Source organism: Cyprinus carpio, chromosome B16 (genome assembly GCF_018340385.1).
Source record: "Cyprinus carpio isolate SPL01 chromosome B16, ASM1834038v1, whole genome shotgun sequence".
Taxonomy (NCBI): Eukaryota; Metazoa; Chordata; class Actinopteri; order Cypriniformes; family Cyprinidae; genus Cyprinus; species Cyprinus carpio.
This window is the reverse complement of record NC_056612.1, coordinates 13002767-13146945: the sequence shown is the minus strand read 5'-3', so window position 1 is coordinate 13146945 and position 144179 is coordinate 13002767. Positions and strand designations below refer to the sequence as shown.

At 36.4% G+C, this 144179-nt stretch overlaps 9 protein-coding genes and 2 long non-coding RNA genes across 16 annotated transcripts; 4 read left to right on the top strand and 7 right to left on the bottom strand.

Moving 5' to 3' along the window:
• Positions 1-439: 439 nt before the first annotated feature.
• LOC122140076 lies at positions 440-1136 on the bottom strand. Its single transcript, XR_006156799.1, has 3 exons — positions 1084-1136; positions 922-951; positions 440-652 (listed from the first exon to the last, which is right to left on the bottom strand). It is a non-coding gene; the product is annotated as an uncharacterized LOC122140076 (long non-coding RNA).
• Positions 1137-6822: 5686 nt separating this feature from the next.
• On the top strand, positions 6823-25355 carry LOC109105429 (dual 3',5'-cyclic-AMP and -GMP phosphodiesterase 11A-like). The gene is made up of 20 exons (XM_042740841.1): positions 6823-8200; positions 11172-11330; positions 12765-12854; positions 13071-13211; positions 13673-13737; positions 13870-13990; positions 14916-14991; positions 15075-15142; positions 15287-15379; positions 15554-15604; positions 17049-17195; positions 17406-17513; positions 18702-18811; positions 19876-19966; positions 21819-21919; positions 22226-22303; positions 22379-22442; positions 22769-22843; positions 22950-23033; positions 23115-25355. Exons 1-20 carry the CDS (start codon positions 7349-7351, stop codon positions 23382-23384), a joined length of 2844 nt encoding a protein of 947 aa, XP_042596775.1. The 5' UTR covers positions 6823-7348; the 3' UTR covers positions 23385-25355.
• Positions 25356-59254: 33899 nt separating this feature from the next.
• Positions 59255-63096, top strand: LOC109049867 (chromobox protein homolog 3-like). The gene is made up of 5 exons (XM_019067536.2): positions 59255-59482; positions 60018-60163; positions 60247-60412; positions 60882-61039; positions 62241-63096. The coding sequence occupies exons 2-5, from the start codon at positions 60024-60026 to the stop codon at positions 62356-62358; spliced, it is 582 nt and encodes a 193-aa protein (XP_018923081.1). The 5' UTR covers positions 59255-59482; positions 60018-60023; the 3' UTR covers positions 62359-63096.
• A 901-nt stretch (positions 63097-63997) lies between these two features.
• LOC109049869 (sorting nexin-10B-like) lies at positions 63998-65963 on the top strand. Its single transcript, XM_042740840.1, has 4 exons — positions 63998-64351; positions 64440-64540; positions 65262-65363; positions 65538-65963. Exons 1-4 carry the CDS (start codon positions 64259-64261, stop codon positions 65752-65754), a joined length of 513 nt encoding a protein of 170 aa, XP_042596774.1. The 5' UTR covers positions 63998-64258; the 3' UTR covers positions 65755-65963.
• A 23257-nt stretch (positions 65964-89220) lies between these two features.
• LOC109049854 (src kinase-associated phosphoprotein 2) lies at positions 89221-106083 on the bottom strand. Its single transcript, XM_019067523.2, has 13 exons — positions 105944-106083; positions 105088-105193; positions 104969-104994; positions 103603-103701; positions 101226-101306; positions 101060-101143; positions 100841-100965; positions 100700-100763; positions 100483-100596; positions 100081-100158; positions 97669-97784; positions 89807-89909; positions 89221-89475 (listed from the first exon to the last, which is right to left on the bottom strand). The coding sequence occupies exons 1-12, from the start codon at positions 105981-105983 to the stop codon at positions 89817-89819; spliced, it is 1026 nt and encodes a 341-aa protein (XP_018923068.1). The 5' UTR covers positions 105984-106083; the 3' UTR covers positions 89221-89475; positions 89807-89816.
• On the top strand, positions 105193-109423 carry LOC109049890. Of its 3 annotated transcripts, none has more exons than XR_006156690.1 (4): positions 105193-105558; positions 106287-106410; positions 107044-107211; positions 107444-109423. It is a non-coding gene; the product is annotated as an uncharacterized LOC109049890 (long non-coding RNA). The 3 variants fall into 3 exon arrangements; XR_006156689.1 differs by lacking the exon at positions 105193-105558 and having other exon boundaries at positions 106278-106410; positions 107444-107576; positions 108676-109423; XR_002011148.2 differs by lacking the exon at positions 105193-105558 and having other exon boundaries at positions 106278-106410.
• Positions 109424-111637: 2214 nt separating this feature from the next.
• On the bottom strand, positions 111638-124859 carry LOC109049855 (homeobox protein Hox-A2b). 3 transcript variants are annotated; one of them, XM_042740837.1, is made up of 3 exons: positions 124721-124859; positions 113209-113410; positions 111638-112622 (listed from the first exon to the last, which is right to left on the bottom strand). In XM_042740837.1, the coding sequence occupies exons 2-3, from the start codon at positions 113297-113299 to the stop codon at positions 111892-111894; spliced, it is 822 nt and encodes a 273-aa protein (XP_042596771.1). In that variant the 5' UTR covers positions 113300-113410; positions 124721-124859; the 3' UTR covers positions 111638-111891. The 3 variants fall into 3 exon arrangements, with proteins under 3 accessions (XP_042596771.1, XP_042596772.1, XP_018923069.2); XM_042740838.1 differs by lacking the exon at positions 124721-124859 and adding an exon at positions 113925-114410; XM_019067524.2 differs by lacking the exon at positions 124721-124859 and having other exon boundaries at positions 113209-113911.
• LOC109049865 (homeobox protein Hox-A9b) lies at positions 124707-125249 on the bottom strand. The gene has a single exon (XM_019067534.2). The coding sequence runs from the start codon at positions 125247-125249 to the stop codon at positions 124707-124709; it is 543 nt and encodes a 180-aa protein (XP_018923079.2).
• A 1036-nt stretch (positions 125250-126285) lies between these two features.
• On the bottom strand, positions 126286-131563 carry LOC109049853 (homeobox protein Hox-A10b-like). Of its 2 annotated transcripts, none has more exons than XM_019067522.2 (2): positions 129745-131563; positions 126286-128569 (listed from the first exon to the last, which is right to left on the bottom strand). In XM_019067522.2, the coding sequence occupies exons 1-2, from the start codon at positions 130499-130501 to the stop codon at positions 128295-128297; spliced, it is 1032 nt and encodes a 343-aa protein (XP_018923067.1). In that variant the 5' UTR covers positions 130502-131563; the 3' UTR covers positions 126286-128294. The 2 variants fall into 2 exon arrangements, with proteins under 2 accessions (XP_018923067.1, XP_018923066.1); XM_019067521.2 differs by having other exon boundaries at positions 126292-128572; positions 129745-131560.
• On the bottom strand, positions 129769-136588 carry hoxa11b (homeobox A11b). Its single transcript, XM_019067528.2, has 3 exons — positions 135707-136588; positions 132849-134951; positions 129769-129891 (listed from the first exon to the last, which is right to left on the bottom strand). Exons 1-2 carry the CDS (start codon positions 136329-136331, stop codon positions 134719-134721), a joined length of 858 nt encoding a protein of 285 aa, XP_018923073.1. The 5' UTR covers positions 136332-136588; the 3' UTR covers positions 129769-129891; positions 132849-134718.
• A 5247-nt stretch (positions 136589-141835) lies between these two features.
• hoxa13b (homeobox A13b) lies at positions 141836-143785 on the bottom strand. Its single transcript, XM_019067527.2, has 2 exons — positions 143087-143785; positions 141836-142759 (listed from the first exon to the last, which is right to left on the bottom strand). The coding sequence occupies exons 1-2, from the start codon at positions 143712-143714 to the stop codon at positions 142518-142520; spliced, it is 870 nt and encodes a 289-aa protein (XP_018923072.2). The 5' UTR covers positions 143715-143785; the 3' UTR covers positions 141836-142517.
• Between the last annotated feature and the right edge of the window lie 394 nt (positions 143786-144179).

Genomic DNA, 144179 nt, shown 5'->3' with positions numbered 1-144179 from the left:
CTTTATAAACCTTCAACAATGGCTAAAAAACAGATTGCAGTCATTCTTCAGCATTCTGTATGCAGAGGTGGCACAGATGCTAGGAGAATGAAAGAATGTGTGTTTGCAAATGCTCAAGGACACATTGCTGCTGAGAGACATGCTTTTCACTTGTTTGAAAGATGTTCAGAAGCAGAAATAAAAAGAAAGCCATTCTCAGTGAAGCTAAGGTCATTCAGGCACCTTTTAAATAGAAAATGAAAGGAAAGACTCAGAAATCTGTGAGCTATCTGCACCAACAGAGCTACAGATAAATGTTTTTATTCATAAATATACTGACGTTTATATTTAGGGGACAAAGGCGCACCTATATTTTAGAGGGGGCACCACTGGCAGTTCTTTGCTCAGTCTTTCAAAGAGATGTATTTGTTTTGTTTGTGAATGGAGTTGTCTGGATACCAAAATGCACAAAAAGCATTTTTATTTAATTTTGTTATTCAGCATTTATTTTGTTTATATTTTTGTTCTTTGATGATGCCGCCACACGAGAACAGGAGCAGAAGCACTGGAGGGCTGTACTGGGGATCGGTATGATGGAAATATTGCGGGATACCGGGAGATATGGGAGCTGTAGGGATGCTCTCTTGGAATATCGACTTTAATCATCTTCTTACTGTAAGAACACACACAGATACAGTTACAGATTGTAAGTCTCAGGATTTTTACAGTAAAAAAAAATATATTTTTCTCTGTCCTTGACCCAACCCTGCCTGACTGAAAAATCAGTTATCCAACAGTATGAAAGGCAGAGGATGAGAAGAGAAGAAATGTACTGTACGTATCCACACTAAATATCCACACACACACACACACACAAAAAAAATAATACATGTAGCATGCAAGGGTTTAGCCAACAAAAGAGGGACATATTTTAAATTTTACCTCATGTCAATGTCTGTTGGTTTGGGGACCCTTGAAACAAAATAATAATAATACTAATAATAATGATAATAACAAAATAGTAGCTAAAGAAAGAAAAAAAAGAAACATTAACCAAATGTTTAATTCGAGTGTGAAATCAACCTTGTAAAATGTTTAACTTACAGTTGGTCATTCAGTCGGATATTACTCCTCTTGGTTTGGGTGAGGTCATAATATTGCTGAACGATTACAGACCTGAAGGTAGGAACATTAAAATCTTACATTTTTTTAAGGCATTTAGCTGACATGATCAGCTTTTTTCACAGCTGATTGTTTAATAAAACAAATTAAATGTTAATAATGTAAAAACTAACTTACAGTACAAATATATGAATAAAGATAAATAAAACATGAAATGTATTAAAATTAATTAACATTTTAAATATTTATAATTGTCATTTTTAAAAAGAATATAATTATGATGTAATTATATACATATATATTTCTGTCATGACAACTCTCAAAGGGATTGGCATGGTAATGTACATGGCAATGTTAATGTATTTGGTCTGGGCAGAATAGATCTGCTACGCTGGTTCTGTAAGAAATACTGCTTCTGCAAATATAACATATATGAAATAACTCCCCATATATAACAAACATGACATTACCCCATAGCAGATCTATACAGGTGGAGCTGGGGAAGGTGGAGGGTTTAATTAAATTAACAAATAATGAGTATATATATATATAAATTAAAATATGTGTGTGTGTGTGTGTGTGTGTGTGTGTGTGTGTGTATATATACATACATATATATATACACACATATGTGTGTGTGTATGTGTTATTTAATACATGTCAGATATGTTTTAAAATTTTTCAATGCTTACTCAGGTAATACTGATCCTCCAAAGCCAAAGTGTCGATGTCCCTTAATAACTGCAGGGATATATTCGTTCTGGGAACTTAAAGTCATCTTTCCATAAGCCTGCTGGCTTAGCTCTTCATGATTGCTCTTTGGGTAGACCCTGTTGTCCTGTGTAAAATTGAAAATCAATAAGAGTTTAGGTCACATCACATAATTTCTTTATGCTTCATGCACTTAAACATGACAACAAAAGGAAAGGAATATAGGACTACATTTTAAATGCAGTGTACTATAATATTCTCACCTTGGAATATAGAGTCCAGTGATGCTTAACGGTTGCCTCAAGATCGGAGGGAGTCGGAGTGGAGAAGGGCAGTTTTCTTCTTTCATGCTTTCCAGTGCTGTAGTTGAAGCTGAAGGATTTGAGCCCGGTTCTGGTGGATCAAAGGAGTGCGAGTGCTGGGCAGGTGGACACCACCATGCAAATCGCGTCTGCTACCATAGGCTTGGATCCCTACACTGTTCATAGTATTGAATCTACAAACAGCCACATGAAACCACAGAGTGACACCTTATCCAAGTCCGAACACCATCACTATGGAAGCTCAGCTTTGGCCTTTGTTGTGTTTAAGGGATTTGGTGATGCGAGATGCTCATTAGACCCACCTTGCTGACAGAGCGCACTTAATCCTACTGCTAAGCCCTTAAACTTACTTATAAATTCCAAATATAATGCAAAAGTCGTCTTTGAAAAAAATTAGGCTGGTGTCAGTTCCCGTCGGCAGGTTTTAACTGTTACATTCAAAGCTAATCATGTAAATTCAAAAGTAAATGTATTCCTAATGAATAATGCAAGAAATCAATAGCCCCCAGAGAGCAATCAAAGCTCCGAATGTAAAGTCTGCTGTGGCTGGGCCTCTGAGTGAAGAATGTTCAGTGCTTGAATTCAATAGATAGGCTGAAACCAGAGCAGGATATCAGAGAAACAAAGATCTAGGCTACTGCAGTGAGTGTAAAACCATCTCTGGTTTCAGCAGTTAACTCTGGATACATGCTATGGAAAAGTCCAGTAGTTTACACATATAGGAATGTTTAGAAAAGTAGTGAAATATTTCATCATTTACTCATTCTTATGTCATTCCAAACTGAAAGTCGTCCAATCATCTTTGGAACATGAATCCATTTGAAATATTTTCTCATTATTTTTGTTCATCCACATCCTCGCAACAAAAATTTTCAAGCTTCAAAAAATTCATAAAGACATAAATAATTAACTCAAATGAAACCAGCTGTCCAATTCAAATCTTCTGAAAAGATAGAGTGATTTATATGATTTAATTTAGGCTTGTATTTACAAATATTGATGATGAATATTGAAAATGTAAATGAGTTTGTTTCTTCATCAGAACAGATTTGGAGAAATGGAGTACTGCATCACTTGCTCACCAATGTATCCTCTACAGTGAATGGGTGCCGTCAGAATGAGAGTCCAAACAGCTGATAAAACATCACTATAATCCAAATGACTTCAGTCCATCAATCTTGTCTTGTCAAGTGAAAAGCTGTATGTTCATAAACATACTATTTCTCTCCTGTTTTAGACAAGATGACTTTTTCACTGGAGAAAGCAATATTATGAATAGATGACTTGTAGTTTAGCAGGAAGCAAATGTTGTAATTGTGGATTTGTTTATTTACATGCAACTTTTTGCCTCACAAGGTGTTAATTGTGGATTATTGTGATGTTTTTTTTTTTTTTTTCAGATATCAAGACTCTCATTCCGACGGCACCCATTCACTGCAAAGGATCCATTGATGAGCAAGTGCTGTAATGCTACATTTCTCCAAATCTGTTCTCATGAAGAAAACACTTAGATCTTGAATAGCTCACGGGTGAGTAAAATTTCAGCAACTTTTTGGCAGCAACTTTTTTTTTGGCAACTATTGCTTTAAGATTCCAGCAATAACATTTTAAATTTTTTTATGTAATTATTTTTAAGCATATTCAAACACAAAGTATATTTCTTTACAGAGACTTAATAAACTGAAGGAATGGATGCAGCTCTGCTTACTATAGCTACATTTGCCTGTACTCAAGACACTCAAATATTCTTCTAGTACAAAAAGCATTGCCTTGCTCTCTCCTTAATTTTCCATCCATTGTAAAATCAGCAGAAATAAGAAAGAATCTTATCCTTACTCTTGAAAAACTGTCAGCTTAATTCATTTTTGCGTTTCAGGTGATTAAAAAAGAATGCAGACCTGTGCACAATAGTCACATATTGCATTTTGACATCGTAATGAAAAGCAGATGCTCCATTGTTTATTCAGTTAGCTTTAAATATTTTTAAAGGTTTCTAAATTTAATCTCACCTAGTGAATAACTCATCATTAAAGTTTAAAACAGCAGGAGAGCTGTCCATGGTTCTGAAACTCTTCGCTTCCACAATTCAATCTTATATGAACATCATCTCATTACATCCCTTATCACACATTACATTAAACATACATTTAATGTTGTTTTTGAAAATGTACAGATCTCATGAAAAACTCCCACTCACTGTCTTTGCATGAATATTTGCCCTATGGTGTTCAATCAAAATGTGAACACACCGATCAATAGACAAGACCCTGTCCAGATGCACCACCAACTGCTTGCCAAGCACTTACACTGACCAGCATTATTTATAAGGCTATGCTGAGCAATGTATTCAGTATTACACCTTTAATTGGGATCCTCCAGGGACCTTGTCAAAGGTTTTGAGAAAAGCAGGGATTTAGCACACATGCCAAACTTAAGTTCAGTGACCAATTACCGCCCTTTCTTTTCAGAGGAGTTGCTGTATTACATCCCCTACTGTTGTATTATAAATGCAGTGAGCTCGCTCCCTTGGTTGCTTGTTAATACTCAACTTTGGAGAACAGGTTTCATTAGCCTGTGTCAGAATATACTGCTGCAGGCCATTAGAGGCTGCTTTAAACACCAAGGCTGCAGCAGTGCCTTATCTAACTAATGAACATCAACAGGTATAGGCTAAAATGCACACCAGCAACCATTTAAATGCACTTAAGTGATTAACCTATCAAGCTCAGAGGAACAAACGCCTCCTGGCTAATGTGTTGCATTTGTACGCTACAATCCCAGAATCTGATGAAATTGTTTATTGAAGACCTGTCTGCATTACACAGGATGAAAGATTAAAATGTTAATTAAAACATATACCCCTCTCTGGACAGATCCCCAAAATTGCTAGAGTTAAAGCTGAGGAGACATATTATCTTAAAGCAGAACCAGTTCACAGATGCATTCTTTGTCAGAAAGAAATGTTTTTAACATTTAAAAAAAAGAAGCTGAACAAGCAATGCCTTATTCAGGAGAAGTGAAGGTCTATGTGCGTCAGTGAGTGAGTGAAATGACTAGAGAAGACATGCAATGGGGAACTGTTAACCAAAACAGATGAGAAAATAACATAAACCTCATATACTCATTTACATATGCAAAGAGGATCTTTGTCATCTTGAAATATTTTTTCTTTTACATCATCATTGAAAACAATAAAAAATCAATTAAACCAATTATGATGGTTTTAAAATGCTGATTGCATACAAACAAATTAGAATACTTCATAAGACCAGAAAAAAAAAACATTTTTAGTGAATTGTTGGCCTTCTGGAAAGTATGTTCATTTACTGTACATGCACTCAATATATGGTAGGGGCTCCTTTTGCTTTAATTACTGCCTCAATTCGGCATGGCATAGAGGTGATCAGTTTGTGGCACTGCTGAGGTGGTAGGGAAGCCCAGGTTTCTTTGACAGTGGCCTTCAGCTTATCTGCATTTTTTGGTCTCTTGTTTCTCATTTTCCTCTTGACAATACCCCATAGATTCTCTCTGGGGTTCAGGTCTGGTGAGTTTGCTGGCCAGTCAAGCACACCAACACCATGGTCATTTAACCAACTTTTGGTCCTTTTGGCAGTGTGGGCAGGTGCCAAATCCTGCTGGGAAATGAAATCAGCATCTTCAAAAAGCTGGTCAGCAGAAGGAAGCATGAAGTGCTCCAAAATATCTTGGTAAACGGGGGCAGTGACTTTGGTTTTTAAAAAACACAATGGACCAACACCAGCAGATGACATTGCACCCCAAATCATCACAGACTGTGGAAACTTAACACTGGACTTCAAGTAACTTGGGCTATGAGCTTCTCCACCCTTCCTCCAGACTCAAGGACCTTGGTTTCCAAATGAAATACAAAACTTGCTCTCAGCAGAAAAGAGGACTTTGGACCACTGGGCAAGAGTCCAGTTCTTCTTCTCCTTAGCCCAGGTAAGACGCCTCTGACGTTGTCTGTGGTTCAGGAATGGCTTAACAAGAGGAATACGACAACTGTAGCCAAATTCCTTGAGACGTCTGTGTGTGGTGGCTCTTAATGCCTTCACCCCAGCCTCAGTCCATTCCTTGTGAAGTTCACAAATTCTTGAATTGATTTTGCTTGGCAATCCTCATAAGGCTGTGGTTCTCTCGGTTGGTTGTGCATCTTTTTCTTCCACACTTTTTCCTTCCACTCAACTTTCTGTTAACATGCTTGGATACAGCACTCTGTGAACAGCCAGCTGCTTTGGCAATGAATGTTTGTGGCTTACCGTCCTTGTGAAGCGTGTCAATGATTGTCTTCTGGACAACTGTCAGATCAGCAGTCTTCCCCATGATTGTGTAGCCTAGTGAACCAAACTGAGAGACCATTTTGAAGGCTCAGGAAACCTTTGCAGGTGTTTTGAGTTGATTAGCTGATTGGCACGTCACCATATTCTAATTTGTTGAGATAGTGAATTGGTGCGTTTTTGTTAAATGTGAGCCAAAATCATCACAATTAAAAGAACCAAAGACTTAAACTACTTTAGTCTGTGTGCACTGAATTTATTTAATACACGAGTTTCACAATTTGAGTTGAATTACTGAAATAAATGAACTTTTCCACAACATTCTAATTTATTGACAAATTTCCCTTTAGCGACAATAAAGCAATACAAATTTAAATTCACACGGGTTTTGTAATATTAAATTCATAATGACTGTGCAAACAGAAATAATGGGCTATTCATCCTGTTGGAATATACATATTATGGATAAACTTTTAATGACAAATGATAGCACCCATTATTTTCAGGCAGGGGCTACTTCAAAAGTGTTTAATAGAGGAAGGTATTAGAACATATTTCTGTCTATCTCTCTCTTTCTCTATTTATCTGTCACACACACACACACACATGCGTCGCTATAAAAAGACCTTCACGAAACAAAAACAGATTCATTAAACTTCCACTGGACACACAAAAAGAAACATCCATTTGTCACAGACAGACTGAACAGACAGCTAGCTATTCGTTTGCTCTCGTGTTTATTTAGGTCCCTCCCAGAAGAAATCTGCGTCTTACCTGCCAACTGCTTGAACAAAATTGCTTATTATTCTTCAACGTCATCGCGCATCAGTCATATTTAATTATTTATTTAACTGTTCATCTCCACGTGCCCCATAAAAGACTGTGTGAGGAGGAAGGCTGGAGAACGGTGATATGTGAATGGCAGAAGGACGTGTGAAGTGTGTGCAGCAGTACACTGTAACGACTCCACAACAGTTTGGCTGTGGCTGTGCCGACATGACAACTTTTGATTTTTCCGACGTGGAGGCATTTTTGGATTGCCATCCGGAGCTTTTCGAGGAATATCTCGCCAGGAAGGGAAAATGTGACACCCTGAGCAGGTGGCTCAAAGAGCATCAGCCGTCCAAAACCTCTCCGGCGGAGGAGAAACGCGGGGTCGCGAGGGATCCCTTCTGGCCCACGAACCCCGACGGACTGAAGCGCAGATCGTCCCACATGGAGCTCCGCAGGAACTTCGCCCGCTCCAAAGCGATGACTGCGCACCGGACCTACGACGAGCACGTCAGTCTCACGGCGCACGAGTCCCAGTCGAGTATGCGACGGCGCGCGCTGCTGCGGAAAGCCAGTTCGTTACCGCCGACCACGGCGCACATCTTGAGCGCGCTGCTCGAGTCCCGGGTGAACGTGCCTCAGTATGCATCCAGCGCCATTGACTACAAATACAGACTCAAAGAGTCCAACGAGAGGGAGTTCTTCCTCGAGCTGGTTAAGGACATTTCTAACGAACTTGACATGACGAACCTCAGCTACAAGATTCTTATCAATGTGTGCATCATGGTGAACGCAGACAGGTGTTCGCTTTTCCTAGTGGAGGGACCGTCTCATAAGAGGACGCTGGTGTCCAAGTTTTTTGATGTGCACTCGGGTACGACTGTGCGACCCTCTTCAAGCACTCTGGACTCAAACGAGGTGCAGGTTCCGTGGGGAAAAGGCATCATAGGTTATGTAGCAGAACACGGAGAAACCGTCAACATCCCGAACGCTTACGAGGTAGAACTGCACCTAATAATACTGACAATTAAACTGTCATTGGTTGCGAATTATTATAAGGGGTTTGATGGTTTAACCCAAAGGAAGTTGAAGTGTTGAGAGTTAATTTTTTTTCAACAGGGGTTTTGAACTTTATGGAATTATACAAGTTACATTACAAGTTAGTAGTGCTTATTTTTACCTGTTGCCAAATAACTTTGCTTTCGCCAGAGGTAACCATAACAGCAGCTGTGCGGTCAGTTTCGATCGGTAAAAAAAAAGCTGGACTAAAACTGCCATTTGGCACGAATATTATGAATTTACATCACAAATTACCAAAACCTAAGTGTATTTTATTTTTCATTTGCATAACTGACGTTTGGCTAACTCTAGTTTTAATTTACGTCGATCAAGACAGAAACTGACAGCTTGCGCCAGGGACTTACATGCAGTGTACAATACATAAAAATAAAGTTATTGGGGAGCCCGGGGCTAGTTGTCATAATTTTTACTCCAGTGAATATCTCTCAGGTGTAGGTTTATTTTAGCAAATAATGAAATAATATAAGCGTATACGGTAGGTCGTGGCTACAAAAAAATAAATAAAAAATCAAATCTATTTAACATTTTCCCCGTTATTTCACAAGACATAAGAAACAATTCAATCAACGTTGACCTGCCATTAGGGGGAGTATGTTGTCACACTATATTGGTGTAAGTTGTCACAATGGAACCTGCCATTAAACAGTCTATTATAGACTTTTATCTACAATTCAAAAAAATATAATAATTATGAAACAAAACTATTCATGAAAAAGCAACATTTTAAGAGTTGACGCAAAAACCTAACATCACTGTTTTGGCCAAAAGACACATTGCCCCCAAGTTCAGTATTTCAAGTAAAATCTACCTACAGCTTAGCTTGCTCTCTAGTTTTCCAAACAGCTATGGCAAAAATATGAACCTTTAGTGTGGAGGATAGAATAGATGTGCCTTTAAAGATTTGTGATTTCTACAGTTTCTGCAGCCAAGGCTTTGAGTCACTGTCTGATTATTTTGATTATGTCAAAAAGTTCAAGAACTTAACATTCCCCATGTGAAGATATCTCGATTACAGTGTTGGCTGTTTCCCCATTTTCAAATACACACTACCAGTCGTCCGTACACATCATTATATCATGGCCACAGGCAAGCCTTTCCTGGTACACTGTGGTCAGAAGAGATCCACTGATGCAGTGCAATGAATTTGTCACTATCCTATCATTTAGTTGGAATTTTATGCTTTTGGTGGCAATGAATGCAGTTTGTCCCCAAACAAAGTTATAATAATAATAATTCATTACATTTATATAGGGCTTTTTCTGCTTTTCTAAGTGCTTTACATTGTGAGGGGGTATCTCCTCGTCCACCACCAGTGTGCAGCATCCACCTGGATGATGCGACGGCAGCCATGGTGTGCCAGAACGCTCACCACACGCCAGCTTACTGGTGGAGAGGAGACAGAGTGAAGCCAATCAGTAGATATGTGGACCGTTAGGAAGTCATGATGGTCAGATGTCAATGGACGAATTTGGCCAGGATGCCGAGGTCACATCACTACTCTTTCGAAAGACATCCTGGGATTTTTAATGAGTCAGGACCTCGGTTTAAAGTCTCATCCGAAGGACGATGCTTTTTGACAGTATAGTGTCCCTGTCACTATACTGGGGCGTTAGGACCCACACAGACCACAGGGTGAGCATCCCCTGCTGGCCACACTAACACCTCTTCCAGCAGCAAACTAGCTGTTTCCCAGGAGGTCTCCCATCCAGGCACTGACCAGGCTCAACCCTGCTTAGCTTCAGAGGGCAACCAGTCTTGAGCTGCAGGGCGATATGGCTGCTGGCTAAAAAGTGATGTAATATGCTTAGATTAATCTGAGAATACAACAAGATACAAAAGATTAATCTGAAATACAACAACTACACATTATTTTTCGTGTAGTTTTCCCCATTCCACATTGTGAAGTTGGAGTAATTAGTATTTTTTGGTTACACTTTTAAGGTGTCTTTGATACAGTGTAATTACGTAATGAGTAATATTAAATAACAACGTGTACTTAATATGTGACCCTGGACCACAAAACTAGTCATAAGTGTAATTTTTGTTTGAGATTATTAATTTTATTAATGAGATTTATACGTCATCTGAAAGCTGAATAAATATTTCTATTGATGTATGGTTTGTTAGGATCGAACAATATTTGGCCGAGATACAACTATTTTAAAATCTGGAATTAGAGGGTGCAAAAAAAACAAAATACTGAGAAAATCGCCTTTAAAGTTGTCCAAATGAAGTTCTTAGCAATGCATATTACTAATCAACAATTAGGTTTTGATATATTTACAGTAGGAAATTTACAATATCTTCATGGAACATGATCTTTACTTAATATCCTAATGATTTTTGGCATAAAAGAAAAATCATTAATTTTGACCCAAACAATGTTTTTTTGGCTATTGCTTAAAATATACCCCAGCGACAAGACTGTTTTTGTGGTCCAGGGTCACATAAAGGTTTGAAATTAGATGTAGTTTAGGGTTAGTGGCATGTACAGTATTTAGGCAAAATTTACTGTGATTACTATAAGTACAGCTAACTTGTAACAAGGGCACTGTAAAACAAAGCGTTACCACGGTTTTTTATTTTCTTCCAAATCATCTTGAGTTAGATTTAAATGAGGTAAAGTACATAAGTGGATTTGGGATTGATGCACAATATAAAAGAAAAATGTTCAAGTTTTCAAAAGTAGTCTTTTTATAATAACATAAATCAAAAATAAATCAAAACATCCCAATTATCAACCGATTTTCTTTTACAAGTATTATCTACTGTATTACATTATCTAATTATTATCTCTAACAATTATTTTCTATAACAATACAGTAACTTGTCATAATGAATGCATGTTCATTTTTGCATCTAGCCACAATGTTGTGCCTCCTTTGTGTAGGACCATCGGTTCAGTGATGAAATCGACAAGCTGACGGGCTATAAGACTCAGTCCATTCTGTGCATGGCCATCCGCAACAGTGTTGGTGAAGTCATCGGTGTGGTGCAGGCCATCAACAAGAACCCCAACGGAACTCCATTCACAGAGGACGATGAGAAGGTACATAAGCTTTGTTCTCCTTTTTTCTTGGCTTCATGCTGATATTATATTCTAAAGCATCTGCTCCAGCTAGTGGATTTATAGCCTGTTACATTCTCCAGATGCCTATTACTATATTGCCCAAACTTTAACTGGTAATGAAACTCTAGAGTGTGAATGTAATTGCTGTGCTAAATCAAAAGAAATCGATGAATTAGCGCCTTGGCGAATATCCTGCTATGCTGGAGTACAAGTAGTTCTAGATTTAGAAAATCAGTTATTCATATTTGAAGATTAATTCTTTATTCATAACCTTTTGAATAACCAGTTGAATCCCTGTGGTCATTTTGCACCTTTATTGAGTCACTGCATATATCACATCTAGAACTGATATTGGGAAAATTCCATCTGGAAGAGAGAATCCCTATGCCCTGCCCACTCCAAAGGGCAGAACCCTTGAAGTGGCATTAAAGAGCTAGATCTACATGATCTTACCCTTAAATTTAGTTTTGTTGGTGAAACCTACTTTGTTTAGGTTGATTCAGTAATGTTAAATAAAATCAATTAATTTAGATGTTTCCACATGAAGCCCATTTTTTTTTTAGGTTACTATTTTTTGTAATGCAGCGTCCATTAGCGTCTATTAGCTGTTCTTACCCAGAAAAAATTGGAACCTAAAAACAGAAATATCTAAATTAACTGATTTTAAGACTGGAATATTATTTAACATTGATGAATCAACCTAAATACAGTAATTTATACTAACAAAACTACATTTTATGGGTGAAATCAGGTAGATATAGCCCTTGAAGGTATCAATTGTGGGTCATCACAGTATACACCAGAAATTTCATATTATTGCTGTTAATATAATCGATGTAAATGAATCTACATTTTATAATGACTTTTTAAAATGTTTTATATATGTTGTGTGTTCCCTCTTTAATTTATAAAAATATAAAAGACCCTAAATGAAGTCACATTTACCTAATGAATCTACTATTAAACACATTTCTTAAACATATGTAAACTTCATATGAAATGCATGATGAAAATATATGTAATGTATGGCAACAAAATAAAACAACTAAATCAGCACATGTGAATGCCATACCTCAGAATCTTACATTTCAGTGCAGCAGATCCAGTACTGCAGTGTCTGGGCACAAGTCAGTCTGTACCCGCACATCTCAGCCCTTCACTTTCATCGCTGCTTCAAAACAGCTCTCTATAGATAGCAATTAATAGCACAGAATTTCTCTTTAGAATTATTTATGCCAAGCAGCACTGAAAGCAGATATACAGGCTGTGCTGTTATAAATGCCCTAGAAATAAACTGATGAACTGATGTGATGCCTCCAGTTCTTCTGCTGTTGTTGTTTTTTTCCTCTCAATATCTCACCGTCATGCATCAATCAGACTAAAGCTTTGAAAGCATCACACTTCTTTCTACAGGTGCTTCAAATGTATCTACCGTTCTGTGGAATATCGATCTCCAACGCCAAACTCTTCTCTGAATCCCGCAAGGAGTATGAGAGGAGCAGGGTGAGTCAAGACCTGCAGAAATGTTGCTGAATAAAATTCAGTTTTTCAGACTGATTTAAAATCTGCCTCTAGACTTCTAGATGTCTCAGACAGTCTGTTGCTTCATTTTGTAAGCTTGTTTACAATCCTCAGGTCTCAAGGTTTAAAATATTTAATAATCTGCTTGAAGGCCTGTGTTATCTGAATACATTTCGAGCTGTTGCTGTTGTTCCTCAAGCCCTGCTGGAGGTGGTGAATGATCTGTTTGAGGAGCAGACGGACCTGGAGAAGATTGTGAGAAAGATCATGCAGCGTGCGCTGACATTGCTGCAGTGTGAGCGCTGCTCGGTGCTTCTGCTAGAAGACATCCACTCTCCTGTGAGATCGCCTTTTTAGTCCCCCTTTTCTCTTTTCTGGCACGATTTTGGTCCATCCTTATTTTGTGTGTTTTCTTATCTTTTTCCATCCTTTCCACCTTCCACCATTCTTAAAGGGATAGTTCACCCAAAATTAAAATTCTGTAATTAATTACTCACCCTCATGTCGTTCCAAACCCGTAAGACCTTCGTTCATTTTCAGAACACAAAGTAAGATATTTTTGATGGAATCTGAGAGCTCTCTGACCCTCTATAGACAGCAAGGATGCTTTTTCTTTGCAGGTGACTTGTATTATGTGCATAGTTGTCACTGACTATGTATACCATTCATCCAGTAGAGGGCAATGTGAACACCTTAAAATGACCCTAGCATTGCTTTACAGCAAGTGTTAGTTACAGCAAACACTACTCAGAGTTTCTTCAGAAAATATCAAAACCTAGTTGTTCTCATTTTGTTCATAGGTAGTAAAGTTCTCCCAGACATTTGAGCTCATGTCTCCACTATGCAGCGCTGATCATGACATCAGGTGAGAATAATAGGACTATTAATATGACAAACTGTATTTTTTAGCATATGTAACGTAAGCGGAATGTCAGCTAATGTATACCATGCTCAGTATGTATGTTTGTGTGTATATGTGTGCATTTGACAAAGTCAGCATGGAGAAGGTGTCTTGCTCGGACTGGCTCATCAATAACAGCATTGCTGAGTTGGTAGCATCAACCGGGCTGCCTGTTAACATCAGTGACGTCTGTCAGGATCCCCGCTTTGATGCTGAGGTGAGCAGAACACACCATCACAGACCAGTTTCATGTTCATTTTGATCACTTGGCCCAAACCAAAGTATGATTCCAAGCCCGTGTCTCTCTCATGGTGCCAGTTAGTCTAAATGAGCATACTAGCAGCAGTCATCTACGTAGTATGCCCTTGTGAAAAAGAAGTACACTTAAACATACTTAAAAAGTACTTATTATGGAAAAATATGCTTTAAAATTATATACTTCAGTGTAGACTGACTGTAATGTTTTGCATACACTTAAATGAACATGTCCTATAGTATACAATTAATATTAAATACAATTAGTTGAACTTAAGAGTGCTTTTTTACCCACTCAAGTACATATTACGTAATTTCATAATTACTTTAATTGTCAAATTGATTAGTCTACTGCCAAATGTACTAGCAAGTGTTTATGGCAAAGAAAAACGTAAATGCATGTCTATTGAAACTTTTTAAATATATCGTCTATTTATATATATCAAATAGTTTACATGTGCATAAGTATGTTAGTCAGTGCATCAAAATAACTGTACTTCTCTGAAGAATGACAAAAGATTTTTAAAACAATGATGTGAAATGTATTTTAAAGTAAAGCTTGTAATTTGGCATTATTACAAATTGCTCTTTTATGTGTTAAGCAATGTGTTAGGAATAAAAGTGTACTTTAAGAACACTTCAGTGACATTTTTTTAAAAATTAGAATTATTTTATCTGCAAGTACAGTTTTTTTTAAAAAAGAGTTTAAAAAAGAGAAACATTGAGAAATAAAGAGAAAAAATTATAATTAAGTGCACTTCTTTTACACAAGTGTAAGCACCTTTAAGCATGCATATTAACCAAAGTGTACTCAAACACACACACACACACACACACACACACATACATACACACGTATCATTTCAAGCATTGTGTTTCCTACTCAGGCGGACCAAGCTTCTGGTTTTCATATCAGATCAGTTTTATGCGTCCCCATCTGGAATCGGACACATCAGATTATTGGTGAGTTTCCCCACACAAGTGCTTAACTGCTTATAAACAACCCTACAAAAACAACAACTAAAATAATGTCTTACTTTCATTAGGCGTTGCCCAGATTCTGAATCGCTTGGACAGGAAGACATTTAATGATGCAGATCAAAGGTTATTTGAGGTGTGACTTTATTCAAATATTTGATGTTAAAATAAAATTGCCAATCAATATTTTATAAGTGAATTAGAGCCTTACATACTTACATTACTGATGCTGTCATAAATCATACGCATGAGTAATTTTCATTTCCGTTGTTCCTCACAGGCTTTTGTTATTTTCTGTGGTCTGGGCATTAACAACACAATGATGTATAACCAGGTTAAAAAGACTTGGGCCAAGCAGTCTGTGGCTCTAGATGTGAGTAATATCTCTTATTGGTGTTTCTTTTTATGTTTTAAACTGCTCATTAACATAACAGCTACATTTTTTTGACTGCATATAAATCTGTCTGAGCAGTAGAGAGAATATATTGTGCATGCATGGTACGGTTACATAGTGTGCATAGTGTATTATTATTTCTGTCTTTTCCAGATGCTGTCTTATCATGCTACATGCTCCAAGGCAGAGGTTGATCGACTGAAGGTAAGATTAAAATATGGAATTTAAGTCCATACAAACTAGATTCCTCAGCACTGAAAATATACTAATGCTTTAAATTCATTATTTATATGTGAAGTTTTAGATGTTGAAACATTATTGACCACTGATCTATTTACTATACCATTCAAAAATGATGTGTCAGAACAGTTTTTTTGTATTATTCAGAAATGATGCAAAATTATCAAAAGTGACAGTAAACACATTTTTATAATGTAACAAAAAAATTATATTTCAAATAAATGCTGTTCTTTTGAATTATCTGTAAATTAAAGAATCTTTAAAAAAAAATCACAGATTCCATAAAAATATTAAGCACAAGTGTTTTAAACATTGATAATAATCAGAAATGTTTCTTGAGAACCAAATCAGCATATTACAAGAATTTCTAAAGTATCGTGTGACACTGAAGACTGGAGTAATGATGCTAAAAAATCAGCTTTGCCATCACAGAAATAAATGATATTTTAAGATATATTAAAAAGGAACATTTTAAAATGTAATAATATTTCACAATATTATTTACTGTATCATTTTATGTTATTTAACTGTATATTTTCAAATAAATGCAACTTTGGTGAACATAAGACACTTGAACGGTATACTGTATTTCAAGTAAATGAAAAAAATCAAAATGTGTCACAGGAACAACAAAAAATATTGATTTTATTGATTATTTCTTTAATTATATACATATATATATATATATATATATATATATATATATATATATATATATATATCTATATATATATATATATATATATATATAATATGTTAATTTAAAAAAGATTTGTCACATGGTATTTCATGTATTATGAGTCCTGTTGCATAGCAATAAAGCTGTTTAAATAAAATGTAACTATAGCAAAAAGTAAACCTGTCTTTATTTCCTATTTTATAATTTATAATTTTATAAATTATTCATTCGGTATCTGATTTGTTGTAAATATTACAAATTCTTTGGCAATACGCTGTAATGCCTGTCATGCAATAAAGCACATTTGAATTTAATATCAACAGCATTACAACTTACTGTATATGACCAGTGCATTATTATCTTTACAGCATGGTAGAGCTAGATTCTGTAGTGTTGCAAAATGTGATACAGCACATCCATAAAAGGCTGGTATAAGATCCCCAGATCAGTAGCACATAACAAACCTTTTCTCCAGAGAGACGTGATGAAAACTTCAAATTAAACTCATACATTAGAGAGATAGAAGTGTAAAAAACATCTCAGCCCCCAACGTTTCCTAGAAATTTATAGATGGTGGGTCCCAGACTTGAGAGAGTTGAAGTATTAATAATTGAAATGGCAGAGTGTCATATACTCTTTCTGTTTGAGCCCTCAGTGGATCAGGCTCTGCTCTGGTGTTTAATTGCCTTGCTACTGGAGTTGCTGAAATTGTCCCCTCTCCTCTCTCAGGCTGCTAAGATTCCCCTAAGCAGTGAGCTCGGGATCGATGAGTTCCACTTTAATGACTTTTCTCTGGACAACGACGCCATGATCACTGCCTCCCTGCGGATGTTTTTGGAGCTCGGTGTCATGCAGAAATTCAAAATTGATTATGAGGTGAGGCAATCACCATCAAAGCGGGGGCCAAATGCCAACCCTATCCTGACTGGAAGAGTGAAATACTGCTTACATATGTATGCTGTGTGAGGCAGGGAGTGCTGGGTTATGGATTGGGGAGAGACTGTGCTGCAGGCTGGTTTTAGGAACACAGGGAGGGTCTGGAGCTGCAGTGTGAATACTACAGCGTGCCTTTCTTTACCTGCTCAGGTGCTGTGCCGCTGGCTGCTTACCGTGAGGAAGAACTACCGCACCGTAGCCTATCACAACTGGAGGCATGCCTTCAACGTCTCGCAGTGCATGTTTGTTATGATCACCGTAAGTCACAGATGATGATCGAAGTGGCCTGAAATGTGATTTGATAGTACACTCATAAATGAAAAGGCATTATTTATTCACCCTTAGTGTTTTAATCAAAACCTTCTCCTTCTGTGCAACAGAAAAATAGTTAAATGTTTAATGCAGTACAATGAAAGTAAATGGTCAAATAAGACTTTCAACCCTTATGAAAAAGGAGTGTGCTTAAGTATATTGACTGTGAGCTTATTTACTTCAAATCTTAAAAGTATTTAAAAAAAAAACAGTACTTGAAGATGATATAATAAGTGATTTGTGCTATTTAAAGCATCATCTCTTGATAATCTTTTGACATGCTTTAAAAGAAGTACACTTATTTTGATGTAACTGAAAAGTAGTTCATTATCATTTTAACTGTGGTGTGTTATTCAATATTACATTTAAAAATTAATCTATTTTAAATGTACTAAATTTCAACTTAATCATTACAAATGTGTAATAATTACTAATATATTTAAATGCATGACATGCAAGTTTCAATAGAAATGACATTAAAGCATATTTTAGTTTATCACAAACCCTTGTCAGTACATTTAGCAGTATACTATAATAACCATATTTTAAAACCATAGAAATCATTATGAAATTGCATATTAAGATGTACTTAAGTCCTAGTTAAGTGCCTTCAAAGAACTCTACATTTCAGGTGATTGCATTAATGAATACATTTAAACAGTAATGCATTTTCATTTAATTGCAATTAACATGTAAGCGCCCAGAAATTTTACAATTAGTTCACTTTTGATGTATATTATTTCAATAAAAGTATGCTAAAGTGTACTTTATTTTCACAAGGGAAGGTAATGTATTCAGTGAATATCGGCTTTAATTCTGTTCATTATTGTTTGAATTTTTTATTGCGCACTAGTCATATAGATTACTTCTATGATGCTTTATGATGTTTTTTGCCTTTTTAGAGGTTTACATTACCTGTCCCAATCCACATTCTTTGTATGGCAGAGAAAAGAGAGATAAGAGATTATAGCAACATGAGTGTCAGTAAATGTCTTTCATTTTTGGGTGAACTATCCCTCTAATGATATTCTCAGGTAGAAGCTGTAAATGCACAATCAATAATGATCTTTTAAGCCATAATTGAATCACTGTATTGGAGGATTTGCAGTAGTAGGTTTCTCTGTTGTTGTCCAGACTGCTGCGTTCCAGGAGGTGCTGACAGACACCGAGACTCTTGCGCTTATGGTTGGGTGTTTCTGCCATGACCTGGACCATCGTGGCACAAACAACGCCTTTCAGGCAAAGTGAGTCAAAAGTCTGTCAATGTAAATTACGTCAGTGGCTCCAGTTTTTACATTGCACATCAAATACAGTACCAACATAGCCCTAAAATTGTCATGTAAAAGTAAAGTTGTTCATGGATGAACCTGTCAGTGTTGGCATCTGTCTAATATGAATAACTTCTTCTGACTGACCGATTTGTGCTAATTCTCTGGAGTGTCTGTTTGGCTGCACAGCCTTAAACGCCAACATGGGAGGTGTTTTCTCCTCCCTTTTTAAAGTTAAAGTCTTTTTTTATTTTGGTATCCTAATTCTGCATGTTTACATGGCTACTTGCATTTTCTTATTTGCGTTTACTTTTGTTTTTCCCCCAGTTAAAATGTCTAAATATTTTTAAAGCAAGAAACATTTACCACCATTTTAAAGTTTGGGGTCGCTAAGATTTTTTAAAATGTGGCAGAATTTATTTATTTATTTATTACACCAAGGCAGAATTGATTGATTTATTTATATACAGAATTTATTTGTATAAAAATACAGCAACAACAGTAATATTGTGAAATATTATTAGCATTCAAAATAACTGTTTTCTATTTTGATATATTTTAAAATTTATTTTATTCCTGTGATGCAAAGCTGAATTTTCAGCAGCCATTACTCCAGTCTTTAGTATCACCTTTCAGAAAACATTTGAATGTGTTGATTTGGTGCTTATCAATGTTAAAAAAACAGTTGTGCTGCTTAACATTTTGTGGATATCCAATGCTATCTCACGACCAATTCGTACGTATTTTACAAGTAGGCTAATTCATATGAATTCGTACGAACTCAGTCATACGATTTGTCTAGACCCCAGTGACAGGTATGTTTAGGGGCAGGGTTAGGTCATTTGTTCGAATTCATACGAATTGGGGAACTCTTAAAATATGCATACGATTCAGCAAAAATCATATGGATTTGAATGAGTAAGGTCGTACAAATTCATACGAATTAGCCACCTCGTAAAATATGTATGAATTGCCATGAGATCGGGTTGGGATATAATGTGCTTATTGTTCTGGATCTGATCTGTGTTGTGCTCCCAAAGGTCTGGGTCAGCACTAGCGCTGCTGTACGGAACGTCTGCCACACTTGAGCATCATCATTTCAACCACGCCGTCATGATCCTGCAGAGTGAGGTGAGCATGTCTGTCAGGTCAGGTCTCAGTACTGAGCTGTACAGAATAAAAGTTTAAATTTCGATTTCAGTTGGTACTCTTATTTGCAATGAACTGTATTTTCATTCATTATACAGTACATGGTATATCCACTACTTAGTTGAAGCAAATGAAACAAATATTCAGTAAAGCAAATAAAACAAATAATAAGTAATTATAAAATGAATGTTAGTTTTTCAGTTTGACTTTTCAATGAAAAAAACACTTTTGGACTCACACTGTGTGTGAAAACAATGATCTGCAGAACACAATGAATATTGTCAAGCAATGGACTAATAACCAGTCTCTCTCACACTTATCTTGTAATGGATTTGCAGAAATGACCCATTTTACCCTCGTCCACATTTGCATGTCTCAGTGGATGGAATGAATGCAAATAGATGTCAGCGTTTGATTAAGTGGCTGATTTAGCTCTGAGCTGTTTAATCATGACTAAGCTCTGTATCGATTTCCTGTAGACGTCCATTGAGCTTTTTCAACCAACACCAATTAACTGTGCTAAGGAGATTCCCCTCTTGGGTCAGCTGCACTGAAGCAAGGAGAGAAAGAAATTGCTTTCTATCCCAGAGACTGAACATGCATAGAGAACTTTGGAGACACACTCTTTATGAATGATACTCAGGGGTATGAAGAGATTGCTGGTTTCATGATTGGCTTTATTTCAGCAGAAAAGACAGGGCTTTATAGGAGTACTAGAACTTGGATTGAGAGTTGTGCTTTCCCCCAACAAAACGCTAGACTTTAGGAGAGTGGGGTAAGCTGTGCCACATTTTACTTAACCCTACAGCACCTATTGTATCATACTGTATTTAATATGCTACTTTCTAAGGCCTCTAAATGATAAACATGACCTTTTATGTACCTTTTGTCATTTAATTGACAGTTTATACTTTTTTAGTAAGTAAAAGGCCTTTTCATAAAATTGTTTTAAAAAAATCCAATGGTTGTGGAAAGCATGCATTTTGCTATGAATTTTTTACTAAATCCGTATAGAGTAAACATGAGAATAAATGTTATATTGCTAGTAATATTTCAAGATGACACTTACTGGACTGAAGCTACATATTGTAGGTTTTCTTGATTATCCATACATCATTTTAAGAAAAATCAAGTACAAATCAGGCTTTTGAGGAACATTTATTTGTACATCTTCCACAATAAATACTACGGTGCTTTGATCATAAAACCAATCATTTTAATATAACCTTACTAAGACATATTATTGATATTTGTATTGCTATGGAGACTATATTTATACACATTTAATGCAAGTAGTCTGCTATACTGATGTAAAGATCTCATTGATTTACATACTGTAACATGCTATCAGAATTGAACATGTACCTTTTGGCCATGAAAGTATCAGCAGCTGCACCAAATTGCATATTTTTGCTCAGTTTGGGCCTCTGAAGAAAGCCTGATGTATCAAATATAATGCTTAAAACATTTTTTGGATTATTTTGGAACATTTTTTTATTATTCCATACAGTACGTCAGGCTTTACTGGGTTAAGCTGTTCGATAAAGCTCAAATTAATAGATCTAATTATGTTGCCTGCTATCAGCTAAAATTAAAGGAAAGCACAGGGCCACAGAAATATGACTTCTTCCCCGCTGAGATTTTAAAAAGGTAAGTTGACTCACGTTTACATTCCAGGGAAATAAGAAATGTTACTCTTTCCTAAAATTGATAGATTAAGTTAGTGAACCAGTTTGCCAATTTAGACATCTTGTCCCACTGTTCCCTTACTATTGGATATAACATTTGTCTAACATCTTTTTCTCTTTTTTTTTTTTTTTTTTTTTTTTGACAGGGTCACAACATTTTTGCTAATCTGTCCTCCAAAGAGTACAGCGACATGATGCAGCTACTGAAACAGGCCATTCTGTCCACAGATCTCACCTTGTACTTCAAGTTAGTAGTAGTATCAAACAGCATATTTTTCAATAGTAACCCACAGCTTCGAATCGCTTTAAATATTCAACCAGGTGCATGTAATTCACGTTTAGGCCACAGAGTGGCGCCCTTTGAATAGAGGCAGAAGAGGCGATATTAAACCCCTTTTGTGGCTTTTGTTCAGATCCTGAAAGCCTGGTGAAGATCTGAAAAATGCCTTAAGGAACATTAAATAACCTTAAATGGTCAAATTTGCAATTAAGAAAAATTAATTATTGGATCTTTTTTTTCTGTATTATCTTCATAATCCATTGGATATAAAAGAAGAAGAACCAAGTTCTTTGAGTGTGTTTTGTCAGGACAGTTCAGTTGGAGTAATGAAGAACATAGAGACATGTTCAGGTGAGTGTGTGCAACTTTTAAAAGTGATAACAGAAATGCCAGGATCTGCTGTTAAAATACTATAAATATTACCAGGTCTATGCTGATGACTGCGTGTGACTTGGGTGCAGTGACTCGTCCGTGGGAGATCTCAAAACAGGTTAGACAGACCCACATTGTTCTATTTTTGTCTTGTTTTCCAGTATAAATATCGTATTTGAGAGGGAAAATTGAAGAATTAAAAGAGAATAAATATATATCAACATATATTAGTTATATTCATCATCATATATAAGTCAAATATATTAAGCTTTTTTTTTCCTTTGGAAAATATATACAAATTTGTCAGATTTATAAAGAAAAATTCTCAACAGGGTAAGAAAATGATTGTACTGTATATTCTCTGAAACCACTGCAGAGCATGTTGGGGTCATATCTTAGTGGACATTAAAATATAATGTCATAAATCTATATTTCTAATTCCAGGTGGCTGAACTGGTGACCAGTGAATTCTTTGAACAAGGTGACAGGGAAAGATCAGAGCTGAAGTTGACACCGGCTGTATGTATTCTCTTACCAACAGATATCTCTGTGTTTTAAAATTAAATTTACTGGTTTGTCAATCAACTCAGTCAAAATCAATTCAGTTTTGCTCTCTCCTATCCAGGCCATTTTTGATCGTAATCGTAAAGATGAGCTTCCTGTGCTTCAGTTAGAATGGATTGATGGAATTTGCAAGCCATTATATAAGGTAAAACAGTTAAATAGAGAAAGCAAATGAATTAACTCCAGCTAATTAACTTTTATACAGTGATGATAATCTATTTTATAGGCTCTTGTGAAGTTGAATAGGAAGCTTCAGCCGATGGTAGATGGAATTGATGCCAACCGAAAGAAGTGGGAGGAGCTTTGTCGGTCCTATCAGCAAACACGGAGAGCCTCCGAGTGCATCTCCAGTCTGGAGGCAGGAGAGACAGAATCGCCTCAGAGTTCAGACTCCACCCATGAGCCAGAATCTAGTCAGAGTGAGGTGACCAATCAGAGCGAAGACTCCACCCACTGTGTGGAGCCAAATCAAGCCACGGTAGCCAATTACAAATAAGAGGCGTGATGTGGCGATTAGAGGACGGCCCACTCAGTCAGGGGTTCCTAAACTACTTTTTCCTAAACCTCTTATACGCTGAGATTTTAAGTGAATATTTTAATATTCTAACAACAGATTTGCATATTCACAATTATCTGATGTTGGTTAATGGTCAAATGACTTTAACAAAACAAAAACAAAACAACGTTAACAAAAAAGATAAAATATTTAACCTTTTTTCAATAAACGTTTTATTTTAAAATTATTTATATACAGGGGCTGCGCAACTTGTCCAAAAAATATTATATTGCATATTATACTGCATTAATTTGTCATCTATGACAATTTTAAGGGTGATATCTCATATGAAAATATCTTATATTGCTGCTGATGAAACCATCTAAGACCTCTTTCAGGGTCTTTATTATTACTATTATTTTTATTATTATATGTGTTAACACAAATTACAAAAATGAAGTCATAAATGACTGATAATTATAAAAATCATTTTATTTCAATTTTACAAGTCTTAATTAAATTGCAGCCTTGGATAATCCCACTAAGATATATCATGATTTCTATTTAATTTTGAAGAAGTATGCAGCCCCATTTATTTATTTATTTATTTATTTTAATTTTAGATTTGATTTAATTAATTATTAGCTTCAACTCATGAACCCCCAGGGTTTGTAAAACCCACATTTGAGAAACCCTGCACCGAGAAATGACGACTGACAGCATTCCTATGTTTATATCTGAAAAAAAAAAAAAAAATGTGTTGCTAACCAAACTTTTTATGTGGGCTGCTTTGAGATTGACAGTATTTCTATTGAAATTACTTCAAGCATTTACAGCACAATTTAAAAGCATTATAAAATGACTATCACTGGTTTTAAAAACAAAATATTTATTAAGAACCCATATTTTTGAGATTTTATCTCTGATATAAAAAATATATGTATATAATGTAATATGTGAATACGTGCAGGAAGTTCAGGTGCACAAATATTGAATGTGAGAAACAGCAGTAAAGTGTTTCAAAAGCTCAGATGTTGTTCAGTGAGTCTGTGCTGCTATATTGCAAGTTACAAGTTTGCTTTCACAAAGCCTGGCATTACATAAATATAAAACAGAGTTGCTGACAGGATTCCTATGCTTCAGATGCGGAAACTGAGCACTGATTTGATGAATGTATAAATTGATATCACTGTGATCACTGTTATAACTGCTGGTTGTGCTATAATTTTATATTGAACATTATACATACGCATTGTTTAATGTTTATGTATGAATCTGTGGTCTCTTGTACCTGTCAATCAGGTCCTCGTAAAACTGTATAGGCCACATTTTTACACAAGATCGCATATCAACTGTTCGAGTGTCAAACAGAAGATTATCCAGAACGAATGTGAAGTCATCTGTCTTAAACCAGCTTTTAGGGATTCGTCCTTGATAGCTGATTCCTAAGATGAACCAAAGTCAATTCTCACAATACTAAAAATCTGAAGTTGTTGCATGCAAAACTGAAACATGTTGTTGGCATGTGAGTTTTAGTGTTACATGTTACAATTTAGTATGTGAACTTTGTGTTTTTGAAAGCATTACAAATGCCATGAAATGCATGCTGCAGAGCTTTGACAACAGCAGCTTTCTGCTTTAAACGGGAGTTAAACTCTCAGGTTGTGTTGCAGTCGTGTTATTTATGTCAGGCTGTCTGCCTTATTTAAATGAAATGTAATTATTTTTGCATTTATTATGAATTCACATTTTGAAAAGAAAAGAAAACCATTTATATTCATACACTAAAAAAGAAGGCCACAAATAGCTTTATATTTTATTAGCTGATATAAAATCCTCATATATCCATGGAAGCTTGTTTCCAACCACATAAAAAAGGTAACACTTTATTTTTATTTTTTTTACATGTTACATGTACTTACTATTATAATAACAGTTAATTATGGATAATTACATGCAAGTAACCCTAATCCTAACCCTAACCATATAGTAAGTACATGTAGTTAATTAATATTACTCATTACTTGTATGAATAATTACACTGTAACAAGGACACCTTAAAATAAAGTGTAACCAAATATTCAATATTAAATAATATTTAATTTAAAAAAAAGGGGGGGGGGGGGTAATTGCGACTTTTTCTTTCACAGTTTGGACTTTTTTCCTCACAATGCTGAGCTTGTATATCAAAAAATCACAAAAATCAAAATGGCAAGATATAAACTTGCATTTGTTAGGAAAAAAGTCATAATTGTAAGATAAAAAGTAGCAATTAACCTTTTTTTGTCTGTGACAAAAATAAAAATTGCAAGATATAAACCACAGAATTATGAAATGTAAACCTTGACTTGTGAGAAAAATAGTCAGAATTCTGCATTTATACAGTATTTTGCAATTCTGAATTTATATCTCACAATTCAGATTTTTGTTTACACCACAGAATGCAAAATAAAATTAACTGCAACTTTTTATTTTTTCTCAGAATTGCAAAAAAATTTCAGAATTGAGCAAAAGTTACCTTTTTTTATAATTTTTTTTTTTTTTTTTTTTTTTACATGGTGACAAAACAAGCTTCCATATTTTTCATACTTGGTGCCTCAATCTGTCTCTTTTAAAAAGATTCTCATCCTGTATTTCAGTGGATCATATATCTATCAAATGCCACATAAATGACTATGATATACTGTGCAGTTTGTAAGGGGTACACAGGGTCTTTTCTTGCCAGACTGATTGCTGGTCATATTCCTCAGGCTGTTTTGTAAATAAAGAACACTGTGATGCGAGCGAGTGTGGCGATCTGTGATTGGATGCATGCAGATGGTTTTGAAACACCCCTTAAATAATTAAACTTCTTATGTAAATGTCCCGCATGACAAATACTGTGGTCACATTATCATTCAGAAACATGCTATGTGCAAATGACTGATATTAGTTCATAACTCATTTCCCAGCCTAACCTTTCATGCATATAAGTTTTGCATAATAGATATGCTGCAATTTGTAACAAGCCAAGCACATAAACAGTAAAGCATAGCTTATGTAAATCAGCATATGCATAAATATTTGGCCTGGGTGAAAGTGTGAGGACTGATGAAAGCGAGTGTTTGAAGTTGTAGCTGCAGAGAGAGAGAGAGAGGGGCTTTGTGCCGGACAAGCCGACTGATACAAAAGCAGCGTGGCCGGCTGCATCCAGCTTTGCTCTTTATAATCTATTATTCAACAGGGACTCAGCTGCCTTCCAGAGGCTTACAAGCAAAAGAGAACAGGAATGAGGCAGAATAGCTTCAGTTCTGTGTGTACTGTGCCTTACCAACATATTCACAACCAGTTCTCTCATTTACCAGCTAACAATTCCCATTTTGTATCATATATAAAAGAACCAAGGCTCAGGATTATATACATTTTACAAAGTTCAACAGCAGAAATGTTATTTAACATTTAATTACACACCATAATAGCTTAAACAGGCCTCTTGTTTCATTCATCACAGTTAATTTACATTCTTATAACTTCTGGTAACACAGAAAACAGAATATCATAATCCAGGCAATAATTAAAATAGATTAGGTGGCCACCTGAATATAACATCTAACAGCTAATAGTATAGCAATGCACTCTTAAAAAAGCAAAACTGTTTTGCAGTAATACACTAATGAGAATACAATCTTGTTGAGTAATTGCATGGGGCTTCATCACAGATGAAAATTATAATGTTATATGGCTATTTACATAATAATAACAGTAGTGGAATAACAAGTACATTCACCAGAAATTTAGGAAAGCTCCAATTTATTTTGATACTGGATCAATTTGAAGAAATGAAACACTCTAAACTAGAGGCAGTATCAAATAGGCTATTAACATTAATGTATGCATAGAAACTTGACAATGACAAGTTAATTTTGCATCGAAACTGTTCATTTCTGTGTCTGCCATAATAGCTTTGGGCTTTGCTAAACACATAAGAAAGAATCATTTCATTATTAATTATTCATTTTGTTGCTGCAGTGCAACAGTTAATAGGAAGGTTGGTATTCACAAATAAATCTTGTTGAAAAGCATATGCAGTCTGCTCATGCCTTTAGTATTCTTAAAATAATAATGTAATGGATACAGGTCATAAATCTGGATTTGAAAACAAGTATTCACAGCAGTTACGAAATGTATAAATCAAAATATAGTTTGAGAAAAGTGGAAAAGACTATATTTAAGGAAGCATCCAGATTAGTTTAATTTTTTTTTCATCCTTTGTTCTATTAAAAGTCAAAGGGCTTAAACCTAACATTTAAGGTGAAAGGTCAAAACTGATGACATAACTTTAGATCTAGAGGTTTACATTTTTATTACATTTTCTTTTACAGTTTTTAGTTCAACATTTTGCCATAAGTGATTCAAAATGTAACATTAAAACAATGCCTCTCCGAGCGCATGGGCCTCTAAAAGTCATTTTTATGTGCATCTTCAAACCCCTGTGGTTTGAAAAAACACAGTACATCAAACAAAAACAAGTTCTATGTTTCACGGTACAAGCTGAGATTTATAACCGCACATATGAAAGTCAGAAAGCACGCTCTAGAATTCCCAGTAAAGTTCAGCTGGCCTTTTCCGCAGGATGCTACGGCTTCAGCTTGAGTGCTGACAGTAGAGTGCATCCAACTCTGTGTGTTCTTAACCTTTTTGACAGATAACTCTATATTAATTTGGCCCAAACTGCCAATGTCAGGTTCGAGTTCAATGATTATTTATACTGAAAAAATACAGACAGATCCTTCTGCTGTAGCTTATACAAGTATGTTGCTCATGTGCTCTTCCCTTGAGAATGAAAACTTGCTTTCAACCCAATTCCCTGCCTCTTACACCAGCTTCTACGGCTCAATAGCCTTTGTGTTATTGGCCAAAACTACTGTAGAACTTTTAGGAAGATGCTCCAGTCCACAAATTAGTTACGGGTGGGAAAAGCGTGCCTATCTCCCCTTGCCATTCTTCATCTCTGTCTGCATGCCTCCCACAATCAAACAGATCTCAGTGCTTTGACTTGTTGGTGAAAAATTCATGTGAGAGGAGTATTCAGGGGAAAGACTCAGGGAAAAATGGCATTATAGGGACCGGAAACTATATTTCTCTCCTCTATCTCCCTCTCTCTTTTTTAATGTTATTCTTCATATCAAAAAAGGTTTAGCTCAATGTTGCATCAGACTTCAGAGGAGAGTATAGAAATGATAAACCTTTGAGTTATTTTTGGATGAAACGCACTGCAATGTCTTTAGAACTTCACTGCAGACTCCATTAAAAGACTTTTGCACAGTTTTCTATTTATAATTGCCTTGTTCTTTTTAGCAGATCAGTTGATCCACAAATAAATGGTATGTGATAATGAAATTTGAAAAGAATGCTTGAGTGAGTAACCTACATAAAAAGTGCGCTTTGTTCTTTGCCTAAAATAATTATTTATATTTTGAGCCGATGGGTCGGTTTGGCGGGAAATTTCAGTCACTAATCACTTGAGTGAGTACATAAAAAGTAGTGCTGTCAAACGATTAATCGCGATTAATCGGATCCAAAATAAAAGTTTTTGTTTACATAATATACGTATGTGTACTGTATTTATTATGTATATATAAATACAAACACATGCACGTATATATTTCAGAAAAATGTTATTTTTATATATTAAATATATTTATTTATAATATTAATTATATCAATATAGCCTAAATATAGACATGTAAATAAATGTAAATATTTTTAAATTATATACTGTATGTGTGTATATATATATATATATATATATATATATATACTATGTATATATATATATATATATATATACATGATAAATATACACAGAACACACACATATATTACGCAAACAAAAACTTTTATTATGGATGCGATTTATAGCGATTAATCGTTTGACAGCACTAATAAAAAGTGTTCAAAACTCGTCAGAAAGAAAAGAAAACACCGGTTTCTGTGTTGTCAGAAATAGCCTAATTGCTTGCTTAAATGACACATTTTCACAGGTATATACCGTGTGGGACTTTTTTTATTTTTTTTAGTTGGTGAATAGAATTACAAATCCGCACTGATATGATGATCTCAAGCAACTATGCTATTAGATTGATCTGCGTAAGCACAACTGACCTAAAAACAATTTAGCAAGTAACATGTAATTTTATGTTTAAACCACAGATGGCGATAGAGATGCCAAAGTTTTATGCCACCTTTTATGCCACCTTTTATTTAAGCAGTTTAGAGATGCAGTTTAGATTTCTAAACTACTTTAATTTGAAACAGATCATTATTGAGTTAAAGACTACAAATACTTCCAACTTTCCAATAAAGGTTTTTGACAGAACAATCTGTTTTAGTGTGGAAAGTTTCTTGACATTTCACACAAACAACAAACTGAACATTGTTTTATTTCTTATGTGTTATTTTTATATCACCAGCAGTAAGGAGAGTATGCTTCTGCTATACAGGGAGGTTAATTTCGTGGTCGTGGTGTACATAGCTGGAGAGCGTAACAAAGTATTAGGACAATATCCTTTGCATTATTTATGCCTTGTTCTATTCAGAAAACAATGTGAGAATGAATGTACAAGGCTTTCACAAATTGTGCTGTCATCTTCTCATGGATGATGACACCTGAACCATTTTCAATAGAGGAGTATGAAATGACAAACCAGATGAAAGAAGCACTTAGCTTTAGTTGAGCTTTGTAGTGATAATATAAACATGATTCAGTTCCAAACCCTGACCCCAAAGCACCTGCAAAATTAGAGCACTGCCCTCATTATGATGGAAATTGTATTATTATTATTATTTCCATCTGTATGATTCAGAGCAAGCCTCAGAAGAGCTCTTCTTAAGTTGCTGATGAAACTGCGAGTGTAAGTCTTTTTTGTCATCCAATAATGAACAACATCAGACAGATTCACTGCTGCTCTGGGGTAATGTTTTTCTCCTAAAATAAAGAAACAAATAATTCTCTTTGAAAGAGGAAATGCATGCACTGTATATTAAATTCTGAATCATAAAGTTCACAGATTTTGCTGAATAAGTCAGGTCCTCTAAATATCATATGAAACATGAGCAGTTTTTTAACAATTTATTGTTAAACGGCAATGTTTATATATATATATGTATTGCTACATTAAAAAAAAAAAACTCAAAAAAGCATTAAAGGTGTTTTTAGGTGCAGTAACCAAAAATAAGCTTAATAAAAATGTAATTTACAACATCAATAGGATCTTACTCTTATCATGCATGCAAATAGTGTTCAAAACACCATTTTATTCTGTAATAATAAATCAATTTCATTTGCTGTACAGTAGTGTCCTCCAGTGGTAAAAATGGAAAATTGACAACATAACTTCTGATTTATAGTCTCATTTCTGTTCCTCCTGTACAGTTGTCCTTGAGGAAGAGGAATAGGAATAAAATGAAGAAGGAGGAGGACGACCAAATGAAGCAGAACCCTTTTCTAAAGAACTAACGCCTTCCTTTTTAACATCTAGATATGAGCAGCGCAAGAGTTACTCTGGGTTTCAAAGTGATCTACTCACAGGATCTTGGAGTTTTCTCTTTCAGGATAATTTAGCACTGCAGGGCCGTGTCACCATGACAGCTGACCCCGCCTCTCTGTCCTGACAGGCTAGTTTTGGATTCTTTCAATAAAAGCCCTTTGATTGTGCACTGGGGCACCTCAGGGTTCCCTGAATGGCTGTCAGAGCTGTCAGAGTGATAGACGGGTGGGTATTTTACCTCAGAAAGTAACAAGCGAGGCGTTAACTCTACAAGTGTAAGACCTCTGCCATTCAAATGGTAACCTCTCTCAGGCAGATATATTCACTGCTGAAAACCAGACAGCTGAACAAAAGTGGATTGAGATGTACCCATCTATAGTATCTCTCTAAAACTCCACATAAATGAAAGATTCTTTTTTTTAGGCATACTCAAAATATTTAAATTCATGTTGGGTAATCTGGTTAAGCTGATGTATGAGTGGTAGAGGAAAATAAGGCATTAGCAGTCAGACAGAAACCATGTTGTTGTATCATTTAAAACTATATGACTTTTCAGCTGAAATTTGTTTAAAACTATATGGCTTTTTAGCTGAAATTTGTTTCAAAACTGATGAACTGATGTTATTTTTCTTGTTTATTTTTTCTGTTGTTCACCCAAAAATTAAATTTCGGTCTTTATATACTCACAATCTTTCTGTTGAACAAATCAAACAGTAGACTGTAGCCACTAACTTCTACTTTTTAATTCAATGGCAACTGTTGTTTCCAAACATTCCTCAAAATATCATCTTTTGTATTTAACAGAAGAAACTCATACAGGTTTGGAACAACTTAAGGGTGAGTGAATGATGACAAAATGTTAAAAAAAAATCATCAAATGTGCAACAAATTCAGTTTCAGCTGTAAAACAGTTAGGATAAAGCAAAAAACAATAGCATCATTACCCTGTTGGAAAAACAGCATATGCTAGTTAGGTATGTTTCGAATTATGGCAGCTGGCTAACATACTGTACCTTTTTTTTTTTTTTTTTTTTTTTTTTTAGCAGGGTATTCAGCTCATTTTTAATGTTGTTTCAATTCAGTTCGATTACTGTGTCGATATTGCAAAGCTACCAGTATCCTTTGACTTCCATAGCATGGAAAAATACTGTGGAAGTGGAAGTGTTTGGTTTGTTCAACAGAAGAAAGGGTGAGTAAATGATAACAGAATTTTAATTGTTGGTTGAACTATCCCTTTAATATGAAGCTAATTTGAAACAATATCTGTATTAAAACACTATATAAATAAATGTGACTTGACTAAAGTGTTGCTTATCCTTTAAGACACCCCAGGTAAAAAGGGTAAAAAAACAAAAAATAGATATCATCATACTTCCCTTTTGACTGATCACATAAAGAATTGCAAAATGTTATGTTTAAATATGCAACCTATGCATTATCTTATTAAATATGCACTAATTTGTATATATTTCGAAAACAGAAATCTGAACATTAGATAAAAGCCAGGTTCAAAATTCTTGTTTCATTTTGTAAGCATATTAGAGTTTAAGTTTTTACAGTGGGGTTTTTACACATATCTTTTTACTACTCCATAAATTACCATGAACAGTACCATAAATAAGTTTTCACCTGTTTTTAGGATTAAAATGTTGTACAGCACTACTGAAGACATTTCTGCATGAGAAAAAACAAACAAACAAAAAAAAAAACTAATTTTGAGAAAACAGCCATTAAAGACACATATTGTAATTGAAATCTACAGATGCAAATAGATAAAGTGTAATAAATAAACACTTTCTTTCCACTAGTCTGAAATAACACTTTATGAAAAGCCAAATAGCCTAAATATCAGAAACAATGTTTTTACAAATAGTGTCTTGCCTTCATCAGAATAAACAAGCCATTTGGAGGAAAAAAGACAAAGGGAAAGTAAAGGGCATAAAAGCCAAGGAGTCTGTTAGTCTGCAGATGTCTAGTGGGTCGTGTTAGATGCTCAGATATATGGACAGTGATTGGCCAGATATAGATCCGGGGTCCGGTAAAGGTCTGTTTCCTGTCGTCTGTAGAAGATAATCTTTCTTCTGTATATGAATATTTCAACAAGGTCAGAAAGACTAAGGGCACTTAATGACCCTAATGCATTTTACTTATTGATCTACATACTGCACAGACAAACATAAGCTAAGCGCTATATTCATCACATGCATAATAAGTGATTTGTGAAGAGAGAACATTTTGACATAGCCTGATACTGTGGAAGCTATAAAGAAAAATTAACATAAAGTTTGAAACATAAACTCCAAATAACATACATATACGCCAGTGAACGCGTCAGCGGCCAGCTTTATTTCTACATTGTCCCCACATTAATGCCTTCAGTGGAGGTGAAAAGCACCATTTGAATTAGGGTGAGCCCACCACAAAAGAGCGAGCTGTTGTGTTTGATTTCCGCCATGCAGCTGCTGTACTGTTTTCAACGCAAGGCATGTCTGTTTTGTGTTTCACACAGAGTCGCAGTTCAAGGTAACATGAAGCGGCCCTCGGCTCCCTGCAGCCTCATTAGTTCTCTAATGCTGTAATCTGTGTGGTTTGTGAGACTGGCCACTCAATAGGGCTGATTTATCTGGGTCTAACATATGGCTGTCCCTGTGCTAACATTTGGACAGAGAAAAGACAAAATGTTTTAGTAGTGCATGTGCTGGATCAAAGAGCAACTCACAGCCTCCAGCCTCAATGAAGAAAAATAGAGAGCTGACTAACCTTGCATGAAAAGGCAGCATTTCTATTCCATGCTGCAATGTAGTAGTGTTGCCAAATAACTCTGTATAGAGAACATTAGAAGACCATCTGCCTGAAAAGATCTGTTGGAAACTAAAAGTCAACTAAAAAACAAAACAAAAAAAAACAGCACAATTAAAATGCATTTGTGGCATTATACTGATTACCACTTAATGGGATTAATTTATAAACATTATAACACTCACAGATTAAAAAATGCGGTCACAAGACAAAAACAATATGTGTGTTAACATGATTTTAGTGTTAAAAAACACTAACCTTAATTGTCTTTTTATGTGTACAGTAGAACCTTCAACTTTAAAATTGTAAAAAACAAAAAAAAAATAATTTTTTTTAATAAAATCATTTCAAAATTCACATTTTTCATTTCTTGTCATTTCATGCTTGACAAAACCCTTGATATATATATATTTCAGCTTTTCTCACATTATCACAGTTTATTCACTATAGTTTAGAAAATGGTAATAAAATATGACAAGAGCTCTGAGTTAAACTGTGTCAGAACAAATTCATCTTGATAATGTCAGATAATGTCAGATAACTTTGATAGAAAGGTATGTAACGAATTGGGTTAAATTGCTGTCAGCTGTTAAATTTAGGTAAACAATTAGATAATACTAATTTAGGTCAACCAAGCAAGCAATGATTAATTTTGTTCAGTGTGGTGTAAAAAGGTCGCATTAGCAATTAAAGGAAAAACACTTAAGCAAAACATGGTCAGATGAAAGTGTCTGAATAATTTTTGGTCCCAGATTTTTATACATTTTACTGGTAATCCATTGTATGAAGAATTTTTGGATATAAAATGTCATAATTCACTTTATTTTGCTATCCTCCCTTACATAAATGAACTATAGTGTCCTGCACCCACTAGTAAAAAAAAAGAAATATGAAAAATTATATTTGATGTCTAAATAATATTTGGTTTGACTGTATGTACAATATATATATATATATATATATATATATATATATATATATATATATATATATATATATATATATATATATATATATATATTACAACATGTCTTTCATTTTTTATAATATATATTTTTTTTTAATTTAATAATATTTAATAATAATAAATACATGTAGAGAGAGAAAATGAAAGATGAATTGAAATTATCCCAAATATCACAAAATATCCCAATTCCTTTACTTAATCTTTTCTGACTTATTTTTCTGTAAAAATATCTACAAATCTAAATCTAAAATAAAAACATTATACATTTACTAGAAGCAATACTGCAGTATAAAGGCTTATTTTGATAGACTATATGACTCAATTAAAGCCTACATTTTGTTTTACTGCACTGATCACTATTTTCTCTAGAAAATATAGCTGCTTTATAGATTAATTAAACTCGTTCCATATTTGACAAACCTTACACAGTTATTGAACCAAACTGAATCAACAATGAACTGATTTCAGCTGAATAATAACTGTTTAATATTGTCTTATTTAAAATGGATTTTGAATGATTTCTTTGCATCACTGAATTATTATTTTCCTGTTTATCACTGTAATGCTGCTTTGAAACAATCGGAATTGTACAAAGCACTGTATATACAGTATAAAGATTACTTGATTTGACTCCACTTGTATTGAAAGAGACCTATTATGCCCCTTTTTACAATAAGTAATATTAGTCTCAGGTGTCCCCAGAATGTGCATGTGAAGTTTCAGGTCAAAATACCCCACAGATCAAGTATTATATCATTTTGAAAATGCCTGTTTAGAGTGGAAGCAGAAACACGCTGTTTTTCGTGCCTGTCTCTTTAAATGCAAATGAGCTGCTGCTCCCCGCCCCCTTTTCCAGAATAGAGCTGTACTTTTATGGCTCTACCTCAGATACTCTGCTAAATTATCATGTCCATTGTGCTGAAATCATGTGTTTTAAACCATATGAATTTACACTTCTGATATACAGTTAGGGTTAGGAAATCGGCTGTCACACGGTATGTGAGTACTTAACTAAGTTCTCTTTCATGTCTTATTGCGCTTAAACTGTCAAATACACACAAGTTTATATTAAAAACACACAAGTTACAAAAACAGTCTGTAATGTCTGTGAAGGTAAATAGCTGGGAAAGAAATAGCATGTTTATATTAGATCTGTGTGGCAGCAGTGTAATATACAGTAAATAAATCAATAAATCCACTGCTCTCTTGTCTCCTCTGAGGCTTGGACTCTAAATAGTTTTCTGTGCTCGTCAGTGCAGCCAAAGACAGAACAGTTAGTATGCTTTGCTTGACCTTTTGCCATGGCATTAGAACTGGTACACTGCTGTTGCTTGCGAAAACACAATGAAAAACACAGTTTCCTGCAGTGGTGCAGCAGTTAACATAAGATAGACTGAGCTGTGGTGCTGATGTTTGTAGAGTCTGCATTCACTCTGTTATATATTTGAACAATAAAGCACAAAACCCAAAAATAACATAAAAAAGAGCAGTTTGTAAGTTTCCCTCCAAAAATATAACCTCTTCCTTTGCAAGTGTACCATTCCCATCTGTACTGTCTTTTTCTCCATGAATTGAGGCTTCATCTAAACATGACTTTTAACTGAAAGCATTTCACTGGTATTGCATCATCTCTTTGCCTGGCAAGCAAATGGAGGGAGAAGGGACAAAAAAGACATGGCTTCCTCTAGTAAGGGAGGATGTCCCCTCTTCTTGCTGATGTGTCCATGATTAAAAGCTCACCCCAGCACCCTCTTTTTTTTCAAATGGACATCAACATATAACTCACTTTGCTGGACAAACGAGGACTGGATATGAGCAACATCTAGGCAATCTAAAGCATGTCCTCCTCCTCCTCCTCCTCCTCTAAAGATGTTCAGTCGCAGGGTTGGGGTGATTGTGCCCACGGTGGGAGATCATGTTGAAGATTCAGAGTGATTCACGGGAGGAGCAGAGACTGGAGAGTACTGTATGTGGATAGAGCAGCGTAATTTACATTAGTGCACCATCTGAGACATTCACTCGTCCCATCCTCCCTACACTTATCTGACCTCGAACACACACACACACAGAGAGGGCTGTGCAACAAAAGAAAGATGCCTTCATTCTTCTTTCCCCTCTTTTCACTTCATTCTTTCTCAGTCTTCTTTCTTCGGGCTCTTCTGTTTACCTAGAGATCAGTTTAAAAACAGTTTACCTTTTTAAAAAAATACTTTCTTTTATTTATTTACCTTTATTTACTTCATAAATTTTTTTTAACAGTAACAGTAAAACTGTAACACCACAGTAAAAATACTTTAATTGGTTAACTATGAGATGCATCCCTTAGTGAAAAATACAAATCTTAAAATGTATTTTAATATTTATAAATAAATTTATTTCATGATAAGTATACTACAAACACACTTATTTATGTACTTAGTAAAAATCTCCTGCAATGGTACTTTTAGTATACTATACTGGTATACTTAAAGTGTGCTTAATTGGAACAACTAATTTTGTACTTAATGCACTTCAATTGGGCAGAAGTCCATCTAAAGATATACTGAAGTATATTTTATTGTGCTAAAATGTAACTATTGCATACTTCAGGTACACTTTAAATATCTTGCATTTAAAGTCTGATATTATTTAAAGATCATACAATCCTTATTAATTATGTCATTAAAACACATTTTAGGCTTAATATTATGAAATGTGCATTGTGCTCAAGCGAAGTCTCAAGCGATATGTCAAGAAATATGATTTGAACTAATTTGCTGTAAAATTGATAACACTTTATTTTTAGTGCACTTTAGACATTCTACTAACTACAAGTACTGTAACTTTGCAACCACATGTCAAATGCCAGTCAATAGAGTCTGCTTTATGTCTTCTAAAACTTTATTTTGATGGTCCCTCAATAGACATTCAACCGACTATAAGTAACTTTGCAAGAACGTCAACTTATTAACTCTAACCCTACACCTAACCTAACGGTCTACTAATACTCTAATGAGAGTTAGTTGCCATATAATTACAAAGTTACTTATAGTTAGCAGAATGTCTAACATGGACTTTCAAAAGAAAGAAAAACTCTAACATACAATCTATAGTTAAAATCTGTATTGTATTGAAAAAGATACAGGTATGGTTTATGAGTCATCTTATAATTTATGATTAAAAGCAGTAAAATGACATTCACATTCAATAAAATTAAAATTTTTCCCCCTTATTTTGTTATCAGTTATGTACAATACAGTATAATATGTTATGTTATGTTTAGTTTAGTTTTTTATAGCATTTTTTTGTGTTTTGTGTTTGATTTAGTAACTGTTAGTTATTAGCCAATGTAAAGGGCCATTTTTAGTCGTTGCATTATCTTGGTGGTCATCAGTATTTTTTAGATGCATGTCTAAGAAGGCTGACATGTTATTATTGTAAAATTTTATGACAGTTTACGAAATATATGATTATGAACTACACACACCAATGTTATTCTAATATGCCATATTTTTACAGTGAATATCTAGCAAACACAGTTGTAATTTTTTTTTGCAATTGCAATATACAACACATATTTCCATCAGCATTCCTTCAGCACAATACATTCAGCTGGCTGTGGGCAAATGACCGGGGATGCTTGAGCTCTCTGCACGTCTCTCTGCTCTCTCAGACTGACCTTAAAACAATCAGAGTAAGCACACAGAGGCCCCTGAGAGAGCGCAGACCCCTACCGTGTCCTCAAAACCTGCACTCTCCAGCGTGCAGCCTTAATCAAACATACTGTCATGCTGTTTACTTGAACACACAGGGGAAACAAACTGTAGGAGCCCCTAAGTCTCAGCGTTAACCAGGACCATCTGAGCGTGCATGTTAATGTGAGCAAATGTCTACGTTTTTAGAAGATAACATAGTTTGCTGAGTATTTACTGCATATGCTTGGCGAAGACACCTTAAATCCTTATGTTTCATTTCTTTTCTGTGTTCGATATGTATTTGCGTGTTTGAACAAAAACAGAAGTCTGTCTGCTTCATTTCCTGCTGCCGAAAGCCTGTTTCCTGAGCTGTGTGCATGAAGCCCAAATGTGGCTCCTCACAGAGGGAATTCAGAAAAGGATCAATTGCACTTGTTACATCTCAGGTTTCCCTCTCCCCACCCCCTTTACTTCACTCACACAGGACTGAATTCTCAGCTGCAAGCAATTACTGCAAGGACTCACTGACTAACAGTTTCCAGATTGCCTCTTGATGGCTCCCAAATTGAGAAAGACAGTCTGGAGTATGGACAATGTAAATCCATTTCTGGTTTTGTCAGTTCCAGACAGCTGGTCGGGCAGACCAAAGGCTGTGGCTTTTGAGAACTCAGTGGCAATCTTAACACAAAGACAAATTTTCATCCCCAGCAACCTTTCCATCTCATAGAAAGGTCATTCTCTATGAATTGCAAATATTGTAGAGTCAAGAAAATATCTGGCAGTTTCTCGAGACACTATGTTCAAGCAGGGGCTGACAAGTGGAGCATAACAGTTTTGGTTCTACTGTGCAAGTGTGTTAATGTGTCATTCCCGCTAATTGCTTGACTTATTTATAAGTAAACAAATCCTATACACTGTTTAAAAGAATCTAACTGAAACTGTTTCAGAGTCAAAGGTAAAAAATAGGAGGATGCTGTGCACGAGTAGTGATTTTCATATTGCTATGCTTCTTGATTACATATCCGATGTTGATTTTGTTGCATAAATCTAACTTAAACACTTTTACTCTGATTAGTTTAATCTTTGATGGAAATATACAGATGTTGAATTTCTCTATGGACCGCTGAACTGTTATTATTGTTGGCTTATTTGTTTACAGATTTAGAAAGAGCAGAAGTAAGACTATCCCTGAAAATGTGATGACTGGAGTCCTGCCATCTTGCTGGAAGCAGTCGTGAGGATGGAAAGTTTTCTCAAAATGCATGAGAGAAGGAATGGCCTGCAGCCGACGGCTGTCTCATTCAATTAGTGAGTCAGAGGAGAGACTCTCAGAGGAAAAACATGGAGCTGTGGTTTCGTCATGTGCTTAAGACAAAAGAAGGCCAGGCGAATACTTGAATTAATTTTAGCAGAGTGTACATTTGACATGCATTCTATAGAGATTTTGCTCATGTTGCTCAGGGTTACCATTGTAGCGAGACTGGAATCAGAAGAGTACAAAATAGCCTAACTGTAGTGATCCCAGTTTATACACCTGCTGGAAAATCCAGTAAAAGATGGTGTTAGCTGAAAGTGGGAACTGGTTTCTACATAATCCACGCTGGTGATGATCCAAGGTAGAGTGTCAAAAAAAAAAAAAAAAAAAAAAAACACTCGATCAAGCCATCTTTAGGTCAAGCTGGTTTTTGAATAAACACTGGTCAGCTATCTTAGACTAGTAAATAACCAGCTTGGACCAACTAATGACCACTTTAGACCAGTTATTGAACAGCTAGAGCCAGCTAATAACCAGCTATTGTCTGATTTAGACAGGCTAATGACCAGCATAAAGCATGTAAAAACCAACTTTGACCAGCTGATGACCAACTTCAACCAGCTTGATTTAACTAATGGTCTTTTTAGATCAGCTAATAGCAAGCTTGGAGTTGCTATATTTTAGATCAGCTAATGACCAGGTTGGATCAATAATCACCTAATGATCAATAACCACCTAATGACCAGTTAACAACAAGTTTGCATGAGCTACAGTAATAAGAGCGAATTTAGACCTACTAATAACTACTGTATCTTGGAACAGCTCATTTGGACCAGCTAATGACCAGCTTGAAAGATGTACTGTATACCAGCTTGGGCCAGCCAATGACCAATCTGAACCAGCTAATAACCGGTTTAGATCAACTAATGTCCATCCTGGATCACTTAATGATTAGTTAATCAGCAGACCAGTTAATACCTATAATTGTAACCATCTAATGATCAGTTTGGACTAGCTCTAGCTAATATCATCTTAGGTCAGTTAATAACCTGCTAAAGTTTTTAAAAATCAGCTTGGTCACTTTAAAGTATGGCAAACTGGTAGTTGGTTCATTGCTGAAACATAATGGTTTTCCAGCTTGGACTAGCTAATGATCAGCTAATAGCTGTCTAATGACCAGTTAAGACTAATTAATTAGTAATTAGCTTAGACACCCTAATCTGATCATTTTAGATTAGCTGATGACCAGCTATAAACTAATGACCAGTGTTTGGGAAATTTTAAAAGCAGTGCATTACAATATTACATTTTTATGAAAAGTAATGTGTTATGTTACTTTGTGTTACTTTTCTTATCTGGGCTGGGCTTGCTTGTTTGTTTTTAATATTAAAAAATGTTAGATTTTTGGCAAATACAGAATCTCTTTCACACCAAAAGTGAAATGTATAAGCCTCGGGCTGAAGAAAATGTAAATTCAAAAAGCTCAAACAAACCTTTCAGCTGTGCTGCCATTCGGGATTGCATGAAGAATATGATGCAAGAGAAGAAAGTTCAATAAGTTCTTCTCAATTACCAAAAAAATGAAACAAATGTTGTTTATCTGAAGTCACTTTTTGCTTATTAGTATGGTTGAATTTGATCAGTGGAGGTCAGCAGCAAAGATACTGGTTAAGAAAGTGTGATTAAATACATAAAGGATATTTGTGTTATTTAACATTTTATTATTGCAGGTTTGCGTCATGCTCTAAGTTTGCTTTTCACTGTTTTATTCATTTTGAGAAATACTGAATCTGTTTTTGTGCAAGTGAGATGAAGAAATGCATGTTCAAATTTAGTCTAGACTTACAGTAAGCATAATTTTTACAAAGCGCAAACAACACCTCTGCACTCACTCCCGATTTCAGTAACACTATTTTAAGGTGTCCTTGTTACACGTTACATGTACTCTGTCACGGTACGCTGTTTAGGAAGCACGCAGGAGGCATAAGTAAACGTAAACAGTCTTTAATCCACGAAACACTGGGGAAATCCACACATTAGGCGCTGGAACATACACACGTACATAAACGGTAGACCTGACAAACACTGAACGCAAAGGCAGAGACTTAAATGTTTTTAATTTTTATTTCTTTGCGCACAAAACATATTCTCGTAGCTTCAAAAATATCTTAATTTGTGTTTCGAAGATAAACAAAGGTCTTACTGGTTTGGAACAACATGAGGATGAGTAATTAATGACAGATTTTTAATTTTAGGGTGAACTATTCCTTTAAATAAGCTTAAGTTTGTTGTTTGGTTTGTTGCTTGTCTACAATGGTCTACTAGCTTAGACCAATTAGCAACTCACTACCACATTCCAAAACACTACTAATTTAATCTATAGGTCTCCCCTTCTATTAGGTGGCCTTATCTCCTGTGTACTTACATTTAAATTAATAATTTACATACAGTGCACTTATTGGGTACATACATTTTTTTTACATTGTACTTATATTTAAAAAATGACCTGCTTGTAATTACATCTGTAATTAATATCTGTAATTACATTTATATTTACACTGTTGACCCATACCTTACACTTTAAGCCGCCCTTAAACCTAGCCATACCACCAAACCTGTCTCTAACCTTACCCATATCCCACCTCAAGAGCAGCAAAAGTGTTTTTCAGTACAATATGAGCACAGTAAGTACATTGTACTTATTTTTTATGTAAGTACATATTTAATATAAAGTGGGACCAATCTATATTTTACAGTACGTTGCACAGCTGTCAAAGCAATTTAGCAGCATCAAATAAGTTCTTTGCATTAAATTAAACAGAACTCTATGAGAATGTGAATGCCTTAAACAGCACTGCATGATTATAAAGCTATTACCCGAAAAAAGAACACAACCATGTATAAGAACATATACATTTCACATAGGAAGACATTTGAAGCAAACATGAAACATTTCTCATCTTTAAAGACATGTTCTTCTTGACACAGTAATGACTGCCTGAGAGAGAAAAGAACCGCCTGATCAGAGCCAAACCACAAGCTGCCTGTATAATGACTGTTTCTCTAATTCTTGACCAGCATATCCAATCTCGTTGCCCAAAAAGCCTGATCACACAGAACAGCTTGTGAGGCCTGAGGGTGAGAGGACTGAAAACAGAGCTTGGCCCTGATTGCTTCTAACACACCGATTTCGGGTTCAAAGCGCACAGCTGTGAGAGAGAAACAGAGCCCCGAGCCTGGAAGGTCAACAGACAGTGTACGAGGGGCTGAGGCACGGAGCGATCCACCTGGAGACAGCCAGCAGCTGTGGACTGACAGCGTGAGCTGGCTGGACCGCACTCCTCTCTCACCATACAAAGACATCACGCCACATCACTGTCATGGCTGTCAGCGCACCGACCAGCTCGTTAACAAAAGAAGAGCCAATCAGAGCTCTGATGCACACAATATTGACAAGAGCATGAAGACTTTGAGTCCTTAAGTAGCCAGTCAACACGGCAGACTGGACAGAAGTTAATTAACCAGATTTCTGTGAAAGGGGAGAAAGCGTTTGTGACATTAGCACGAAGGCAAATGAAAGGTTTGGTTGATTTGATCGCTTAATAGGGGATGCATTTTCACACAAAGGAAGTAACTCACCATGATATCCAATGCCCTAATTACAGGTTGCTGGAGTTTTGTTTAAAACTTTAAACACCCAAAATTAAGACATACTGTAGCCTATGTGTGTTTCAGAATCCCCCATCCTGCCTTGTTTTCACTGCGAGGGCAATGAGAGTTTAAGCACGCAGTATTTGAAAATGAATGTTTATGTGTTTTCATGCATTGAGTGTAAATATCGAGCTTTTTTGCCATTTGCGCAATATTTATTTGTGGAAGGAAAAATGTTGACATGTTGTGGACGTTCAGCTCATAAAAGGGCTCACTCAGGTCCTGTCCCCGAGTGCAGTCCCGTCACACACTTCTTGACGTAAATTATTTCCAGCAAGTGAAGAAATACTTGAATCATTTCATGCTAAATATTGCCTCTGGCCTCTGGGTTGTGTACAGTAATAAATTCTGTTTGGAGCATGCAATGTTTTTATCCAAAATGTCGCAGTGACAGTTTTAAGACTCTGAAATTACAGTTAATTAAAGAGACCTTATAGTGAACCTCAACTGTGATTGGCAGGAAAAAGCTCGAGCATAATTTGGTGAGTTTATACTTGTCAGAAATGTATACAATAGCAAAGTAATATGACAGAACCAACTTGATTACATAAAAAAATTATTTCACAATATTTACATCATAAGAATTCAAAGACTGCAAGTGAACTAAGGTTTGTAAGTATAAAAAAGTGCAAAACTTATGCCAAGTGCTTTGAAATGAAGTCTTTGTATTCATTTTGGTTTCATGTGGTTTTGAAAAACTTAATAATTAATTTTAATGTCATGTGATGTAACCAACTAATAAAAAGTTATAACATATTACCCCTTGTTTTCCAGTAAGTGCACACATGTTAATCATTGTTTAAAATAATAATAATAATAAAATAATTATATTTTTCAATTTTTATTATTATTATTATTATTATTATTATTATTTGAATAATTATTATTCATAAGTATCATTATATATTTGGGGAGTCACACAACATAACATTCTAGGAGATGAGCTGACCTTGCCATTTCACAAAAAGGTCTAATATTTTAAGATACTTACCGACATGAAATTTAATGTAGTAATTAAACCATTCTCTTCTTTGAAGATTTTTGAAACACTGAACCATTCTCTTCATTGTATTTTAAGTCATTGTATGTATGAATGCATTTTTTTTTATTTTTATAAATTAATAGATATGGATCCCATAATAATAATAAAAATAATAATGTCATTGAACCTTAATGCATTTATTGAGAATGTAACAAAATGAATGGAGGCAAATGTACAAAACTTACAGCACACACAAAGCCTCATGCCATCCATTCTGAACTGATTCAGAAAGAGTATTCAAAAAGAGTAGCAAGATCCCTGATTGTGTTGGGGCTGTTTTGTCCTCAGTGGTGTTTGAGCTTCAGAGTCACGCATGTCTCAGGCTGTGAGGGCACACATCTCTCCCATTCCCAGGGTTTATTATTACAAATAACCACTTCCATCTGCACGCTGACACTCAGTGGGGCACGGAGCCAGAGCAGATGCATACCAGTCTGTCCCGCTCCCTGTGAGAGAGGGTCTGTCAGCAAACCCTCTCCCCTGATCCTCACTTTAAAACCACTGTGGACATGGTGATGAAAAATAAGAAATAGACTGGAGAAATCTGTAGGAATTTAGTTTTTATAGTCTTGCTTCTCTCATTTTCTGTCACTTTGTCCTCTGTTACTCGCATGACCCTCACCTTCCACCCTGTGCCTCTTATCTGTCAGTGATCCCTCATTCTCCTGACTGTGATTGGCAGCCTTTAAGGAAAGCTCTCCAACCAGAGTGGAGGAGGTCCCGGTACAAAAGAAAGTCACCACAAAACAAACAATCTGATGAGAATGTGGCCTTTAGCTAACTCACTTCTGAGTCCAACAAAGGCAAGAGAACAGAGTATGGGAGGTTTAAAAGTAAATGTTATATGACTCTTACTTAAAGATGAAGTGATTTTTTTTTTTTTTTTTTTAAATAAAATGCTTTCTTCTATCCCAGTATAAAATGCAGAGATACCTGTAAGATATTCGTAGGTTGTTAACCTCAAAACACTGGATATATTTTTGTTATTAAAACAATTTCCTTCCTTTGTTTGAGCCTTACCAGCCTGATATGGCAACACTGACTCAACCAATGGTGTGAGTTTTGGGGGCGGGGCTAACTGTTTGGCCAACCAATGGTAGATGAGGTGAGTATGCAGGAAATATGATTTTTTTGGTAGATGGTGGTTTGGTGGTGAACTGGGAGCTGTTCTTCACAAGGTTTTTGCAAAAATTGAAAAATAAATTTAAAAGTAGAGTTTCTCAGAAATATATATATATATATATATGTAAACAGCGATTTTCAATGAAATTGAAAATAAATTTAGCTTTTAACCTAAAAGCTTTTTTTTTTTTATTAATTTAGTTTTTTTTTCATATACCAAAATATATATGTTCTAAATGTATTTTCAAAGACAAAAATATTGCTAAAACAAATTGTTTAGAACATTTATGTAAATATATTTTTGAAAAATATTTCAGCAGACATATTTTTTGCATATTTTTATGTATTATTTCTTTATTTATTTTTCAGGAGTCCTGTAAAGACAATCAATAACTTGTAATACAATACAGTTAAACTAGAGTATATTTAAATCTGCCACATTATGTATAAATAAAAGTCATGCAAGAATCAGCTTATGTGAATATCAACTTAAATTTAGCTATTTTCCTCATACAAAGCTGCTATCGAGAAGACTTGAAAGTTATAGACTACTTTTAGGACTTTTACTTTTCTGAGTTTTACAGCCCCAGTTCATCTTTTACTTTCACTGAATGCAGAATATATGCATCAACATTCTGCTGCAGAAAGTCGGGGTACAGGTTTGGAATAACATGAAGGTGACAGAACTGACGACAGAATGATTATTTTGTGATTGTACTGTCCCTTTAAGTTTGCCATACACCATTTCTCTTTTTACAAAACACCTTCATGTTACTATACTTTGTATATCATTTGCTCTTCTAGCTGTATGAGTTATTCTGCTGTGGGCTGAGTATTCATTAATTCATTTCAGCTTTGTGGAATAGTTTGTGAGTGGCCTGCCAGTGACCCTTTGCTCTTGAGGTGAGGTCAGGCTCTCCTGTAGGCCTCCCAGCTGTCTCTCTCCCTACACCCACACGTCCCTCTCCGCTTGCCCTCTGATTTCTCTCTCTCCCTCTTCACTCCCCCAGTTTTTTCCTCTCCCTCTTCCAGAAGAGTTGACAGCTCCAAACAAACAGGGCCTGTGAGCTGACTGACACATTCTGCCTCTGAAAGGAGAGCATTTAAACGCCCACGCCTCACACCCTGCACTGCCCACCACACACACATACACCCCTTAGCCAGTCGAAACAAAACGCCACCACAGAGAAAAGAGAGGATCGGCCAGAGTTTGGGGGGAATCTGCACCTTGAAGAAGAGAACAGGGGGAGAAAAGAGTTGAGAAAGGGAGGAAAAAGAGTTTTTTTCAGGTTCAAAGGCAGTCTATTCTCCCGCCTGCACCCTGTCACTCATCCTGAGCGGGTTAGCCTGGAGGATAGCGCTCCTTTTTCACTGGTGTCATTCATCCATCCGTCAGGCTGATGTGCACTCCAATGGGTTTGGTGGAAAGCTGCGGAAACTTCCTGTCAGGGCCTGCCGTGAGATCAACACCTGTTGGAGTGAGACGGAGGAGTCACTGAGTCCCGACTGGAGTGCCGCTTCCCAACCCGCACACTGAAATCACAAACACACACTCAACAAACACAAACAAACAATGCTATCTGCTTCCTCAGAATGCAAAAGTGTGTCTGAAATCCTAGCTTATCAGCTTGACGGCTGCTGGTGTTAAAAGCAAAAAAAACATAAACATACAAAAGTATAAAAACACAGTTACTGTATGTTAGGCTTTTTGATTTATAGTGACAGTGCAGATTTGGCATTGTGCAGTCTAAAAAAAACCTCTTGATACATACATTATAGTATTTACTTTTTTTATGTGTGCCAAAAACTAAAGTGTAAAAATATATATGTACTGTATATATATAATAATATATATATATATATATATATATATATATATATATATATATATATATATATTATATGGGTTTGCCCCAAAAATAATAATAAAAAAAATTAAATAATTAAAAAAAATTATAACACTGATAAAAATAATATAAAATATATTATTATATATAAATTAAATATCCAGTACATGCAGTCAGGTAGGTAAAGTATTCAGACACCGAGTTTTTGAGGTTTTGCCTTTTATACACCAGTACAATGGATTTGAAATAAAACAATCAAGATGTGATTGAAGTGCAGACTTTAAGTTTTAATTCAAGGGGTTAAACAAAAATATAACAAAAAATGCTTAGGAATTGCAACATTTTTTATACACAGTCCCCCATTTTCAGGGGCTCAAATGTAACTGGACAAATAATATAACCAAAAAAATCAAATGTTTTATTTTTGTTGGGAATCCTCTGCAGGCAATGACTGTCTTAAATCTGGGAACTCATGGGACATCACTGGGTTTTCTTTTTTGTGATGCTTTGCCAGGCCTTTACTGCAGCTGACTTCAGTTTTGTTGTTTGTTTGTGGGTCTTTCTGGCTTTATTTGGTCTTTACAAACAAGTGGAAAAGCCTGCTTGATCGGCTTGAGATTAGGAGATTGACTTGGCCTCCTGGGTTGCTTTTTGCTGTATGTTTTTGGGGTCATCGTCCATTTGTACTATGAAGCACCTTCCAATCAAATTTGCTCCATTTGACTGAATCTGGGCTGAGATACATCAGTATACACTTTCAGAATTCTTCCAGGAGCTTCTGTCTTCTGTCACGTCATCAATAAACACCAGTAACCCAGTGCCACTGGAAGCCATGCATGCTCCTGCCATCACCACTGACATCAATGTTATATTGATCACTAATGTATTCGAAAAAAACATTGGTCTAGCTTTCAAAACAATGTACAATTTCAAGTCCAAATGCATTATTTATTTATTTTTGTAAAAAAATTGTCATATGTTGTTTAATAATTTTTTTTTTGGATCAGACTTGGAAGTATATACTTCACAGTGATATAGAATACTGCCTCTATACTCAAGATTTTGATTTTCACCACAGTTTCTCTCAGGGAAACTTCACTCTCGTCTCAGTGCTTTTCCCAGCTGTATGCATCCAAGCCATCTATGTTGTCATGAGAAGCTGGATGCCAGAGGTGCCATTGATGCTAAATGAACTGACCGCACGTCCTGCGATCAGGTACATTCTCATGGAGACCATTAGTGCTGCTGTCCCCTGAGGGCGGACCTTTTGAATAATGCATGTGAGAGCTCAGGCTCTCAGTGGCCTGAGGCATATCCACCCCTCTTGTTACCTCTCATGGCATATCCTGTCAGAGTCACAGGTCAACATGTCGCCTGCTGGACTGTGTTACACGCGGCTCAAAAAACCACCGCTGCCAGATTCTGGTTTCAAAAGCAGAGCAGATCAACAATGATCCCTCATTCTCCCTGACTGTGATTGGCAGCCCTTTAGGGAAAGCTCTCCAACCAGAGTGGAGGAGGTCCCGGTACAAAAGAAAGTCACCACAAAACAAACAATCTGATGAGAATGTGGCCTTTAGCTAACTCACTTCTGAGTCCAACAAAGGCAAGAGAACAGAGTATGGGAGGTTTAAAAGTAAATGTTATATGACTCTTACTTAAAGATGAAGTGATTTTTTTTTTTTAAATAAAATGCTTTCTTCTATCCCAGTATAAAATGCAGAGATACCTGTAAGATATTCATAGGTTGTTAACCTCAAAACACTGGATATATTTTGTTATTAAAACAATTTCCTTCCTTTGTTTGAGCCTTACCAGCCTGATATGGCAACACTGACTCAACCAATGGTGTGAGTTTGGGGGCGGGGCTAGCTGTTTGGCCAACCAATGGTAGATGAGGTGAGTATGCAGGAAATATGATTTTTTTCAATTGTGGTTGGTGAATTGGGATGTTCTTCACAAGGTTTTGCAAAGAAAAATAACAATTTAAAAGTAGAGTTTCTCAGAAATATATATATATAGTAAACATTGATTTTCAGTAAAATTGAAAATATATTTAGCCTTTAACCTAAAAGCTTTTTTAAATTAATTTAGTTTTTTTTTCATATACCAAAATATATATGTTCTAAATGTATTTTCAAAGACAAAAATATTGCTAAAACATATTGTTAGAACATTTATGTAAATAATTTTTGGAAAATATTTCAGCAGACATATTTTTTCATATTTTTATGTATTATTTATTTATTTATTCATCAGGAGTCCTGTAAAGACAATCAATAACTTGTAATACAATACAGTTAAACTAGAGTATATTTAAATCTGCCACATTATGTATAAATAAAAGTCATGCAAGAATCAGCTTATGTGAATATCAACTTAAATTTAGCTATTTTCCTCATACAAAGCTGCTATCGAGAAGACTTGAAAGTTATAGACTACTTTTAGGACTTTTACTTTTCTGAGTTTTACAGCCCCAGTTCATCTTTTACTTTCACTGAATGCAGAATATATGCGTCAACATTCTGCTGCAGAAAGTCGGTACAGGTTTGGAATAACATGAAGGTGACAGAACTGACGACAGAATGATTATTTTGTGAGTGTACTGTCCCTTTAAGTTTGCCATACACCAATTCTCTTTTACAAAACACCTTCATGTTACTATACTTTGTATATCATTTGCTCTTCTAGCTGTATGAGTTATTCTGCTGTGGGCTGAGTATTCAATAATTCATTTCAGCTTTGTGGAATAGTTGTGAGTGGCCTGCCAGTGACCCTTTGCTCTTGAGGTGAGGTCAGGCTCTCCTGTAGGCCTCCCAGCTGTCTCTCTCCCTACACCCACACGTCCCTCTCCGCTTGCCCTCTGATTTCTCTCTCTCCCTCTCCACTCCCCCAGTTTTTCCTCTCCCTCTTCCAGAAGAGTTGACAGCTCCAAACAAAACAGGGCCTGTGAGCTGACTGACACATTCTGACTCTGAAAGGAGAGCATTTAACACGCCTCACACCCTGCACTGCCCACCACACACACATACACCCCTTAGCCAGTCGAAACAAAACGCCACCACAGAGAAAAGAGAGGATCGGCCAGAGTTTGGGGGGAATCTGCACCTTGAAGAAGAGAAAAGGGGGAGAAAAGAGTTGAGAAAGGGAGGAAAAAGAGTTTTTTTCAGGTTCAAAGGCAGTCTATTCTCCCGCCTGCACCCTGTCACTCATCCTGAGCGGGTTAGCCTGGAGGATAGCGCTCCTTTTTCACTGGTGTCATTCATCCATCCGTCAGGCTGATGTGCACTCCAATGGGTTTGGTGGAAAGCTGCGGAAACTTCCTGTCAGGGCCTGCCGTGAGATCAACACCTGTTGGAGTGAGACGGAGGAGTCACTGAGTCCCAACTGGAGTGCCGCTTCCCCAACCCGCACACTGAAATCACAAACACACACTAAACAAACACAAACAAAACAATGCTATCTGCTTCCTCAGAATGCAAAAGTGTGTCTGAAATCCTAGCTTATCAGCTTGACGGCTGCTGGTGTTAAAAGCAAAAAAACATAAACATACAAAAGTATAAAAACACAGTTACTGTATGTTAGGCTTTTTGATTTATAGTGACAGTGCAGATTTGGCATTGTGCAGTCTAAAAAAAACTCTTGATACATACATTATAGTATTTACTTTTATGTGTGCCAAAACTAAAGTGTAAAATATATATGTACTGTATATATATATATATATATATATATATATATATATATATATATATATATATATATATTATATGGGGTTTGCCAAAAAAAAAATAATAATAAAAAAAATTAAATAATTAAAAAAAATTATAACACTGATAAAAATAATATAAAATATATTATTATATATAAATTAAATATCCAGTACATGCAGTCAGGTAGGTAAGTATTCAGACACCGAGTTTTTGAGGTTTTGCCTTTATACACCAGTACAATGGATTTGAAATAAAACAATCAAGATGTGATTGAAGTGCAGACTTTAAGTTTTAATTCAAGGGGTTAAACAAAAATATAACAAAAAATGCTTAGGAATTGCAACCATTTTTATACACAGTCCCCCATTTTCAGGGGCTCAAATGTAACTGGACAAATAAATATAACCAAAAAAATCAAATGTTTTATTTTGTTGGGAATCCTCTGCAGGCAATGACTGTCTTAAATCTGGAACTCATGGACATCACTGGGTTTTCTTTTTTGTGATGCTTTGCCAGGCCTTTACTGCAGCTGACTTCAGTTGTTGTTTGTTTGTGGGTCTTTCTGGCTTTAGTTTTGTCTTTAACAAGTGAAAAGCCTGCTCGATCGGCTTGAGAACAGGAGATTGACTTGGCCTCCTGGGTTGCTTTTGCTGTATGTTTTGGGTCATCGTCCATTTGTACTATGAAGCACCTTCCAATCAAATTTGCTCCATTTGACTGAATCTGGGCTGAGATTACATCAGTATACACTTCAGAATTCTTCCAGCTGCTTCTGTCTTCTGTCACGTCATCAATAAACACCAGTAACCCAGTGCCACTGGAAGCCATGCATGCTCCTGCCATCACACTGACATCAATGTTATATTGATCACTAATGTATTCAAAAACAATTGGTCTAGCTTTCAAAAACAATGTACAATTTCAAGTCCAAATGCATTATTTATTTATTTTTGTAAAAAATTGTCATATGTTTTTAATATTTTTTTTTTTGGATCAGACTTGGAAGTATATACTTCACAGTGATATAGAATACTGCTCTATACTCAAGATTTTGATTTCACCACAGTTTCTCTCAGGGAAACTTCACTCTCACGTCTCAGTGCTTTTCCCAGCTGTATGCAGCCAGCAATCTGAGCCATGTATGTTGTCATGAAGCTGGATGCCAGAGGTGCCATGATGCTAAATGAACTGACCGCAGTCCTGCGATCAGGTACATTCTCATGGAGACCATTAGTGCTGCTGTCCCCTGAGGCGGACCTTTGAATAATGCATGTGAGAGCTCAGGCTCTCAGTGGCCTGAGGCATATCCACCGCTCTTGTTACCTCTCATGGCATATCCTGTCAGAGTCACAGGTCAACATGTCGCCTGCTGGACTGTGTTACACGCGGCTCTAACCACCGCTGCCAGATTCTGGTTTCAAAAGCAGAGCAGATCAACAAAAGTAATCACAGGCTTTAAAAGGGCTCTTGGAGAAAACGTAATGGGTGAATCGTATTCTATTCAGCATTACCTAAAGGATGTAAGGAGTAATCACAGGCTTTAAAAGGGCTCTTGGAGAAAACGTAATGGGTGAATCGTATTCTAGAGCCATGGATCTACTCTGTATATAAGGAGTTTCTATATATATATATATATATATATATATATATATATATATATATATATATATATATATATATCCTTTCAAAGATTTGGGGTTGATAAAATTTCTTTTATTCCTGTGATGGCAAAGATTTTTCAGTCTTCAGTGTCACATGGTGCTTCAGAAATCATTCTAATATGCTGATTTGAAGCTCAGGAAACATTTCTTATTATTTGCAATGTTGAAAACAGTCATATTTTTTGTGGAAATTGTGATACACTTTTCTTCAGGACTTTTTAATGAACTGAAAGCTCAAATGCTATTTCAAATAGAACCTTTTTTTTACATTATAAATGTGTACTGTTGTTTTTGATCAGTTTAATGCATCCTTGCTGAATAAAAGTATTAAGATGTCGCTTTATTACTTTGCCAACCAAATTTAACATTGGACAATACAGTGCCAAAATTGTGTATCATGCAAAAGTCAACAGTAATACCCTTAAGATCAAACATTTGTAATAAATCACATAAATGGAATAAATAAATACATGCATACAGATAACCCCTTAAGATCAAAAAATGCTAAATGGAATAAATAAATACATGCATACAGATAACTTTATTGTGAGTATCGGTTGAATCTTAATGGTTTTGTGACATTGAGGTTTGTGGTTCTGATTGCAAGTGAACCCGTATTTATTGTATACCCATATTTTCTTTTACCTTGCATAGTTTTCTTCATGGTTTTCAAAGATGAAGTCATGTTATGCAAACTGTCCGTGTTGACATTTGCTTTCTTTGGCAAGCTTCTAAGTGACATACACAAGAAAACATAAGGGAGGTGTTAATTCTACACAATTCCAGTTGATTGTTTGCATTCACCATTGTTTTTTAGCCTTTTGCTTTCCTGATCTCTGGTAAGATGATGTCTGGTAAGAAATAAACAGACTAAACTGGAACCAACACCTGAATCTTTTCATTTCAGATATAGAAACACACACACACACACACACACACGCAGTGTTCAGTCTTAATTAGAGTGAATGAAAGGATTGTGTGTGGGCTGGAGGAGGGAAATGAGTGAAGTGCTCTGCTGAAAGTGATCCCTGTCACACACAGGATGTCTGCTCACTCTCTCAGAAGGCCCTGTCACACACACAAACACACACAGTCACACACACACACACACACACACACACACACACACACACACACACACACACACACACACAACATATATATTAAGGAACGAAGGACCAAGAGAGAGACATCAAAATAGAGAGAGTGAGACAGCTGCCAATTCCCACCAGGTCTGTTGTTGTGGACAGAACGGACTGGAATTCCCCATTCAAGTATGTAAAGGCACTGGCAGTCCCCACAATGACCATGAAGCCTTTATAAGACTTTATAAGACATAATTTTAACAATCTTTCTGCACACAAGCCAAAGTGGCATTTCTATTCTTGGTGATCAGAACAACTCTCATTCTCTCACACATATACACGCATGTGGAAAGAATATTTTCCTTCTGTGGAATCAAAAGAAGATATTTTCAATAGTATTTTGTGTTCATTAAAAAATCTATGGGCTCCAGTGTTGTTTGGACAGTAGATGTTCTTCAAAATATCTTCCTAAAAAAACATGTTTTGGCTGAACTATCCCTTGTCACACTTTTCATACAACAAAAGCCTTTCAGCATCATTGGCAATATATGATCAATGTTTTTGTGCTTTTTCAAATAAAACATGTTGATAAATTTCAATTTTTAAATGAATTAGGATTTGGCGTTTATTACAAATGCAGTTATATACAAAGGATTTAGGTAGCACTTTACTTAAAGCCTTTATGTACTGTATAATACATTATAAAAGTAGTTTTAATGCATTATTTATTTTGTATATTATGATTAATTGTTGTAACCAGTTTTTATATTTTATAACTTTTATATTCATTGTTACATTATGCATTTTAAATTAGGTTATAATTATTTATAACAAGATATAATGTATTACAAAGCACATTGTAAATAATTATAATGCATCATACCCTTTAATAACCCTTTATAATGCATTATACATAATGGCCTTAAGTAAAGAGTTATAGCATTAGATGTATTAGAAGTTAGTGAATAATCTGAATCAGTTTAAAGGGATATTTTTGTTCCAAAACTGTATCTATTTCTTCAAAATTTCTGAAGAATGCTGCAATCAAACAGTTTCAGCTCTTAATGACTTCCACTGAATTTTTCATCCATGCAATAGAAGTCAATGGGAACCGAAACTGTTCTTTCTTCAAAATATCTTCTTTTATTTCCCTCAAAAGAAAGTAAGTCAAATATGTTTGGAACAATATGAATGTGAGTAAATGACAGAATTTTCCATTATTCTGTGGGTGAACTATCCCTTTAATCATACTACTATAACTGAATATGCTCACAAACGTTCTGGTACTGTTTTAGCACTTAGTACAAGATGGAGCAAGAGGGAGAATATTATTCCAGGGTGTTTTGGCACCAGAGGACAGCTCTGTGAAAGGTTACCCAGGTGGTCTTTCCTCAACTCCTCCGTCTCTCCCCCAGCGGAATGTCAGTTTCAATTCCCTGGCTCAATTCCCCAGTCCCTTACCCAAATCATCATGTGAACCTCAGATTGCTTAAATATGGACCCGTGAATCTGATACTCTGTTGGGTTTTGAGTCTTGACGGAGGTGCTGAGAGCCGGCTGATGAGGGGGCCCAGCCGTCCGCCATATTGCCGCCCAGTATGCCGTGTCATGTTCTCTGAACAATCGCCCGTGTCCTTCTAGTTGGGTAAACAACGGAGGCTGTCAGCCGGTGTCAGGTTTGGGCTTTTCAAAGCAAAAGAAGGAGAATGACAGATGACTGCTCTGAGTGCAGCCGACACTTTGCTGATAATGGTGATCTGAGTGCTGATACGGAGAGGCAGAGTGCGATGGGCGAGCGAGATATACCCGGTAAAACATACAGAACCCACAGTTTTGACAAACACACTGCTGGGAAAGACTGCGAGGTGCTTTCAGTGAGATTCCCCGGCTCGCTTGATTCTCTGATTCATCCGTGGCGGAATTTGACATGTGTTGAGGTTGAATCACATCCACAATTGTGAGTTTGCAATGAAAACCTGAATTCAAGCCTCTATTGACCGCATAAAAATTCAATAAATAAACGAAAGAAGTAACTGGATAGAATGGAAATCAGCCAAAGTAGCAGTGAGCCAATAATAAGTAATAACAATATTATTTGTTCAAATAATAAGATGAAAGATCCTTTATTCCTGTTTAAGATTTAGTTTTAGTTCATTTTAAGGTGGTTCACAAACTGTTGATTTCCAAAATCTTTTTTAAAAAATTAAAATAAATCTGAATTAACTTAACTTAAAAGTGTTATATTTGTTCCTCTATTTGTAAATTAGGTTTAAATTTCAGGATGAAGTTGTAAAAATGTAATTGTACTGATATTGTATTGTAAAACAATAACAATATCTGTTCAAAAATAAGATAAGATATGCGTTATTCCTGTGTTAAGAAAATTTTATATTTTAGTAATTTAATTTAAAGGTGGTTCACAAAGTGTTGATTTACAATATAATTTAGAAATATATATAAAATATTATATTCATTTTCTTTTTTTTCCCTTTTTTTTAAAGTGCAAATACTTGTTCATCTATTTGTCCATCAGGTACACATTTCAGGAATAAATTGTAAAAAATTACAATATTAATTACAATAACATTTGTGTAAAATTATAAAAGTAATCTTAAAGTAATTTAATTTGCACCAAAGTAGGATAAAATCAATAATAAGTAACATTTATATTATTATTTGTTCAAATGAGGTGGAAATCCTGTGTTAAGAAAGAAATTATTTACTTTCTTTTATAAATAAATTAAATAGATTAAAAAAATATATATTAAATAAGTAATTAAAATAAACCTCTGTTTGACCATCAGGTTCCAATGTCAGGACTGTATTGTAAAAACTACTGTGAATATTCTGGTGGGAATTCAATTTTCTGAAGAAGAGAAAAAACAGTTAATGATAGAAAATCTGGTCAGTGTCAGCTCTGAGATGCACAGATGAAGTGATCATATTTAATGTCAGCCGTTCAGATTCCTTGGTGTAAATCAGCTGACCCTTTCACAAAATGCTTGATGAATTAAGCTCCACAGAACACTTTCATTAAATTGAACTCAAAGTAATCTGTTCAGGGTTCATGGGGTTGACAAGCCACAAAAAAACAACATGTCTGACACGGCCGGCACGAGCGTACCTGTAACCAGAGCCGAGGGACCGTGGCGTGCCAAAACTCGGCAACCCTCACGCTGAGAAAGAGTCCAGTTAGACCGGATCTCCACCCCACACATCAGCTCTCCTCACCCCTCGAGTGCTGGCCAGGCCTGCACAGTGGGGTGCCTCCATCTGGACAAATTCTACCCTGACAGGAGACATGGCTGCATTAAAGAACGTATTCACATACGGCCCACTCAGGACTGTCACTGCTGGAGACGGAGAGCAGACTGGAGGAGAGATGTGGAGAGGCTGCTGTGACACCGCTGCTGACTGTGATTTCGCTTGAGCACTACAGAACTCTCATTCTATAGCCCATCTGTCAACCATTATGGACCTGGGCCCTTTAGCTCCTCCTTCACATGGAATGTACAGAGAGGATTTTTTCTGTTTAAAATAAAAAGGCTGCACATTAGGCAGATGAAATTACTAGTATTCTGAATGAATAAATTATATTAATGTCTATATGACAATGAGCATTTAAATATATATGTGCGTGTGCGTGTGTGTGTGTGTGTGTGTGTGTGTGTGTGTGTTATTAGAGTTGTAAGCTACATGTTAGTCGGACTGACACCAAATTTAAGATGTAACAGCATGGTTTACATAACACACTGTATATGATAAAATGCATTTGTTAAGTGCAGTACAGAATTATAAATTCAAAAAATAGGCTTAAAAGGGGAGGGGGGAGAATTAACTATGCAACAGTAAAACTTTTGAATAACAGTTGGGTATAAGTTGCACACAATGTCAAAAGGAGTTATACAATTAATAAAAAAAGTTATAAAGTAAATAAAGTAAACTTAGCGAATGTAAAACGTGCTTTAACAAATTTAATAAAACATTTTACAGGTTATCTCGTAAAAATGAAACTTTATGAGGAACAAAACAACTACTGCAAATGGAAATGACAAAAGATTTATGAATAGATAATTAGCGACCTCTTGTGGACACAGTATAGAAAATAAAAGTGGCAAGGGTTGGTTTGACATCAAATGTAAGTTTAGAAAGTCCGAATTTTGTGTCTTCATTTTGGTAGATTAAATTTTAAGCAAGTAATTGTAAAATAAATTAAGTTAAAATATAGGAAAAAAAAGTTAAAATGAGAATTTGTGTGTGGTAGGTTTGTGATAATCCAAATTTCTTTCTTTCTTTCTTTCTTTCTTTCTTTCTTTTTCTCTTCTTTCTTTCTTTCTTTCTTTCTTTCTTTCTTTCTTTCATGCAATTGGGTGAACAACTGAACCAATCCGATTCAAACGCCTCTCTGATTGGAAGGCGGAAAAATGCCAATCATTTCTAAAATGGGAGGAGCTTAGGTTCTACACCGAAACCAGTGGTCAGTTACATTAAAACGTCCTAAAGTAAAGAGCTCCGTGTTATCACCACCGTAAACCGCTTAACTACGCAATGCAGAACAGGTTTAGATGCATTCTTCGATGAATATTACCATCATTACTAAATGTGTTTTAAATGTGTCTAAATGTGTTTTTTTTTTGTGCATAAAATCATTTATTCATTTGCCTCAATAAATGACAGTAAATATTTCTGCGAGATATATATATATACACACATATATACGCACACGTGTGCTTCATCCTTAAAGTGGATGGGTCTAAAGAGCCGCATTAATACTAATATTCTACTCTTTAATTTAGGTTCATTGCAATTATAGTCTAAACCAGACATTGTGCATATACTTGTTATTATTATTATTATTATTATTATTATTATTATTATTATTATTATTATTATATTTACAACAACAACAACAATAATAATAATAATAATAATAATAATAATAATAATAATAATAATAATAATAAAGATAAATTATACTTTTGGCCCAAAGGTCGTTTTTAATCCCAATATGAAAATCGTTTAAGATTGATGGGTCTACCATCATGAACTCATTTTACACAGAAGATGCACAAAATGAGTGGCGCATGCGCCCTCCGGTGTCCTTCGACAATACTACATTTGTAACATCAACACAACGTACAGATATTTTCCGCCTGTCTTTCCTAAACCGAAACGCTAAATAAGTTTATATATACAATAAATCACACGTTCTTTTTTAACTCACAAAACTGGCATCAAAAACTGCAAGGGTGGCAATATGAATGCAAATTATTATAAATATAGTATTAGCCGCTAGTAATTACAAGGCTATGACACATCTGAACACGTCCTGCACTAAAAAAAAAAGAAAAGAAAAAGAAAGAAAAGAACACATTCTGTGCACAAAGAAATTCAGCCATGTCTTGCTCTCGGGTGCGCCTTTAAGGATTCCTCCCCCGGCTTTCCTGAACTGACCTCTTCCCTTTGAAACCACTTCCTCCCCTTCTCCCAATCGGCCATGTTTAATTTGACTCATTCATGAAAAGTTATGTAAACACAACAGTAAAGCCATGACGGTGAAAGCTACACAGTGAGCGATGCTCGATTACTGAACTGCATTGTGATCTTCCGTGTGGACGCAGCGCGTTGTTTGTACAGACTGAGCATTAATCAGCAGCAGTGGGAATAAAGAATAGCGCGTGAGGCTTCGCCAGGTGGGCACGCGCACTTACCAAATTCACATCAGTCGGCGTAGAATGAATAGCATTTAATACAACAATCATTCATAATATTAGCGTGCTCGGTCCATGACTATGAAAGTTTAGTTCGTGGGAAATGATACGTCATGCATATAAGCGGTGACTTCACTGGCAGCGACATATTGTTGCCATTGTTCATCTAAGAAATTTCTGGTTCCTCGTGTCAGATAGACACATCGCTTGATACATTAAGAGCAAACAAACATACATTTCAAGGGGGAAATGCTTCTTTAAATATTCCCTACTTCAGTGTTGAACGTTTATTCTATGCACAATGTAAGTTTTGTATAATGGGATATGTGTAATGTAAAGTTTTCCTCTTAAGGCCTGTAATAACAAAAGCTGACAATTGTCATCACTGACTAGTTTCCTTAAGCCCCTTCATGTCAAATGATCTTATTTTAATGCTAAACATAACATAAATGGTGCTTTATAATATCATATGAATTACTGTGTTGAAACCATTATTAAATGTGGTGTTGTTAAATAGGAAATCATGAGGAAAAAGCAGAATGTGAAAAACAGGAAAGCAGAAGAGACGACGGTTGTCCAAGAGTTTTCGGTGGAAAAAATCATCCGCAGGAGAGTCAACGATGGAAAAGTTGAATACTATCTAAAGTGGAAAGGCTTCACGGAGTGAGTTTCTGGAACAAATGTTGCCTGTGTGTCAGATAATTTGATTATGAATACATATGACATGTCTGTCATACTTTCCACAGTGCAGAGAATACCTGGGAGCCAGAGGACAACCTGGATTGTCCCGAGCTGATAGAGGAGTTTCTCAGAAACCTAACTGTCTCAGGAGAGACTGAACAAGAGGGGTGTCAGTCTCTAGACCTGGAGGTCCAGCCCAAGCAAGAGTTAACTGAACTGGATGCCGATATGGTTAGTGTCTTTATATACTGTACTGGTGCACATGCTGTGCCATTTACTTTCACTCCTATAGCACTATTACCGCACTACCAAAATAAGCAGTTTATACCCCAAAAATACATCAAATTTAATTATGTTAGATAAGCTGCCAAATACTTGCCATAATATGAATAACTGTCAGTGCATTGTAAAGAACAAAGGGGTCCAATCATGCTTCTGCAAGACAAGTTTCCGCAGAGTTAAGCCCTAATTAAACACACCTAAACCAGCTAATCAAGGCATTCGGGATTGTTAAAGGAGGTGGAGCTAAACTCTGCAGGCTGGCCCTCCGGGTGCAGGACTAAACACCATTGGTAAAGAGTTTTAGTCCTGTACACCCTCTCTAAAAACTGCAGGTTAATTGCTCTTGATATGTGATATTATAATGTATCCCTTTTGTCAGGCTTTATGATAGTTTAGTATTTTGTCTGGAATCATGCAGGCTCACCAGCAGCCTCAGGAGGAGCTCATTGAGAGGGGAAATGAGGAGGTTGATGATCACAATGCTGAGATCCCAGCAGGCCAGTCCAGCAACCCAGAACCAGACTGCATCATCGGATGCACAGACCAACAAGGAGAGCTCATGTTCCTCATCAAGTGGTAAAATTTCTACACTGGACCATATGTGGGACTTCATTTTGAATGCAGTAATGCTATTTTTGTATTTTAATTTATTTAATCAATGCATAGAATTGTTTTTGTTTTGTTTTTCTCAGATCATGCATTGATACACACCTAAATGTTAACTTGGCTTTAATGCTTTACATCACATTGCCTGAACTGACAAAACTGTTTAGAAAAGCAACAAGCTGATCAAAATAGCAGCACATTGTTGTCAGGTGCTGAAATTTCCACAATGCCAGAGTTATTATAAAACTAAAACATTACTTGAAATAAAATAAACAATAACTGAAATAAATTTTGGGGAAAAAAAATTATTCTATTCAGCTAGTTGCCAAAGCAGCATGCAGTGGGCGGAGCAATACTGCACTCTCACCATCCACGGCTAGCTCTCTCAGGGCGGTCACTGTCGCTGGCTCTCGCACCTGGTCTGACGGGTTAGGCTCTACCTCCGGGGCGATCCTTCGCTCAGTCGCTCGATACTGCGCTGGCTCGTTGATTGTGGCGGGAACTGGCGCTCTGCACGCGAGGTTCAAGCTGGCATCAAAGAACAAGCGCAGGTAGCTGGTGAGATCAGCAAGGGCCAGAAACAGTCTGGTATGGTCCTCGAGCGATCTTTCCCCCTGCTTCAGCAGGAGGAGGAGGTATTCCGGGCGTGCGAGGGGATCCATGGGGAAACTACGGGAGAAAAAACACAGAAACAAAATGGAGAGGAAACACGCAAATATACTGTATGTTGGTCCGGTATTCTGTCACGGTTATGCTGCTGCGCAGAGCGAGGAGTCATGAGATAACTTCAAATAAACACAGTCTTTAATCCTTCCAACACTGGGTACACAGGGCAGACAGGAACACACGTAGCACAAGACGTTCCCATTCAATACCGCACAGGGAAACACTGGGCTTACGTACTCAGAACCAAACAAGATAATTGGGGAAACACAGCTGAATCAAATGGAAACCAATATGAACAGGAAGGACCAAATAAGGGCATGTAACATGGGAGAAAGTAGGTCAGGGGAAGCACATGGGGAGGGAAAACACAACACAACAGGTCCATAATCCTGACAAGTATACAATGTTATTTCCAGTTATCCACCACTGCAGCTGCTGATTATGTGCTTTTAATTTGCTGTATTTGTCCATAATGACGCATCATCATTTCGTTATTTCATCTCAGGAAAAACACAGATGACGTGGCTTTACTGTCAGCCGGAGAGACCAGTAAAAGGTGGCCCGAGATGGTGATCCGCTTTTACGAGGACAAGCTGACCTGGCATGGAGAAGATGAGCAGTGAGAGAGAAATATGTAGCAGTGGATACTACTGTACCTCCTGGCAGCTTTAAACATACACAAACACTGTGGCATAAGTTTACTGTTTGATGTACCGTATTCAAAGTGTGTGAATCCACACTCCAATGTGAAGCTCTTCCCAACACACTAATCTGTAGAAATGTGACTGGAGTACTAGAGCTCTACTGTAGTGTACGGTTTTACAAATCCGCTTAGTTGTTTATTAATCAGATGTTGTTGTATTTCTTGGTCTGTTGTTTGAAAGTTCATTTGTGATGTTTATCATTCTGTCCTCTTTGTTACTATGATCTGAACTGTGATTACACATAGGAGATGACGACAGATGGTACAAAACCTGCTGGAGTGGAACTATTTGATGTGTAGATGTACTATCCGTACTATTAACTCCTGGTTACGCACTTATTCAAGTTATACTGTGATGGATCCTGTGATCTGCGAGGGCTTAGTGTGGCTCATGCAGGTATAAATCCATAGATTTGCACAAGACTAACTCTAGAATGTAGCCTATACAATCACGTTTTTTTGAACATCAACACTTTGGTTGTAGGTCAGTGTTAGTTTCATAGCAGTAGTATAAACAGGCCTTTGAGGTTTTGTGTTAAAGATTTTTGTCCTGCAGTTTCGATCTTCTGGTTCCCTGTTTTCTGTAAAGATCACTTGTTAACCTTTAATCTCGAGTGAGTAATCTCTAGGTGCTTTAAATAAACATAAAATTACCTCAGAAGTGTTGTGATTATTCTTTTTAAATTGCAGTTCTCTGTAAAAGTGTCTTAAATCAAGTAACTATAATGAGTGTAGCTACCTTTGGTACATTATATTGTAAAAATGGATGAAACAACCTTTTTCTTATCAGATTTTCCTTTTAAATTGCAAAATGTTCCAAATTAAATTTTGAAATAACCAATCAGTTTTATTTTAGTATTACTGAGATACTTTTATAATGTTGTTATTTACATTTTATTTATATTATAATATTCTGAATTTGTTTTTACAATACCAGTCAAAAGTTTTTTTTTTAAGAAGTCTCTGCTGCTCACCAAGCCTGCATTTATTTGATCCAAAGTACAGCAAGAACAGTGAAATTTTGAAATGTTGAATATTTAAAATAACTTCTATTTGAGTATATTTTAAAATGTAATTTATTCCTGAAATTTCAAAGCTGAATTTTTAGCATCATTACTCCAGTCACATGATCCTTCAGAAATCATTCTAATATTCTGAATTGCTGCTCAAAAACATTTATTATTATTATTATTATTATTATTAATATGTTTTAAACAGCTGAGTATAGTTTTTCAGTTACATTGTACCTAGTGCATTGTTACACTAAATGAAAATGAGAAATGTTGCTTTAGAAACTAGCTGAAATTATTTTTGTTTTTACATTTTATTTCAGTTAACATCTATTTTATTTCCAGTAATGAATATGTTTTTTTTATTATTTAAATTTTTGCTAAATATAATAACCCTGTAACCTATCTGTAATATCAAGAGGTTTGAAAAGCTGTACATGAATAACTGTTTAAGTACTGCTTGTTGTTTCAAACATGCAGGCGTTATGATTATGGTAGCCATTTTTTCCAGCTGCTTTTTCCTGCTCCTTTTATTTTTATGGCAGTGCTAGTCTGCTACGTCTCTGGTGGCTGGTAAAAATGAAGCACCGCTGTCCATCAGAGACACAAAATGAGCTTGGATGTTTTTCCCCAGTCTACAGTTCCCATGAATCAGCCCCAGTTGGTCAACAAGACCAATGTCTCATGAAAATACTTCCCTTTTTATTCTTCCCATTTTTTTTTTTAAACCTCTGAGTACTGGCTATGTGTCCTCGTCCAATGTAAGTTTGTGAGCGTATCCGTGAGGTCTTTTCCAGCATTCTTGGACTTATGCAGGAATTCACTGGTGTGTGGGTGAGGGATCCTCGCATCCAGAAAGAAGATTTCTGGCATGCTTACATGGATTATGAAATCTGTATACATGTAAGTGCAATCAGAACATATGATAAAAAGTGGTCTAAACTGATGGCAGAAACTTCCTGTTCATTCTTTATATTTCATATTCATTCAGACAAACAGTTTGGCCTTCACAAAGAAGAGTTCCTGTGTGCGGCGTAGATACAGCGAGTTTGTGTGGCTAAGAAAAAAGCTACAGGAAAATGCTATGCTCATGTATGTAACCATTGCATCCTGTTATTGTTTTTTACTTTGTTCAGCATTTGTTCTCTGATGGTAAATGGTTTGTCATTGGGTCGATGTAAAACAGCGTCTATGAAAATTGACAAAACCCAAGTTTTTAGACAAAAACCCTCTGCACATAAATTTTATTGATGTCCTTTATTATGCAGTTTGTTATCTGGATAATGTTTTTACATTTTGATACAGAAATTAATAACATGATCATCATAGAAGGTGTAGGCTGTCATGGGACAATGAATGAAAGAATGAATCATTTTATTGAATGTATTTTTTTAATAACTAGTTCATAACTATTAACTATGACTTTTGCCTCAATAAACTCTTTGCTGCTGCTACTACTACTACTTCTTAACAGTTAGTAAGGTAGTTAAGTTTAGGTACTGGGTAAGACTAGGGATGTAGAATATGGTCAGGCATTAATATGTGCTTTATACGTACTAATAAACAGCCAATATGCATACTTGTAGTGGTAATATGTATGCTAATAAGCAACTAGTTAATAGTGAGAATTGGTCCCCAAACTAAAGTGTTACCATTTTATTTTATTTCAGCTTTATTGTTTTTTTAATCATTTTAGTTAACAATAACTAATTACCATAGGCAGCTGTATTGCAGACATATTAAAGTTTCACTCATTGGGAAAATTTCTGTGTCAAATGAAAACTTAACTTCTGTTGTTGTCTCTGAATTGCAGAACACATCTACCCAAACTTCCTCCAAAAAACCCATTCTTCAGTCTCAACAATGCCAGAGAGATCGGAGCCCGTATGGAAGGTCTCAGGAAATTTCTAGAAGAGTAAGTATCAAAATAACATACATACAACAAACATAAAACCATGACTGAAAGAATGCATTTAGCTTGAGAACATGTGACCTATCTCAGTATTATATCTCTTGAATCTCAAATAATACTGTAACTGAAATGCTTATGGTTTCTGTGATCAGTTACTGTATATACTTACATCCTCAAGGTGGTTCACAACCCCGTGCTGCTTTCGGACAGCTGCTTACATCTCTTCCTACAGTCCCAACTAAGTGTGAAAAAAATCGAGGCCTGTGCTAAAGGCCGAAGTCGCTACACCGTCTCTGAGGCCATTCACAGTTTCGGCTCAGGAATCAAACGCTTTGAATCTCAGTCTGAAGAGAGCATGGAAGAAGATGACGATATGCAGTGTGAATCAGAGTGATAGACTATTTTCTACTAAACACATAAAGACATTGCTAAGGAATATAACATTCAACAATGAAGGTTACAGCCCATGAGGAGAGACAGTGGAACAGAAAAAAAAGTAACTGTCATTGCTGAAACGGTGTTGTTTTGTCTCGCACTCATACTTTCTATATTGATAAATCTGTATTGATGAAGAAGATAACCTAATAAATTATTTAAACCACATTTGGGCACACATTAATGTCGTCCTTGGCAATCAAGTGAATGTATAAAAGCATAATGTGGCTTGTGTGGAAGACAGTTTGTTGTTAAAACTACAGATGTGCGCTGAGAGGTTTACGAGAGGGAATTTATGCTTGCGTGTGAAGTCCCTTAAACGCAATAACCCCATCCTAATAAGCAAATACAGAGCATAAAGACATTACTTGATTTAAACCCGACCTTACAGAGCTAAATCCTAATAATAATCTCTACTCAAACAATTTTATTGCCACACTTAGCCATAAAAGATCATTGTCTGGATGTCATACAAATTGTGCCTTCTCATAAATATGTAACAATCGTGTGAGGCCACACGTGACCAGCAGATGGCGCCGCTGCTCTTCTGTCTTTCCATGACTGGACGGTCTCATACCTGCAGAACCCTCAAAGCTAGCAGTATTTTCCCTTTTTCAAATCACCCACTGCTTTCACAGGCTTTGACTGGGACATCAAATCACCGAGACATTTCAGAACAGGAGGATAAAGATATTCTATCGCCACAAGCAAGAGGTTTAAAATATAACCATTAAAATAAGGGCCACGAGCATTATCCAATAAACTAAATTATAGCTTAAATCATCAAGGCAAAATATATTTTAGGTCACAACAAAGGGTCATGGTGTGGCTGGTTAGTATGGCCCTGCCATTACTGCTGCTGTAGTCCCGCCTTACAGTTTAAAAATAACTAATCACATAAGGAAGTATACAAAAATAGCATAAAAAACATAAGACTGTTCTTCAACGCACATGCATACATGCTTTACACCAGTAAAAAAAAAAATATACAAAAATAATATATATATATATATATATATATATATATATATATATATATATATATATATATATATTACTAATAAATCATTTTCTTCCGCAAGAGATTACAATATGCCTACCCAGTCAATAAAAATAATAATTTTACTAACGTTTTTCTAATGTTTCAATTAAGTTATGAAAACGTTATTGCTGAATGTTCTCTTAACGTTCAGGATTTTTTTTTAATGTATTAAAAACATTTTTGTTTTACGTATGTTTAGAGAACGTTTAATTTTATCATTTTGCAAACAGTATGGGAATGTTAGGCTACGTTTGAATGTTCTCTGAATATTTTTATGTAGCCTAGTAACAATTTAAAAAAAGTTAGACGAATGTCCAACTAGAAAACGTTCCAACTACTTTAGTAGTTTGTCATGGTAACAGGATACTTTATAAGACAGAAAAAAATAATGTGTTATTTAATAATGATGTTATTTACATACAATCCAGTGTATGAAACGAACTGGCAAATGTCATATCATGTGTCAGCAATGAAGCAGCTCTTAATTGCACGTGCAGCTTGTGAACGATGAGTTGGGGGTTGAGAGAGATGGGAACATGGGTTGCTAAAATTATGGTGCTAATATTTCAGTAAAATAAATATTTTACCAATACCCAATTGTTTTTTTGTTGGGCTTTTAAATCATACTTTTAATCATTAATTAGTTTGAACTCATTTTAGTCAGATCAGGAAAAAACTCCAATGGCGTGAATTTGCAAATCTGTCTGATGACCCCAGACTAGAGGCACAGAAATGACACACTTCAGCTTAAAGAAAGAGTCACACTGACACTTTCACTAAAAAGACATTCCTGTCTCCTCCCGTCTTACTTGTACCTCTCACACTGCAGGCAAAGGCTCATATGTGCAGAGTCGCCCAACAGGTTGAAATGTTCCTCTAATCGCCTGCTCCCTGAACATCAGTCGTCACGGCTCCCCTAAGAACCCTGACGGCCAGCTGCTGCTGTCTCTCTAACGATGGAGAGCGTCTTAATAGGCTCTGCACACACTCAGCTGCCTGATAGCAGCGCTGGCAGCACCGGGCCTGATACTCCCACTGGATGCACAAATACCAGTAAAAGAGGCTGGAGGTGTGTATGCGTCAAACAGACAAGCCACTCTAACGGTTGTATGGGGGCAATACCATGTTGACAGGCAGAGTCCCAGTGCAGGCTGCTGTGTTGGTTAATGTCAGCGGCCTGTCATTCTGTCCACCTTCCGAGATGACGTGCTTGGCCCTTGCTGTGACATCTTCATGAGGTGTATTATTTATTCAGCAGGCCAGTCAGAACTACTGAAAGGTGACATTTGAATTATACTGTAACACCTAAAGCATCTGTTTTTCCATGAGCTCCTTCAGTTGTTTAATCCAGTAGTGAATCATGTTGATTCACCAGATAAAAACACCAAAAATGTCTATTTAAAAAAAAAAAAAAACTTACAGTAATTCATTAACACTCTTAAACAGCACTTGGTTTGTGTATCTATGTCATACTTTATTGCTGATTTGAAATGTTTTTGAAATGTGAGTTCGGCAAGGAGCATTTTGAGGGTCTTTCCTCATTTAATTATACAGGAGCTGTACATGAATGCATTTCCAAGATGGCCGTGTACTGACTTGCCTTGCAAGGGATTTTTTCTTTGAATTGCTTTGAATGTGCACTTGCAGTGTATTTAAAATCTTGAAACATGAAATTTTCACCAGATGTCAGTAACAATCCAAGTAATCCAAACATACAAAGAAAACAAAACAATTAAGTTCAGAAATTAAGTTTTTTGTAATAAAGTGGAATGACACAGGGAAAAAGAATTGAACATGAAGAAAGGGAGGTGTAAAAAAAGGCATGGAATGCAAAGACACCAGCAGAAATCTATCAGTAATTAGAAAGCAATCCTGTCCCTAGTCAGCGGAAATTAATATGAGCTGGTTTAGTCCCAACTGATGGCCTATAAAAAGGTGTCTCATTACCAACGTGTCACACAAGAAACATTTTGTGATGGGTAAAAGCAAAGAGCTCTCTCAAGACCCTCACAATCTTATTGTTGCAAATCATACTGATGGCATTGGTTACAGAAGGATTTCTATACTCCTGAATGATCCAGTGAGCACTGTAGGGGCCATAATCCAGAAGTGGAAAGAACATAATTTCATCATAAACCGGCCACGACCAGGTGCTCCTTGCAAGATTTCTGACAGAGCAGTGAAAAAAATTATCAGAAGAGTGAGCCAAGGATCACTTGTGGACAGCTTCAGGAAGATCTGGAGTTAGCATGTACAATTATTTCAAACAAAATAATAAGTAGAATAAGTAAGTAATGCACTCAACCGCCGTGGCCTGTATACACACTCACCACGCAAGGCTATATTGCTGAAGAAAAAGCATGTTGAAGCTCGTTTAATGTTTGCTGCACAACATTTAGACAAGCCTGTGAATTACTGGGAGAATATAGTCATGTCAGATGATACAAAAATTGTACTCTTTGGATGCCATAATACACACAATGTTTGGAGGTCAAATGGCACTGCACATCACCCCAAAAACATCATGGTTTGGCACTGGCAAAATTCATATAATTGAAGGAAGGATAAATGGAAAAATGTACCGAAACATTCTTGATAAAAATCTATTGCCATGTACCAGGATGATGAAGATGAAACAAGGGTGGACATTGCAGCAAGACAATAATCCCAAACACACAGCCAAGGAAACTCTCATTTGGTTTCAGAGAAAGAAAGAAAATGGCCCAGCCAGTCACCTGCCTTGAATTCAATAGAAAATCTATGGAAAGAACTAAAGATTAGAGTTCATAGAAGAGGCCCAAGGAAACTTCAAGATTTGAAAACTGTTTGTGTGGAAGAATGGGCCAAAATCACACCTGAGCAATGCTCAGGTTGTTTACTGAAAAAGTACTTTTTGGAAAAAGCGATTCTTATTGAACTCTAAGCCTTATACACCATCTGCTTCTACAGACTGCTAAAGGAAGCTATGCTATGCTAATGTCATATGCCGTTAGCTAGAACACGTCTGACACATTTGCTACATTAATTAGATTACTGTGTCGTCCGGAGGTGAGGGTGATATTCATTATAAATTCATAATCGCGGAAACAAAGGGCTCCCGGCTGCATAACTGACAGGTAAAGTCACCTTTGGACCTCCTCTACTCAGCATAGACCAGTGAGGGCGGCAGGGAGCACACCAAATTGGGGTTGAGAGGACACACTGCTGAAGCTGTCTTATTAAACCACACAGGGTTTGTCGAGTTGTCTGTGATGTGTGTGAGAGAGAGAGAGAGAAAGAAAGAGAGAGAGAGATAGAAATTGTGGGTGTGAAGGCAGAGAGCACAGTGGGCATGAGTGTACCGTATGCATTACCCCTCCCGTCACTTTCACACATTGTGGTAATGAAGCTGTCATGGCCGCCAGCATGTGGACATGGTTGATATTCAAATGAGAGTGCCGTTCACCTGCTGAAGACAGACCAGTCCAATTATGGGCTTAGGCCAGAGACCAGGTCCAGGAATAGGGCAGATACACTATTCCACTGCCGTTATTTCCAGTCTGGAAAAGATTTTTTAGGAAAAATAACCTCGCATGATCTTGAGAAAACTATGGTGAACACATCATTAAAGGGGACATCAGATGCCCATTTTCAACAAGTTGGTATGATTCTTTAGGGTCTTAATGAAATGTCTGCAACATACTTTGGTTAAAATTCCATATTGATCAAGTAAAACAACACCTTTTTACTTTATCAAAAACAGCTCTGTTCACAGCGACTTGTTTCAGTGCATGTCTCTTTTAATGCTAATGAGCTACTGCTCACCCCGCCCCTTTCTTCCTTTTTTTTTTTTTTTGTATATTTGGTGGTGCGTTAACGTCAAAAACAAAACCAATCGACTGCATCCTCAGAGGCTCCTATGTTAACTTTTACATCCAACTACAAAGCCCCTGCATTGCTTATGAGACATTGTTGTCGCTACAGCTGCTTGAGTGCACAGAGGGCGGAAATATGCTAATATGGAACAGTCTGTCAGCGGTCGTCATACTGCTCAGAAAATCAAAATGGCTTGATAAATGAGACTGTTTAGGTTTTTGGGGGATTAAAAACATACTGCTTAGACACATTTATATGCAAACACCATTTTACATCCAATGTTCTCTTTAAATAAATTTTTTCTGCCATTGATACTGAATATTCTTTGGGAAAACAGCAAGTTATTCAATAGAACACCATTTTTATGTCTATAGAGCAGTCATCTCTGATGTAATACTGACAACTAGTGGTGTGGAATTTACATTAGCCCCTCACAAAAGCAACTCTTTTACATGTGCTATTGTATACTCTATTCACAGAAATATTTTTTACCCATGAATGGTTTCTTTTTGCAATTGAGTTTCCGATAACAGGAAGGGTTGCAGAGATATAGTGATCTCAAAACGGTGGCCTCTGTTAAGTGACTTAATACATTTTAAATAAAATAGCCTTTTCTAAATCACTGATATGACTGGAGCCTTTATATCATGTGAGTGTACACAATTTTACACATGTCAAAAGTACAATTCATTTCTTTAAAACTTTATAATGAGGAAAAAATGATGGATTGCACCTTTAAAGAGCAGTCAATGCCAGACCCGATGGACCTCTTTTGCTGTCTCCTGAATGAGAGGAGTATTGTGACAGTAAATTTATTTTTAGCCATGCAGCGTGCAAGCTAATAGGAAGCTATTTCAGATGCTGCTATTGACTTCAGTGGTATAGTGCTCCACTCTGAGAGAGCTATTGACTAGTCTGTAATTGTCTGTTTCCCTCTTCTACAGACTGTTAACCTTGAGCTGCCACAGGGGGAAGAGGAGTAGGAATGGCCATGGCTGTCAGTCCCACTCCACTGTCGTGACAGCACTAAAAACTGAGCAGACCTTCACCTTTACCAAGTTTAAAGCGAACACTGTCTTACATCTGATGCTAGGGTTTTCAACAAGAGATCCTCCACGGGGTCTGGGGATCTATGAATAAAACAGAATTTTGAATCATGACATTTCTGAATTCTAACAGTCAATCCATTGCATTTTACTGTGTAGCAATGTTAGTTTATGTTTTAATAGTTCATAGTTTCATCTCATTTATTAGATTGGGAATCTATGTTAATGAATTGATTACAATAAAGTACTGGACATAAGAAAAGTACTGTTTTTATATGGATAAAGAATTAAAATCAACCAGGGAGCAAACATTGTCCCTATATGTATAAATTAATTTCTAACACTTCTTTTGATTCTGTTGTGTGTGTGTTTCTGTGTTCATCATAGTGTGTGGAGGTCATCTGCTCATGCTGAATGAGCAGAATGAATGCTCCACAAACAGAAGATACAAAAGGTGACAGAGAGGGGAATGACTCCACAGGGGACACCACCATCTGCTTCAGGGCTCGTCAGCACTTTTTATGATACCAACTGCATATTGTCTCAATATACATATGCTCACTCATACACACATCAGAATCATGTTTACTATTATTTAGCTTGCATTTGACCTTTATTGTGTTTATATGCACGTACAAATGCATTGATATCAAAAGTGACCATTTCCATACAGCCCAGAAATCACATCAGATATGTACAGTAATTGTTTGTTATTTTACAGTTAATCTAATGGAGCAGAAATGAAAAACAGCATATGACAGAGTATACAGAGTATGAAATGTTCACTCACAGCCTCAGATTTTAAACCCATTCTCACTGGAAGTGTTTTATGACTTGGTTATTTTATAAAAATTGGTGATTTGTATGCTTTGATAAAACATGATTTTTAGAAAAAAATTGTGCTGTCAAACGATTAATCACATCCAAAATAAAAGTTGTTGTTTATATATATGACTGTATACTGTGTATATTTATTATGTATATATGAATACAAAGACATGCATATATATATATATATATATATATATATATATATATATATATATATATATATATATATATATATATATATATATATTTAAGAAAAATGTAATGTTTATATATTAAATATATTTATATATGATATAAAATATAAGAATATAAATGTATATACATGTAAATATTTTCAAAATATACAATGTATGTGTGTGTATTTATATACAGGTGCTGGTCATATAATTAGAATATCATCAAAAACTTGATTTATTTCATTAATTCCATTCAAAAAGTGAAACTTGTATATTATATTCATTCATTACACACAGACTGATATATTTCAAATGTTTATTTCTTTTAATTTTGATGATTATAACTGACAACTAAGGAAAATCCCAAATTCAGTATCTCAGAAAATTAGAATATTACTTAAGACCAAAGAAAGGATTTTTAGAAATCTTGGCCAACTGAAAAGTATGAACATGAAAAGTATGAGCATGTACAGCACTCAATACTTAGTTGGGACTCATTTTGCCTGAATTACTGCAGCAATGCGGCATGGCATGGAGTCGATCAGTCTGTGGCACTGCTCAGGTGTTATGAGAGCCCAGGTTGCTCTGATAGTGGCCTTCAGCTCTTCTGCATTCTTGAGTCTGGCATATCGCACCTTGCTCTTCACAATACCCCACAGATTTTCCATGGAGTTAAGGTCAGGCGAGTGTGCTGTCCAATTAAGAACAGGGATACCATGGTCTTTAAACCAGGTACTGGTAGCTTTGGCACTGTGTGCAGGTGCCAAGTCCTCTTGGAAAATGAAATCTGCATCTCCATAAAGTTGGTCAGCAGCAGGAAGCATGAAGTGCTCTAAAACTTCCTGGTTTACGGCTGCGTTGACCTTGGACCTCAGAAAACACAGTGGACCAACACCAGCAGATGACATGGCACCCCAAACCATCACTGACTGTAAAAACTTTACACTGGACATCAAGCAACGTGGATTGTGTGCCTCTCCGCTCTTCCTCCAGACTCTGGGACTCTGATTTCCAAATTTACTTTCATCAGAGAACATAACTTTGGACCACTCAGCAGCAGTCCGGTCCTTTTTGAAGCGAGACACTTCTGACGCTGTCTGTTGTTCAAGAGTGGCTTGACACAAGGAATGCGACAGCTGAAACCCATGTCTTGCATATGTCTGTGTGTAGTGGTTCTTGAAGCACTGACTCCAGCTGCAGTCCACTCTTTGTGAATCTCCCCCACATTTTTGAATGGGTTTTGTTTCACAATCCTCTCAAGGGTGCGGTTATCCTTATTGCTTGTAAACTTTTTTCTACCACATCTTTTCCTTCCCTTCGCCTCTCTGTGCTTGGACACAGAGCTCTGTGAACAGCCAGCCTCTTTTGCAATGACCTTTTGTGTCTTGCCCTCCTTGTGCAAGGTGTAAATTGTTGTCTTTTGGACAACTGTCAAGTCAGCAATCTTCCCCATGATTGGGTAGCCTACAGAACTAGACTGAGAGACCATTTAAAGGCCTTTGCAGGTGTTTTGAGTTAATTAGCTGATTAGAGTGTGGCACCAGGTGTCTTCAATATTGAACCTTTTCACAATATTCTAATTTTCTGAGATACTGAATTTGGGATTTTCCTTAGTTGTCAGTTTTAATCATCAAAATTAAAAGAAATAAACACTTGAAATATTTCAGTCTGTGTGTAATGAATGAATATAATATACAAGTTTCACTTTTTGAATGGATTTAGTGAAATAAATCAACTTTTTGATGATATTCTAATTATATGACCAGCACCTGTATACATAATAAATATACACAGTACACATACATATATTATGTAAACAAAAACTTTTATTTTGGATGCGATTTATCGCGATTTATCATTTGACGGCACTAGAAAAAATAAACAAATAATCATTAAGGTCCACCCCCAAATCTAATCTAAGTGGGGTGTAAGTAAATCATATAAAAACAAACAAATGAGATCATACAAATTTGCCACCAGTTCACCTAAATGTTGGATTTTTAAGCCAAGTGGATTTTGAATGCAACTTACAAATAAAAATTTATATTTGATAAATATATCAGCAATATAATATAAAATATTATTTATTTTTAAATAAAACTTTACATATATTTTTTGAATATATCATATCATGTCCAGTGCACCAAATAAGTGTGTAATAAAAGATAGCAGGTATGTAAGGTCTTACAATGTGTTGTGATAGGATGCCAACAAAAACACACAGCCGCTTGCTTTGAAATTGAATTACAAACATACAGACACGGGTACACTGATCTACAAGCAAGATCCTCTTTAAAGGCTTCTTGTGTCTTTCATACAATATATACGCTCTATCACCTTGCAATAACTCATTGTCTTCCATCAGATCTGGACTGCAATGAAGGGGAGGTGTCCTGTCTCAACATTAAGCTCCATCTGAAAAACAGCCCGCCATGCCACCGCTGCCAAAGCCAGACAACATCCCCGTCACTCACTTGTCAGCAGGGAAATGAATCTGGATGCAGCATGTCCCCCATTCATCAGCCTTGACAGGCTACCTTTGCCTGGTTCCGCTCGGATGGGGACCTCGTCACTGCGGGCGGGAGAGCATATTTCTGCTGGAGATGAAGAAATGACTGTGTGTGCAGTGCTGTGAAGTGACTCGTGAGCGCGGTGTTATTTGGTTGGGTATTAAACTGCATCAAGTTACCCTCATCTCACAAATATTCTAGAGGGCAAATCTAAAGATACGTTTTATATTGCAATCTTTTTTTATTTTCAAATTCTTTCATATTATAATGGGTTGATATAACCTTGAACATGTAACATCCTACATACTATGTGTGTACCTTAAATTTATTTGTATGAAAGGTACTGAAGAATAGGGGAATTAGAGAGTATCTTATATAACCAGTATCATCGGCAGGTCTACTGTTTTTGCAGAATATTGGTCCAGTGTCACAGGTATTTACAGCCATTGGGATATTTGTGTAAACAGCACAATTGACACTGCTGGTAAAGACTAGTTCAATAAACAAGATGTTAATATCGAGAAACTTCCATTTTTGACACAATATTAGCAGTTGCTTCTTTTTACTTTGCCACAAAATAGTTTCAAACAAAGACAAAGTGTTGAGCAACACACAGTATGTGGTATACTGTAAATTATTTCCTGAATGAATCTGCATTTTTAAATGCATCAGTTAAGTGAATAATTCAATGATTTATTGATTTAGACACTGGATTTATTCGAAGTCACATAGTTACCTACTACAGAGTAGGTGACAAACAGTATGTGAAAGAGTAGCACAAGTGCGGGGATATTACTAAATTGCCAGTGCATTGTCTAATTTATTTGTTAACATCATTAATGTGATTGGATGTTGAACTTCCTGCTTCAAATACAATCGATAACATTTCTAATTTGATTCCTTATGATACTGTTGCACTGGCTCAGAATTTAATAGGGAATGTCTAAAAAAATTATATCATGTTGTTGTTGTTGTGTTATAACATAATTAAGTAATGTCACAAGAGCCAGAGAGCTGTTTTCACGAAAATGAGCATGATTGCAAACATGATACCGATTTTATACAAACATTCAACAAACAAGAAGTTAATAGTAAGTAAACGACATTTTAGATCATTTTAAACAACAAAAACCATTCCAAACAAATCCATAGCAGAAATGTTTTGTTTCTGGGCAGCACACAGTGGTATTTTGCTACTCAATGTATCAGCTGCTTTAAACTATTAAACTATATATATATATTTATGCAGTTGTAATTGTAACAATTTAGATGGAAGTTTTGTTGCAACTTTTGAGTTGAAAGGTTGATTTGTTGCTAGTGATTTCATTTGATTGGTAACAGCTCTATAAAGTGTCTTATTATTCTAATTGTACTTATTGATTGCATGTAATGGATGCTTAATAGATGCTATGCAATTAATGGATGCTTGTAAATGGCAGTGAAGCGGCATAATATAGTGCTGGTGGGTCACATAACAATGACAAATGTAGCAGATCCAGATTTCATTCCTAATAAGACATTAAAAGTATTAGAGAACATACTTCTTTTTTTTTTTTTTTACCTGTTGCTAAATAATTGCTTATTCAAAAGAAGTACCTACTCAGAGAGTAGGCTATGTGGTTCATGAAGTAGTGAATCAGTGTTTTAAACAAAATCATTTCACATTCTTGTCACCACCTAATGATGTATCTTTGTAATCTGCAAACCTGTAATCTAAAAAGTCCACCACAAATACACAGACATGAATCACAGACAAGCAGCAAACAAATGAAAAGTCCCAATTTTGTTGGACTGTTACAGCAGCACTTCAATCAGATCACTCTTCGAACAGTGTGATTTGAGAACCAGAACTATATGTTGTATACATTATTTAATCAGCACTCCTTCTGCTTTGAATCACATACCAAAAAAAAAAAAAAACAGATATGGATTTTTCTTCACACATTCAGCTTAAATCACATTCATTACAATACATTTTAACTCACTTCTAACCTGTAGCTATTCATCTATGGCCCATTGTATTGCACTTACTGAGACAAAGAGACCCTTAGAGGAAACCACCTTAGAATGGCATCATTGTAACCTGTTCCTGAATGAATGGGCATAACCGATTTCCGCAGACACATTTCAAATAAGTGCATGCAGTGCTTAAAGGCGCACTGTTTCACACAGCCCCCTCGACGTGATGGATAACAGTGCCAGAACTGCACCAAACTAATATCTTGTTAGAGGAAGAAAAGAGAAGTGCCCAGTGGGTGAGCTCTATGCGTGTGTGTGTGTGTGAACGTGGAGCTTTGGGAGGGAGGGCTTGGTCTCTTGAGGGTCCCTTGTATCCCTGCCAGACCGTATAAATCAGCACGTGGCCCACGGCCGCAATAAGCTAGAAAATAAAAAAAGCATAAAAGTGTCGGAGTGAAATAGAGGAAGGGAGAATTCTTTTATGATGAAACTAAATTCTCCTTACTCTGCAGTAGATCCACTTCCCTCGGTCTGATTGTTTACTCCTGACACCATTCATCATTACGCTGCCACAAATGACTCAAATTACCACACCTGCTACTCGTATAATACCCACACAACCAGGGCTTAACACTCAGGTAATTGTTTCAGAAGGAATTCCTTCAAAATGACCTGATGTGACGTCGTACATGTGGGGGAGAAATTATATCCACACACTTTGGACCTGTGGTGTTGAATGTGACTACAGTGAGATTCATGCTGCTGTCAGTAGCAATCTAGAGGGGTATACAAAAATACGATTTTAGAGAAATATATAAAAGTATATAATATAAATAAAATATATAATATATAATATAAAAGTACAATTATATATGTCTCAATTTGAGAATTCTTGCCAGTACCGAGCTGTTTACTGACTAATTAAAAACAAAAGCTTATACTATTCTGCATAAATACACTTTGAAAAGTGGATATTCATTTTGAGATTTACTAAAGATTACATTTCATGGTGTTTTCAAAAGATTCATCAGGTGACGTTGCATCTTAGAGCGGCTCCATTCACTGTAAATGATGCTCCACACAAACAGTTATGATTTACATGCACGGATCATCTCAAATTCCATCTTTGCACATGCTGTGAGTCTGAGTTGCTTATACCGTTAATCTGTGAACAATGTAAACCATTCTATCAGAATGATGTCATATGTTTATTCTCAGCGCACGCTCATTTGCCGCTTTAAATTCTCGAATCATTAGTGACAGACCTAATAATAAGCATGCACAAATAAAAATCTATCAACCAATGCAACAAATGTTGACTGACACTGATAAATTAAAATCTCTTAATATCGACCTGATATGTCTTTGTTTTTGTTAACATTACATTGGCTGATATGGCAGTTGTCTTGAACATATACTGACACCTAATGGTGTGGATGCAGCATCAACTAAAAGAAAACATTTCGTAATTGATGCCAATGTAGAATTGTGCCATTCAGTATGTAATGTATTCTGAGACTGAAAAAGAATCCAGTAACAGGAAGATTGCTGACATAAAACAAGTAGCTGTCCATCTAATTTAAACATGGCAGCCATCATGAGATGACCATTTCCATATAAAATAAAACCGCTTTTTATTAGACTATGACTAGATTCTTTGTGTGATATGTCCATTCATTAAATATATATTTCAAAAAGTACTATTACTTTCTTTATGTGTTAAACGTTTAAATGATGTAAAATGATGGAGTGCACCTTTAAAACACTGCCTCCTTTTCATCGTCATATGTTTTGAACAGCACAGCATTACAGGGAAATGATCTTCTTGACTTCTGCTCCTGACTCAGTCAGACATCTGAGAGGAATTCACAGTGTTATATCAAAGAACGCAACATGTCCATGACCTCTGCGTGGCATAAGTCATATGCCAGCACCTCTCCAGAAACCCCTGACAGATGTGAGCACCCTCTTGGGCTTGAGGTGCTAAATCACCTCAGGGACACTTTGGCAGGTCCTCAGAGAAACACGTTCCAGCCATGAACGTCCAGTCATTCCTCAATGACACTTTTAAGCTCAGCATTTCCAATCTAATCAAGAACTACGTTCCTAACTTATCCTAAATGCTCACTTCCTGGACCCAAATCCCAGCTGGATTGTGAATCACAACGCTGAGCTTGATCGCTAAATATGTGCGTGCCTGTGTCTGGATGCTGTAACATCGACCATTTCAGACAGAGTTTGGCAGCTGCCTTTGGTCTCAGATGACTATAGTATCAGATTGTTGATTTGTCTTCTCATTGGCTAGCTCATGCTATGAACACACAGGACCATCAGGCATGTGCTAACAAGGGTTAGCATGCCAAGCTGGACACTTTTCTGGCAATCAGAGTCAGGTGTGCCATTGCAGTAAACAGGAGAGCAGCCCAGTAAATATAAGTGCGTGGGAGAGATGTTTATAGCAGGTGGAAAAACGCTTGTCATGCTGATGGCCCTGATTTATTCTGGGAGAAAATTTGGCACATATATCACCTCCGATGGCCAAGCAAGGCTTCATTCTTACACATGCACACACGCACAGGCATTCTCTCTCAATGCTATTTGCTTTCTCTCTCTATTAGCCCTGGGGGGTCTTAAACATGACACCAGGCACAGGGATGATGATACCCCCCCTGCTGAGAAACTTGTGCCGATTTTCTTCAAACATATATCTCCAACCGCACAGTGTAGCTGCAGTGTCTTACTTTATTTTAGATGCAGTTACATGACACTACTAATTACAAAGAGACAATTTAAGGAGAAAGACCCAGGCAAATACAGCTGAAATCTTTTCTTAATCAGTAGTTTTGTCTTGTTTCTGGTTTAAAAAAAAAGAAAAGAAAAAGAAAACATTCCAGAAATGAGATATTTACTAAAAAATAAATCTAATTAAAATAAAGTTTAAGAAAGAAAGAAAGTTCAAATAAAATAATAATATTAAATGAAAAACCAAAAAAAAAAAAAAAAAAAAAATCCTGGCAACTAACTGAAATATGTTTCGAAGTATAATAAGTTAAAATATAAATAAATTAAAATAAAACTATAATAAATTAAATGAAACTATAAAGAAATACTTAAAATATACAAAAACAATGTAAATATAACTTAAAAAAGGAGAAAAGCATGTTTAAAAAATTACCTAAACTTAAACAAAAACTGAAAATATAAAAAATAAAAGCTAATTTAAAATAGTAATAAATGATATAGTATTAAATAAATCATACTAAAATAATGCTGAAATGTGCTTCCAAAGATTATGTACAATGTATATTAAGTTTCTATTTTTTTTGCCAACTTTGTAAGCATGAAGCTCACTAAATGTTATATTTATGCTTAAAACAAGAATATTATTAATATTTTGTGCAATTCTTAGTATCAACTGAATTCATTTTATTTTAAGAAAAAGACAAAAACTAAAACACTGATTAAGGAAATTATTGTTTTAGTGTAATAATAATAATAATAAGCCAAACTTTTTGTTTATTAAACATATTTACTCTCCTATTTAGAGTTTAAGAGTTTCATTTAAACTGCTTCATAGAGGCAGTGTGTTTTTATGTTAAAGAAACATCCCAAGCCATGGTACTTGTTTGAGAGCTGCAGTGCTAGTTACATTTCAGACGTAAAACTTTCCCAGAAGCTTTTGGAGGGATCTTTCTGTTACTCTGATAAATGAGACCTGGCTGTATTCTGCTCCCACCACAGCCAAATTAATAAGCAGCATGGACAACAATTAATAATGGCCTGGGGTCTGCAGGGCACAGTGCTTTTAACGAATCACCCATCGCTTTGCTGTGCTGTCCTGTCTCTGATTTAACACAAAGCAGCTGATTGCAGACAACACCTCATAAAACATGTTTCTCAGATCACCCTGATACTGCAGATGGAGGAAGTCAAGTTTGACTCATTCCTTCAAAGTCACTGCAAATGCAGAAAGAATGGTGGAGTTATAAATGTTTTGAGTGCTTAATAATGGCACTGTCCACATGATAACTAAACATTTACCAGCAACAGGTTCAAAACTAAAGCAGTTTACATTGTGCCCTAACTAAGAAGGTCTAAAATGCATGGAGAGCTATCCGTCAGCATTCACATTCGAATCAATGGTAGTTGCTCAGCTGGCACATGGACCTTTGGAAGTATGTGACCAGCAGACAGAGAGAAGTCTTTTAAGAGCCCTCTAAAAAATGTATCACTGGTAAAATATTCCCAGTGTATGTATATACTCGTAATGGAACAGTTAATCATCAAATGTAATCTAAAATTAATCAGATTAGACGAGTACATAAAGTGTGTAATCTTATAGATTACGTTACTAACAACAATTTTCATCGCACATTTTGTAATCAGTAACAGACAACAGTTTACATGGGAGATTTTACAGATTTGCATGGAAAAGACTGTTGTCTGCTTTTATTGCATGTTGCTTTAATGCATCACGTCTAGGCAGTACAGTCTGTTATAGTTAAGTAAAACAAATGCCCTTTTGTGACTGTGCAACTTAACAATCGGGTCAGTCCGAGTCAGTTACACTGGTCTAAATCTAAATTCTCTGAGGCTCTAGGGTACCATCACAGCATTTCCTTTAATTGATAAAACACTTGCCTGGTAAAATATGAAGGCCGAGCGCTTCATCCATTATGAATCATCGCAGCCATAACCAGCATACATGGAAAATGTGAGGCGTCAGCACCCTGCTCTGTAATGCCACGGGTCCACAAAGGTACTTTACATTAGACGCCTGCATGAGTTGCATCTGCTGCGACTGACCCCAATTAATATTTGCTTACATTTCAGTGGTGTCTGCATCAGATTTAGAGGCATAAAATGAAGACAGGGCCTTAATGGGATGCTGACAGGAGGCCAGTTGGAAAAGTAGTATATTTCCCTGAGGAACGCCAGGGGATACCACATAAATAAGCCCCTGTTATTTCCAAGAGAGTTAGTGAGGTGCACCTTCTGTAAGTGTGTGTGAATGAGGAAAAGTGAAATAGAGAGAAAAAAGAGGGGAAAGTAATAAAGGTGTGAATAGTTCTGGATAAATGAGCAAAGAGGTATTAAAACACCACAATGTTCTTCAGTTATACGCTAATAAATCATAAGTACACCTAAAAAGGCACAATATTTTTTAATATACTATATTGCTATTTAAAAGCATAGTTCACTCAGAAATAAAATTTGTCATCATTTATTCCCCTCATGTTATTTTGAATCTGTATGACTTATATATGTATGAAATATACATACAATGAAAGTCAGTGGGATCCAAAACAAGAAGTGTAACTGTATTAAATGTGCACTTGTGTGTGTGTGTGTGTGTGTGTGTGTGTGTGTGTGTGTGTGTGTGTGTGTGTGTGTGTGTGTGTGTGTGTGTGTATTTAAATATGTAAACAAACTGTACTTAATGATAATATAATATTAATAAAATAAAGAGCTACTTGAAGACAGTACACTTACAAAGCTCAAGTACACAAAAGTGCAATTTAATAATTTCAAATGACTTTTAAATCCTAATATTTTTTGTTGTGCACTTATTTTGATGTGCTTACTAACATAAAACAGAAGGTATAATACTTGACTATATTTTTGTAGTCTGTTATTCAATATTACATTTAAAGTAAATATATTTTAAATATCCTATACTAAAAGTTACTGTGTAAATTACAAATGTGTAAGTTCAAATATATTTAAATATATGTCAGAAGTTTCAATAGAAATTACATTTAAAGTATATTTTAGTTATATTTTACCATAAATACTTGTCAATACATGCACTAACCACATTTCATTTATATGTATTTTGAAGCATGTATTTAATTAATTGTTAAATTAGCCTTCTGGCTAATTCTGGCACATTGTACATTTATGTATTATTGATGTGCATTGTCCCTGTCAAATAAACCTGAAAATAAAATATATATATATATATATATATATATATATATATATATATATATATATATATATATATATATATATATATATATATAATATATACGACATATAATAAATCTGTATAAATAACGAGAATGGTCATTTTCTTTTACAGTGTTAGCTCATATAAACGGCATCATTACCAAATTGAGCAGTTAAACCAGAAGGGCACCTGCTCTCCGCTTTGCACTCTCTGCATTACTTTCAGCTTGACTCATCAAACTTTATTTCCAGTTGCCCGTTTTAATTATTAGCATTTTAGCATCATTACTAGAATTTAATGCGCTCCAGATTAATTGTTCTGTGGCATTTACTCATGAAACCTATATTTTTTCAACAAATTGTAATAAAGGATATGCAGCTGTCCGGAGCAGAGCAGGGGAAGGAGTGCAGATCCATTACCCAAATCATTTATTAGCCTATAAAATCAAATGGTAATATTTAGCAAAACGGCCCTCGACGACAGCCAGCACGGTAGCTCTTTCATCACAGACAAATTTTGCAGAAAGCTGAGAAGATGGCAAGATTGCCCCCTGTCTGCAGGATATCTGCATTCTAATCTTCCGAATTATGATCTAGGAACCTCTCTGAGAAAATAAAAAACACACAAGATTATGTCCTGATCACCCTTTTGGGTTTGAAACTTGAAATCAGACAGCAGGAAACAACACGTCTGATCTCTGATTAGACAGCTAGGGAAACTTCCAACCAAATCTCTGCTGTCCACGAACACAGATTTCCATCCCCCATGATGGACTGCTCCCCGCGGCACACACACCTCCCATTTAATGTAAAACCGCCTATGACCAATTATGGTAATTCATTACATCTCCAATTAGGTTGTGGGATTTATGGCAAACTGGCCCCATAAAGAGCAGGATTTATGGAGCCTTTGAATGTCACCCAGAGGACAGAGGGTTGGCTCCGTATCATTCTGCTCTGAGCCTCCAGCTCACTATATCATCAGCACAAGAGACAAAGCCACTCCACCCTGCTTTGTTCAACCACAAATGCTACCCATCACTGTGGTCAGAACCAGAGTGCCAAAAACACGTTCCAAGAACATTTTGATAATTTTTGAAAAAAGCTATTGATGAACAATGTATAAATGTTTTTGTGCTAACATTTTGAGAATGTACTTAGACTTGATAACTTTGAACGACTGTTTTATTAGACTTACTAGAAGAACTCTGAACCTTGCCAGAACGGTTTCTTGTTTGCTTTCTCTACAAACACATTATACAGCTTTACCAGGGTTGAGAAGATGTGCAAATTGTAGTCCATTACTGATTACAGATTACATGTTGCAGTTAACTTGTTTTAAACCTATTGGCCCAAATTCAAAACCATGGATTGCATAATTATTTGCATTATTTACATGGCCATTCTATACTGTGAGTCAAAGCTAAATGGTATTGAGAATAATTTACTGCCCTTTTATGAACAATATGTATTCATATATTCCATAAAAAGTAACTGTAATTTGATAATGAGCATTTTAAAATGTGTGTAAAAATTGTGTGTATTGACGTCTTTAGTGGTTGAAATAAAATACATTTTGATGTTCATTCATGTTTATTTCATGCTTTGAACTGAGGCGCAACAGTGATCTGTCACAACACATTAAAGAGCCACAAAACGTTACTTATTGTTTGAATTTCTTTAAAAAATGTCAAAATTCAAAAGCTGAGACCTTGTTTCATGTGAGAAGTAACCTGCTTTGTCTTGTCTGTGGGCATGTTGTCAGTTTCCTCTTTGCTTTACAATGTATTTTTCACTGCGTGGGAACATGATGTGTGGTGTTTTTTGATTGGATTGTAGGGTGTAGTGTGATTTTCTATGGATGGTGGCGTTTTGTGTGGGGTCAGTTTGGAGTACTCAATTTTGGAATCTGATTACATAAACCACGTAATCAGTTTTACTATATAAAACTGTGATCCAAGTGTGACCTCATTAACCTGAGTTTTTAACTTCAAACACGTGATCAGTAGTGACCAGTCTATTTGAGCCAGCTTATATAATCAGTTCTTCAATATTCGCAGTGCAGTCTGCAGATGCTCTCCACATACACCTGCCATCTGCAACTCCAGCTTTGGTTTTCATGACTATCATCTGTGGTACAAAAGCACAGCGCTTGTAAACACTGACAGCCAGGCAGTCCTAAAACGTAAGGACCCTTTGTGCCCTTGGCCAGGCCTCACTTTTTCCTCTGAGCAGAGTCATGTTCCCTGCAGCAGAGCCGCAGGAAGGCTGATTTGTTCCCTGGCTGGAGCTGACAGGAGCTGGTGATGTTGTTATGAGTCGGCTCCAGCTTCTGTGTTTCAATCAGGCACACAGCGGGACAGCCCATCTGCTGCCGCAAACCTCCCAGCCGCTCAAAACAGGACCTGAATGGCAACGAGTGTTCTAGAACATAACCTACATGTTAACATTCTACTTTCATTTTGTAGCTACTTTGTTATACTTAAGTGAGTTCTATAGTTTTACCTCTATGCTGACAGGACATCTTAAAAGAAAAGTTGACTCATTTACTCACCCTCATGTCATTACAAACAAGTATGATTTTCTTTCTTCTGCATGTGGAAAACAAAAGATATTTAGAAAAATAAAAAAGTATTTTTGTCAATCAATGCTGTTTTGGTCCCAGTGTTGTTTTAGTATTATTTATATATTATTTACAGTATTTATTAATATTTTTAATAAGCTTATATTTTTTTTATTTTCAGTTTTCATTTAAATTTTAGTTTTAATAATTTTGCCATGTAAATTTTTATTAGTATTAGTATTATCATATTACATTTTATTTTTTAATTTTTTTTTTACGTTTTAGTTATCTTTCATGATTTATACTCTATTGGGTTTTCTTATTTGCAAACAAGCAACAAAAAAGCACATTCTCAACCTTTAAACAAACACACACACAAAAACAGACACACAAAATGAAGGCAAATTAGTTATTAAATATAATGACAATATAAGTTTTAGTAATTTTACTACTTCAGCTTATTTTATTTCATTTAGTTGCCAAGGCATGTCTATCTTTATTATTTTGCATCTAGAATTTACATTTTATTTATTTCAGCTTATATAATATTTAATTAGCTTTAGTAAATAACAGATCTGTTTGGTCTCCATTGACATTAATTGTATTGGGGAAAAAACAACAACTTCAAAATATCTTCATTTACGTTTCTCAAAAGAATTAAAGTCATAGAAGTTTGGAATGACACGAGGCTGAGTCAACGATGACAGAATTTTCATTTTTGGTTGAACTATCCCTTAAAGTGAGGAAGTGGTTATTAAGCAACTCACAGAGGAGGAAATTCAACGTCTGCACCAAAATCTTGTGCTGATTCTCATGCAGTCTGACGCTTCGTTTGGCCTCTTCTATGACATCACACACCTCTCTGTTTCAGCGTCTGTGTGTATCTCTGTGGAGGAGATGGATGGTGCCCCTCCTCTCTCCGCTCTGCTCAGAAACTGGTGGGAAATGTATAATGAATACTAATGAATCCCCACCTCCCTCGACAGGTGTCTTACCTCCACCCCTCTCACAACTAACATCCTGTCCTCTCCTCTCTCCTTCCCTGACAGAGAGGAGTGAGCTACTGACTTGTGATGTGAATTTAACACACACAAGGCTCAGTGGAAACATCCTCTCCACCCTGAGGTCCTTCATTACTGCTGATTCTTTAACAGACTGGACGAATTCAATCAGGAAAGTCATGGTGTTCCAGATTCCACCCTTCCAGACAGGGACAGACTGGAAGTGAAAAACGGCCCTGGATTTTCTCCCAAATGGGACAGACTGGGATTTAAAAAGTGGCTTGTATTTTACAATATTACAGCAATTCTGTCGTATTTATGGCAAATAACATCACAAAACCCATGGTGACCCTGCTGACAAAAACAACAGAAACCATCACATTAAAACCAATACAGTTTCATTATAACCAGTAAAACCATAACACATTATGTGATGGTTTCTGTTTGTTTGTTTGTTTTTCAGTAGGAGACTGAAATAAATGTATTATTGTATGAACTAAAATACTTGAAATCTGTAGAAAAAGAGCAGAATGCAAAATGTATAATATTACAATAATAAGCATAAACCTAGAATCTAGAAACCTGAAACAACATAATTCTTCAATTTGAGTATTCACATGTCTCCGTGTGTGTGTGTGTGTGTGTGTCAAGTTAATCAGACTTTTCGACTTACAGGCGATATACTCTATTTTCTAACTCAATAGGCCAATCTCTCAAATGTAACCCATTGTAGAATCGCTGCTGTCTCTTTATGAATGAATGGAATATTAATTTCAGACAATGTGAAGTAATAAACAGCAGTGAACGTTCAGACTAGGGCCGGGGTGTCCTGGGATTTTAATATAGTGCTCATAGGCTACATGCTCTATAGCAGGGATGGACAACTTTGATACTGACGAGGGCCAGCATTTTTTACATCCACACACCTTTTACATCGTCTTACTCAATTTAATTTTTATTGAAGGAAATTAAAGTATAATTAATGTAATTTGTTTTTAAAGATTTGATTAACTATAAAACTTGTGCAGTTAAGCTAATTCAGAAGGAAAACTCTGTTGTCAGCTGACAGCAATATCAGACCAACAAATAAACATCTGCGTTGCACTGTCTGTAAATTTGCAACAAACAAATGTACAGGTCCTATTTTATTATTATTATTATTATTATTATTACAGAACATTCTCAAAACAACATAAGAGGACAGTTAAAAAATGGCTCATTAAAAATAAATAAATAAATAGTTATTTCAAAGGATACCATAAAACAACCGGGTAACTGCAGGATTTATTTTTATTTATTTTTTTAATTTAAGAGCTTTTAAGACCTGCACTTCACATTTCAGCCTTTAAACAATTTTTAAGAAAAGATAAGAGTCAAAAGTACCAATTACTATATTAATTTAAACAATTAGGCTATTATTAATCAATTATATTAAATTACATAAATATATCTTAGTGTCTTAATTGTTTAGATTTTTGTAATGCATTAGCTTTTTGTCGATCCACTGGTTCACATTTAAAAATATGTAGCAAAAATAGCAGATGGGTTTATTGAAAATGCAAATTTGTTCTCTGCCAGCAGCAGGTGTCACTTCCGGAACTAGCAGTTTCCCCGGTAACCGCAAAATCTTTACGTGACTTACATTTCAAATATTTCAAAATTGATCATCCGAGTCTGAAATGATCCAGCGGGCCGTATACGGCAGTTTCGGTTTCTTATAAGCAAAAATAGACTGCGCTGGCGAGTATCTAGAGAGTAAAGAAATAGTATATCAGAAACAGCGTATGAATTTAACATAACATTTTTTTCATTCTGGCATATTTATTAATTTAGCTGAAATTTTATATATAATAAACATGGTGACAACATTTGACTGAAATTGTTCCATGCTGCTCAACTTTAAAATCAGGCCCAAGTCTAATTGTTTATCAACTGGTATATAATACAGTGTTATGTAATAATCCAATTAAAATGTCTTTAGTATTTATTGTGTAAAGCTTGAATGAGCAAGTTAATATGCAAATAGTAAGACTTCGTTTGGATACATTCTTCTTGGCAGAGAAGGTAACGGCCTGACATGTGTTTTAATTAAGTTTCTCACTTCAGTGCCCAGATATTTGTGGATGTCAGCGCAGCGGTCCATGAAGATACTCTCCGATATGCCAAACAGTTCTCCTGCAGCAGATAATTCATTCCACATCTGAATAACTGCTATTTGATTTGTTTATGTTCTGCATAAAAAGGTCAGAGATTTGGTTTCCCATCAGTTCGTTACATCGTGATTGTACGTACAAGCAGCACTCACGGTCTGTGTAGAAACCTGTCTTGTCTTGTGTTGTCTGTCCCCGTGGAGAAATCAAACTTAGTCTCAAATAAAGACATCCCACATCTGCTCTGAAATAGTTTGACGCAGGAGCTCATTACACAGAAAGTTATACGCTGCTGCCACCTGCTGGCTAGAATACAAACCGCTAAAAAGACTCCAGGACGTTTTGTGAACGCGCAAGCTTTATTTCATACAGTTTTTACCTACAATTGAATGCCGTTGAAAGACACAAAAAGAGGTTTACATTCACTCAGTGATAATTAAATAATTAGCAAACAATAAGCTTCACATCCTTCACATGTTACAATCACTTGTGCTTTTAAACTGGCAGTTTGCTTTACACATCACACAAAATAATAGAAACACACAGAAAGAGAAAGCGACTCTTGGAACATGAACAGCAGGCCATCAGAGTTTTCCTAGAAATTAACAAAAATATACAATTAAAACAAAAATGGAGCAGGATTTACTTGGAAATAAATTTTCCCTTAGAAACTGCTATTACATTTTACAAATAGTAAAAAGAAACATACATAACACAGTGAATTAAACATGGAGTCTGATGTAGAATGACTAAAATGTACTAAGTTTTATTTGTAGCTTTCAAAAAATCTCAATCTTCAAATCTCTCTCTCTCTCTCTCTCTCTCTCTCTCTCTCTCTCTCTCTCTCTATCTATATATATATATATATATATATATATATGATCAGCTTAGGTTTATCGGCTGTCATTCTAGGATCATTTACTCACCTCAGACCCCTTACAGCGCGTACAGTTCAAGAAGATACTCCTTAGGCACGATTCCGATGGCCCCTTTCATCTCCCCCACCCACCAGCCAAACATGTCATACTCCTGTAAAAAAATAAAATAATTGAACACGATAGCAAACGCTCATTAAACTCACTCACTGTTGAGACCAATCAGTGCAGTGACACAATCAGCGAGGTCAAATCTCATAGATCAATGCTCAGGGGAATGAAATCTGTCGATATATAGTTCATTTACCCGCTCATCTTCAGGTTTTACTTCATTTTCTTCTCATACTGTCTCTATCTGTACATCCCTACCCCCCATTCTGTCTCCCTCCCAACCTCCTGTCTGTCTTTCCAAGGCCAATTCAAGGACACAAGGCCCATAGGACCTATAAAGATTACACAAGAGAATGTGAACGGGCGATATATTTCGTATGAAGCACAACAGATCTGCGAGCCCGAGGACAGAGTCCTTTTCTTCCCGCACAGAGACAGATCAGCTCTTCTCCAGCTCATGGAAAAGATAACCATAAAGATAAGAAGCAGATAAGATCCATCCATCCGTCTCTCTTTCTGTATTCCATAATTACAAACAGATCACACGGTGCCATTCACTTCAAAGCCACTAAACCCTGTGTTTTCTCCACATCCACCATACTTCTCTGTTTCTCACAGATTCCTTCTAAACTTTGGGCTTTGTGCTTTCTTTCAAAAAGGAGAATGGAGAGAAGCAGGAAGAGGAGACTGGACTGAACTGAACTAGGGATGTACTTTAACCTCCGTATTAAACTCCATTTCCCAGCAGACCTTCGGAGGAACTAGATACACTGGGGTCTGGGGACCCCCACTGACCTGCAAGTGGGTGCTGGAGGGTTCACAACATTTTACAAAATGTATTTTAGGGCTGTCAGAGTTACGTGTGCATAATATACAGATTTGGTAATATTTCTATTTTATCCTGCTTTCTAAACATGGTCAAAAATCAAGAGATTAATGCAATTATCTTTATTCTACTGACAGCGCTAGATTTTCACAGTTAGAGAAAAAGAAATCTGAAAACAGCTTTGCTAAATAATTATAAGAAAGTAAATAAATTAATAAATAAATATGGAATTCAAATATATTAAATGAAAAAATCTGTATTAGTATGTTAACTTCAGATACACTATCAACTTAAAAAGTAACTATTTTAAAAGATATAACCAATTTAAAAATAAAAAATATATAATATAATATAATATAATATAAAAGACAATTATACACACTAATATTCAAAAGAATTGGTTTTGATAAGTTTTTTAATGTTTCTGAAAAAAAGTCCAATGCAGGCTGCAATTATTTTATCATAAATAGTTAAAACAGTTATTGTGTGAAATATTATTACAATTAAAATACGCAATCATTCTAAGAAGCTAATTTGGTGCTCAAAAAATTATTTTTTTTTAATTATCAATGGTCAAAAAAGTTGTACTGCTTAATATTTTTGTGGAAACAGATACTTTTTTACACATACAGAAAGTACTGTAATCTCAGAAACAATTAATTTGTTGTTTTTAAAATCACACTTAAATTTAAACCAATTTATATGCTTGAAATATAGCTGCCTTATGTTTTAGGAAGGGGTCCAGCCATTCATCATATCTGGAAGTCCTTGGCATCAAAACGTCATATCAAAAATCAAAAATCTTATACTACTTTGCAAAGGCAGAACACAGTGACACTTTTCGTCAAAATTGAGTTATGACTGAAACGGGGTCTCTATGATCTGTCTAGGTGACAGACAGGTTTGGCTCAATGTAAACAATAAAGTAAAAACACCAACTCAATTACAGTTTTAGCTTTGGTGTAGTTCCTGTGCTTTGCCTTTGTAGGGCAGTATGGAGGACCATAATGGGGCCCTCACTCATCACCAATCTGCAACCTCAGCTCTGCATGTTTTTGAAAGTTACCACATAAACACTCATTTGTTGTACTTGAAAAGAACAGTCATCTACATTGAAACCCTGAAACATCTCAATCCAGTGTACTCTGACTGACATTTATAGCCTTTTTTCTCTCTGACATTCAAGTCTTTGATCTCTCTAAAGCTCACAAGACACTCACTGCTCGTCACCTCAACATCGGAGAAAAAAAAATCTCTCTCTGTATGGTTCAGAAAGAGCAATGAGGTTTGAATCATACCCCATCTGAAGTTAAATATGAAGTTTGTGGGCCCCTACTTGACCCCGGCAGCCTAAGTGATTCCTGCTGTATAATGTATAGTGCTCAGCTCCGGCCAGCAAACCTCTTACTGCCTGCGTGCATGTATCTGTCTATAAAACACAGGTCTGGTTATGCAGCTGCTGACAGCTGCCGCAGACACACACACTGTAATGGAGAGCGTCTCTCCACCGCCAACTGTCCTCAGTGTGCACTGTCCTCCTCATAAGGCTAAAAAGAAAAACTTTGCTGAAAGGCCACATATTTCAATAAATCTTTTGTTATCTGTAAAGCTTAGATTTGGAATATAATTTAGAATATATTCCATTTATATGTTCTAATAAAGGACTGTAGATCAGGTGTTTTTTAAGATGCTTGTTTTCAGGCTTAACAGAAACTGGGATCATTGATGTATTTAATTAATAGATTCCAGAAATTTCAAGATCTATATGTTCTTCAGGAAAACAATTCAATTAATTAAATTTAATTTCATACCTTGATTTTTTGTTCTTAGCATTTTCATTTAAGATTCTAGTTATTACTTTAACATATACATTTAATATATATAACATATTTAATATATATACATAATATACATTTTTAATACAATGTATATAATGTTTATACATTTATATATATATATACACACATTTATATATAATGTATATTATGTATGCATATTAAATATATTCTAACCTATATACTGAAATAACTATAATCCATAAAATACTTAAATATTAGTTTAAATACTATTAAAACATCAACTTAAACCACAAAATATTTACTGAGAACCACTGTGCTAAACAAATACATTTAATAATAATAATTATTTGTAATTAATTAATATCTTCCTTATGATGCTTAATAATCAATACATTTTAATTAATAATTTTAAACATTTTAAAGGTTTTTAATGTTCTTTTATACAATATTTTACATGTGTATACATGTATAACCAATTTATTTCAATATAATGATATTTAAATAATATCATACTTTTTTTTCCACATAGTATAAATTAGTCTCAATATATATAGCATCCTTTATATTTTAAGAATGGAGTCCTTTGCAAAAATGATATTCATCATATTTGAGGGTACATGGCATTAAAATATTTTAAAACCTCATTAAAAGTATAAATTTTTTAAAATCTTACTATAAATTTTGAACAATATTGTAAATTCATAAACAAATGACTCTGCTGTCTTTAAAATACAGATGAAAGCGAAACGTGTTAATGTCCAAGATTCACACACCTCAGGCTGGCAAATATAGGGCAGTTGCCCAGGCTGTGTGAAACAAGACAGGAAGTGCACATGTTAAGGGGTGAAGCAGAAACTTCCTGTAGCCGTCCTTTGATACAGACACACCTCATTGACAGACCAGCGCCTGGTGCCGTGTGTGCCAAAATATGTGCGTGTGCAAGAGGGTCAGATTAGAAGGTGAGGGTGACAAATAAGTCTGCAACAGGAAAGCAATGCAGACCTCACACTCCTGCTAAATGCCCACACACGACTATTCAGCGCCTAGCTAAGGAAGCTGACATGTAAGGTCACATAGACTTCCTAATTTAGCATTTAGCACACTAAAGTGACCTTTGAAATATCTTGATGTAAGTTGAATAATTTAAATCCTACATGATTAAAATCTGCATATTATGCCACTGAAATGATGTGGGTCTTTGAGGTTTACAATGCTTCTGGACCCCAGACGGACCATGTGACGCACTATTTTGACCAAGCATCATTTACAGCACACACTAGCCTGCTTTGAAAAGAAGAGAGTGTGGTGTGTGCGTGTGTGTGATTTAGGGCCCTGACACCTCCCCCTGGTCTGATGGTCAATACCCTTTCAGAGACGTTGAGGGTCTTGGACGGGGGGTAAATGGAGGGGGGTGGGGGGTGGGTGGTGTTAGACTTGCAGCTGCTGCATGGCCAAGGGGAAGGAGGTAGGCCACTAATAGCCCCACTGGCTTGTTCCCCAGACTGCTCTGAATGGCCTGTGAGCCACAGCTGGACACTAAACCCACACCGTCTTTACGGTCATCTGTAAGCCTGGCTGAAGGAAGGGGGAAGGGGCTACGCTACAAAAGAGCGCCTGCAATATTCATGGTAAACCAAGCCTTGTAGTACCCATAAAATGGCACAAATACGACACAGCCTCATTGGACTGTGTCAAGCAGTTCTTTCCCAGCCTTGTTTGGCAACATCCAGGGTTTAAGCTTATCTCTTTTATGCAGTGCGATAAATTTCATGAATATTTCATAAAAATGGGATTTAAAGGAGAGGGATATTTGTTTAAAAAATTCCCTGTGACCTTTTTATATTATTATTTGTAAAGAGACAAGGCTTTTTACAATTTCAATAACATTCCAACCAACCTGAATCAGACTGCCTATATATATATATATATATATATATATATATATATATATATATATATATATATATATATATATATATATACACGTAATGGTGTCTATAAAGAAATAAAAATCCAAACAACACAATTATATCTTTCAAAAGGCTAATTTTTTTTGGGGTTAAAATGCCACCGCACTCATTGCAGCCACTAGATGGCAGACTTGTTCTGAAAAACGCAGTCACCCCTGGATCCCATTCAGACCATATTCTGTCATTTTCTGACAGCCTGCTGACTTTTAACAGAATGAGATAATTTCCCCATTGGCATGCTTTATATATCCATTACAAATTATGGATTTTTAGCTACTGGTGAAATTGGGATGTCATCTCTATTTCTCCTGAAGATACATTATCTTGCTGCTGCACATTTCTGTGTCTCTAGTAAAACGAATATAAATAAATTGGGTAGAATTATGGAAAGCTGTATTCAGCAGTTCTTTGTGTCAGCTTCTTTCCTGTGTAATCACTTCTTGAGACCTAAACTTTCACCATTACTTAATGGATCACATTAGATGACATCACACATAGGCATTGCTAGGCCTTATTATGAGGGTTTTATCTCAGCCCTCCTAAAAAGCTCAGATGAAGCTGTCAGGTCACTTGAAAATCTCATGTTTGCTGAAAATAGGTGCGGCAGAAAGACATCAGATATTATTTGAATTTCAATCCTCTATTTACCAGTCATTTAAAAACAACAACAACAACAAAGGTTTATTTCATTAACTTTTAAATCTTTTTGCTCTAGTCTGCGGCTGTCGTCGAGATATGTGTGGCAGTAATATTTGGTATAGTTCGCTATCCCAGTATACAGCAACTTACTTCAAATATAGCACCATTACTGATTACACTTACAAACTATACTTACAAAAAAGATGGAATTTTGTTTATTTAAAAATTTAAAATCACTATCTCATACTCTTAAAGCAATAAATATTCTTTTGACACACATCAGCTCATGCTCCAATAACAGGCTGATCCCCCATAAGACTGAAATACTAGAATCAAACTACTATACACAGGGTCAACGGGGGTACACTTTATTTTGTCCTACCTATCAATTTATTTAAATTGTTTTAATTTCTTTTCATTTCTGTATTAAAATTTATTTAAATATTTTTGAGGGGGTATAAAATCCAGATGTCCAGATTTAATAATGAAGTGTTTTTTTTATTTATTTATTTATTTTTTAAATAAGACTTAACAAATTCTTAAATGAATAGTTGACCCAAAAATGAAAATTCTTTTAAGCCTCCAGAACCTTCTGTTCCAAACCTGCATGACTTTCTTTCTTTTGTGGAACATAAAATTATTACATTTTGAGAAAATTTCTCTGTGCTTTTGTCCATACAATGGACGTCAATGGTCACCAAAACTAAAATATCTTCTTCTGTGTTCTGCATAAGAAAGAAAGCCATAAAGGTTAGGAACTACAGGTGAGTAAATTACAATATTTAATTTTTAGTTGAAACAATCCATTTAAGTACTTTGGCTTAATCCTTAATTAACCTTTCTTAGAATATTAAGAAAATTGCTTCACTGCTTAATGATTTTAAAACTTTTGTCTACAAAACCGAATACAATCAACAAGCAGAAAACAACAAAACAGTAAGAGATATCTCAGAGAGGACCCATGCAGATCTTCTATACTTGTGTGTCAAGGTCAATAATCACATAGTTCAACTTTTTAAGATAGGGCAAGGTTAGTTCAGGTTGTAAAATTTCATGTGGTGCAACTCCTAGAAAACTTGATATTTATGAAAGAATAATTCTTGACATTTATATAATCAAATTTTACCTTATAAACTATTTTTAATCTATCTATCTATCTATCTATCTATCTATCTATCTATCTGTTTTTATATTTATATTTTTATTTAAAAACTATGTTTTATTTACTAATTTACTGTGAGGATAATAATCTGTGTACACAAACATGTATTCAACTTTTAAGGAAAATATGTTATTATTTTTACTTGAACTAATAACAGTAATTTTTGATTAGTTTTAGATAGTTGTTTATAAATGAATTTACATTAGAATTTTTATCTCTGTGTTTTCTATTTGTCTCCTGCCCCTTCTGTGACTGTAAAAATATATATATATATATATATATATTTATTAAGCTGCCTCCTGGTTAAATAAAGGTAAAAGAAACAAACCTGATGTTTATGCCACATTACACATTGAAACTTTTCCTGAAAATGGTATTAAAGTTTTTCAAAACTATATGAAGCCAACATGAATACAAATAAAATAAGAATTTGTCACTAGCTTTAAACTAGCTCATGGACACTTGTATAGTACATCCCTGACCCACACATTTCCCTACCATTATTCATAAACACCAGCATAATGTCGATACCACAAAACCTCCCTTCTAAAAGAGAAAGAAAGCACAAACACGGTTAAGCTTTCCAGTTCTTTCTCTGAAGGGCAACGGCGCTAAGTAGACAAACCGCAAGATACCGAGTTAGTTTCTGGGAACGGAGCAGCCTGACCTGTTTTAAGTAGCCCTGAGAGGTATCGAGCTAATTCTGTTAGCCAGGTACAAACCCCACGGGCACTTCCCAGATCTGCACAGCCGGCCTACGCATCGGAGCTGACAGGTACGGGAAGTTTTTAACCAAACGCACTTCTCCGCAGCACCTGGTACGAATAGAGAGGTGGATTCAGCGTTTCCTGAGAACACAGACTACCATTACAGCCATAAATAGTGACTGGCTGAGATGTGTATATGCTAAAGGTCTGCTTACGGTTGCCCACACTGAACATGGCATTGAACACGGCTGTCTTCCAGTGCTGAAATACTCACACACAAATGAGCTCTGAGACACGCACACGCACTGGGCAGACGTGGAGAGAGGTGACAGAATGCCACTGGCTGCCAGACTGCTCTGCTCAGGGCCAAGAGCACTAAAATGGTTTCCGTTGTGACAAGACTAATCCCATCACCGTGCACAGGGAGAGGGTTTACTTCACTTCCACACTCAGGAACGCCGCTCGCGCAAAGAAACAGGCCCAAAACGAACCTTTCTGCATCTGACTCAAATCTGTTATCCAGACGTCACAGTGTATTTATTTAACTGAATGTTTTTGCAAATTCATCTTTTCCTGCTGACGTCTGAGAGGGCAGGGTAATAAACATTACCTCATGCTGTATTATTTCTGTCCTCCATCACGTGGGTTGTGACAACTGCGGCAAGTTTGGAAGTTTCCAGGCCATGGCTCCCGTCTTACCTTGCTGAGGATGTAGATGGTGTCTCCTCGCTTGAAGGAGAGCTCATCGGGATGCTCTCCAGAACAATCCCACAAGCCCTGGAAGTAGTTGACATAGTCTGTGCTCTTGTTCGCTGCTGCAGGGGAAAAAACAGAAGATCATTTAAATAGAAGATCATTTAAAAACAGAATTTAATCATTAAATAAAGAATAGCATAGCATTTCGTGTTTTTAAAAGCGTTGTTCTGAACTCAGTACACTCTTAACATATGCATCACAAAACGTTTATGACGGGCTGTAAAAATGAGGATTGTTAGGTTGTTGGTTTGGTCTCTGAACATCTCATCTGTCCGTCAAAGAAATCTCACTCTCTATGTATGTACACTATCATTCAAAAGTTTAGGGTCAGTGAGATAAACTGTGAGATATTATTGAATAAAATCTCTTATGCTCACCAAGGCTGCATTTATTTGATCAAAAATACAGATAATAATGTGAAATATATCACAATTTAATGATAACATTGTGTACGGTTTCAAAATAACTGTTTTCTAATGTAATATCTTTTAAAATGTACTTTATCCCTGCGATGGCAAGGCTGAATTTTCAGCATCATTACTCCAGTCTTCAGTGTCACATGATCCTTTGGGAAATCATTCTAATATGCTTGGTGCTCAAGAAACATTTGTTTTTATTATTAATGTTGAACAGTTGTGCTGCTTAATAATTTTGTGGAAACTGTGATTGATTCTTTGCTGTAAAGATATTTCAAAAGAACAACATTTATTTGAAATAGAAATCTTTTGTAACATTATAATGTCTTTACTGTCACTTTGGATGAATTTAATGCATTTTTTGCAGAAAAAAAAGGGTTTAATTTCCAACAATTATTGTTTGATCTCAAAAAATGTTTTGCAAAAAGACATAATATGTGATAAACAAAAATACAATTTCAAGCTAGTTTAGTTTAGTATGATTCCAAGGGCCTGGCCAGGGACCATAGTGGCCCCCTGGGTTCTTGGTTGAAGACCCCACTGTTTTTCTGGCTCAGAAAGATCCACTAGTGGGCAGCAGAGAGTATAAATTGCTGAACTGAGGCTCTTGCCAGTTGAGATGCATACTGAAGAACTCTAATGAAAGACTCCTCACTGTTGAAAGTTAACTTGTAACTTGTAATACAAGCCACATTTGTTTTAAGCCTTTTTTTATTCATAAAGCTTTTGATTTTTTTTATCATCTTCAGCAAAGTTTCAGTCCCTTTTAAAAGAACATTTATTTTCAATCTCAAAACATCAACAAAAACAATGCTCTTGGGTTTACATTTAACCTGCCCTTTCTCTTGGCTCTTGGTTTAGAGCATTATTTATTCATATCTACAATATATTTATTAATCTACATTGTCTACCCAAAGGCAGCACCATGAGTGGGTGTTTAGTAAAACTGCTTTCATATAAAGAAAAAAAAACATACCCCTAAAGGTAAATATCTTTCAACAGACATTAATGCTGGCAGATTCCCAGCTATGCTGATTTGGCAGATTATTCTAATTATTTTCTAAATATAACCTTACCCAGGGCTTTCTCCTAGAACAACCAGGCATTAGTATTACACCTGCTGCACGAGTTTGGAATCAGCATTATTGCATTCACTTACAGGATTTTAAAACATTATTCAAAACAGCCCTGAATGATAACAACAAACACTAATAAGGATAATTCATATGACAATCTTGCTTTCCAGAATCTGTGAAGCTTGTATTATTCCCCACCATTATGGCTCTCACTAGTGCTCTAGCTGGCCCCCTCCACTGAGCATCTGTCACGAGATCCTGCCTCAGCCATCGCTTCTGTCAGCAGGACTTCCTGTGCTGTGAGCCTGGAGCAGAGGGCCATGGTGGGCCACAGTGCACCAATGGAGTCAGCTTCCTGCCAGAGCCTACCAACCCCTGCCCAGTGCCCAGCACCCGGCAGGATACATGCTTCCCCACACAGGCACAGAAAAACCAATATAGCTTTTTAAAATAATAACTGAGATGATGGCAAGAGTATTGTTGAGCATTTGTCTAACCAATAAACACCAATCTGTTAAATTAAGTATCATTACAAATAATAAACGGTGCAAAAACACAGCAAAAAATTCCAGGTATCTTCCTGAAGGCCAGACTAACTTCCTACTCCTGTCATCAGTGTGACTTTACCAGCTAATCTCCCAAATCCATATGTACCTGCAATATCCATTGCTTCTCTTCCACATTCTATCTTTTGTTGTCATTTCAAGACCTCATCCCTCCTATCTATGCCCTTTTAAGATGAAAAAAAAAAAAGTTGGACAGACAAATGATAGCCACCCAGGCAGATCTGGGAGTCTGTGTGGTGTTATGGGACAGCAGGGCAGGTAGGGGATGGACAGGCCTGGTGACCCAGTGGTAATTACCTGTCACAGGGGTAGATGGTGGTGGGAGTTTGTTGGCCAGGGTCACTGCTGGTTTAACAGGTTGGGGTGCATCTTCCTCTGAGAGGGAGAGAATAGATGTGCCAGTCAGAGCGGAGAGCAATACACCAAATTCAAAATTTCTGTAGCCATTTTCCACCACATACTGTACATAGAGGCATATACATGACTATAACTGTTTATCAACATCAGAAGTTAATAAATAACAATAAAATACTTAAAACTGCAGTCCGTATTTTTTTGTGTTCAAAATTATAATATAATATAATATAATATAATATAATATAATATAATATAATATAATATAATATAATATAATATAATATAATATAATATAATATAATTAGACAAATAAACAAAAAAATAAGAAATTGAGGTGCAAACCTGGGAGTTCTTCATAAATGTCATCATCGATAGGTGCAGGATGGTTGGTTGGTTGGTTCATAGGCAAACAGTCATCATACTCTTCTTCATCTTCAGGAATGACTCCACCCATGTCTGATAGTCAAAGCACATGCAAAACATGATGCATTTGTTCATAAAAGTCACCTGCTAAGCCAAGTTTAGAGAGCGGCAGTGTTTTTCTGATGTACAGTCCTACCTTTGATCAGAAAGTCAATGTGCTCCACCCACTCTTTGGCATCTTTCTCGGATGCAGCACAGAACTGCAGCAAAAGGGTATTGTGAGTGATAATGATCTGAGAATATGAATAAACACTGCATGTTATGAGAGGTGACCAACCTGATAAACACGCTTGTCTGGAGCAGAGATCTCAAAGCAGCAATCTCGCTTTGCATCTTTCCGCAGGGTGTTGTTCATTTTGACCATGTATCCGACAATATTAAACTCTCCCTTCTGCTGTTTATCTAGTGAAGATTAGGAAATGATCCAATTTCAGAAAAAAGAAATTGAATTCAGGACTAAATTTATTGGTGACAACAAAAACAGTAGATTTCCCACCTTTCTCACTGCCATAGTAGTAGAATATATTGCTGCTTAAAGCACACCATCTCTTCTGCCATTCATTGCCAAAGAAGCTGTGATCTATAAGAGGTCAAAAGGAGGTTATTTTTTACTTCTTTTTTTTCTTCTCATGAGCAACCTGTTTGTGAATGCAGTAACCTACCCTTTCTGCGCTTCTCCAGGTAGCCACTCTTTAAAACGGACTGAAGGTCCTGAGCTGCCACCGGAGGAGCCTGTTGAACTCCTGATTTCAACAAACAGAAATATTAGATTTTAGTTCAGCTTATGATGAGCAGTGCTAACTCTGCTGGTGAAGAATCCACAAAGAGGAGCACCTGCCTTCACAACAAATTAGCTAAATACATTTGTTAAAAGCAGCCAGAAAGCTAATTCCATGCCTTTAGGTTTAAAAATCAAAGGTCGACGTCAAGCGAGACTAAAGTTAGCAGAGATTCAAGCCTGGATAGAGTTTCATGCCCCGATCTGTCAGGTACAGCAGTATGTGAAACAGATGCATGGTCTGTTTTCAAAGCAAACCTCCGCTCTCGTTTACACTGCCCTCCCTTCTCTTGTGTACACACTACCATTGCATTGCTGAATGAGTGTGAGTGAGCAGAGCAGTGTTATGAATGACACAGGCAATTGTGGAATGTTTGCAATTATGTTTAAAGTGCTGTCAAGGGAGCATGACACACGCTGACTGTGAAAAGCAAACTGAACACCCTCAGAGTTGGAGCGGATTTCTCTTAAATCTGGTAGAAAATGTCTGGTAGAAGCACTAGCATGAATACTAAAATAAAAATAAAAAAATTATATATATATATATATATACACACACACTACTGTTCAACAAAGGTTGCATTTATCTGATCAAAAAGAGAAAAAGTAAATGGTCAAAAACAGCAATATTTAGAAACATTACAATTAAAATAATTAAAAAGTAATTTTTTCTTGATGACAAGAAAGCTCCATTTTCAAGTCTTCTTCATAGCCCTTCAGAATTAATTTTAATATACTGATTTATTAATAAACAAGAAGCCGTTCTTAACAGTAGTTGAAAATGTTTGTTTCTAAATGAAGTGTGGAAATTGAGATACAGTGTTCTTTGATGAATATAAAGTTTGAAGAACAGCATTTATTTGAAACAGAAATCTTTTGTAACATCATAAATGTCTCTACTGTAATTTCTGATCAATTTGTCCTTAATCAATAAAATCATAGGGATCCCAAGAATTTGAATGGTAATGGTACACAAACCCATAACTATAACTCATGACAAAAATGTGTACTATGAACTCCCTTTAAATGATCTTGATCTGTGTTACAATGCTAACTTCAAAAGTAGTGAATGTGGTTGCAAAAGGCCGTAAATAAACAGTGCCAACATGTTTCACCTTCCGCTATAAAGATGAGCTTCCTTTTGATGCGCTGAATATATAAATAGAGGAAAAACTCAAAGCTCTTTGACAGAGGCAAAGCCTCTGACTCTCAACAAATACAGCCTGAGATGTATCTGTCTGTTTTGACACTTTTTTATTAATGAAATCATTAAATGACAAACTCCCTGCCTTTAACCAAATAGTGGCATTATGGTTGCACAAGCTCATAACTTCACTTGCTTTAGAACATCTGTCCAAAATAAATAGTCTTTATTTATTTAAATAAGAACTTTTTGGTCAATCTCCAAATGCCGTTTTGATTCGCCTAGGCTTTGCAGTGTGCACTAACAGGCTTCAATCCCATCTTGGAGCTAAACAGCTGTTCTCTCTGGCAAGCACAGGGCAAAAGGACCTATAAAACACATGACTGCACTACAGCAGTAAACCTCTTCCTACCATATATACATACACACAAACCACTCTCGGCCTGCATCCTACCCTCCCGATTATGTATATGTTTCAGAATGCAATAATCAGATATGAAGCATAATTCGAAATGAGTCAGATAAACTGGATTTCCTTAAATGTAAATTCTACCAATAGCATTCATTTAGCAGACGCTAATAAAACAGAAGCCTGAATTGACATTGGCTGTGGGCGGCATTGTCTGGGCTGCAGACCATAAACCATTTGCTCAGAGACAAAAGAGAGCTAAACCCTTGACGTCTGTGCCTTCAAACTGTTCCTGAGCCTGTTGCCGGGTTACATCAGTCTTTCAAGCACCTCATTCAGCTTTTGTGTTCTTCTACCACTACTAAAAAATCCTAGACAGGACATGACAAAGGACTGCCATAATGATACTGTGTTATGACAGCTGAGGCTGCAGAAAAGATGATAAGTGATTCATTCATAAGCGGAGAGAGAAATGCTTTTTGTTTCTTAATTTATGTGAGTTCTGTACATGCAATCCGTGCACAGAATAGATTGCAGTGATTCTTTCATAATACTCACAATTACAAACTTTTCTTTTGACTTCCGGGAGAGAATTCAAGGGTACAGGACAATGTCACATGACATTCCTGTCATTCAAACAATTGCAGGTGCTCCATGCTTCTCTTCTCTGGTAACACTTTTACATAAATCACACAATTTTCCACTCACCATCGTAAGCGCCTTCCTCATCTCTGTCATTCTGCTCGGACTGCAGTGATCCTCCGTCGTTAGTGTCCGCTTCATCAGGCTCTGGAAACTCTTCATCTCCTACACAGAGTTTTCATCAGCATTCTCAAAAAGGCCACATTTTCAAACCTCCACCAGCAAGACACATTAAGACTGTCTAATTCAGATATTACGTAGGCTATGTTGTTTGCAGATATGATATCTGACAGCACGGGAATTTGGACATGGTGCCTTTGAATGGCACTCGCTTTGAAGAGATTTGGAAAATTAACAGAACAGAACAGTTCACCTAAAAATGTAAATATACTTAAAATATACTCAGGCCATTCAAGATGTAGATGAGTTTGCTTCTTTAAACTTAATGGATTTGGAAAACACTTAGCATTACATCACTTGCTCACCAGTGGACCATAATCCTTCATACTGAGTGCTTTCTCCAGTGAGTCCATCTCCTGTTGTCCTCTCACATCCAAATCCACCAACATAACTGTTTTGGACTGTTTTCACTTATAAAAGGTGACTGATCTGTTAATATTTCTCTCCTTATTCAGACAAGATAACTTTTTCACTGGGAAAGCAATATTATGGATAGTATAACCAAAGCAAAGGGTTAAGTTTAATAAAAAAAAAGATGGATTTGTTTCTTAAAAACATGCAGATTCCCAAGACATTAACTGATGGACTGGTGTCAGTTACTTGTGGATTATTGTGATGTTTTTATCAGCTGTTTGGACTCCCATTCTTACGGCACCCATTAACTGCAGAGGATCCATTGGTGAGCAAGTGATGTGAGTCTAAACTTCTCCAAATCTGTTCCGAATCACGCCTGCTTGAATCCCATTCCCTCACAATATAATTAATATTAAAGATGATGGCAAAGCAAAAAGTATGCATATGTTTGTGTCATCATGTTGAATTTGAGCAAATAACTTCCTGTTCACACTGTGATATTGTGGTAATAGTACCGCTGTAAAGTGCTATACCAAATGCAGCCCTCTACCCACATCTCAACCTTAAATTTGTAGTAAGGAACACAAAACTGATCTGTGAACAGTTATACAGTGACTTAAAGGTTATTTTTTAAAGCACTTTTTCCATGTGTTCCCATCAGAAGAGAAACAGTGTATGTGTATTATACATATTTGTCATGCAAAGATGTTCACATATGAAGAGTTGAAGTTTTCATGTTCAGAATGAATGCCAACTATGATGCAGCAGGATAGAGTGAAGCACACAGTAACCTACAGCATAGTGAGGAAGTACTAGTTTACTTCACCATGCTTGAACTTTAGCCCCTCCCCCAGACACAAGCACAGAACACAAACATACAAACGCAATTAAAACTTACGCTTGTCCTTGAAATCCTGAGAGTAGCTGGAACACAGATAATTTGGATTTGTTGAATACTTTATAAGCATAGAGTCACAAACATATCAGGTAATAGCTAATGAATACATTCTGTCGTACCTCGATTTCACATCTTTAATGCGCTTGATAAAGGCATCCTTTTTCTCTTTTGCTTTCTTGCTCAAATTCTCCGCTTTTAGGACATCAGTTAAAAAAGTTTCCAGATCTGAAAACAGACACTGATTTATAAATGTAGGGTTTTTTTTTTGTTTTTGTTTTTTTGCCATTTTTCACCTTCATGAATTCCTCAACCCAAGTAGCCTAGGTTTATGCAAACAGGTGCACCTCATGTTTGAGGAACATAATTTTCGACTATTCCAAACTAATGACACTGTGATTAGTTTATTGGCAAGGCTACATCCCTGCTGGAAAATACGTCAACTGGTCTTTGGCCAGAAACAACTACTATCAACCGTATTTTTTTTTTAACAACTGGTCAACCAGCTAATAACAACCTTACTCCATCTAATTGCTGGCAAATATCTACCGTGTTCAAACATCTCAAGCATATTAAGCTGGAGTCTTCCACAGGTATGTTAGGACTCAAACTTAAAAAAATAAATAAATAGAAATTTCGCCTGCAGTTGAATCATAGCATCATAAACTCTCTACTTTCATACCTATTGTTGATTTAGTAATTAAAACAACACGTTAAAACACAAAACATCTATTCGCACCCTGCCTCGTCTTTAGAAAAAAGTAAACAAAGACCACTTTATGCTCCAAGTAAGTTACAGGGAAATATTCTCAACGTCTGTCGGTAGTCTAAACTTCCTCTTTTCAGCCAAGTACGAACAGAAATAAATGTAGAGTTTATAACTGAAGACAAAAAATCGATTCTACTCCGACTGCGCTCGAGACCTAAACGTTCGCTTTATCAACTCTTGTATTATCAAATATTGCGATAGTAGCCTACCTGAAATGAGTGTCGTCAAGTCTTCCGGAATGGACCTCATTGTGATAAACCGCTTGACCCAGTAAGATAGCCTTCGAAACACGGAAGTTACAAGTGGACTATGAAATACGGAAGAAGCAATAGCCTACACTAGAGAAACCACTATTCAAATTAGACACTGTTATTCACGCCTGCTCCAGCAGAAACATTTAACTAGAGTGCTCACCCCAAACAGTGCACACTGGGGAATCACACGTTCCCTCATCCAGTTTTACGTGCACGATTGGACAGGAATGATACACTTTTCATAAGTCATTCATTTTATTGCATTATTCGTCGAATTTACTTTTGATGTTTTTATTAGCATGAGAGCGGAAAAAACAGATGGGAAAGATACAGCATGCCCATATGATCTAATCTAATCTGAATCTTCAAGATTCAAGAAGCTTCCAAACTTCCGAAGAGGCAATCCTCATTTACAAACTTCGGTAAGTAACTGCTGAAGGTCCGGTGGTTTTTTTTTTTTTTTGCACTCTGTACCTTTGTATATATTCACTGCTGGTGCATTAGAGGGTTTTAGTGAGATGATCTAAGGACCTTTCAGCCCTTTTAGATGGGCCTGCTGTTTGGAGTGGGGCCCACTTATCCTGAGGAGGGAGACAGGTGAAGAATGGGGGTGATGCACAGCTTTCATAAGAAAACACATAGCTATCCATCTCCATCTGGCTCTGTGCGCTCTCTCTGTGCTCCTCTGCTGTTTCACAGAGATTACTGCAGAGAACAGATCCCTGCCAGGAGACCTGCACTCTGTCACCTTCTCAAAATACCTCTCCTAGAAAATGATAAGGAGTGGAATTTGCTTTTTGAGTCCAAAATATTTTTTAAAGCAATACGGAAAGTTATTTTGCACATTATAATTAGATCCATATTTTGTGAACAAGCATTGCTGTGATATATTTATGCACATAAGCAAATACAGCTATTCAAAGGAATGACTTAAATGAAACAATAAAAGGCTAATTTTACTTTATGAAAGTATTGGCTGATATTCAACACTGACATTCTGCCTGCTTGTTCGCTCGGCTTGAGCACTGCTTGAACCTCATTTGACCTGGCCACAGATCCATCTGGTGTGGAGGGGGAAAGAGAGGTGAAGTGCCCTTTGACCTTTTAAAGGATAGGGGAGCAGCTCCATATCTCATGCTCCTCAGCCGAGCCTGTTTGATCTGGACTCACCTCAGTTCACACGTCTCAGCTTCTGGCCCCAACCCACAAAGGGAGGAATGTGTGTGAGTGTTTAAATGCAGTTTTACATCCATATCACCATAACCAGTGATCATCATCTTTATTAAATTAGACATAGGCCTATTGTACTTCTCTTCATCCCAGAGTTTTAGCATTATACTGTCATGCTTGTGCATATGGAAACCACTGACTGCCACATTCTGAATCATTCCTTTTTTCTTGCAAGCTTTGTGACCTGAGTCTGTAACATTTTTCTTTGCTTTGGTTTTGTTTCAGAGAGCTGGTAGAGAAGGATTGCTTCGTTGGCCCAAAACAATACTGAAATGTAAGGTTTATGGCAGCCACGTGAAGACATACTAGACTTGAAAACATACCTGAGGTCACCAGCAAATACTATGACATGTGACAGGTAAGTCATATCTGAATCAGACCACCTGAACAGCCCCCGAACATGAAGGAGGAACATCTGAGGGCACACTCTTGCCACTGTAATTCACACTGCCTGTAGGGTGCAGGGTATCTGTCAAGTTCAACTTTGTGATGGATGAGATGGTGTCTTTGCCCCTTGGCCTTTAAGGGATTAGGCTGCTCAGGTGTTGTTTTTAAAAGACTTAGAATTAGCTTACATTTAAACATTTAAACTGTCCTTTGACACCACTTTCACCACCTGTTTCTGGAGAGAGAGAAAAAAAAAAGTCTGGGCTCCTTTGGATTGAACCTTGAGTTTACGTTTAATGTCTAATGTCATCAAAAGAATGCATCAGTCATAAGTTATCTCAGAAAAGCAGGGATTTGGTTCTTTGAATATTAATTACTGTAGATATATTCATGAGGCTTTTGCAGTGTTTCTGAGTGAACCTTTGCCAGTCATTTGATTAAGTGAAGCCTCGGTTGCAGCCGCAGGAGGAAAAACACTTTATGTTAGATGAAAAGAGATGTTTAAGAAGCAGACCACGTAAGTGCAACTAGAAGAAGAATAATTGCATACCTCAGGAATTCCATAAACGTGATCTATGAGATAATATCATGCTTCATAGAGCTAATTTGTTCATTTGTATTCTGTGGTGTTGCTGTGGTTGGCCTTCTACTTGAGCCATTCTATTTGATTCAGATCCTTAAAAGGTTCGAACCCTTAAAGGGATATTTCACTCAAAAATGAAAATTCTGTCATCATTTATGCACCCTCGCGCCATTCCACGCCCTAAAGACTTTTTCTTCAGAAGAACACAGAATTAATGTTTTTGTCCATACAATGAAAATTTAGTGGAGCCTTAAACAACACTGAACATTTTTCTAAATATCTTCTTTTGTTTTTCACAAAAGAGAATCAGTACATGTGAGTGGGTAAATGATAAGCGATTGTAATTTTTGAGTGAAGAATTCCTAAGCATTACATAACTGCACACTTAAAATTCATATATTTTTAAAATTCATATTATACGGTTTGCATTTTCATGCATCTTGCAGTTATATTTAGTGTTTCTGCTCTAATTTCACTCTACCCTCAGAATATCTGCATGAAGCCCACCTGCATAGGAATGACAAAAGGGACCACCAAGATTAAATGCACGGTTTCCATGGAAACCAGTTGAAGGCTGACTGCACTGACTTTAAATGCCTGCATAGACATTACAGACTGAGTCAGTGGACTAACATTGCATAGTCCTTTGCTCTATAAGCATTTTATAGCTGTCAGGACAGGAATTTTACTTTACACAGATTGTTCATCAATCTTTGTAGATGCTGGGATGACCAAAAATATGTCAGGCTCCCTAACCAAAACCATAAACTTAGGCTGCAAAACACTTGAGAAAATAACATTGTTGCAGGAGCCCCAAATTACATGTACATATTATGCATACCAAATGGTTTCACATCAGTTTGCATTAAGGCAAAGTTGATTTCTCAGTTAGGGTAGGATCATGAAAGTTATGTGACTGTCAAACTTTATGGCAGTCTTTAATAAGTAAGCAGATAATTATACTTGAAGCGTCCGTGCAACAACATATTTTAGCAAATGCATCTGCAATGATACCCAAGTCCTAGTAGTGGCTCATATTAGTTATTGTGATGCATATTCACTATGGAAAGGCAAATTAGATTTATCAAGCTTTCTACTTTACAACCACAGCTTTAAAAATGGGTGCTGCCACAAAAGTGGTAACACAGCTGATTTCCAAAAATGTATATGTGTAGAATGTAAAAAGTAGCCTCAGTGAGAAGGTTACAGTTATACATATTTACATTATTTTTATTCAGGGCTTTTCAAAATTGTAATAAATTATTAATTATAAAATTGTTAAAAAAAAAAAAAAAAAAAAAAAAAATATATATATATATATATATATATATATATATATATATATATATATATATATATATATATATATATATATATATATATATATATATATATATATAAAATATTCTAAATCTTTCCCTGCATGCCTATGATGCACAAATCTCTTTTGGGTAGCTAGCTGGATGTTGATCACTTCTCTGTGCCAAATCTCAACTCAGGCTTTAACCTGGTTAAAGAATGCCGATCACGTGTTTGTTTGTCAAAGGACGTCAGTCAAACTATTTGTTCAGCTTTGATTTGGCGCAACGCCTTTAGAGCCTAAACGATTTTGAGCTTTGTTTTGTAAAATGCGATTTAGGGGCTTTTCTGTACACATCTTTTTGTGTATGATTGAAAATTCTAAATAATATAACATTTAATAAACCAAATGGAAGATAAGAGCATTAAAAAAACACTCTGTTAATAACTGAAAAGCCCTCAGACCACGATCGAACTTTTAATATAACTACATTAGTAGGTCTGCGGTGGTTATAGTGTAGCAATCCTACACAATCCTACATTATGTGGGTGTAAAGTTAGCCTGATCTAATACAAGGACTCGGGTCGTTCTCTGTGTGGTGTGAGCGCTTGGCCGCTAGGCCTCATTTCCATTTCGACACTTTCGCAGCGATTGCAACGTGGCGTCAGATGTTTGGAAGTTATCCTTGCTAGATTTCCTCAAAGCTAGGTTTCACAGAACACTCTTCTCGAGGTACCACTAAAGTCGTCTTTTATAAATTCAGTTTTGTGTTGGTATCCTTACAATAGAATTTCTTGCACTTGCTATAGCATTAACAGAAGTGGCTCGAGTCACCATAATCATTAAACTCGATAAACCAGCCACGGATAAGAACTAATGATGGTGAAACTGTTTATTTTACTTTGTAATTACAGTTGCATCTAATGTGGGACAAATATCAAGTGCCAAAATACTTTAGAAAATATTCAAATAACTAAATACAAATGTGTTTGTTAAACTTGAAGGCTATAAAACCGGTGCTTTTTATTGTGCAAAAGGTGAAAATCGTTTGCCAAGATCCTGGCTTGTCGAAAAAGATTAAAAGTGAGTTGTTTTAAGGCTGTAACAACGAGCGGGTATCAATCGAGTTAGTCTAAGAGGACACACAGGCCCATTCAGATCTTTGAGAGCAGGGCCGAGGTAATCAAATGAGATTCTTTTATTTTATTAAGCTATTTATTCGGATATCAACTATTTGGAATTTAAAAGTATAAATATTAATATTAATAAAACACGAGCAGAATTTAGTATTAGTTTATACTGTCAAATAATTCTTTGCAGCGTTGCCTGTTGATAAAACGGCACTTCTTTTGAGAACTCTTGCATTAGATGTAGCCTACTGATCTGATTCGGGACACAGTTACATTCATCAAATGTAAATTAAATCTATAACCAGCAGATAAACTGATAATTATAATAAATCATATAAACTAAATAATTAATGTTAAAATGTGGTTTGACTGTTGAATTCTCCTCTCATTCTCAGCGGCGGATTGAATTACGTGGAGTGCTGTCTCAACCCCAACCCCCTGTCGAAGGTTTAATAGGCAATAAAATTTAATTGCTGAACTCCAAAACGTTACAACTCTTGGCCAGGAGACTTCCTGTGTCGTCAGATACAGTAAGGGTCTTATTTGTGTACGCAGCATCAAGTCATCAATCTCCTTCTTGAGGCATTTTGTTTTAGTCTACAAATTTGATGGCATCTAAAACTTCCCATGGGTTCATTTCATACTGTTAAAAAAATCTAAATTTAACGCCAACTAGGCTACAGGGAAATTATCAAAGATTAATAAAAAGAATGTAACACGCAATTACATACCTAACTGCGTATTAATTTTGCGCACAAATAGTTTTCGGGATAACTGATAGGCTATTAGTTTTGATTACCGATTATAAACATACATTTGGCAGCTTTATAAATATCTAATTTTGTCTCTCGAAAAATTATAATAAAAAGCATTAATCATCATAAAACAGGTAAATACAGCCTACAAACAAATCCGCTAAACTGAACAGTAATATATACTTTGAATCTTATACGTTTAATAGTAGGCTAACCTGTTATTTCTTAATCTGAATATTGAAGAAATAAATAACACCGCAGTTATTTTCAATAACAAGTACAAATTTATTCTATGAAAATATGGCGCTTTGCCGGCGAACGATACAAAAATAAAACGTGAAAAATATCACTTTTTTTCCTGCCATATTTTCTCTGTAAACAAAAATTATCACTCGATTATTGAAAAACTTACCTCATTGATTAATGGTCTAGGCCTATTTTTAAAGTCACAATTAAACAACACAGACCATCAATGTGAGAAAGATATTGACGTCCCTATAATGAAACTTCAGTTAGAGTTAGTAGCTCAAGTGTTGCAGGTCGATTGTTGTAAGCGTCTCAGAGAAGAAATCAAAGGCCTCCGTTGATAAACCAATGGGGCTGTCTACAGATTCTGACAAACTTGGGGACACGGCATCTGAGAGGTGTAAGCAGGAATCATTGGAGAAAACGTTGAAGTCCTGTAAAGAGACGTCCAGGGCCGAGGGACTGCCATTGTCCGGAGCAGATGCACAATCCGGGGCCATTGTTGAGGCGCAGATAGGAACAGTGGGTGACGGGTTGGGAAAATGTTTCGGATGTTTGTCATTGCTACCTAAAGGCGAGACAGTTGCGCTTTGGGAATCACTATTGTGTCCATTCTGTGACTGTTGAGAAGTTAAAGTATTCTGCTGAAATGGATAACCTTCTCTTTCCAAAAGCGCCCCTGATACATTGTTTGCCACTTGTTCGAAAAAAGATTTCCCATCACCCCGTCCGCCTGCATCCTCCAGGCTCGGTGGTTTTCCATCGCCGTGATGGTTCTCTTTACACTGCGTTTGCCGTTTGTGTTTCATTCTCCGGTTTTGAAACCAAACTTTGACTTGCCGCTCGGTGAGGTCCAGCAGAGCGGCGATTTCCACACGCCTTGGCCGGCAGAGATACTTGTTGAAGTGGAACTCCTTCTCCAGCTCCAGCAGCTGCGTGTTGGTGTAAGCCGTTCTGAGTCGGCGAGTTGCCCCAGTGCCACCATCAGAAATCTCAGGCGAGCCTATGAAGGGATCACAGCGTTATACATTATTGATACGCCACTAATTATAACTCTTGATTTTTACAACGCCGCTGTGGGGCTTAAAGCTGACCCCACAAACTTGTCAAATATATTGCGTTTCTCAGGGAGCATAAATTGTTTGTGGGAATGGAGCCACGGCACTTGAATAATTTGTGTCCTCATCCTCAGTCTTATGCCAGAATATACTGATGTGTCTGGTGTGAGTGCGGAGAGGTCCGAGTGAAGATTAATGAACACGCCAGCTGCCGAGTTGAGTAATGGCCATCTATCATTCTTCATTACTGTCAAATATTAAAATTCATGCCCTACACTACAAGTAGCTAACACAGAGTTTAGGAGTTCGGGATAGATCATCTGCATCCAAAAACTTGCAAAAAACTTTTAGATATTAACTCATTCGCATTAAGTTCACATGACCCATGAGGATAACAAACTATCTTGCACTTTCAAGCAGCATGGCCTTGCGCAACGCAGATTAATTATAATAATAATAATAGCAAAAGAAGAATTTGCATTTCGTTTAAATTAAACTATAAAACAATAAAATTGCATTAAATCCAAATACCTTGAGGGGAGAAGTATAGTGGACCAGGGTCGGTGGTGGTTGTTGCTGTCGAAGTTGTCTGGTTTTTCTTGGATGCTTTTTTCTCCTTCATCCAAGGGTACTCTGGGGGTAAGGATGCGGCAGGCAGCGGGCATGAGCCATTAGGGTTCTGCTTGGGCCGGCTGTGGCGAGGGTGGCTGCCGGGGTTCAGGCTTGGAATGGTCTGCTCAAAAGGAGGAGGAATCAGTGTCGAGTGTGAAAGCGTCGAGCTCTTGATTGATGAACTTTGAAATGCATCACCGACAGGGGGAAAAGATGTCAGGCACTCAGCGAGCGACGGCTGACTATTGATAAAACCCGTCTCTCGCTCGAATTCGTAATTCATCTCCTCCAAGTCTTCCAAATTCGCCGCTCACAAATTTGTGACCCAAGGAAGATAAAATGAAATATCGTGCCGGGTTAAAAAAAACTATTTTGCTGATTACGGCCGTATGGGGACCGCGGTGCCATTAAACTATTGCTTTCATGGAGACAAGGTTGAAATTGGACCGTATTGCTTGTCACATGATTACCTCTGTCCAATGACAATTTGGGGTTTAATCAAAAGAAGCCACTGTCTGTGTGATTGATCGAAAAAAGTCCGAGAGGAACGCCTCACTCTCTGGGCCGGGCTAGTTTATTTACGCATTTATGGTCAGTTTGCCCACTGCTCCGTAGATTGTAAGTATAGCCAGTACCTGAAACAGTGAGAGTGACAGTAAGTCCGTCTGCTGTTCCCTTTATTGTTTGACCGGCCCTCGGCTGAAGATCCCCCAACACATCAACTGGACACATAAACACACCAATAGCCACGATCGAGGAAACCCATTAATCCTGAGTCTGGGTTTTTACTACTTTCTTAGACAATGCGCGCTCTCGTTTGCCAATGCACGAGCAACAGCGCGCGAGACAGTACGCGCGCACACATTGCGCGCAGACAAATTCTTTGAAAGCCCCGACGCGCCCGCGTATTCGCACGCGCGCTGACGCTTGCATGTGTATTAGTGTTGTTTTAGTTTAAGATATATTGCAGTCCTTTTTTATTTACTGTAGCTTTGAAACTAGATTAATTCAGACATTTTTCAGGTTACATTCTTCTACTAATAGTGCAATTGACATAATTGATATTCAGTGCAGAATTAGTGAAAATAAAACTTAGAATTGTATACATTCAGTGTATAATTGAAATAGTAACACACTACACATTTTACCTGAATTGATCTTCACAATTTGTTTGAGCGACGCTAAATCGCCTCGCATACAGACAAATACATAGCCTACAATAAAAAGAATTAATATAAAATAAAAGTGTACATTGATTAGTCTTTTACGTTCAAGAATGTGTTGTCCTCGGAAGTCTGTAGCTAAGTTGTAGGCCTCGAGCACTTTATTGCTTATATTCCAAACAAAGAGCCCTGGAAGCCTGCACGCTATCAATCTTGCACGCCAAAAGGTCTGACAGCTTAGTGCCCTAAGAACACATTTAAACCATCTAACACTCCCTTAGATCATATGTGGCCAGGAAGAAGAGAACAACGTAGTACTCACGGTTGAGAGTTTCCCCATTTTAGAAATTGCATTTTAAAAAGTGATATTTTCCGATTAAAGGATTGACCTTGATCATAATTTCAAACTGGATGTTCTTCGAATGGACCAACATATTTCGGACCAAAAAAATCGTTCGTTTTATATTTTCGTTTTTGGAAAGTCAGCCTTTATCGAAGGTTTGGGAATGAATAGGATTACATATTGATTGTAAGAGAAACCATGTGTTTTTGCAGCTACACAGGAGCTATTGTGTGTAGATGAACGTGGGTGTCGGCATTCTTTAAAAATACCCACTGCTTCCTACACATTTCCACTACGAACGAAAAATCTTCGTCGTTTCCCACGAGCTGAACATCGAAATTTATCAAGGGTGTATCTTTAAGGATACTGTCAATTGTCATATTAATTAAATGTTAATCTGTCTGTTGAAATATTAATTCATATTTACAATGTATTGTATTAATTCTCATTAAATAGGCCTGACAGAATGGATATGTAAGTATCAAAATATATTGCCGTGCTTTGAATGAAAAAAGCCTGTTTTTGTTTGTTTTTAAATCGGACTATAAATTGCATGTCTTTGCAAATCTATTAATGCATGTAGCTACATGAATACTGTATTTAAGTTTATGTGCTTATAATGTGTTTTGATATTTGTAAAATTTGAAATGAATTCGAAAAAAAAAATATTTAATCTAAGGCTTTACGACACATTCTTTTTCTATTTGGTTAGGTAAAATTCTCAAGGTCGAGAGTTTATTGTTGACTATGTGAGTTACCTTAATTTAATGTGTGTCGAATAAATGCATCAGTGTGCAATTGAAAAACAACACTTTTATGTGTTTATGACATTAAAATATTAATAAGAAAGTGTTTATTACATTTTTAAAGCCGAGGTTTCTCGAAGGACAAATCTGTAAAACATGAAGTCTTTTTTTTTAAGATATAGATATTTAAGAATTCTTTAATTATTTGGCAGTTTGCATCATTTTAGTCCACGTGCTGATTATGTTCCAGCACCATGTCTTTTTGGATATGTCTGGCTCGATGGATAGACCCGCTGACCGTCTGTTAGAATAAATAATGAATGCTGACGGTCATAAAACAAGTTAAGAATGAAAACTTGGCTCGTTGGATCATCAAACAAATGAAGCGACCAATGTGCTGCATTCAAAACTAATGCATTAATAGACTAAGCACATATAGGCTATATATGAAATTGATTTACGCATTTAAATACGTAAGCACTAGGCGTTAATAATAATAATCCTATAATTATTTGATGTGTTTTGTTTTTACAAAATATTCTAAAATGCGTTTTTATAAACAACTGGTAAAAGTAATTTTGTTATAGACTGTAATTCTCTATTTTCTTTTCCGATATGTAATTAAATTCATATGTTGGGGGTTTTCTTTTGGGGTTTTATTGTATTGTCTTAAATTTATACGAATTATTAGTTTGTTTTTCAATTATAGAGTTAAGATGATTTACGTAAATTCAGAGGCCTGTTTAATAACATATTTGAATAATGAATGGAGTAAGCTAACACTGTTAAAATAAGATATTTCCGAATAGCAATATGTGAATAAGAGATGGTCTGCTGAACGGACTTGATCTCAGGATACTGTAAATACTTCTGCTTCAGTCAACCACGTTTCCAAACCCATTCGTTCATGTAAAAAAAGAGGGATTAATCTGTTCGTATCCCTCTCAGTGAGCTTTGTAAATTAGTGCGAGTGAGGCGTATATGGGGTGTTTATGATGTCTGCGAAGGCAGCAGCGGCAGTAGCTCTAGCAACACTGGCGTTTGATGGATGACCCTCTACCCACACACATTGCACTGGGTCGTAAACGAGCTCCAAGCTCCTTTTGTTGTGCTAGAGGTGTATGTCATTTCCGGGCATATGCACTAGCCTATATCCCTGCCCTAGAAGAGAATCATGCAGTTTTATTCAGGATATGACGTTGTGAGAGTATAGCCTGTATATGAAGATCAATGCATTAACAAAAAAATTATAGTCTATTTTCTTTATGCTAAAACAAGACATTAAAGCCGGGTAAATTCGTAATTTTATAGTTTATCTTCTTTATGCTAAAACAAGACATTAGAGCAGGATAAATTCGTAAGCCAATAATCAACGTCTATGGTAGGCCTATTGGAAATAAATGCACTTGGGCTAGGCTACTATATTTTGGTGGGATGTCTCCTAAACTGCATGCGCAAAGATTAGTAACATCGTATTTCGAATCCTGGCACTGATTAGCTACTATTAGCTACGAAATACGAATCATTTGAGTATCTATTTCCATTAGACACAATGAATCGATGATTTAACTATGATTTAACAAACACGATTTCATCAGTAGTTTGTTCATTTATTTTGATAAAAAAGTGAACAAAAATAATTGGAGACCAAATGCATAGGCCTATCGGTTTACCTGCTGGGAAATTGTGAGTCAGTTTACTGTAAATTATCAGGGTAATGTGATCCAATAGTGCGCAGCTCTAGTATTACATATCACTAAACGTAAGCCATAGGAATCGTGTCTGATCCTTGGGGGCACGTCATGAGTCTCTTGCACCATTAAACGAAAATGCCTTATTGTCTGTATGCAGGATAGGCTAATTGGATTATAAAGGAGAAGCAACAAAAAGTTTTTATTCGAAATGTTTTAGAAAAGTATATGCCTTTAATACTTGTATTGGGAGGCATGAAATAGATCGGTTAATAATGCCACCGTTAGACATGGACTTTACATGATATTTTACGATTTATGATTGTTTCAGGGTTGTTTGCTCGGACAACGAATTTCTTCCCAAATAACAAATATAAGCAACTAAAAGTAAAGGAAACTATAAATAAAGGCATGTAGGCTAGCCTTTAGGCTGATATGCTATAGGCCTGTTTGGTGTGTGATAGAACTATGGTAACACTATGGCTAAAATAATCACATGTAAAGAGCACCCTTTATTTAAAATATACTTGGATTATTATCAGATGGTTTTCAACGAGGTATGGTTTCCTAAAAAACAGCGTTTGTGGAGGCTCAACATCGCCCCCTTTCTGCTATCCGCTCTCATAAAGCTGGGTTTCTGTAACGTCACGGATTTTAATTAAGACGACGAGCAAGCATTATTTCTAATGTACACCAATTGTTTTATAATTGTACCAATTATTTATTACTGTACTAACGCTTCTTTTCTAAAATAACACGTAGGCTCTTTAGGAATATTTCTCCCCTACACAAGAAGAGAGTGAAAACACTGCCAGTCTTTCTAATCTCAGTTTAGAGATTAATGAAGCATTATTAACTTTTTACCATCAGGCAACATGCATTTGACTGCCATGCTACAATATAATTGTAATATAGAAATTTACATTATTAATCATTTTGCACAAAACCTTTATGCATTTGTGCAAAAAATAATAATAATAATAAAAATGTTTACAAAGGAGTTTGTAAAAGGTGCTCTCTTCTCATTTCTCTTCTTCCTCCATTGCATGTTTAAATCTGTTTTAACCTAGTCTGAATAGCACGGGAGCTGCATATTGAATGTTGCATTAGGCTAAGTGTATGTAGTATCTCTGCATTGTTAGCCTAGTTCTCTTCATAGCGGATGTCCAACACTGTGTGAATCTTTTGACTTTCCAACCAAAGGAGCACAATGGCTAAATAGTAATGGCAGATGCCCTTTAAATATTACACAATGTGTGCAGTTATATAGGCCTTAGTTAGAATAGCAGCATAGCCCATTTAAAGGGATACTCCATTCCAAAATGAAAATTTTGTCATTATTCACTTACCCCCATGTTGCTTCAAACCAGTAAAAGCTTTGTTCATCTTCGGAACACAATTTAAGATATTTTGGATGAAAACAGGGAGGCTCGAGACTGTCCCATAGACTGCCAAATAAATAAGTGTCAAGGTCCATAAAAGTATGAAAAGCATCGTCAGATTAGTCTGCCATCAGTGATTCAACCGCAACGTTATGAATCGACGAGAATACTTTTTGTACACAAAGAAAACAAAAATAACGACTTTATTCAACAATTCCTCTCCTCTGTGTCCCTCCAAATCAGCGTAGTGCCATTTTGATAAATCTGAGCAGTACGCAGGCGGCTTACAGGCTTCTGTGTCAGCAGCACCACAAAGATATGTTTTTTTACATGTATTTAGGCTTTGGTTTGAAAGCAAACAGCGCATCAGCGCAGCACGGCTGACACAGAAGTGCATACGCCATCTGCATACTGTTTAGAATTGCCAAAATGGCGCTTCGCTGATTTGGAGAGACACAGAGGAGAGGAATTGTTCGATAAAGTCGTTATTTTTGTTTACTTCGCTTACAAAAAGTATTCTCGTCGCTTCATAACATTACGATTGAATCACTGGCGGCAGATGGACTTTTCTGACGATCCTTTTCATACTTTCCTGGACCTTGACACTTTTATTTATTTGGCAGTCTATGGGACAGTCTCAAGCCTCCCTATTTTCATCCAAAATATATTAAATTGTGTTCTGAAGATGAACAAAGCTTTTACAGGTTTGGAATGACATGGGGGTAAGTGATTAATGACAAATTTTTAATTTTGCGGTGGAATAACCCTTCAATTTTTACTGCATTGAAAACGGGGCTGTGAAGAATAGAACTAGGCCTAGTGCGTTCAATGGACTGTACTACCGATGTTCCATAGACAAATATTCTATAAACGTTTTGAGTAATGAAAATTGTTTGACCTAGGACCGTTACACACTGTGAGCCATTGTAAAGACTCTACGTCTGCAACCCTCTGCCTCGTTTTCATTTGCATTAAATCCAATATGGCGTCTAACCTGACTAAGCTCTATAAGGCTACATGCATTTATAAAGATGAGTAGCTAGCCTATAATATTTTTTTTTAAACCTAAGTCAGAATCTTTTAATTATTAAATTTATAAGATAACAAGTAATTTTCACGTTTTCCACTACTTTCATGTTGAGGATTGTTTCTTGAACGTATAGGCTGAAGTTTCAGCTGTAGTTCAGGATCTAGTTTGGGCGTTACTGGATCGTTAATTAACGTACGACATTAGTTGAGATGATCCACGATGCTTGTGTTGCAACGTCAGTCCAACTCAGAGCAATGTATCTTTATCTTTACATATTGCTTCCGATGTATGCATACCTGTGTGACAAGTTAAAACATGTAGATGGGAACGTGATACATAAATGGATTTTACCCTTTTTAGTGAAAGAGAAAAATGACTAACAACTGTCTGATTTCCCGAAACATAACTAGGCTAAGTGGGACCCAAGTAGTACATAAGTGGTACTTTATCACTGCGGTCTCTTTCCCAAAAGCGTTGTTATATATGTAAGCTACCACATAGAAATGCTTGTGGATTAACAAGGGCCCCAGACCACTCGTAAGACTGTAAGGTGCTACTTAAATAGCGCTTTTTACCCTCCACCTTGATCTACAACACAATATAAACAATATGAAAGCATTGTAAAACGTTAAAACTAAACTATCAATTACTTTTAAATCATACACTGAAATCTGCAAATGATGTTAACTCAGTTACAGTCTATTTCCCGTGCATAAATCTTGTATAACCGTTTAAAATATTAGCAGATTGTGCATAATTATTGTCTCTGTCTACTGGTCTCCACTTACTCCTTTCACCCAAAAATTAAAATTTTTGTCATCATTACTCACCCTGCATTTTTAAGTCATACAGTGAAAGTTAATGGGGTCCAGTGTTGTTTCAACCTCAGTGTTCTTCAAAATATATTTTTCTAAAAGAAAGTCATTCAGGTTTGGAACTACATGAGGGTAAGTAAATGATGACATTGTTTGATGTTTGGGTGATCTATCCCTGCAAAGCAGTCAAACCCACCTTGTTCTGTGTATGATTATGACACATATTAGGTACAAAGCTACAAAGTTTCTTCTTGCTTGTAGTACGCTCTGCCACATTCTAGCATTCCCATTATCCGTTTGGCTACTATGCCATTTGGATACATATAACATCCAGTACACCCCTCTTACCACTGTTTAGGACCTGATACCTCTACTACATTTTTAGGAAGTAGAACTTAAGTTCTACTTCATAGGTGATGCTTTGAATTGCAGGCACAACTTATTTTTTTCCAATACTGACTCATGAGAGAGTGAAGCAAAGTTCTTGAATGAGCAAGAACCACCTGTCTTACCTTGAGCATTAGTGTGTGCATGCTTCTATGTAAACCAGGGGCATCCACTGCTGATCCTGGGTGGCAGTATGCACCTCCTGCAAAGTTTAACTAACCAGCGTCTTTAGCATCACTAGAAACTTCCATGTAGGTGTGTTGGAGCACATTTGAGCTGAACTCTGCAACAAGCTGGCCCTTAAGAAGCATATTATAAAGCCTTCATTTTGTTTGATCCAGATTTATTGTTGGAATCGGAGGAAACTACATGGTTTCAGATCATCTGTTTGTAATTTTAAGTAAGGTCATAGTGGTCAGACAAGGTCAACATATCACAGATCAACATAGCATTCAAGAAAAGTCCTGTGCTGTACTTAGATGTGATATGTTTTCCAAATGTCAGTCATTAATGTGTGTTTTAATGGTTTGAAAATTCAAAAGCTAACATATTTATAAAATTAAACCTCAGTGCTCTTTGAGTCATTTGCATTATTACATCAAATGAATATTAAAGTCCTAAAAGTAAAAACCCTATGAAATGACAGTTCAGTTTTCACAAAGGCCTAGCCAGTGACAATATTCTAATTGACAATTAATCGCATTCATCATTCTTGATACGTTAGCTGAAATATTTGCATCAGTACATAGGTTTTGTTTTAAGTGAGGTTGCTGTAGGGCAGAATCCGTTTTGCCACTTGATCGTTTCAAACACACCGCTGTCTCCACCTGCTGGATACTAATGCTAGTGGCTCATTGTTGAAACACTTTCTCAATTCTGCTCAAGGAGGCCCCACAGCACTTCCCAATTTAAATATCTCACTCTTATCAGACACACCAAATATAGATCATTAAGCACTTTATTAATGAGCTGATTTACTGATGAATCAGGTGCGTTAAATAAGACAGACATCCAAAATGTGCAGCGTTGTGGGGAGCACCTTTACTAAAACGGAAATATTTAGAACTCCTAGTTATGCCATTTAGACGAAATGAGTGCACATTTGTGCACATTCATCTTTACGGTTAAAAAATTAACAAGAGTAGCCTATTTTATGCGCTATCTTAAACATTCACTTTAGGCTAATCATTCACTTTAAAACAACACTTCGATTTCTCTTACATGTTTAAGTTTAAATGACCAAAATGCAAAGTAGCAATGATATTGGACGCAAGAAAAAGTACAATGCGTCAATAGGTTGTGTTTCCGTTGTCACTTTATGCATGAAGAGGCAACACATGGGTGATCAGTTCTGCAACGTTTTAATTGTTGCTGAGGAGTAATAAAGTAATTAGCAGAGAAAAAACAGACAGTGGGGCGAGCCCCGGTTTACGATGCTGTCTGGGGAAGAGCCTTTGAAGATTTGGTCTGCAACAGGGTTTTTCTTCTCTCTTTTTTCTTCTGTTTATTAAATAATTAAATACGAAAATACAAAATAATAATACAATGAAAACTAATAAAATTGTTTGTTTTATTATTATAATTATTTTTTAAATAAAATATATCATGTGTTACTGTAATTTTAATTGTAATATTGGCGTTGGGCGTCTAAGAAGTCGTTCCAGTTCCGCCTTCAATCGCTTTGCACCTCATAAACAGTTAAGACTGTGATTGTGGTTTATTGCCGCGAAGCCACTAATATCGCTTGCAGGGGCATGGCACAAATAGAATGTGCAGGCTTGTCTACGAGCATCAAACTAAGCTTTATTTATTCGGATAAACGGCATCCGGGCCGTTAACGGGACACTAAACAGTGGGTTGCAAGATAACTGTCGAATGAGCGCAAGAACATGAGATGTGCAAAACTGTTTGGAAGGTGATAAAATATTTCTTGTTGTATAGCGTAAAAATACCATGGGATTGCAGTCACTGTCAGCCTCGTTTAGGAACGATTTATTTATGTAGAGTCTTTCACGAGTCTGGAACTTAATGTGCTGTATAACACAGAAATACAGGACTGCAATTATTAGCGACAACTTATTGCAATAATATCGCAGATTTGCACTTCATTAGGCGTGAGTGCAACCTATGAAACCCAAGAAAAAAAGGATGCTATTCATTTCGTATATATTTGCCCAGACCATTGGTAGAGACTTTTAACGAAATTTATTATTTATCAGAAATGTATTTATGTACACAAGTGGAATTTAATTTGAAAACGACTAACACTGTGTTGATTTGAGGTATCGGCGTATGCAATTTATGTGTTCACATATAACATTACAAGCACGTAAATGTTACAAAATTCACTGAAATATTTCAATGACGAACAACACAACATAAATTAATCTTAATACATAGGTAGTTCAAATACATCTAGGTAGTCACATTAAACATTGATACATTACGCTACAAGTCATTTTTGAATAATAATAATAATAATAAAAAATCTTAAATTCATGCATATCATCAGCATTTCACATCGCAGAACCCATTTCCCTGAAATCATGAACTGGTGCTTAAAAACTTTTAAAAATAACATTTTAACATATGTACAGAATGCGAAAGGCTAGACTTACAATAAGCAAACCAAATAAGAGAACTGTATCACCGACAAGATGTATACAAAGACACAATGATATATACAAGCATACCCTTAGATCAAAGGTTTGTGCAATGTACATCTAACATTACAAAATGTAGGCTATCAATAATAATCTACTGTGGTTGTGCATGAGGAAAAAGACAGGCTAATTCACAAACACCTTCGCACGAGCCAAATAATTTCATCCACTGCAGTGCGCATTTATAGCTTTCCACTTTTAAATGTCTTTTGGACGATCTTTATTGCATTTCTTCATCTTCATCCTACGGTTTTGGAACCAAATTTTGACTTGTCTCTCGGTGAGATTTAGGAGTCTTGCCACTTCATATCTACGGTCGCGTGAGAGGTACATATTAAACAGAAATTCTTTCTCCAGCTCAAGAGTTTGGTGCTTAGTGTATGGGCAGCGCTTTTTCCTAGTGGACTTCGCATGCAGCCAGTTGGACGCAGGGTTATCTGCAAGAAGGGTCGGAGAGAGAGAGCTAGTCATGTTGCCACTTGAAAAATACTGCGGCCATTTTATGATCAGCGCGCGAGAAGAAAGAAGAGTCTAATATAAAAGCTACGATACAATTTTGATATGCTGAAATTGGAAAGCAAAGTCACGGATTGCATGCATCTGGGCTGCGGGTGGATTTTATATGATCGAAAATTTTATGTGCAAGCTATAATTTTCTTCCTAGCTTCTGGCAATTTTGGCATCACTGAATGAGGGATAAACAAGGGCCTTGCTGTATCAGAAGAAAAAAATTCTCAGAAATCCAGATTGTATGTTTTATGGCAACAATTGTGTGTTTATATCTTTTACGTAACATTTATCGAATGTATTAGGGCAGCAGTCTTGTTTTATGTTACATGACAGTCTATAATGATTAGCCTACATATACTGCAAATATGTGTCATTTTTTTAATACTGGACACATTCCATTGAAACATTGATGCATATAGGCTGTCAGATGCAAATTTCCACCCACATAACCAAAGAAGAAAGGCCTAGTTAGAAGACCATAAGCCTTCCTCATAACCTATACTGAAAATACTGTACAATATAGGATTATTTAACTACAATAAACAGGCAATTGTTGACGTCGCTCACAAAAGACTAGCTTTAAAGCTACTTTTTATATCATATACAAACGACGCATATTGAATTCATCTGTTAAGGTAAACTTAGCCTAACTGAATCCTACATATTCAGACGCATTCTGATATAAATTTAGCTGCACTTACTTGGGTCTAGATCAACCTTCGTCTCTGCTGGAGCTTTCTCGTCCTGTGATCCGTTGGAAAGCGCATCGTCTGTTATCTTCCTCTCTGCTTGGGTCGTATTGTTGTCAGTCTCGGCCACAAGCAATGTATGCGTGGTGCACTCACCACTCCCAACCAGTGGTTCAAGTTTTATATCATGGTGTGTATCTGTGGATAATCCCGTGAAAGGCAGGGCAGGCAGCGGTTCTAACGCCCAGGAACGCACGGATGCTCCATCGGTTTCTCCTGTTGAGCATGGGTGATAAACGTACGGGTGGTAGGCGATAGATGTGCCAGGGGGCTGCACGGGCACGGGACTCCATGACGCACCAAAAATTGATGATTTGGCTTGGAAAGGGTACTGCTCCTGTTCGCCATATTCAAGTAGGGTCAGTTCCCGAGCCTGCTGCTGGACCACGGGTCCAGATGAGAACCTCGGAGCCAAATGATCGTCATTCTCGTGTGGAATGTGTGAGTCAGCGTAGTAACTCAGTGTCCCCAATGTCGACATAACAAAAACAAGCAAAGAGAGCCCAGGCGAACGGATACACCCACAATGAAACTGACACAAAAGCTGAATCCGTTGAAATCAAGTAACTAACTACTTGACTTCGCTGTGAACTACAGACCTCTGATAAGTTGAATCACTGCAGAGATTGGATTGGATGTGCAAGACACGTGACTGTGGGAGAGAACGTGGGAGATTAAGGGGAAAGCCTAACCAGTGCACACGGTTAAATGGCCTCCATTTTACAAGTCATATTTTTAATGGTATAGCCATATGCTTTTATGAAGGTGGATTTGATTTTATTCATGTTGTTAAGCTTCAGCATCTAACAACCAGGCGTAACAAGAATGGTTATTTGAGAAGCGTTATTGTAGAATTTCCGTATCCAGTTTTTATTAGAGTAGGTGTACTGTTTGCAATAATAAAATAAAACCCCAAACTCGTAGGCTAAATGCGCTGCCATGTCATTGTACAAGCATCTAGCCAATACACGCAGTCCAATTCAACTACCCCCTTTTTTTTTAGACAGAAATGGTTTTGTTTGTTGTTGTTTTTTTTTTCCACAAATTTTGCAGATCTGAAAAATAACATTTCTATGATGAATGCACATATTCCGCGCAGCCTATAGTCGTGCGCAAAGAGACATAAAATAGTTCAGACATAAAAAGAATCTTAACGTGAGCCATATGTATACTTTATATGGCAATAAGTGCCACTGGATGGTTGAGATATGACCTGCTAAGTGACCAGTCATTCAGTAACAACGCGCTCAAACCTTCAGTCTGCTCCTAAGCAAGGCAGATTGTGATGTGCAGACAAGTCAAACTGAATCTTGAACTCAGCTGTGAACAAAACTAACTGGGGAAAAAATACAAAAAAGCTTTAACGGACTCTTATCAGAAACATGGACAAATTAGACCGTTTGTTTTATGTTTAAAATTAAGCTTTACGCATTAAAACCTTACAACAATTACAATTATTAAACCATAAAAATGAGTAAAAAAAGATTTAATAACATTTTAAATGTGTTTGATCAACACTACAAAAAATAATGATTATAAACATGATTTTATAGCAACAGTATGTCACAATCACAATGTTATTACAAGGTTATTATGATATTCTAGTGTTAGTATTCTTGAATAAGTTGATACAGGACAGAAAAGCTTTGTTTTGCAATATCCCACACATTCAGTGAAATAGTGACTGTATGCTTCATAATTCAAATGTTGTATTTGTAAATGTATTTGCAGTGGCTAAACTAGAGTTGCTCGGCATGTTTTATTCAGAATATAAACAGCTTGCATGACATTTGGAAATCAGCAACGTAATTGTAACATAAAGCATGAGTAAATACAGGGCTGTTTTAATAGAAAATACATTTAATCCTGGTATTTTTTTAGTCTTAGCCATGAAAACATTAACAATAGAGAACAACCATGGACGACCAGAGCTTTCTCTCCCTCTGGTCAGTGAGCATTGCTGTGATCTTGTCCTCGGAAGAGTGGATCTCTGGGCACTTCAACAGACTTTGTTTATAACAGGGGCTATTACTCTGTTTTTCTTCGGGTTGTAACTTGGCTGTCTGGCCTGAATATGGCCAATAAAGCCTTTGTGTTTTTTTTCCTCCGGCCCAGCAGACGCATCCGGCAGTGTGGGCGTGCTCTCAGTCTCAGATGCGCACGCGGCTTTGGCCAAAGTGCATTGATCGTAACCGAGGCCTTGCTAACTACACCTGCACTCCAACATTTACTTTTTATACAGCTCTGAAGATTTCACTTCAGTCGTGCAGTTCACGCATTAGAATCGTGTCCTTAAAATATATGTTGCTGAGAATTTCTGGTCTTTTTTCAAGATAAAATGTACTTCTGGAAACACTTTTAGAATTCGCCGCAACATGTTTGTCTTGTTGTTTTGCTGAATCTCACTGCGAGGCAATTAAGACAGTTTCGTGTCGTGGGGATGTAAAATAGAGCGCAACAACATGAAACTACCTAAATCACTTAGCAGTTGTCTTTGTTTCTTACTTGCGAAGATAAGAAATCAACGCCGTATATATTTTTTAATCTATTTATTTTCTGCACAAGCAAACAAATACAATAAAATGTGAGTTTTTGCCCACACTGCTGTGATGTAACCAATGCAGTCCCATAAAAATGGATGACTTTTCATGGTATATTCCCTTAATTAAATTAAATATAAAATAGAACCCGAAAGACAAGAATAAAATTGGTATAGGAATGATTGTAATAGTTTTTGTGTGACTTATCACGGGACCACTACTGACTGTGTAGCTAATTATCTAAATCATTTCAATTTACAGTCAGCAAAGTTACAGTCCTTGCTTCTCAAAAATCCCCGTTATAAAAAAGCTCAGAAAATCAAGAGTGTTTTGGACTACAATAATTGTCTTTAAAAGTAGGCTATGATGATTTTAGGTGCATGCCTTTATTTATTTTTGCCATGTGTGAATAATTAATTTACATCTGAGACCATCTCTTTATCCTAGATGTTTCCAAAAAGATGGTACATTTGAGTGCTGTTAAAATAATACAAGATGTCCCGTAACGTTTAGAAGTTTCTACATTTTAAGAACCAGATTTTTCCAATTATGCCTAGAACAGCAAATACCTGACAAGGTCGTACTTAGAAGAAACGTGTCGTTATTATTTAAAAATGGTTTCATAATAGTTATTATTACAACATGCAAATACCGCAGTTATATACAGTACAATAAATGTACAATATAGTCTGAATGCTATGTACAATGAACACCTTAAGCATTCGATATTTTCCTGTCTTGCTTTTACAATGAAGTACTCTTGACAGTTTATAAATAACCATGACATGTTATGACGACTGGGTTGTCAAATAAAATGATACATAAACAGATAAAAACGTCAACAGTATACGACACACAATAAGTTATCAATAGTATCTTGCACAAGTCATATATGCACACACACCTACGGAGACGGTTTGTTGTTAAGTAGGCTACCACTGCAGCTGATGGAGGAGGGCGCCAGAGATCTATAAAGCGAGGAGGCTTCATGAAAAACTGAAGTTGGCCGACAACTCTCGGATTCGGTTTTCTCTACTCATCTTCTTCAGCTTCATCCGTCGGTTCTGAAACCAGATTTTGACTTGTCTGTCCGTGAGGTGCACACTGCGGCTGATCTCGAGGCGACGCTCTCGTGTCAAGTACATGTTGAAGAGGAACTCTTTCTCCAGCTCTAGAGTCTGATGTTTGGTGTAGGGGCAACGCTTCTTACGGCCACTCTTCGCCATCAGCCAGTTTGCTGTATTGTCACTTTTGGAATCTCCTGCTGAAAATTTTAAACCATATTAGTCCAAAATGTCCAACCGTGGCCCCCATTTCACAACACTTTACAATGGGATGCAGTGACCACATACGCCTAATAAATATTGTTTAATCACTAAACTAAAAATTTATCAACAACGTGTAATATCCATACAATAATTCCACATGCTGTTGTATATACGTAAATACATTCTCACATAATCCTTGATCATTTATCATTTAAAATATGACTCTTGTGATACTAATTTGTTTAGCAATATTAAAAGTATGAACTGAGTTGCAATTTATTGATTCAGTTTTTGTGTATTATCTGATACTCGGTTCATTTTTTAATCATTATTTTATTTTTGTTACAGCACTGAAGACGCTGTATCTGTCGTTTCTTGTGGGAAAGAGTGATCGAATATTTCTAGTTAGGCAATGCAAGTAAACAAACTCTCCGCCTATGCAAGAAAATTAACATTAAATAAATCAAAGCATGTGATTACAATCTCAAGAGTCATAAACAGCATAATGAAAAATAGGCTTGCTAAATCCATATACATATATAGACAATATAGAAAATGGGGATAGTCGTGAGCAATAGACTCTATTTGCGCTACGATTTTTTAATGTAATCACTTAAAATTTTGAGATAACTTTAGAAAACCGAAGCACACGTTATTGGTGTCAACACTGCCTTTAATATTTTGCAAAGTGAAGGTTTACATTGATTTGGTTAAAATATTTCATATTAACCAAATTATGGTTATTGAACTGTTAAATGAGATCTTGTGAGCAATATATTTTAAATATTCTTTATGCTATTATTTATAAAAATCGAGCTTTAAAAACGAAAAATGGTTAGTCCACATTGTATTTGTCACGAAGGAATGCTGTGTTATTTGTAAAGAAGTACAGCGACGACTGCAGACGTAAGGACTTAAGCTAAATGTTTTTTTTTTTTTAAATAGAAGATTCTCGCGCATGATTGTGCTGCCAAATCTGGCCAGTCTAAAGCCTTATATGGTGTTTGAAATAAGATCTGAAATATAACTGTAATACAACATGCAATTAAAAAAAAAATCAGTAAAACAATTCCGTAGGCTACATGTATCGCGCGCGCAAAGGCGTGATTGTTTTTTACGCGCCCAAAGGACACCCGAATCCTTTGGACTGGGCAACAACAAAACTAACCTTTTGTAACAGTGACCGCCTTCTCCGGACTGTCCGGCGGTTCGGGAGATGAAGCGGTGCCAGTGGACCCCCTTAGCTCCTTGTTTCTTGCCGGGGCGCATGTGGGAGGCTCGTCGTTCTCTTCCCTGCTCGCTTCTGCTCCTATGGCTGAAAGAGAGCTGTCAAATCGGGTAGAGCGTTGAGCAGCGGCATGAGTCGATATAGACTGGTTGTCTGGAAACCCTTTAGATGTGTTGCATGTCTGAGATAGACGGAAGTAACCAGGTACCGGAACACAGCCGTTATTGTTGCTAGATGGACATGAGTTTGGTGTCAGCCGGGAGTACGATATGTCCTCTGTAATGGTGTCTTTTGGACACTTCTCAGACTCGTATAAGCAGTAAGAGATTTCCTCTTTTATGGTGGGCGAGAACGACCGTGGGGTAATTTGGTTGTTAGGCTGTTCAATGCGACAGGACCTCGACGTCTCCAGCCATGTTTCCATGCCTTGATATGGCCCACACGTAGGTACTACATTTTGCGAATTGCTCTCGTTCCGTTTGAGTCCAGAAAAATAGCCACAGTTAGACAGTCCATAAGAATACTCGGAGCTCGGCTGCAAGTAGACTCCGCTGTTTTGGTAGTAGTGCCCACTTCCCTCGGCCCTTCCGTGGATCAAGGAGTCTACCAGAAACGAATTTCCAGATGGACTATCGGAGCATGACATCTTTGTGGTATAATTTGACGGTGGAAGAAGATTGCCCTTTCTGGATGACATTTCTTGTGCAAAACATGCTGAATATAATTACTGATAACTATACAACTCAGTGTGAGCTAACAGCCAATTAAATCGCTACGAGCACCGATGACTCCTCCCTCTGTGTGCACGTAACCCTTGTGTCCCATATCTTTTTCAAGCTACTAGATTTTTTTAAAGTCAAATCTACATAAACCCGATCAGTCGTTTTTGAAAATATAAACGAATAAAACCAGAATTTCACGTGAACAACATAATGTTTACGACCACTGACTTCGTTAACGCTGACATTGCCGCTTAGCCGCAAAGCCTTGTGAGCCACGTAGCCTATATAAAACCAAAAAGCAACAAGGTATCGAAAAGGAGATCAAGTGCTAAAATAGTAAACCTTTATGATACACTGTAATTGCCCCAACAGCCCTTTAAGCACATAAACAGTGAGTTACAGACTGCTCTTCTGGTTTTCATGCATGCGGTGGGTCAAAACAATTTATTTACTACACTCAAGTTCAAAACGAGAGGCGGATTTCAGTCTGCTTTTCAGAAGCACTTTATGTGGTGGATGTGGATTTCCATACTGTAGAATAAAGATTTAGCATGTGATAATCTTAAAGTTACATATAGGCCTAAGCTTTATAATTACAATACTGAGTTATGGGTTAACAGTAAAAAAAAATCGTTTAAAGGCTATTATTTTTAAATATAGAGATAAATCTAACCACAATCCCATAACGTTTACTAAATGATTTAACAATAGCCATTTTTCGCAAATCTTGTATGTGATTACCTTTGTGATTACCTTTGCCTACCTTTGCCTACCTTTGGCGTTCAGGAGATAGCCTTTTATCATTTATCTGACGAGGCCGCCGTTGTATATATTTGTCATTTGATTTGCATTTAAATACATGAAATATAATTCAAAATTTCTTTTTCATGTTTGCGGTTTTTCATTTGTGACCCTGGACCACAAAATCAGTCATAGGTTACATCTGAGATTTATACCTACGTCACCTGAAAGCTGAATAAATATGCTTTCCATTGATGTATGTTTGTTAGGATAGGACACTATTTGGCCGAGATACAACTATTTTAAAATCTGGAATCTGAAGGTGCAAAAAAAAAAAAAAAAATGTCCAAATGAAGTCCTTAGCAATGCATATTACTAATCGAAAATTAAGTTTTGAGATATTACGTTTACAAAATATCTTCATGGAACATGATCTTTACATCCTTTATATCCAAATGGCATAAAAGAAAAATCGATAATTTTGACCCATACAATGTATGTTTCGCTATTGCTACAAATATAAGACTGGTTTTGTGGTCCAGGGTCACAATTAAGGTTTTTTTTAGCCTTGTTGTTGCTTAACGTTATGTGGATAATGGTCATTTATTGCTCTATTTCTAAGCTTTCTTTCCAACGGCTTTTACGCTTTCAAAAATACTCCACAGATATATTCACAAATAGGCCTGTTTCTTTGTTCATATAGGATTAATCGTCCTATAATCTGAATTAACATATTTATGATTTAAAAAAAATGCACAAGAGCATCAGCATGCAATTTTAAATATCGACCAAATATCACAACTACAGTAATTAGATGACTCGGGTCGAAAAAAAACGTTGAAAAAATAGGTATACTCACATCAAAGTAGTCTAACCCTAATCTTCTTTATAGTTAAATTGTCCCTGCTCCAATAATCATGTTTGGATTCACTCTGTCTAGTGGAAGCTTTTACTGTAACGAACTAATAACAATGTTACCATAAAAAAAATTCTTATCACGCGTCATAAGCTGAAATGTAGCCTAGTCTATGTTAAAGTGGAAAAAATGGGAAAATAACTAATTATTATTTGAAATTGATCTTTTCGGCTATTGGAAAACATTTATTTGTACTTCCTGCATTAAGAAATCAAAGGGGCTTAAAACGGCTGTTGTATTAAAAGTCATTTAATTTTAATAAGCCAATAAAGATTAGATCATTTTGTTTTTCATTTAACGCATCACAACTTGCTGAAGACTTTTATATGGCATAGAAAACATTTTAGAACAATACAAATAAAATGCACAACTGTAAAACTGTAACAAGACAAGAATCCAATCATGTCTCCAATTTCTTAAAATAAATAAATAAATAAATCTCTGGTCAGTTTGTCAGATTGTAACAAATAAATACTCCGAGACTAATACAACTGTTAGAAGTGGTGCTACTTTTTAAATAAAAATGCTTTTATCATTTAACAAACTTTAGCTACTTGCAGGCTACGTTTTGAACATTAAAATGTTAGCCTATATTACCATCTAAAAATTACAATAAATGAATGCAATGCTGACAAAAATTTCCGAATGGTAGCTTGGCTGTTTACCTGAAACAGTGCTTGTATCGTTCACGAAGACGTTGTCCTTTGCCCGTACACAAAGTAAACATGTTTCAGCATTGGATTTTAGATACCCGGCAATGACATTGATCTAAAGTGCGCCACCCAGTGGACAAGAAGTGTATCGTCGAAAGCGCGAAATGGTGAGCAATCCAGCCGTGGTGCCATGATGGGACACTGAGACAAATGATGGCGGAAAAGTCCGTGAACACAAGCTTTCAATGGTTCCAGCCGTTGTTTTCTAGCTCTTAGTCACAGTTAATAACCTTGGTTCTCAGACGGTTTATGGTACCTCACTCCAATTCTACAAATGCTCCAGACTAAGACGGGTTTTATGACCGAGTTGCTGCAGCAACGGGGGGATGTGCCGCAATTAGGGCGAAATTCCATCGAGCCTCAAAGGATGCGCGAACCGTCAGGGTCATCACGTAAAACAGTCGTTATTATCTTATGGTCGACCTTTTTTATAAGACTTCAGAGTGGTATAAGCCATATCAGATTTGTGATCCTCTCGCAGTGGATCGTCGATATATTGATGCAGGGAAACTGTAAAATTAGCCTATATAAAGTAACAAGATACTTTTCAGTCTTTTTTCATATAAAAAAAAAAATGTTTCCTTAGAGTTTAATTCTCAAGAAATGTTAGTATTGATGCTACATGTCACTCTTAAAATAGCAATATAATATAAAGACTTATCTGGAAGGTCGACACAGAACCATTTGTTGAAAGGCCGTTTGATTCATGGAGACATACACAGCTATGTTTTGGGCAGTTCCGTAATGGATACTAGGCATTAATAACGGCAAACACTTGATCCTTGAATCAAAGAAAAGCGTGGAGGCAATGTAACGCAAGATCCATCAAACATTTGATCCTGCACCAGGAAAGAGAGAGAAAACACAAGATATTTCAAGAGACTGATTTATATAACACTGAAGAGATGTAATAAACATGAGAGATTATCATGAACATGAATTAGCTCCTGCAACATCGATATATAGTTTCACGCGAGAAACACAGAAATCAAACAGAAAATACAATTCAGGTTCGGGGTTTTAGAAGACTCGAGCAGTGTCCATGCTGGTTCAGTTATTGCTTATGCTTTAGGTAATGCCCAATGTCCTTTTAAAAATAAATAAGAATTTCTCGTTTTTGGACATTTCTGAACGCACTTGGATCACCCGATTTTACTGGAAAATGCGCAGTAAAGACACCTAATATCAAATAGCTATACAATTTCAGTCCACACAATTCAAGTATAAGAGTAGCCTATATAGCGCGCATGACGCATTTAGTTCTTAATAAGCTCGGGCTATATTCATGAAATGTGCGTTATTCAATGAAACAAAGTCTAATAATATAAACCACAAGTAGCTAGGAGTAGGCTATTTAACAGATTAAAAACCACCTTCTTTTCCATTAGTATTTATATCTCGCCCTCCCCAATTTTTTATTTTTTATTTTTTTTTAAATCCCAGCAAAATTGATTTCAAGAATAGCCTATAGCTTACTTACTGATATGACAAATGCGAAAAGTACAGATCTTGGTCAGATAATAGTAATAACAAAAATAAAATCCCTGTAAACTGAATAGTCATTTAACTGAGTATAGAATGGAAAATAATAACAAATTACAATACCAGTATAACAACAACAACAACGACAATAATAATAATAGTATTAATTCCAAACGGTAGAGATTACTGAGAATATAAATTTAAGTTTATGTCGATGGAAAAGTCTCTGAGAGGAATGAAGGTCACATCTCGTCTCGCAGCAGCCTCTGGGAGCCGGAGTGTGCGTCCACGAACTTGAAATTAACCCTCTTGCCTAAATGATTTCTCAGCAATAGACGATCTAAAGCAAAGGGTTCGTGGTGTAATACTGCAAGCGGTCTCTGTTTATTTTTTTCTCTTTCATTCTTCTGTTTTGAAACCATATTTTTACTTGACGGTCGGTGAGGTTGAGCATTCTGGAAAGCTGTAGCCTTTTTTCTTTGTTGATGTAAACACTGAAGAAAAATTCTCTCTCCAGCTCTCTGATCTGATATTTTGTGTAAGGACACCTCTTTTTCCGTGTCTTCTGTCCATCTGAAATGTAAAGAAGAAAGACTGTCAGTATCTGACTTTAACTTATTATTCCATAGAAATAATATACAATCTCATTAAATGAATACAGCAGAGACAACTGAATAGTTAATACACCCAATTACCGTTTTCCAAAATAATGCACAAACTGTTGCTGTTCTCTACATGCAATTATACTAATTAAACATATAATATAATTAGCCCTAAATTATATAAATATCGAGTTCTACAACGGAACACTCGTCCCGGGTCGTTTAATAATGAGAAACCTTTAATAGAGACTAAAATTTCATATGCATTACTTTTCATTGACCACAAAAGATAAATAATAATAATAATAATAATAATAATAATAATATAACCACATGAAAAGATGTATCAGATGATATTTAAGAAAAACTCCAGAACAATACCTGAGAATTAAAATGGTCTGTAAATTCCCTGTTGTACAACGTGCATTCGGAGGCGATAAATAAGCTAAGGATTTCTCTGATCTCTTAAATAACTTTGCATGAACAAAAAGCCCAAACTGTAATGAAGGCTGGAATGCACACTTTTGAAGACTCAAAAGGAAATGGCCTATCATTCACGGCCAATTTCAATTTCGAGCACGTGATCACGCGTTTATAACAAAGTTTTGTTAGGGTAAATATACAGGGCCCTCTATAAACCTTATATGCTTATAAAACAGCATATAAAACCTTTAACAACAGCACGTTACATCAGAAACTTTCTCACACAACTGCTTTAGTACGTACTACTGCTGCCGCTGAATTTCTCTTCGTTGTTACCGGAAGATGGCTCCGGGCTGCTCGTCTCTTCACAGCGCTCTGTCTCCTCCGTTCCCCGACAACTGTCGCTACCTGTTTCCGCGGGCGGAGGCGCCTTGCCGGTTGCTCTGTCCACCGGCTGCTCGCTCGGCTGATTTTCCACGTTCCCGTACGCGGTCTCGAAAAACTGGTCAAACGCTTGGGGAAGCACTCCGTTCCTCCCTACGCTACCGTACACGTTGGACGTGTGGCTCGTGTGGCTGTTGGAGTGGTAAAGAACCGAGTTATTTTTCGATAGCATGTCCCCCAAAGTTCCAGGATTGGACAGGCAGTCCCTGTGCACCATGTCCTCGGTCGCGTAGCAGTGTGGCAGATTGCCCCTGGAGTGCCACTTACTGGACGTGTCAATGGCATAGTCCCTGAAAGATACCTCTCTAACGCTCTGAACTTGTGGCAAACTGGACGTGGAGTATGAGTATGTCATGGGGCACGAAGACGGGGTCTGGGGCAGAAAAGGAGGAAGACTGGAAAATTCCGTTCCAGACACGTAATAAGCACAGCCGGGCAAATACATGTTAGACCCAACGGGTACCCGCTCATCAAAATCCATCATGACACTTGGTTGGGCACGCCACAACCATAGTACTGCCTCGCATCGTAGTACAGAACTGCTTCAGCTTCAGTGGCTTTGAAGCAGATCCGCCGAGCAGAAATTTTGAGACGTGAGCTGACGTGGAGATCCATCTCCATCCATTCCAGAGAGCGCCAGTCATGTGACCAAGGGCAGAAATTGACATGTACCTCTTAGAATATTGTATGCCAACATGTGCAAATGTTCAAGTCGAGGAGTGAGCGATACTTTTAATTGATGAACGTGTGCTTGCAGTGGACCACAGTTGGTTATGTTGACACTTTGGATTGCTGGAGAAACCCATCCGCATGCTTAACAGCCCACGCGCCTTAGTAACATTACCAGGGCTTCTGATGTTTATGGATTTGTTCTATTAAGTCTCAAACATGTCGCTGTAACACTCCATCCTTTTTCTAGCTGCAGTCTACGCTCTTATAAATTAAGTTGCTAGGAAGAAACACAATAGGTTTGTTGTTTGGGATGTATACTTGCAGTTTCAATTCGCAAGTGATGCTCTGTTAATTGGTTTAGTTGCATGTAGGCTAATAAACGGACTCGAACGCAATGTTATGGCCGTGCGTGTGTTGAAACTGAAATAGAATTACGTTTCTGGCCTGATTTATTTACCTTCATTTCACGATAATCAGTTCGGAATTATAGCCTATACTCAATTCGACCAATTGGCGTAAGAATACAGTGCATTTTTATTCATATTTTGTTTGAAAACGTTATTTGCCTATGTGTTAAAATAAAACACAAAACCACAGTTTGAAATGTGGTCACAAATATATTTTAAAGCGCAAAATACTTACAGCTAGAACTATTATAATTGCGTTAATATACGATCTGGATAGTTTAATGTGTTGTAATGTTAGTATGCGAACAAACTCATTTAATTAATTACAGAATATGAATATGGTAGCCTACACTTCTTTCATGACTTTAAACAAGCCTCTCTTATTTGGAGCTTCATTTGCGTCAAACATGCATAGGCTATATTATTCATTAAATAAGTCAGTTTAAGGGTAAATTTGCATTATCATGTGCAAAATTGATAAAAAGGTTTTTACGCTTGCCAAAAAATATTTTAATGTAGTTAGGCAAGACAAAGGCAGTATTTGCCCGGGTTGGGCACTAGAGTCATGATGTGAAGCGGCTTGAAAACACAGTTGAGGCCCATAAAGCTTTAACCCACCGTGGCCCCCGCAGAATTACATTGGATTAAACCATGAACAATGGCCGAAATTCTCAAATGCTAACATTTATAAAGAAAGAAAAAAGAGAGAATATTAAAAAAGAAGATTGTGCAACAAAAACAGGAATATGCAGTAAAATCGTCCCAATTACCGGCTGCCATGTCTAACAACGAAAACGCGCTGTTTTGGGAGATTTCCTTTATCAATATTGTCAATATTAAGGCTTTTAATGCGTAATCTTGCGCTGGGAGGCGATGAAAACTAAAACCAGTCTAGGGCAGACGTGGTTTTATGGTGCTCTTGGTATCTTCCTCCAGCCATTGTCAGCACAGACAAGCCATGGCCGTCGGAGAGTGATCATGAGACGCCACCTACTTGGAATTCGTGAACTTCAATGAGACCTGAAGTCACGGGTAACAGTATAGTAAAGAGAGACAACGGCCCCGTGCGTTGTATCGGGTGAGAGTGATGTTTTTAGCACATCTTCCAGGTTTAAAACAATAAGATCGAATGCACGTGTAGATAGAAGCTTATTATGCATGTTTCGGTCAGTAACTATTTGTGTTATTTGTAGGTTATAACAGAAGATGTCGTTCAGTGTAGCAATACTGACCTGGTCCACGTCTGGCTCCATATTACTCTACAAAGAAACAGATTAAACTTTGCATTTAGTTTTGGCATGTTTAAGAGCTTGAGAACAAGACCTCAAGTTCGTGGAAGGGTGAGGGTCACTTGTGTAAGTGGTTGTTTACAAATGGCCCAAACAGCGCCCCGGGTTTCCACCAGTAATTGTAATATTGCACGAAACTTTGGCATTTTCTGTAGGATTGTTTTCGACTCGAATCAGGCAAATGACCGATAACTTTTCGCACTGGCTCAAGTTAGCACTTCTTTATTGAGAAGCACAGTAATTGGTACAGTCCAAGTCAATTTGTCATCACTTCATATGCTACATACTACTAAGAACAAATTAAATTTGTTCTGTGTTAGACGCCTTTTTCAGTCCACTTTGAAAAGCTGTGGCTTTGGATTTTTTCTCCCCCAAACTTCTCATCTGAAATTTTAATATGTTCAAAAGCATTAAAAGCTCGGGCATAATTATATTTGACTTCCAGTTAATAACACAATTTCAATTCCAGTTGTTTAAGCAAATTTCGACTATTTAAATAGCAAAGATCTTTGATTGGAATAGGCTAACTGAATTATAGATGTTCTTCAGTGATGTCTAGAAACGTATTATTATTGTAAATAGAAATAACACTTTAATGCCATTTAGAAATAGGCTAAACGTGCCGTTTTATAACAAAATAATTTTAAGTCATGATCGCAGCAAAAAGAATGCATTCATCGATTATTGTCCGCTTTTTAATTTGCTTGAAAAAGGGGTTTTATGGAAGACATTTGCTTGTGATTAATAAAAGAAACGACAATGTCAGTTTGATGTGAAAATGTGATATTACTGTCGAGTGGCCTTATACGCTTTGGTGCATTTAATCAGCACAGATTGTCTTTTCCCTGCATTTTGTCGCAGTGCAGTTGAGGGCCCACTTTTATTATTATTATTATTTTTCCCCTACAGAATTGACGTACGATGCTGCCATTATAAAGACTCTTTGAAAATAAAGGTTTGGACAAGGTATGTGTATTTGTAAGTTTTTAACTCTGTGGCCGCTTAGGTGAGTTTATATATATATTTATAAATAAAACAATACTCCCAAAAATAACTGTTGATATGAACGGCTTTGTGCGTCCTTCACTGGGAAATAAATGCTATTAAATAGACAGGCCGAAAAAGTAACTATTAAAACACTTTTATAGAACGCTTTCGTCTCATTCAGTTCATTTTTGACTTGATATAGTGATCTAAATATTAATTGTAAAATTCGTGTAAATAAATGTTAATGTTATTTCAATAGTAGCCTATCTATAAGAAAGGAGATTACTAAACACGTTGTTAGGTCATCTTTTTTAAGTAAAAACACTAAAACATAGGCTACTTTGCTTCTGAAATCAAAAACAAACAAAAGGTTTAAACAATTTATACAAATTTTGTGTGCCTAAAGAGTTAATTAGTTTGATAAAAATGAATATATAAAATGAGGCCTATATAAAAGCAGACTATGTGTACGAGAAGTTCTTCAAAATGTATACTTAATTTATAAACATTCTAGTTATTTCTGCAGTAGGCCTGCAGAAAAGTAATTAGAGACGAGCACCTGGTGTTAAAATGTTGTTTTTGAGCAATGAAAGAAAACGGCAATGGATTTGTTTTCGTTGTTGACTGTTATTTCGGAAAAATAAGGAGGCAACAATATCATATTACTGTTTCATATCTCCCCTATTGTATTCGAGGATCGTGTACATTATATTTGTATAGCCTGTAAAATGAATAGGCTATATCCTTCAAATCGGAGAGCATATAACATCACATATTTAATTTTACCGATAAGTACAATTTTATAACATGTAACATTGTTATAAGCTACACTCAAAAATACTTAAAAGTATCTACATTTAATTTTACAGACCGTCTCCAACACTGAGAACCGATGGTTTACTAATATGCTATTTCCTTTAATGCCGTTGGGTGGCAGCACAGTCCAAATTAAAATCCTTGTTGAAACGCAAACAGTGTGAATCCCGTCCAAATGCTTCTCTCCACATTTTCCGTCTGCTCAGACGTTTTTCGAGACCACAGCTCAGAGGCTGCCTTCACATCCCACAGAGAGATCATTTATTTCTGACTATTCAGCAGTGAGAAACGATTTACGAATTACTGGTGCAAACTCTCTCTAAATGTAAAGGTTTTGTTATTTTATGCATTTGTAGAATAGAATAGTATAAAACAGAATAGAATCAATGGGCAATTGTTAATGAAACAAACGATTAAATGGATCATCTTATTTGAAATGCAATTGTATCAGCTCTGTGACAAGCACAAGTTGATGAAAAATTACATCTTTTTGATTCTTTAAAAAACGTAGACTACAGAAATTAACTGCTGTTATCGTTTTTCAGATTAAAAATGTTGGTGGTGAAACTTTACACGATGTGGTTTGATTATTTCGCAAATGCAAAAATAAAAAGCCAAGTATCCTAATAATCTGGAATATTTAATAGGATTGCATTTAATTTCTGGTGCTAGTGTTTATTGTATTCTTAAAACTACTGATGTCTTATAGTGGCATTGGGTTTGGATTTAACTTAAGCAATTGGTATTCGAAAGTATGCATTCTAAAATGCATTTGTTGGGTTAACAACAATCAATTCGTTAAATAATACGAATAGAAATAAATATATTAATTTGAGGCTGTCACTTTAACAGTTTTCCTTCACACATTTTATTGGAATAAATTCTATGTCTGTTTATTCGTTTTCTGCTCTTGTAAAGATTTCTTTCTTTCGTTTCCTTTATTTTTAAACGTCATTTTTTATTAGGATTGTCTCTTATGTGTATAAGTTGATTTCAGCAAGATGTTTTGATGCAATTTATGTATTTATATAGCCTATATATTTTTTAATTATAGTGTATAGCCTACTGTAAATGCTTGCTAGTTGAAATCTGAAAGAAGGAAAATTTTGAAACCTTATTTTGTAATTTTGTTTCGGAAAGGCATGGCACAGCATACTACAGATCGAGAGCAGTAGCCTACTCTAACTGTATTTAAGTCGTAGCTACGCATGGTGGATAGGCTAAAGATCATTCACGGAGAAGAAAATAGGCTACTAATATCGGACTGCATACTTTTTCCTCTGCCTTTCACACACCTTTTTCTCGAATTTTTATTTTTTTAATGTATGATTCAGATTCAAGTAGGTTCATTTACATGGCAAAATAAATTTAAAAAAAGCACAGAAAACATCGACCCAAACACTGATTTTATATTTTACTACCGACTTTTGGGATCCGAAGTCATCATTGTATCAGATAACTGGAAATACGCAAAACGGATTGTTATACAAACTTTTAAGTGCTTTGCTATTTAATAACGCAAACACATAAATCTCATGTTCTCAGATTTCAGATGTTTTTCTCAAATATGAGGAACAATGAACCATCTGCGGTAAGTCAAGGCAAATACATATTTATGCCACTAGATGGCAGCACCATTACGCCCACGGAAAAGGGTTCTCGGAGAACATTTGTCCTGGGACAAAAAAAAAATCACTTTTAACTTCTCATCAGTGATTTGGCTAAAGACAACAATATCACATTCATTCGTATTAGCAGCTGATATCCTTCTATTTCACTCATTCTTTTCTGGAAATTGAATTAAATCGAACTGATAATTTGCGATAAACATTTGTATTGTTTATGCATTTGTGTTAAACAATTTGGCAGAATCTTGGCATTCGTAATAATTATAAAGATACAAATATGGTAGTACATCATTTAATATGGGGAGTTTTATTTGCATGCTGTCTGCAGTAACACATGAATGTAGGCTATTTGTATATTTCGCAGGTGCCATGGAAGCGACTTTGGCTATTTACAAATGTGCGTATGGGGTAAATAGAAAATAAAAGCTCAAAAATCTGCCACGACTTGGGGTAAATTTACTGTACAGTTAGCGTAGCATGCAAATCTACAGTCTAAAAGGTACAGTTGTTTTTGATGTGTAAAAATAAAAAAATACACCAATTTCCATGGTTTTGTCTGTTTACTTCACTGATGTTCTTAGCTGAAAGTGTATTTTACATTCCTCCCACGTCTTTGCCAAATACATTATAGATTAAAACGAATAAAAAAAAACAAGTGAATATGGGTTCATTGTTCTTGAGCAGTATCTTCGCCTTTTGTCAGTGTCAGTGTCTTGGCAATATGTACACAGGGAAGTAAAATATACATTTTCCCTCCTGCGCATCTCTTGACGTGGAGCAGATGATGATGGAATGGATTTCAGAATAAATAATGTTGAAGGTCCTTCCATTTATACCCCTTTGGTATTTCAGTTTTGAATTCTTTCAGACCTTAACTGATGCCCTTGTACTTGTTGACCACTTTCTTCTCTTTCACCCGCCTGTTTTGAAACCAGATGGTCACTTGTCGCTCGGTCAGGTTTGTGTGAGCAGATATCCTTCTTCGCTTGTCCTTAGTAATGAACTTGTTTGTGGCATATTCTCGTTCTAGTTCCTTCAACTGAACCTTGGTGTAGGGAACCCGTTTCTTTCTCCCTCGACGCACCGAGGCTCCATCGGTACCCGATACAGAATCTAGGGGTCAGAAGAAAACCAAAATAAGGTTGTTGCCCAAGCGTAATGAAAATAGATGTTCGTGTCAGAAATGGCAAATAATAAACTGGAAAATAAAAACACAATGTGTCTTCAAAGCAGTGCAAAAAAATAATATAATATTTGCCATCGTGAAAAATTGTGAGAATAAAAATTGCACGACGAGGAACTTCGTTTTTAAATTACACTTGCTATTCGTAGGCCTAAAGGTCAATTTTACGCACACTATATTTTTCGTTTAAATCCCTAGTGCGTTGGCTATTTTCCCCCCAGATGATAAAACAGAAATACAGATTTTTTTTTTTTTACCTTGAATAGACGATTTCCATAAGCTGTTTGACTGCGTTTGGTCTTTAGGGCAGTACACCGGACTGCTCCATCCGTTCGTGATCGCCCAGGGCTGGTACGGTTCCACGGGCAGAAGAGACTCGTGTCTGGGTTCCGCAGGGGTGCTCAGCGCAGGTACGACTGGCACGTCGAGATAACTCGGTACAGGCTGGTAAGGGCCAGACGAGTAACCCTGGTAGAAGGCAAATTCCTTAGCACGAGAAGGGAACTCCTCTCCAGAAACAGACGTGTCCATGTATTTTTCCCCATAGGAGGTGGGCTGTGTGCAGGACTTGGGCATCCTACACGGGTAATAGCTGCCGCCAAAATATCCATAGGGCAAAGAAGCACTGGGAGAGTTCTGAACGGCTGAACACGGACTGCATTGTTTGACAGGTTCCCCCATGCCCGGTCCTGGCACCTCACTCGACGTGTAGGTTGTGCTCGGGGCCAAAGAAGACGGGTGGGCAATAAGATTCCTGCACTGGTTAGCAGCAAAATTGCCTCCCACAAATCCTTCCATGTTTTTGCTCATATCATCCAAGCCGTTGTCATAGAGAAACATCACCGGGTCAATCCAGCGGGAATGGAGGAGTAAAGACGCTGTCATAGCACGCCCTACATGGAGCCTACCAGCTCTTTTAGAATTCCCCAAGACTGAAAGGGAAGCAGTGGATCAGTGGAGTAACAGATACCCATGCGTCCCGTGTGCGTCAAGGTCCAACTATTATTGGACGAGCGGAGGCACGTGACATGCAAAGAGGCTGATAAACGTCTAAACGGGAGATAACGCCGATCTAGCAAGACAAGTATACTGCACTGAACTGAAACAAAGTGGAGGGATTTGGTCAAAATAGGTATAAAGATTATGGCGATAAGCTTTATCTTGACGAGGAAACCAAGTGCCATTCCATTGCGCAATGGGACTGGTACATATTACGCACATTCATTTCAAGTATAGTCTTTAATTTAACAGTGAGATTATTGCACATTTGTAAATATCATTTTCTCACATACTATTAAAATAGTTAACAGTAATGAAAAAGCTAGCGCGGACAGCTTAACTTTTTTTTTC

Coding starts and splice junctions, on each gene's coding strand:
- LOC109105429 (XM_042740841.1), top strand. CDS start 7,349: ATGGCAGAAGGACGTGTGAAGTGTGTGCAGCAGTACACTGTAACGACT. Junction 13,738..13,869: donor AGCGCTGATCATGACATCAG/GTGAGAATAATA, acceptor TGACAAAGTCAG/CATGGAGAAGGTGTCTTGCT. Junction 17,514..18,701: donor GCATGTTTGTTATGATCACC/GTAAGTCACAGA, acceptor GTTGTTGTCCAG/ACTGCTGCGTTCCAGGAGGT.
- LOC109049867 (XM_019067536.2), top strand. CDS start 60,024: ATGAGGAAAAAGCAGAATGTGAAAAACAGGAAAGCAGAAGAGACGACG. Junction 60,164..60,246: donor AAGTGGAAAGGCTTCACGGA/GTGAGTTTCTGG, acceptor TACTTTCCACAG/TGCAGAGAATACCTGGGAGC. Junction 60,413..60,881: donor CTGAACTGGATGCCGATATG/GTTAGTGTCTTT, acceptor GGAATCATGCAG/GCTCACCAGCAGCCTCAGGA.
- LOC109049869 (XM_042740840.1), top strand. CDS start 64,259: ATGCAGGAATTCACTGGTGTGTGGGTGAGGGATCCTCGCATCCAGAAA. Junction 64,352..64,439: donor ATTATGAAATCTGTATACAT/GTAAGTGCAATC, acceptor ATATTCATTCAG/ACAAACAGTTTGGCCTTCAC. Junction 65,364..65,537: donor CTCAGGAAATTTCTAGAAGA/GTAAGTATCAAA, acceptor TTACATCCTCAA/GGTGGTTCACAACCCCGTGC.
- LOC109049854 (XM_019067523.2), bottom strand. CDS start 105,983: ATGAGGTCCATTCCGGAAGACTTGACGACACTCATTTCAG. Junction 103,702..104,968: donor TCAGGATTTCAAGGACAAGC/GTAAGTTTTAAT, acceptor AACTCTGTGTAG/GAGATGAAGAGTTTCCAGAG. Junction 97,785..100,080: donor ACCATCTACCCCTGTGACAG/GTAATTACCACT, acceptor TTTCCCCTGCAG/CAGCGAACAAGAGCACAGAC.
- LOC109049855 (XM_019067524.2), bottom strand. CDS start 113,572: ATGAATTACGAATTCGAGCGAGAGACGGGTTTTATCAATAGTCAGCCG. Junction 112,623..113,208: donor ACTATACTTCTCCCCTCAAG/GTATTTGGATTT, acceptor ATCCCTTCATAG/GCTCGCCTGAGATTTCTGAT.
- LOC109049865 (XM_019067534.2), bottom strand. CDS start 125,249: ATGTCGACATTGGGGACACTGAGTTACTACGCTGACTCACACATTCCA.
- LOC109049853 (XM_019067521.2), bottom strand. CDS start 130,501: ATGTCATCCAGAAAGGGCAATCTTCTTCCACCGTCAAATTATACCACA. Junction 128,573..129,744: donor GGCGGTCACTGTTACAAAAG/GTTAGTTTTGTT, acceptor TAAAATTTTCAG/CAGGAGATTCCAAAAGTGAC.
- hoxa11b (XM_019067528.2), bottom strand. CDS start 136,331: ATGATGGATTTTGATGAGCGGGTACCCGTTGGGTCTAACATGTATTTG. Junction 134,952..135,706: donor GAAATTCAGCGGCAGCAGTA/GTACGTACTAAA, acceptor TTTACATTTCAG/ATGGACAGAAGACACGGAAA.
- hoxa13b (XM_019067527.2), bottom strand. CDS start 143,714: ATGACAGCGTCTTTACTCCTCCATTCCCGCTGGATTGACCCGGTGATG. Junction 142,760..143,086: donor ATGGAAATCGTCTATTCAAG/GTAAAAAAAAAA, acceptor TCTGACCCCTAG/ATTCTGTATCGGGTACCGAT.